The sequence below is a fragment of the Thalassophryne amazonica genome, chromosome 13 (genome assembly GCF_902500255.1).
Source record: "Thalassophryne amazonica chromosome 13, fThaAma1.1, whole genome shotgun sequence".
Classification (NCBI taxonomy): domain Eukaryota; kingdom Metazoa; phylum Chordata; class Actinopteri; order Batrachoidiformes; family Batrachoididae; genus Thalassophryne; species Thalassophryne amazonica.
In genome coordinates this window covers 91,207,214-91,351,392 of record NC_047115.1, presented here as the reverse complement: position 1 = coordinate 91,351,392, position 144,179 = coordinate 91,207,214, and the positions used below count along the sequence as shown (strand labels likewise).

At 43.3% G+C, this 144,179-nt stretch overlaps 1 long non-coding RNA gene across 1 annotated transcript; it reads left to right on the top strand.

Annotated features, from left to right (window-relative positions):
* Positions 1–131,008: 131,008 nt before the first annotated feature.
* On the top strand, positions 131,009–134,968 carry LOC117523220. Its single transcript, XR_004564447.1, has 3 exons — positions 131,009–131,018; positions 132,544–132,550; positions 134,886–134,968. It is a non-coding gene; the product is annotated as an uncharacterized LOC117523220 (long non-coding RNA).
* Positions 134,969–144,179: the final 9,211 nt, after the last annotated feature.

The following is a 144,179-nucleotide window of genomic DNA, read 5'->3' as shown; positions in this document are numbered from 1 at the left end:
TATATACACAGTGAGGAAAATAAGTATTTGAACACCCTGCGATTTTGCAAGTTCTCCCACTTAGAAATCAATCAAATCAAATCATCTTGTGTTTCTTCCACTTTCTAATAAATAATCATAACAGTTGTTTTCTTCTACTAAGCTGCTTGCCTGTTGTCCTGTAGTCCATCCCAGCCTTGTGCAGGTCTACAGTTTTGTCCCTGGTGTCCTTAGACAGCTCTTTGGTCTTGGCTATGGTGGACAGGTTGGAGTGTGATTGATTGAGTGTGTGAACGGGTGTCTTTTATACAGGTAACAAGTTCAAACAGGTGCAGTTAATACAGGTAAAGAGTGCAGAATAAGAGGGCTTCTTAAAGAAGAACTAACAGGTCTGTGTAAGCCAGAATTCTTGCTGGTTGGTAGGGGGTCAAATGTTGTGTGGGCCGCTGAAGAGGAGGTACTGCTGGCCCACCACCACAAGATGGCGCCCTGCTTGAAGTGCGGGCTTCAAGCAGGAGAGGGCGTCGGAGCGACCAGGAGTGACAGCTGTCAAAATCGCAGGATGTTCAAATACTTATTTTCCTCACTGTATTTGGAAAGTTCAAATATTTCAGAAAGAAAAAAATGTTTATATTCTAGACCAATGTTAATTTTGACACCATTTTTTGGTTTAGTTTTATTCACAAAACATTTGAGTTAAGATTATAGTCTTGACTCAAATGTTATTTCGTTATTTAGTCATAGGGGAACACTGGTGATTTTTACTGTGTAGGTTCTGTGTTTTTTGTGTGGACACCTCTGGACGTTCAGACTAGGGGAAGTTGAGCCAGACCTTGCGAGGTAAGTTGAGCCATGGCTCAGTCCCTACCCCAATATGTTCATGATGAAACAAATCGAGAAAAAGCCATTCTGGGACTTTCTGATATGGTTCCTCATCACCAAGAATAACACATTTGTGATGGCTGTGGTGAAGACCTGCAGGACGAACTTGCTTTGATAGAAATGGAGAGTACATTTAATGTATCAATTACACTCAGTGCACTGAAGTCATAAAAATGTTTTAAGGTGGACTTTCATTACCATATACAGTCTATTCAGTATTTATTTTTCTCTTTTAGACGCACATGAGAAATGTGTAACGACAAGTGAAACACAAACCGAGGGCAAACCTCCCCAGGACGTTATAGAAAGCACAGCTGATGTCTTGTCAGTGTAGCAGCTTAACTGATTTGATTTCTGTCATTTTCCCGTTCAATTTCCAAATGATAAAGCTGGCACTGATCAAATCAAATCAAATCAATTTTATTTATATAGCGCCAAATCACAACAAACAGTTGCCCCAAGGCGCTTTATATTGTAAGGCAAAAGCCATACAATAATTACGTAAAAACCCCAACGGTCAAAACAACTCCCTGTGAGCAAGCACTTGGCGACAGTGGGAAGGAAAAACTCCCTTTTAACAGGAAGAAACCTCCAGCAGAACCAGGCTCAGGGAGGGGCAGTCTTCTGCTGGAACTGGTTGGGGCTGAGGTGAGAGAACCAGGAAAAAGACATGCTGTGGAGGGGAGCAGAGATCAATCACTAATGATTAAATGCAGAGTGGTGCATACAGAGCAAAAAGACAAAGAAACAGTGCATCATGGGAACCACCCAGCAGTCTATGTCTATAGCAGCATAACTAAGGGATGGTTCAGGGTCACCTGATCCAGCCCTAACTATAAGCTTTAGCAAAAAGGAAAGTTTTAAGCCTAATCTTAAAAGTAGAGAGGGTGTCTGTCTCCCTGATCTGAATTGGGAGCTGGTTCCACAGGAGAGGAGCCTGAAAGCTGAAGGCTCTGCCTCCCATTCTACTCTTACAAACCCTAGGAACTACAAGTAAGCCTGCAGTCTGAGAGCGATAAGCAGGACATAGTGCCTTAGTTGCCGCGGTCTGCCTGTTGGCATTTCTGGGTGTATTTGGGACATTTGTGTTTAATTGTGACTTGAAAGTGATGCAACTGAATTGAGTTGATTTTCTTACCACAGTTGACAATCTTGTCCATGTAAATAAAAAGAGAGGATGGCTGGATCAGGTTCATGACCACATTGTACGACAGCCCGTGCTCACTTGTGGTCACAGTCTTTCCAGTGTAAATGGTGAACTTGAGTGTGTAGCCATTACTTGAAACAGCCAACACAAAAGTTTCATGCCCCATTTTGTTGGCTTGTCCTTCAAATATTGTGTCATTCCAGTTTTTGCCTTCATCACCACCATCCTTTCATCCACTGACAGCTCCGTCCTCAGGTGGTAATAAGCCCTGCAGGCACTGAGGATCTCATCATAAAGAGGTCTGACTCGAAACAGTTTGTCATAACGTGCTGTTCCCTTTGTTCTGTCATTTTCTACATCCTCATCTGGATCACTAAGGTGGATGTTCCAGAATATAGATCTAAATCTGTCTCTGGACATAACCTTTGCTGAAAAGGGCACAGGCAAAATATTATTTTGTTTCCAGTAGTCCTGGAGACTTGGCAATGACACCAATGACATGTATATCAGAAGTCCAAGAAATTTGTACAGATCTTTCACTGTCTGTCCAGTTGTATTTTTTTCCAGCCCAGTCTCATGTTTTTTTTTGTCCTCCTGTCACGAAAATAAAAATTTTCATGACGGGGTATTTTTTAAAACTCACTATTACTAACCCTACTCCTACCCTCAACCCTTACCTTAACGATAACCACCCCGACCCCCCGCTTCACTTTTAGTTTCGTGCAGCCATCACGGAATAAATTAGAATGAATTTGTGCTGCCGTGACGAAAATGAGGCACTTTTTGTCACAATATCACAAACCAATAGATTAATGTAGTATTAATGCAGTAGAGAAGGAAATGATCCTTTTGGCTCTGTGTGTGTGTGTATGTGTGTGTGTGTGTGTGTGTGTGTGTGTGCATAAATACGTAGCAAAAAATGACAATAATATTAATGAAAACGCATGGCGTAAAAAAAACTCATAAATCAAGTTATACTAGGCCTATTAACAAAATTTAAAAAGTGCTATAAAGGTTGAAGTCTCCACATTGAACACACATTTAAAGGGAGCCTCAGAGTGCAGCAAATTGAATGTTATGTCCGCTTAATTAGGTCATGTCACTTTTTATGCGAGGGCGCGTCATTTGATTCCAGAGGGTTAAATATTGTTAAATTGCTCTATACTGCAAAATAACATTACTATAAACATTTGATAATAACAAAAAGTTTGAATAGAATTTCCATTCATACATCGGCATTGAAAGTGCCCAAAGTGCTTTACACTGATGCCTCATATCCACCCATTTACACACACACACACACACACACACCAATCTCATGGTGCTGCCATGCAAAGAGCTCACTACACACTGGGAGCAGCTTGGGGATTAAGGAGCGTGGCCAAGTGGTTAATGCACTTGGTTTCAGTGCAGAATGTACCGGGTTCAAATCCCACTCCTGCCACATTTCTCCATGCAACGTGGAGTTGTGTCAGGAAGGGCATCCGGCGAAAAAACCTGTGCCAATTCAACATGCAGATCCACCTTGGATTTGCTGTGGCGACCTCGAGTGAAAACAAGGGAGCAGCTGAAGGGACTTACTTACTACTATCCAAGTGCTATTACGACATATATTGCCGCCACAACGATATATTCCGATGTTCAAAGGCATGGCACATAATGTCGCCGGCACATATTGTCCCAAGTGACAATATATACTGACAATCAAGGCACGTATCATCGCTGGTCATCAGAGTAAGAAGTAAAACTTGATGTTTAACTATGAATTGTTTTTTTCTCTCTGTCTCACAGACACACATGCACACACACACTTACTCGCTCTCATTATGTCTGCCAAGTACGTAATAAAATCATTGGCATTTATTTATTGATTTATTTTATATGCTGCTTAAATTCAGTGGGTGGTGTCGTCTGATCAGATTTCATAGCCCAAAGGTGGGTATTTTTTTGTTTTTTTTTGTGAGTGGCCCCTGGGGGTGCTCGAGGCGCTCTCAGGAGGGCAAGACAGCAGGGGAGGGGGAACCCGCAGGAGGCTGAAGGCACACCATCGCTGGAGACCATCACACGTCGACCGCTAACCCATGACGTGGGCAGCCGGTGCACAGAGGTGTAAAAATAGGCTTTCTGTGGATGCGCACCGGGTTCGGTTCAGCATTTTATCGCTTTTAGCAAATGAAAAGTGTCACTTTTTTTTTCTTGTAAGCCTTTTCAACAGAGGCAGGACTTTTCGTGATCAGTGTGCACAGGACCGAGGAAGATGGTTTGATCCATCCTGTACTGAGTGGTGATGCGTAATGTGGAGATGCTTCTGCACAGCAGGCTGCAGAACGCCACATTGTTTCAGCTTGACTTTTGGCATGTTGGTAAAGTATTCAAAGTGCTCAGGTGATATTTGCTCAACAATAATAAAAATAGTGGCGCTGCTGCTTCTGCTGCTGATGGTGGTGACAGAACAGGTGTTCATAAGCATGATGACAATTTCAGATGAAGTATTCACCGTGTGGTGCGTGCAGTTGATGAGTCCTCTCTTGCCCGTCCCTTCCTCACCGTGGGTTTGCCAAAGTGCGCACTTGAACAGAAAATGGCTGTCATGTGGTGATGTGATCCCCAAAGTGAGACTTAAGGACGTTTAATCAGGTGCTTTTTGCTGTGAAGATCAGCACGATATATTGTCGTGTACGTGCAGACGAGGACGATTGCCAGCGGTGGAACAATCACACGGGGATTCACGCTGCTCCAACAGTTCTTGCTCTGATCCACAGATTTATGCATGAATCCAACCAGCTTTTACACACGAGGTGCACAGGTCTAATTTGAGCAAGTCTCTCTCGCCCTCTTTCTGTCTTTGATTGATTGATTGATTTGGCAAAATACATGATATGAAATAACAATGACAATATACATACAAGCACAGACTTATTTCCATCTTGGACCCCACGACAACACAGAAAAATAAACAAGACAGATAAAAAACCCAAAACAAAACAAAAATCTGAAATACTTAAAAATGTCTACAAAGCCATGTATATACACAAATTACTAAAATACTAAATTATTATGACTTCTCTCTCTCTTTCTCTCTCTCTCTCACACGCACACACACACACAAAACTGTTGTGGCATATCATGACAATATGTACCAAAGTTCACGGCATGTATTGTCGCTGGTGCACTGGATTGTATGTAGCAACACACCTATCACATTTTGTCCTCAGCAACGATATGTGCCGCAGTGGGGCCCTGAACATCAGCAATATCATCGTGGTGACAATATGTGCTGTAATAAGGGCCTTTAGTGATTGTCTAGTCTTGCTGGGGTTTGAACCAAGGATCCTCTGGTCTCAAGCCCAACACGTAACCACTAGAGCATCACCTCGCCTAATTAATGCTGCTCCATCACCTCCCACTGGAATCGACATCTCATATATTGCTGTTGTGGCAACTCGACAGCTGGCAGTAGCTCATATATTAAGATATATTAGTAATATGAGCCCAGTGATACACACCAGTTAAATTATTATTTCATCCAACACCTACATTTCTTGCTTGTAGGGAGAAACATTTGAATAACATCTGAAGCAACATTGCCAAAAACACTGTTTTTTTCTTGCAACATGTCAAACCTCTGCATAGGAAAGAATATTTGGTGCAGATGTGCAGGCAATTTCGATGTCACCAGAAATGTACCTGAAACTGGTAAGAATGTTGTAACATAGTAAAAGAAAAAAAAAAGAATTATGACAAATAGTAAAAGTCAAGCTTTGTCATATTTACATACAGACACTAAATAGTCCACAACTAAAATGTTAAGAGCATTGTTATATGGCAAAGGTGACACAGTTTCAACCATGAGTCTGTAATTGAAGGCCAAGTTCAGTTTGCCTGCTTCATCCCCCTCCACCCACCCCAGGCCTGTCACTCTATGTCGTCCCCATAGCAGAGGTGATACAACATCACTGACAGTTCATCAGATCTTTGCACTGAAAAAAAAAAAAAGTGGTGATAAAATATGGGAAAAGTCTTGCATAAGCAAAGGCTGACTGATGAACACTGCTGCATACAGAATTAGAATATTTACACTCACTCATCTTCAATCACTTTTCTGGGATCAGGTCACGGGGCAACAGCTCCAGCAGGGGACCCCAGACTTACCTTTCCTGGGCCACATTGATCACTTTGACTGGGGATCCTGAGGCATTCCCAGGGCAGTGTGGAGATATAATCTCTCCATCTAGTCCTGGGTCTTCCCCGGGGTCTGCTCCCAGATGGACGTGCCTGGAACACCTCCCTAGAGAGGCGCCCAGGAGGCATCCTTACCAGATACCCAAACCACCTCAGCTGGCTCCTTTCAACGCAAAGGAGCAGCGGTTCTACTCCGACCTCCCCACAGATGACTGAGCTTCTCACCCTATGTCTAGGAGACACCAGCCACCCTAAGGAAGACCATTTCGGTCGCTTGTACCTGTGATCTAGTTCTTTCGGTAATGACCCAACCCTCATGACCATAGGTGAGAGTAGGAACAAAGATTGACCAGTAGATCAAGAACTTCACTTTTTGGCTCGGCTCCCTTTTCATCACAACAGTACAGTAGAGTGAATGCAACACTGCCCCTGCTGTGCCGATTCTCCGGCCAGTCTCACATCCCATTGTCCCCTCACTTGTGAACAAGACTCAGAGGTACTTGAACTCCTTCACTTGGGGCAAGACTTAATTCTCTACCTGGAGTAAGGCAGTCCACAGCTCTCATTACTGTTTTTAAAATAAAAATTGTATATTAAAAACAGAAAACTAAAAACAGAAATTTGTTTTGAGATCTGAGATTTTTTGTTATTTTTGAGGAACAAGTGTGAACAAAAAATTGTTGACAGATTGTTATGACAGAGAAACAGTTGTGTTTGTGCATAAATTCATGTACTTGCATGTATTTCCACTTATACCGCAGTGAATAGACAATAAATTTAATGTTGGCACATCTGTGAAAGTGTGAAAGGAGTAATGTGTGCCAACATTTATCTGCCCGCAGGTTGACGTGGTAATGCTTACACAGTGGAGACATTGTTGCTTTCAGTAATAAGCCAACTGGACAGACTCCAGTTAAAATATCATGCAGGGTGAGATGGTAATCTATTACCTGTTTGAACATTCTTAAAGCAGTAGGGCCCAAAGTGCTCTGAGGAAAGTCATTAAACATGTTCTCCAAAATGTTGGTATAACCATACGTCATGTTTCACAACTACAGTTGTTGAGATTGTGCTTATGAAAGTCTGCAAACACTGATATATGAACAACCTGCAGTAAAAGACATTTGTGGCTGACTTGATGCTAATGCAATTTCAGGAAAACTGCTGAAATCTTTACATTGCAGTAAATCCCTCTTCAGTCCATGTGGCTCCCCACATGGCTCCACAGCATGGCGTACAGTAAAATTACTGCCTAATTAAGTCAGGGTTGAAGGAAGGGCTGCTGGGGTTGGGTTTCAAGGTTGAACTGTTCTGCTGCTGTCTCTGCAGGCTGAGGGTAAAGCAGGGGACCACCATTTAGCCAACACTTCCACGCCCTCTCAGAAAACCACGGGTGCAGACGGTTTGGTGCCACAGGGTCCGGAACCAGTAATGGTCCAAGCGGTGGCTAATGAGCTGCCTCACATACAAACAAGTAGCTGTGGTGTGGGCCACATCCCCCTGCCACTTCCATACAGTTTGTGTCCATACGGGGACTCAGACAGCTTGCAAAGATCAGATCAGTCTGGAATCGTTTTCATACATTTGGTTTGGAATGATGATAGGTCAAACCAGAGGCGCACACTCAAGACAGCAGCACGCACTCTGTTTGCTCTCTTTCATACTTGAATTGATTTTGACTTGTGAATAAACACTTGTGAGCAACAGGAATGTGTTTGACGTGCAAATTTCTGCCAGACCAGTGCTTGTACTTCAGTACTTAATATGCCAGCCACAAGTGTGGCGCCCAGTGGAAACATCATGGCTTCCAAAACAGGATTGACACTCATTTTCATAGATGGATGCACGGATCTGAAAACTGATGGACTAAACAGAAGTAGTGCATCATGTGGAGCACACTGGAAAAAAGATAATAGACACCAGATTAACAATGTTTATGTCAGACTGTGTGCTTTCAGCCTTTCCTACTGCATGAGGCAATGTTTGAATTGACATCAGGACCTGTTCAGTGAAAAACAGTCTTTAGTCAAGAAACAGACTTCAGTCGTTTCCTGCTCGAGTCTTTTGGATGGTATTTAGTGCTGAAAGGACATTACGATTCTGGATCCTGCACCACATGTATATTTTGATAACTGATTGGGTCTTTTTCAAAGAAGAAATATTTCTGAGTCAGTCTGAATCACTAAACATTTCTACTTCACAGACTTTTAGACTTCACTTAGTCTTGCATTTTGCAACTTCCAGACGTGTTACAGATTACCTCAAATGGTGACCAGCGCTTTATTATTTTTAAAATGTAATCAATCACTCATCTTTAACCACTTATCCAAAACCATGTCGCGGGCCAACAGCTCCAGCAAGGGACCCAAACGTCCCTTTTCCGGCCAACAGAACAATCCCCTCTAAAAATTGGCCTGCCTGCCTTCACTGCACCTTCACTGCACATGCGTCATTTCAGAGCGTTGGAGAGCAATCGTCCGGTTATCACCTTGTTTCTGCTTCAAACTGCACTCCAGTCATCATCTATCTCAGCAACAGATATCTGAAGCTTTTGTACAACATTCATTTATAAATTCAGCATTATTTTATAATAAAAGACTGACTCTCTACACCCGAAGTGATCAGAGGGAATAATGTGATTATTAACCATCACATGACAAAGTAAAACCTCTTAAATTATTCTAAAGTCAGTTTGGAGCAGAAACAAGGCCATTTTAAGCAGAAATTATGCAATAATTGGTGAGTCGTTACTGACACTCCAAAATGACGTATGCACAGCAGCACATCAGACCCAGACATGCTGCTGTGGCGCTCTGATCGCTCTCCCGTCTTTTATTATGAAATAATGCTGAATTTGTGTGGAAATGATTGTTATACACAAGCTTCAGATGTGATAGATGAGATAGATGATGACTGGAGTGAAGTTTTAAGCAGAAACGAGGTGATAATCGGTGAATTACTGCTGACACTCCAAAATGACACATGCGCAGTGAAGGCAGGGTGGACCAATTTTTAGGGGAGACTGTTCAGTCAGTGACACCAGGCCACATTAACCACCTCTGACTGGGGCATACTGAGATGTTCCCAGGCCAATGTGGTGATATAAGGCCCATTTCCATTACACAGTTCTTGCACTACACAGCTTGACTCTATTCGGCTTTTTTGCTTTTCCATTCGGGATTCCATTTGGTATCTGCTCAGGCACAGTTCCAAGCGAGCCGAGCTGATACTAAATGTGACGTTAACAGGCTGCCGGCCACTGATTTGTCAGAGAATGTCGCCACTGGAGGAGTCATAAGCGCAACGCCGACACAAGAGTCAAACCCACCATTTTTAAATAGTCGCAACAGCGTTACAGCTATGGATGGGTATTGAAAACTGGTTCCTGTTAAGAATTGATAAGAAATGATTCGATCCACTGGCATCAGTAGCCTTTTTGCTTAAGAATAAGCAAGCAGCCATTGTTTTTGAGGGTGTGTATCGAGACAAGGATGTAAACAAGGAATTTAGTAGCATGAATGAAGCTATGTGCTCATATCGTGAACACATCAGCTGACTCTGCGTGTCCAGCTGTCCAGCGCGTGGTGGTGTGCTGAAGGACACCACATGGTGTGCCAAAGGACACGATGTAGTAGGCTGTGTTTTGTGAGCTCCTCCACTCCAACTTGATATAAGTGCAACCCCAATTCCAATGAAGTTGGGACGTTGTGTGAAATGTAAATAAAAACAGAATACAATGATTTGCAAGTCTTCTTCAACCTATATTCAGTTGAATACACCACAAAGACAAGATATTTAATGTTTAAACTGATAAACTTTATTGTTTTTGTGCAAATATTTGCTCATTTTCAAAATGGATGCCGACAACACATTTCAAAAAAGCTGGGACAGTGGCAACAAAAGACTGGGAAAGTTGATAAATGCTCAAAGAACACCTGTTTGGAACATTCCACAGGTGAACAGGTTAATTGGAAACAGATGAGTGTCATGATTTGGTAGAAAAGGAGCATCCCCAAAAGGTTCAGCCATATTCACAAGCAAGATGGGACAAGGATCACCACTTTGTGAACAACTGTGTGAAAAAATAGTCCAACAGTGTAAGAACAATGTTTCTCAACCTTCAATTGCAAGGAATTTAGAGATTCCATCATCTGCAGTCCATAATATAATCAGAAGATTAAGAGAATCTGGAGAACTTTCTACACGTAAGCGGCAAGGCCGAAAACCAACATTGAATGCCCGTGACCTTCAGGTGGCACTGCATTAAAAACCAACATCACTGTGTAAAGGATCTTACCGTGTGGACTCAGGAACACTTTGTTCCTGAGAAAACCATTGTCAGTCTCTACATCTACAAGTGCTAGTTAAAACTCTACCATGCAAAGAGAAAGCCAAACATCAACAACATCCAGAAACGCCGCCACCTTCTCTGTGCCCAAGCTCATTTGAAATGGACAGACGCAAAGTGGAAAAGTGTGCTGTGGTCTGATGAGTCCACATTTCAAAATGTTTTTGGAAATCATGGACGTCGTGTCTGTTGTGTGGGCCGCCAGAAGAGGAGGTACTGCTGGCCCACCACCAGAGGGCGCCCTGTCTGGAGTGCGGGCTCCAGGCACCAGAGGACGCAGCCGCCTCACAGGAGCAGCCAGGGTGACAGCTGTCACGCATCACCTGCAACAGCTGTTACCAATCATCTGATCGGCAGGGGTACATCAGCAGGACGACGTCTCCACCTCTTTGCCGAGATATCGTTCTACCTGGAAGGTAACGTACCTCAGCTGACTGATTGACAGTACTCTTTTTGTGACTTTGTGCATTGTAGTGTGGACTACTTTTCCAACGAGAGGTGGAGGTAGCTTTTCCTGCCGTACAGATTCCTGGGTGCAAACGCACCCTCCTTTAATTGCTTTTTGTTCCTCGCCAGCAGTACCAGGTCCGACACGCGGAGGTAGTGGCCACCTGGGAGTTCGGGACTTGGCGGCTCCAGTATTCCCGGGGTCTGGTGGCGGAGGAAATCGTGTGGTTCCGGTTCTGCTTTGGACAGACGTCTCCTATCTTCGAGCCTGCCCACACGACACCTTTGTGAATTGACACTTGTCTATTGTTGTAATCTGTTGTATTTGTTGTGCACATTCACAACAGTAAAGTGTTGTTATTTGACCTACTCCATTGTCCGTTTGGTAGGCGACACCAATAGAGCTGATTTCACTCTACAATAGTGTTTTTACTCTATTTAGACTCGGATCAAATGTTATCACAGCAGAGTAAATTTTACTCAGCAAAATTTACTGTGCTTCAGAAGAACATCATATACGTGGCTCATTATTTAAATAATCACTGAAATTTCTGACAAATCCATACGTGGCTCATTGTTCATGGCTTTATTATTTGGTCTGACCAGGGCTTTAGCGAAACAATATATTCATGATATGACAAGAAAGAAAGATAAATGCCAGTAAAGTAACTTGCTCAGTAGGTAAGTTGTTTGTTTGACATGTAAGACGTTCAGGGTTAAATCCCTGCAGATGTGATGAGCTCACTCATTTCTAACAACCCCCCGCCGAAAATAAATCAGTATGCTTACAGGAATTCCCTAACTCATCAGTTCTCATGCACACGTTGGAACATGAGAATCTCTCATGTTCCAACTTGCTTAATAGCTGAATGGGCATCATTTATCTGGCACCTCAGTGGTCAGTATCTACTAATGCCACTGTTACACATTTGGGAAGTCTCAGTTCCACTGAAAGGACTGAGGAGACATGTTGAAGTCGATAATTTTAATGAAACAAGATAATGTACAGAAGGTTATAGTCTATGGTGTAGTAGATTTAGTGCTTGTCCCTATCATGGCAGAGAGTAGAGTCGAGATGATTGTAAATCCTGACAGTGGATATGGCAGGGACATGGCCTACCTCCAAAAATAGATCAATTAAATTATACCCAATATGATAGCTGGATAGAAACCAGATACCTATGGGAGACAGAAAATGTTCATGAAACTCAGATGATGCTTTATCATGCCATACTTCTATAATGAAGCAAACAAGTAAGATAAATTGTAGGGCTAATTGTGGAATTATTGTGTGAGGCCAGAAGACAGTTTGAGACTGTTAAGAGAATTTCAATGAATAGTGTCATAGGCTGAACAAATGGAGGTTTGAACAGATGGAGTAGAAGGACTTCCCCAGCCCACTGTACAGTTATTTGAATAGAGCAACGGATCCAGGTAAATTGTTTGTTGACCCACTTATTTCTACTTCAAAGCCTATGTATTTTTACTTAAAACAAGTTGGGGCCTATTAAAATGATCCAAGTGTTGTATTATTCATATATTAAATGCACAGCGGCCTCTGTGTACATGTATGCATGCATGTGTGCATATGTATGGTTTAGATCATGTAGAAACTGGGGGAGCTGACATTTGCTGTTTGGTATGCTTATGTATTTTGGGTCAAAGATGAACGCAGTGAAAATGGAACGTTAATAGGATGAATATTCTTGGAGAAATTAGAAATATTAGCTAATGTGAACAATAGGCGTTGATTTTTAAATTCTGGACTCACACGCCATTCCAACAGGGGGTGGTAAATTATCTATCTACGAGGTCTGTCCAAAAAGTATCGTACCTTTTTATTTTTTGCAAAAACCATATGGATTTGAATCACGTGTGATTGAATCAGCCAAGCTTGAACCTTCGTGCGCATGCGTGAGTTTTTTCACGCCTGTCGCTTGCATCATTCGCCTGTGAGCAGGCTTTGAGTGAGCAGTGGTCCACCGCTCTCGTCTGATTTTTATTGCAAATAAATGTCTGAACGATTTGGAGCTTTGCTGCATCAAATTTTTCCAGAAACTGTGAGAGACCTCCAGGTGGACACCATTCGGAAAATTTAGATGGCTTTCAGCGACGATTTTATGGGGATTATACAGATTAAGGAGTGATCCAGCCGCGCGGACGAGTCCCGGATCAACAAAGCCTTCACATTGGAAATGATCTGGTTGTTTGAGCGGGGTTTGAGCCTGTTGATCAGCGCTCGGAGCGCGCCGCGCTCTCAGACGCTGTGGGCGGTCTTTAAATCGGCTGGAGCACTCCTTAATCTGTGTAATCCCCATAAAATCGTCGCTGAAAGCCATCGAAATTTTCCGAATGGTGTCCAGCTCGAGGTCTCTCACAGTTTCTGGAAAAATTTGATGCAGCAAAGCTCCAAATCGTTCAGACATTTATTCGCAATAAAAGTTCGACGAGAGGGGTGGACCACTGCTCACACAAAGCCTGCTCACAGGCGAATGACAACCGACAGGCGTGAAAAAACTCACGCATGCGCACAAAGGTTCAAGCTTGGCTGATGGAATCACACGTGATTCAAATCCATATGGTTTTTGAAAAAAATAAAAAGGTCTGATACTTTTTGGACAGACCTCGTATATCTTAAAAGCCAGGTGTCTCTATGCGTGCGTGCGTACCCATGTGTCTGCGTGTTTATAACTTCAACCACAGACAAACTGAGGAGAGCTGACATTTGCCATTTGGTATGCTTATGTATTTTGGTTCAGGGATTAACGCCACCAAAACAGAACGTTGATAGGACTAATATTTTTGGAGAAACTACAGATATTAACTAACAGTGAACAATGGACATTGATCATTACATTCTGGACTCACATGTCATTCCAAATCATTATACTTGATGTGTAAAGAACAAGTCCTGTTTTTATTTATTATTGTATTAGGAGTTGATAACTTTAATATGGTGTTTAAAACTTCTCATTTCCATTAGGGTTGAGTAATGTGGCATCAAACTAAAATTAGCAGCAAGGTAATAGAAAATTCATGGCCTACTAGATGCTACATTGTCTACTAAAGGTCCCCACCTCAGCAGTTGCAAAACCATATGTGACGTCGGTTGGCCCCTAGCGGTCAAACCCCCAATGAGACAGAAGCAGAGACAGAGGCCGAGGCAACTTGATGTGGTCCACAACTTTAATTTTCTTACTTTATCACTACCCTTCCAAAAAGAACAAAGAAAATCGTGCATAAAGTACAAATACCCAGAGAGGTGGTGGGAATAGTCTCTCCCCAACTGCCACTCCAGAATGATCTCTCAGGCGCCTTTTATCTGATTTGACTAATCGGGTTAAACCATTAAAATCTAAAAAGGTAAGAGCTAACCAACTAGCTCCTAACACCTATCAAAACCCTCCATACCTTTAACCAACCCAAAACCCATTTAAAATCCCACCATCTCTAAACCTAAACTTAAACCCCCCAAAACCACCTATTTACTAAAATTCATACACCAATAAACCCCTTTAAACACATCTCCCCCCATGACTCCCCTGCCTTGGTCTATCCCAGAACCTTTATCATAGCAACAGTTTCCAGTGGGACCTCTTTGCCGCCTGGACACAAGACATGAGGTAAGGAAGACAAATTACAACTACACACCTCAATACTCAATCCTACATACATCAAGGTGCTTCCTAACTAAAGTAACTGTACAGCTATAAAATCACTAAGTAACAAATTAGCTATTTGTTACACTTCCCCCCTCCTCTCAAAGGCCATTATCACTCTTCTACCAGTCTTAAAAGACAATCCGCCACAATGTTAGTCTTCCCTGGTTTGTATTGAACCGTAAAGTCATAAGGTTGCAAGGCAAGATACCACCCGGCAATACGAGCATTTGCCTCCCTCATCCTATGCAGCCATTGCAGCGCCCGATGATCCGTCTCCAAGACAAAGTGACGCCCCAACAGATAATAACGCAAAGAATCAATGGCCCACTTCATTGCCAAACACTCTTTCTCCACCGCCGAGTACCTTGTTTCCCGGTCCAACAACCGCTGACTCAGGAACACGACCGGTCGTCTTTCACCATCCTTTTCCTGCAGGAGCACTGCCCCCAATCCCACCCCTGACGCATCAGTCTGGAGGATAAAGGGCCGGCCAAAATCCGGGGTTTGAAGCACAGGTCGAGTACCTATGGCCTCCTTCAAAGCCTTAAACGCTTGATCACAGTCCTCTGTCCAACAAACTTTATTTAGGGCAGAGTTCTTAGTCAAATCATTGAGGACCTTCGTTCGCTCAGCAAACTGGGGGATAAACTTTCTGTACCATCCCACCAGTCCGATAAACCCCCTCACTTTCTTCTTTGTAGTAGGCACCGGAAAGGAGTAAATAGCCTCCATCTTCTGGACCTGTGGTCTAATTTTCCCAAAGCCAATAGTGTACCCCAGGTACTCCACTTCCTTATGTGCCACCGCACACTTACGAGGGTTAATAGTCAATCCGGCAGCCCGAATTCTCTGACACACCGCCCGGAGATGTTGAAGATGTTCCTCCCAAGACTGACTATACACTACAACATCATCCAGGTACGCTGCCGCAAAATCAGTCACATCACGAAGTACATGATCCATGAGCCTCTGAAACGTGGCTGGCGCCCCTTGTAACCCAAAGGGCATCACCCGAAACTGATACAAGCCAACAGGTGTTTTAAAAGCTGTTAATTCTCGCGCTTCAGGCGCCAACGCAAGCTGCCAGTAGCCCTTTGACAAATCCAAAGTTGTAATAAAGGAGGCACTCCCCACTCGTTCCAGCAGATCATCAATGCGTGGCATTGGGTAAGGGTCAAAGTTCGAAATTGAATTCAAATATCTGAAATCAATACAAAATCGAAGAGAACCATCCTTCTTTGGCACAAGCACCACAGGACTACACCATTCACTGTTAGAAACCTCAATAATTCCAAGCTCCAACATCAATTGAATTTCCTTTTTTAATTCCATAACCAACCGCTCAGGAATTCGATAGCTCCTCTGTCTCACTGGAGCATCCTTCTTGAGCCGATATGATGTTGCACTAGAGAGGTAAAACCAGGAGTCTCCTTAAAGAGCTCTGGATCCAGAAGAGAGCACATATCACCCTGCTGAGAGGGAGAAAGATGCGCCAAGTCAATGGAAACCGGCTCAGTGGCTGGAACTGGAAAAAACTTCTCCGTCACCTCATCATCCTTCACCCCACGAACCAACAGCTGCTGGGAAGGTTCCTGACGCACCATGAACTGTTTCAGTAGATTAACATGAAAAAGTTGATACTTTAAGTCTCTCTGGCATATAAAGTTCATAAGTCACCTCCCCAACACGCCGTATAACCTCATACGGCCCCTGCCACTTTGCCAATAATTTATTGTCACTAGTCGGTAAAAGCAACAGTACGTTTTGGCCTGGTGTAAAGGTCCGATCCCTCGCCTTCTTATCACACCAGGTCTTCTGTGCCCTTTGTGCCTCCTTAAGATTCTCCTGTGCCAAAGTTGCCATTGCCTCGATCCTCTTCCTCATCTTCAACACATACGCCACAATGTTCTCTCCATCTGCTTCCTTCCGCTCCCAGTGCTCCTTCAACAGATCTAAAGGTCCTCTCACCTGGCGTCCATACAGCAATTCAAACGGTGAGAAACCAGTAGATGCCTGGGGGACCTCCCGGTAAGCAAAGAGCAGATATGGCAACCACTGGTCCCAATCCTTGCCTGTAGAGGAGACAAACCTGCGCAACATTTTTAAGCGTCTGGTTATACCGCTCCACTAAACCGTCCGTTTGAGGGTGATATGGAGTGGTCCTAATACCCCTGACCCCTAACAATTGATATACATGTCGAAGAAGTTTCGACAAAAAATTAGTGCCACAGTCAGTAAGTATCTCCTTAACCACCCCCACCCTAGAAAACAGCTGCACCAAACAATTGGCAACCTGTTTAGCCTTAATAGATCTAAGAGGAAAGGCCTCTGGGTAGCGTGTAGCATAATCCGACATGACCAAAATGTACCGGTTGCCCGCTGCACTCCTCTCCAACGGGCCTACAATGTCCATGCCAATTCTCTCAAAAGGCGTACCTATAATCGGTAAAGGGTGCAGAGGGGCCTGAGCTACCCTCTTTCCTGCTGTTAACTGGCACACCTCACAGGAACTACAAAATTTGGAGACCTGTGAGTACATTCCTGGCCAAGCGAACCGACTCCCAATCCGCCGAAGTGTTTTCTGAAATGCCATATGGCCTGCCCAAGGAATTGAGTGCCCGAGCTCCATAACTCGTTCTCTAAACTCTTGTGGCAAAGCTAAGACATCCACTTTACCTCTCACTTGATAGAGAAGACCGTTTTTAATTACATAACGTTCCTCATCTAAACAAATACTTTTTCCCACTTCAGCACCTTCCTGCTCTTTAACTTTATCAAACCAGGGCTTAAGGGTAAGGTCCTGTTTCTGCAAAGTCCCTATGTCTAAAGGGATATCCCATTCCCCTAGACTAAGGGGTTTAACCAGTGCCTCCCTCTGAGACCCAGCAAACTTCTCCCTCCTCCTTTGAGACTTAGACTTCCTTGTCTTTCCTGGTTGAACCTCCAATTCCTCATCACAAAACGGTAACTCCTCAAAATCTCCCCTTACTAACTGAGCTCTGGTAAAAACATTACACCGCTCAGCTGATTCAAAGGTACCCTGTCCCCCCAGCTCCAAAACAAGTTCTTCCCCCGCTTCCGGCTTACCCTGATTAGCCTGAACTAGCAAATCAGGAAGAGTTGGAATATCATTGCCCAGAATAACAGGAAAAGGTAGGTTTTTTGCTAAAGCAACAGAAACCAAATAAGTCTGTCCCCCTACGGTTAAATAAACCTCTGACATAGGGTACCTATGCTCATCTCCATGTATACAAACTAAAGGGGCTTCCTCGGTACACTGACCTTCAAACGGAACCAAACCAGCCAAAACCACAGTCTGAAAACACCCGGAGTCTAACAATGCCTCCACACGCTGGCCATTTACCAACACTGGCGTCGTATGCCCCTTCCTACACTCAGTCTGGACCGATGCCGGCCTCGGCACAGAACAAAGCAAAGAATACTTAGATTTCAAAGTTGGGCAATAGCGCTGTATATGACCAAGCTTATCACAATTATAACATCTGACCTCCTGCGGTGCCATTCTAGAAGATTTTTTACCAGAATGAGACTGTGGGTTTACCTGGAAAGGCTTATTACCCTGACCTAAACCAAAACCCCTATCACCCCCAAAGGACTTACTTGGCAAGGTCCGGCCTAGTTCCCGGCCAAAGAAGGTAGCTCTGGGCCCTTTACGAGCAGCTGTAAAGACCTCTGCTAGCCGCGCCGCTTCTTCAGCAGTGGTAGAGTCATGCTCCCGAATCCACACCTCCAACTCCGGATTGACCATACGAAGGAACTGTTCCATGATGAGGGTTTCGGATATGGCATAAACAGTAGATTTTTCTGGCTGAATCCATCTGTAAAACAGTTCCATAAGCCTCACATACAGTTCTCGCGGCGTCTCCTCTGTCTCCATCTTCAAGGAACGGAAGCGACGTCGGTACGTCTCTGCTGTAATCTCATATTTTGCTAAGATAGCTTTCTTCACCTTATCATAGTCTTCCGTATCTGCAAAATCCATTAACACATAGGCATTACGGGCTTTGCCTGTAAGGAGCGGAACCAATCGAAAAGCCCACTCCTTCACTGGCCACCTGCACACCTGAGCCATTCTCTCAAAAGTAGTGAGAAAATGCTCCACATTGTCTTCAGGGGCTAACGGTAACAACTTTGGTTCCTGCTGCGGCCTGTGGTAGCTACCATTATCTACCCCATCAACCCCTACAGCCTCTGCTGGCACTCCCACTAATTCCTCTTCTTGATATGCAGATTGCTCTGACTGCATTGTTAACAGCTGCTGCTGCATGGACGACCAACGCTGCTCCTGCAAAGACCAGTCTTTGTCCCTCTCCCGGTCTCTTGCTGTCTGGGACTCGGCCAGTATCTTAACCAGGTCCATCAGTTCCTCCAGTCTATCTCGACCCCTCGACGTTGCCCCCTCATTATAGGCTTCGGCCGATTCACTGTCATCTTTTGAGCCTCGCTTTCCCCCTTTTCTCCTTCCCATCCTGTCTCACCAAGGCACAAATCACTTCTGACACCAAATGTGACGTCGGTTGGCCCCTAGCGGTCAAACCCCCAATGAGACAGAAGCAGAGACAGAGACCGAGGCAACTTGATGTGGTCCACAACTTTAATTTTCTTACTTTATCACTACCCTTCCAAAAAGAACAAAGAAAATCGTGCACAAAGTACAAATACCCAGAGAGGTGGTGGGAATAGTCTCTCCCCAACTGCCACTCCAGAATGATCTCTCAGGCGCCTTTTATCTGATTTGACTAATCGGGTTAAACCATTAAAATCTAAAAAGGTAAGAGCTAACCAACTAGCTCCTAACACCTATCAAAACCCTCCATACCTTTAACCAACCCAAAACCCATTTAAAATCCCACCATCTCTAAACCTAAACTTAAACCCCCCAAAACCACCTATTTACTAAAATTCATACACCAATAAACCCCCTTAAACACATCTCCCCCCATGACTCCCCTGCCTTGGTCTATCCCAGAACCTTTATCATAGCAACAGTTTCCAGTGGGACCTCTTTGCCGCCTGGACACAAGACATGAGGTAAGGAAGACAAATTACAACTACACACCTCAATACTCAATCCTACATACATCAAGGTGCTTCCTAACTAAAGTAACTGTACAGCTATAAAATCACTAAGTAACAAATTAGCTATTTGTTACACCATATCTTAAATGACTATGAATGCAGCAGTAGACTCATTTATGTGTTAGTAACCAGAACATCAAGCATATGTGCCACTTTAAAATGAAGTAGTCGCATCAGTGTACTGAAGAAGGGCCTTAAGGTTAAAGATTTGGATGATGTTGGTTGGCAAAACGTGGTGGTCAGGTGTGATAAAGATCCATGCATCTAAGCTCACACGTGACCCCAGAACACATGTTGCAGTAGTTGAGTGGTTGATGAAGTGCTGACGAGAACTTCGCACTCAAGACATTTTGAATTCTGAAAGGGAGGCCCAAACCGAAAACTGGAACAGCTAAACAGTTCAAAGGAGTGAGAGATTAGATCTTGCAGGTTTCCGATCACATGGTGATCACAGTATTATAGAAGGGTGGTGTTTTTATGATGTGTTTTTATGGACTAACATCACAGCTGAATGACGTAACATTGACGAAGGAGCACCAAAGAACTAGCTGTGTAGTATGTGACTTGCAGAGTGATGACCTGGTGCTTCCATTTCAACACTCCCAAACCAGTTAGTGAAAAATAAGACAAATCAGTAAATGTTAATGAAGTCAATGTTGAGAGAAAGCAGAAAAGGAGAGAAGACATTGACTGGGACTCATAAGAATGACAACCAGATTAAAATGCTGGACTCAGCTAAGGAAGAATGGATGTCTTGTCAGTGATCTGTAAACAGTGAGAATTGAGTGACATCATTGATGTATTAAGGAATGTACCCCTTCTTGGGATCGTGATATGAATTTTTTAAATAAAGGATTCGATACAGGCTTCACAATCCAATCATCACGATTTACAATGCATTGTATCATGCTGTTATGAGTGTGTCTGAGGGAATTAATTTGGGTATTTATGTACTGTGGTTGTTGTGTGTTGGGGGGCTTGGCTGGACACTGTTTTGCGGTTTTTGTTTGTTTTCCTTCCCAGGTGGTTTGGGGCTGATCTCTGGGGAGAATGTGCTGCAGAAGAGTCTCTCACCTCTGTCACGGTGATCTGCTGCACCTGTTGCACTCACGTGCGATTCTCTAATCGGGACGATTTACGACACCTGTGACATTCGCGTGCAGTTCTAAGGACTCTCAGCTGGTACCACTGAAGAGATGAAGAACTGCATTTAAGCCAGCAGTGATCTGGGCTTAGGGGCCGGATAATATGACCGTGTGACGACCGTTTGAGGACGCTGAGGGCCGCTCCAGAAGCTGACATTGCGCCTGTGAAGGAGGACAAGGGTGAGAGGCAAGCGCTGTCAGCACACGTCAGAGGTGATTATCCTTAAAAGCTTATTTGTGAATATAATGTGGCGTTGTTGCGCAGCTAAATTTAAGTATTGAAGAGAATTGCTCGTTTTCTCCTCGCGGCTGTGGCGTGCGGATTGATAATCCTCCACAAGCTGTGAGCAGCTGTTCTTTTGAATTAAGCCTGAAATCTGTCCTGAACGTGTTGCTGATAAGTGTGCCTCTAAATAGTGTTTCTTGATATAAGTACTGAATAACCTCACCTCTGTTCCTCCTTCACAGAGTACAGTCTTGGGAAAAGCCACCTGGGGGGTGTCAGCGGAACTCCTGAGTCCAGAACGTTCGGGCTCCGATCCGTTGAGGCGCTGGGAGAGCGCGCCGCCTCTTCACCCCACCAGACTCATTTATTTTGTATTTTGTGTACAGCACAGTGGGAAGAAAATAAATTTGTTTCTTTTGGAACTGCTTCTGGTTATTTAGTGCTGGGTTCAGTCAGACGCTGGACTGCTCCTCAACCTGCGTCCAGACCTTAACAGTGGTGTGTAATAGGTGGGGTAGGGTGAGTGTCAGCCGCAGATAGGGAGAGACTTTAGGTTACAGGCCTGGGTCGGCTGAGCAGTGGCTTGGTATATTTAGAGGCAATCTTAGTGCTGTAACACACCCCTAAAAATAAGATGAAACATGATTCATTTTTCCTTGTCAATCTGCAGAAACTATGGTATAGGAAAGGAATGTAATATCATGTCATGCTGGTTTTACACACAGAAAGGCAGGTACAGACATCAACCTGTGCAGGGTGAGGGCTTCTGGGAAACCCCTTCTTGAGCTACCTTTGGGGAATTACATGTGACATAGCATAATTGTGGATATAAACGTTAACTCCAGTATCCAGAACATAAGCAAATGTAAACCTATCTGGTGCTTTTGCTGTATGAACATATGAGATCCATGTCTGCTGAGAAGAAATTCAAACATTTTCTTAATAGTTGTTCATCTGTGCCAGTGTTTTGCCTTGTTACCAGTTTTCATTAACCGCAGCTCAAGGTGCAGCCATGAGGTTTTTCATGCACTTCCAGTAGGTAGAAGAGCTGGAGGTAGACACTGAACACAGCGGACTAATGTTCCAACTAGCATCATAACCCTGTGGGATCCCCCAGAAGGACCCACAGTACATGGATGGGAGATGATTGGCTGGACTACTTACTACCAATAAGACTTGCTTTTGGATAAAAGGGGGCAATGGATAAATGATGCATTGATGGACACATGATAGATGGATAACTGGCCTAATGGGGAGTTTGACACTACACTGTAACAGAGGTGGAGGTGCATTACCAATGTGACACCTTTGTAAACCTGCCTTTGTTATCCATAATAGTTCAGTGTTGTGTTGTAGTGTACCTGCCTTTGGGGGGGGGGGCTGTAGAGCACTGGTTTCACCAATATTCACAACTACTATGACACAAAAACAGATGTGTTAGAGTTGACAGGATTAATACAAACGGCAACTGACTTTTGCTCACATGTCACCAATAAGCAAAGTGCACATCTCAGGCCCCGCGGTGCATTGTGGGAAGGCTAAATGTTTCGACTACCAACCCACAAGCTATGGCGGCAGAAAGCAGCGAAGAGTGCTGTGATTTGGATCATTTCAACCGCTGGAAAGTTGACGATTTAAAGCGTTTTTGTCAGCTCCGCGGCTTGCCTGTTACAACCAGGACTACATACAGCAGTGGACAGAAGCGGAAAGAAGAGCTGGTTGTGCTTGCACGTGCTGCATTGTTACAGAAACTACCGTTAGTGCCGAAGAGCGCGCTGCTGTCAAAAATGACCAGTCCTTGTTGATAGTTGGAGACAAACAAATTTCTGACCCCTTGAAGGCAACTGACGGATGGTTAGACGAAGTCCAGAGACTGAAACTGTGGATATTGCAGAATATTTGCTAAGCAGGGATGAGAAATCGTGATTCTGCCGGCTTCATAATGGCGACAATGAAGGTGGGTCTTGCATATAACCTCTTTGATGTCACATTTGTTTTGATAAGTTGACAGACATACAGTGATATGTGCATGCATGCAGTTTGTTTATAGAACATGTCAATTTTACAATATTACGCGCCACGTCATTCATGGCGTGACATAACAGTCATAAACCGATGCACGAAGTGCAATGTGAGGCTTTGCATTGTCACTGGTCAAAATGCTCGCAACTGTTTCCTCAGCTTCCACTGCCAATAGGATGTTGTTAGTGTAAAAGCTTTGATGATTCACATTCACATGTATTGAGCACTGGAAACTAACTAACATGAATACACAAACAAACTAACGTATGTACAGAAAAGATCTTACTCCTGCTCTAACTGTAAGTTTCCGCTGCTCAATACATGTGAATGTGAATCTTCATCAATTGTTCTTTTTAAAAAAAGTTGTGTGCAAGATTTGAAAGAGTAGCTAAGTGTCTGCAATATGTTTTCAAAGTTAAAAATGAAATATTTTAAAAGTTGGAAAATTTTTAATTCATACCCTAAATGGACAATGTATCTCTGGGGATAGAGTGTAAAATTGAAAATAAAGATCATATTTTTATAAAAAAAAAAAAAAATCATGGAAGTGTGTTATTATAACCTTGATACATAGCCCAGTAGTTTAAGAATAATGTTTCTCAACATTCAATTGCAAGGAATTCAGGGATTCCATAATCTACAGTCCATAATATGATTGTTATGTTTCGGACGCGGGCGGAGAACCGACCCAGCGTTTGAAGGACCCAGCATAAAATAAGCAGAGCACGGTTCAAAGGATAACAGAATTTAATAAACATAACAGTGAGTGATGCTAAACAACTAAACAGTCCGCGGTCTGGTGAGGTGAAAACACGGCGCGCTCTCAGCAGCGCAAACGGTCCGGAGCCATAGCAGTTCGGACCCAGGGACCCCGCCGACACCCCCCAGGTGGCCGCGACAAACCGAGTCTGTGAAGAAAGAAAACATGAGGTGAGTCCAACTCCACACAGAGAGACACAACTCAAAGGTGCACGCAATCAGCAAACACTTCCTGGCTTAAATCTATACATCAGCTTCCCACCCTGCAGGCACGGAACAACCCAGTTCAAATCTCCACTGCAGCAGAAGCTGATTAGACAATTAGCATAACGTGACAGCTCACTAACACAAGGTGTGAGGGACACCAAATCCACTGTCATTACTTCATAAAACTCACCAAAACCAAATTACCTCAGGAAGTGTGCTGAAGAGCGTGAGACCTCACCCAATCCTCCTTCCCAGACTGTGGCGTCAAACCTGGAGTGGTCTCTGCGTCCGTGATGGTGAGATTGTTCTCCTGATGTCGATCTCACACGTCTGCTCACAAGGTCGAGTCTCTGGCAATCACACACTGTGCATTCAAGGTTTAAATGCAGCAATCTCTGATTATGACAAAATACACCACAGCTGTGAGTCCTGATGACCTGCACGTGATAACAAGCCTCAGGTGTTCAGGGTGAGGTCCTGATGCCCAGCCACTCAGTCCTGAATGCATACCACCTGGTGGGAGAAACAGAAAACAAAAACCAAACCAGCCAAACACCCCAGCCCACAACAATAATCAGAAGATTCAGAGAATCTGGAGAACTTTCTGCACATAACCGGCAAAGCCGAAAACTAACATTGAATGCCTATGAACTTCGACCCCTCAGGCGGCACTGCATTAAAAACCAAAATCATTGTGTAAAGGATCTTACCGCATGGGCTCAGTAATACTTCAGAAAACCATTGTCAGTTAACACAGTTCATCACTACATCTTCAAGTGCAAGTTAAAACTCTACCATGCAAAGTGAAAGCCATACTACAACAACAACCAGAAACACTGCCACCTTCTCTGGGCCTGAGTTCATTAGAAATGGACAGACACAAAGTGGAAAAGTGTGCTGTGATGAGTCCACATTTCAGATTGTTTTTGGAAATCATGGACATTGTGTCCTCTGGAGAAAAGAGGAAAAAGACCATCCAGATTGTTACCAGCGCTAAGTAAAAGCCAGCATCTGTGATGGTATGGGGGTGTGTTAGTATCCATGGCATGGGCAACTTACACATCTGTGATGGCACCATCAATGCTGAAAGGTACATCCAGGTTTTGGAGCAACACATGCTGCCATCCAAGCAACGTCTTTTTCAGGGACGTCCCTGCTTATTTCAGCAAGACAATGTCAAGCCACATTCTACACATGTTACAACAGCATGGCTTCGTCGTAAAAGAGTGCAGGTACTAGACTGGCCTGCAGTCCAGACTTGTTGCCCATTGAAAACGTGTGGCACATTATGAAGTGCAAAATATGACAATGGAGACCCCGAACTGTTGAACAACTGAAGTTGTACATCAAGCAAGAATGGGAAAGAATTCCACCTACAAAGCTTCAACAATTAGTGTCCTCAGTTCCCAAACGCTTATTGAGTGTTGTTAGAAGGAAAGGTGATGTAACACAGTGGTAAACATACCACTGTCCCAGCTTTTTGGAAACATGTTGCAGGCATCCATTTCAAAATGAGCAAATATTTGCACAAAAACAATAAAGTTATCAGTTTTAACATTAAATATCTTGTCTTTGTGGTGTATTCAATTGAATATTTTCATTTTACACAACATCCCAACTTCATTGGACTTGGGGTTGTATACCAATCATATCTATGGGCCCCTTCACAGTGGGAAGTGGGAAGTTTGGACGAAGTGCACACTTAGTGTGCATGACGCATGAATCATGTGCAAACCGTATAATGTCATCCCTGTCGCCAACGCCTCATACACCTGTTGCTACAACTATTTGCGCACACAGGTGCCTAAAAGACAGAGTGTGTGCTGTGCGAACCCATCGCACCCTCTCGTGGCAGATGCTGGCCAAAATACAGATTTTAATGTTCAAGGAGGATATATAGCTAAACTATTCATTTTGTTGTAAAAGCACCAAATTAGATACATTTGTAGGTTTATATCTAAGGCACAAATGTGGATATTGGGACAATGCAGATTGGTCCTGAGACAGATGCAGATGGCTACTTTGTGAACTGGCTGCCAAGGTGATTAGAGAGAAGAACTGCAGTGGCCCAATATCCAGATATTTTCCTATGACATTTTCCAACTTGTGTGCCACATTTGGTGCTTTTATGCTGAAGTAAACAATAGTTCTAGAATGTTAACTATGCTGCCCCACTAATACAGGGCCAGATGATGGCAGATTTTTTGATTTTTTGGGGGCTATTTTTCAAAGAATATGAATGATAACACAAAAACTTTTTTTTACTCATGGTTAGTGGTTGTATGAAAGAGAGACGTGTTTACATGTTTTGGATGTGCGTGTCTTTATTGCATCACTTAGTGGTTGTATGAAGCCATCTATTACCAAACAACTGTGTTTACTCTTTTTAAATCATAATTACAACAGAAACTAACCAAATGACCCTGATCAAAAGTTTACATACCCTGGTGATTTTGACGTGATAACATGCACACAAATTGATATAAACAGTTTTGAATGGCTACAAAAGTTAACCATCCTCACCTGTGATCTGTTTTCTTGTAATCAGTATGTGTGTATAAAAGGTCAGTGAGTGTCTGGGCTCCTGACAGACCCTTGCATCTTACATCCAGTGCTGCACTGATGTTTTGGGTTTCTGAGTCATAGGGAAAGCAAAAGAATGGTCAAAGAAAAGGTAATTGAACTGTATAAAACAGGAAAACGATATAAAAAGATATCCAAGGAACTGGGAATGCCAGTCAGCAGTGTTCATACTCTAATTAAGAAGCGGAGGGAGTCTGTTGGAACCAAACCACGGTCAGGTAGGCCAACAAAACTTTCAGCAACAACTGCCAGGAACATTGTTCGGGATGCAAAGAAAAACCCATAAATAACTTCAGCTGAAATACAGGACTCTGAAAAAAAGTGGTGTAGCTGTTTCAAGATCAAGATTCCCTGCAGGAATTGATGCATAAACTGAACTCCATAAACTACTTCAACTTAAAAAAAAAAAAAAAAAAAAAATATATATATATATATATATATATATATATATATATATATATATTCACATTTTGCAAGATTTATGTTTTGCGAGACCTGCGTTCACAATTTTGGAGGTGGTTTTTTTTCAGTATTCATGTATTGAAATTAACGGTTTGCAGATAATTCACAATTTGCAGCTGATTCATGTTTTGGAGGTTAACAAATGTTGAGCAGGTATGACAATGAAGGTGCCATGCATAAACAAATGTAATGCAGTGTCCAGTGGATTGAGTTAGGAGACAATATGGTGTCAAATTACAAGTTGTTGCCACTAGCACTTTAAAAACTCCTCATTGCCCCCTAGTGGTCATGTGTAACTGGTCCAAACACAAAATTCATTGCTTTGAATCCACCAGCAAATGTTCCAAGAACCAAGGTGGACAGTTTCAAACTTTCATTCACAGATGTTATTGATAATCTACAGAGTAACACAATTGTCATTATTTATATGAAAGTGTTGCACTTAATTAGAGGAAAGAAATTATTTATTCACCAAATGCAATAAAAAATGTGCATGACCTTCTGTTAAACCATATTTTGGCAACACATTTGGAGAGTGGTTGTTACTGCTGACATAAACTTTGCTACAAAGTGATGCAGACATCACACAAGTGTGAGTGAACCATTTCTCATATCAATAACATCCACAACAAATCAACTCTTTCTTCATCTCCCCCTTCAGTGTTTTCCACAACTCCAGATGGACCAGTTCAGTTGGGAGACAGTGGAGATGAAGTACAAACAGTTTGTGTGTTTGGGGTATGAGCCCGGCCACATTTCTGGGGGAGCCACATGTTGTGACTTTGGAGTTGAAGGGACACTGAGAGCCAGGCTGTTGTCAGAAACAGAACACATAAGTCTCAGCACAGCTTGGAGATACACTACTGACCATATGGTGGCACTTAGTGAAACTCTTTGTCAGCACTATGTTGTTTAATTTCATGTATGCCTGCTTACGAAAGGAATATGTTTACACTCCTAATGGAATTTGGATTTGTGCAGTCGATAAATATTTATAGATAAAACGTCATATTTTGTAGGTTTATGATAGCTCCTCAGGATGAGGTCAGTTGGATCGGAAACATTGGTGGGATTTCGTAAACTAAATGGTTTGATGGACTTCACAAATTCCATGTATCTTTACAGCATTTTTAGTTCAGTCCTCTAAAAAGGACAAGCATTGCATCACAACTTTCAAATGAAAACCAACAGACCACCTGAGCCACCAATGGTGGATCAGTGCTTCAGATTCACTGGACCTGAAGCAGCATTATATTACCAAGGGGATGATTTGCTGCTCAAATAACAGAGAGTTCATTCAATACTGGGGTAAAAGGTGATCAATGGTCCATTGCATCAGATAAGCACCTGACTGTATAGTTGGATGAATCCCCTCTCAAGAGGAAGTAAACAATGGAGCCCCAGAGTTAACCAAAGGTACCAGACACTTAAGGAACAATAAGAGCTTTTTAGAGTGCCCAATGAGGTGAGTGTGCAGGCTGGTCATGGCTGAAGATGCCTGCAGAGCCAATATGAGCCCAATGATAACCTGAACATAATTTGGTTGATGGATGTGGCGATGGTGAGGGCTCCATAAACCCAGCTACTGCATCTGTCACAACTGATGAATCCTCAAATGCTGTACAGTGTTTGTAACTAGTTGTTCAGACTTCCACACTAGGTAGTACAGTCTGCGAGTTGTCGGTCAGACATCACATCAAGGTTAATAGGAAATTGTTAGAGTATCATGTGTACTATTAGAATTGGACCAAAAAATGGATGACAAATGGAGGATTTATACTTCATTTTTTAAAATAACAAAAAAATAAGTAGTAAGAGGAGATGGTTTAATCACTCTCAAATAACAGCCAATAAAGGAAGCATTACCCAAAAGGCAATGACGAAAGTGCATCAGCAAGCATTAGCTGGGTTTCCATTACAGATTTGCACAAAAGTTAAGCAATATTTTTCAGAATGTTGACAAGTGGAATGACCGTGTTTCTACTGAACAATGTAATGTGATTGCTGGGTTTGCCTTCTCACAATTCTGGGACACTCTGAAAAAGAAACTGCTGTCTCAATGAGAAAAATTGATGTAACAATTTGTTAAATCTAATTTAACAATTAGATTTTTTTTTAATTATTTCAACTTAGTTATTTCAACTGCGCTCTATGACTGCTGGGATAGGCTCCAGCTCCCCGTGACCCTTACGAGTAACTGGACTAAGTGGTTGAAGATGAGTGTGTGTGTGTATGTGTGTGTGTCTTGAGGCATTAGTGATTGCTAACAGTGGCATTAGTTTAGAATTGTGTACGTGACTTAAGTCAATTAACTGATTGTGAGACACGCTGGATTGTGAGTCTGATAGAATTTATGCTGCACTGTAGTTGAAGCAAGGCTTGTGCAAGAAGTGTTTTTCCCAGAAGTCATGATGAGAGATCCATAAGTCCTGCTGAAAGTACACTTTTTTGAAACCCAATACTGCCAAAACATCATCTCATGTAAAGTTTAATAAGCTCTCCATATAGTAGAGAAGCTTGAATCTTCGACTGGACTGGGTTGCTTGACGCGAGGACGTTTCGCTTCGTTCTTCTCGTTCTTCTCTACAAGGGTCAGACAGAAGTCAGACTACCAGAGCAAGAATTTTAGCTGAGGAAGCTTCTGCGATTTGAAGCAAAATGTCCTCGCGTCAAGCAACCCAGTCCAGTCGAAGATTCAAGATTCTCTACTATGGAAACCACCTGGACAGCTGAGCGCCTATACAGAAACAAGCTCTCCATATCTTACTTTATCCCCCCACACTCTGCCATGCATTTTTAGAATGTCACGTGACTTTTTCTGTGTCATCTGATATTGGGGAAAATATACTTCCATTGCAGTTTTGTTATGGTTCTGTGCACTTCCTTAACTTATGATCTGTTGTTTTTTCAAACTTATGCAAAAACAAATCTTGAGAAAAGAAAATTACAGTATGCGATAGTTAATAATTATTAAGAGCCTGTTCTTTCATATTTATGAATACATTTTACCACATTGCAGTTGTTTTTTTTTTTATGAAAACTCAACCTATCATTCTTTTTGAGTTCTACACATGTGGTGATACCTTATTTACACCAGGATGTTAATAAAATCAATGCTGGCTATTCTCAGAATAAAGTACTTATATCCACAGTTTCAAATTGTATAAGTCAAATGGTGTCCACTTTATGGTCTTCTCAAAACATTAAAATTACTGTTCTGGATGCTCAGAATGAGCTTATGTAGAAACCATTGGCTTCTGGGGGCCGAAAATGGCCTATGGGCTTCGGCCCTGCGGGCCTCGCACTTTGTCCCCCCCAATTTCTAGTTCTAAATTGCGCCCTTGTCTACATATGCTTTGGATGTCACCATGCAGGTGTGGATGAGGTAGTCTGGCTGCATTTTGACACTGCTGACCACGTCTCTTTTCCTCCCGACTGTACCTGATTATGGCAATATTTGCCGTTTTGGCCTGGCTCCTGCACATTCTTGCTATGTGTGACGGGGGCTTAATGGTTGCTGTTTAAGACTACATTCTTGAGCCACTAAATGGCCAAAGCAGTATCACAAATGGGGGCATTTATGGAGGAGATCAATATGTGCCTATTCTTCTCTGCAATGTTGAACAGTTTTAACAAATGGAAAACCCCATTAATAACAGACTGAAGAGTGCTAATATGAGAACAGAAAAATCCCACACAGACTGAAAATTTCAGGTAAAATGTGGAATTCAGCTGTTGTCCTGTACTGGGCTGCACGTGAAAAAGAATTAGTCACAGAACAAACCTGCACCATATACTCCTGCTTTTATACACAGGACAGGACAAGTCTAGGAGCATGCACAGGTGTCATGTGTCACTACCAACCTAGTCTCACGTTTTTTTTTTCGTGCTCCCGTCACGAAATAATTCAAATTGTCACGATTTTTTTTTAAATGACTATTACTAACCCTACTCCTACCCCTAACCCTAACCTTAACCATAACCTAACCCTATTGTTGTGTGGGCCGCCAGAAGAGGAGGTACTGCTGGCCCACCACCAGAAGGCGCCCTGCCTGAAGTGCGGGCTTCAGGCACGAGAGTGCGCTGCCGCCTCAGGAACAAGCCGTGGTGACAGCTGTCACCCATCATCTGTGACAGCTGTCACTAATCCATACATCTGGTATAAAAGCAGGAAGACACCTCCACCAAACTGCCGAGATATCATCTTCATTTGGAGGTACTACTCTCAGCCTTTTTTTTTGAGATTTATAAATCTGTGATTGTGAGTGTTTGCAGGAGAACCGGTCGTTTTGGTGGAGGCTGTGCATGACGGCGCTCCTTTCCCTCTGAGACCACTGCAACGTGTTGAGTGAGAGGTGGAGGTGGCATTCCCACCATTGTTACTGGGTGTTCACACACCCACCCTTTGACTGTCTTTTGCTTTCTGCCAGCAGTACCAGATCCGACACGCCGGAGAGGTGGCCACCTGGGGACTCCGGGACTTGGCGGCTCCAGTATTCCTCGGGTTCAGGTGGCGGTGGAAATCGTGTGGTTCCGGTTCGTTTCCTGACGGGCGTCTCCTATCGTCGAGCATGCCCACACGACACCTTTATTAATTGACTGTTGCACATTCTGATTCTGCTGTGTTTGGTTGTGACATTCACACCAGTAAAGTGTTATAATTTGACTCCTTCCATTGTCCGTTCATTTACGCCTCCTGTTGGGAAAGTGTAGTGACACGGACCCACAACACACCACGGCTTGTTCCTGAGGCGGCAGCGCCCTCTCGTGCCTGAAGCCCGCACTTCAGGCAGGGCGCCTTCTGGTGGTGGGCCAGCAGTACCTCCTCTTCTGGCGGCCCACACAACACCTATTCCTTCCCCCAACCCCCCTGCTTCACTTTTAATTTTGTGCAGCTGTCACGGAATGTATTACAATGAATTTGTGCTCCCTTTATGAAAATGTGGCTCTTTTCGTGACAATATCACAAACCAATAGATTAATGTATATTTCGTGCTGCTGAAGATTTCATGCTCACATGCCATGAGATATGGTAGGTCAGTACACACATTGCACTATGGAGCCTCCTTAGGTCCTGGATGGCCACCCAGGGAGACAACCCGTCCATCCCCACCTCTTGTAAGTAACCATCTATCCGTTGCAGTCAAGTGAAATGTGGATGTCCCTTTGACCTTGTCCAGCCACTGGGGTCCTCCACACTGTGGAAACTGTGGGCTGGATCAAGCCCAGAAAAATGTGCCAGATGGAAACAATTACATAACTGATGTTCCCTCACATACTCATCATTAGTCTATACTCATTAGTTTCCCCAAGTAACTGTTCATTAGACACAAAGTAATTCCAGTGGTACCCATGCGTTTTGCAATGAGACCTACTACCAAAGAGATCTGACATCAAGTCAATGGATATTGTCCAAGTCTCACAACCCTGTAATATGACAGACACCAAGAACCTACGAACGACCGAACAAAGCAACAAGGCACGGTCAATATTCATGCTTGTGTTCAATGATGCTCACAGAGGTAGGATCGTTGACTTGTTGAATGTGAAGCCAGAATGTTCTGGTCACTGTGCAGCAAATAACTAGACTAGTCCATGCGAGTACATTTCCTGGCATAGAGAGCAGGGTAATACTGATGTAGTTTTTGCAGTTCAGGCAATTACCCTTTCCTTTCCACAGTGGGACAAGAATTCCTTTCATCCAGTTGGAACGATCCTTTGCAAATTCACAAGATAAAGTCTGATCATGAAGTCTGGCTATATTTAACGTGAGACCGAGCTGTCAGTCTGTGAGACTTCAACTGAATCTTCAAGGAAGGGACATCAAGACTGTGGTCAGAATTCATGAAGTGGGCACTTCTGTAGAATCTGCAGTTCTGAACATGTCTCCAGTAGAACAGTCAGAATGGTAAATCTCCTTCGTAACACCACACGTATTACAATATCATGTCCAGTGGTGTGGATCTGGACATTGACACCAAGATCCAGCAACTCATTGCCCTCGATGTTTGCAAAGTCAAGGATTAATGAGCCATTTACATAAAAATAAGAGAAAATAAATGAATAAATATATACATACATGAATGAATAAATATAAATAAATAAAACAGACTAATGTCATCAATCATTGAGACAAACTCAAACAGCATAAAAATTCTGAACATTAAATCAGATAAAGGAAATAAACACAAGTTAAACAAAACTATATAGAAACAGTCAAAATACACAATGATTTTGAAATGAAACAGTCAAGATCTGCTTATTGTGGAAATTTTAAACTTTTATTAATGGGGTTTTACAAAAATATCACATTAACCATTTTGAAGTTTTTGTGTAGTCCATCCATTTTCAGAGCTCAATAAATAATCGGATAATAAGAGCCACTGGAAGCCACAGACGTCTGTAACTCCTTCATGGGTGTTTTGGTGGCTTCCCTCACTAGTCTCCTTCTTGCACAGTCGCTTGTTTTTTGAGAAATGCAGCATAGTGAAAGTTCTACCACAAAGACTCATATTTCAAACTTTTCATCCAGATTCACTGCTGTTTATCTAACAGACAGCAGCTGGTCCATATTGTTTGTCTGTAATGTCAGTTAATAATTAAAGCTCTGTCTGTTTTGTTTGTATCAGGATCACAATATTCTTTAGCTTGTGTGATCCTTTGTCAGATAAATGCATTTTGGGCCAAGCTTTTAAACGGTTTCATCGAGTTGGTGCACATAAAACAGCAATCAGGTGGCTGCACACTTCCGATTTTAATTGTTGAAGAAAGCCCAAAGGCAAGAGAGTGGGAGGTTTGGAAGGAGGTGGGTGCAGCATGCAACAAGATTTGTCCTTTTTTTTCACTTTGGCACTTTAACAGCTGCTCCAGTCTCTTTCATTAATTGGCCAGGTGTACAGTGGCACCTGCATGCTCTGGGGTTTAATATTTTCACACCTGAACTTCATTCACATTATTTCAAACACAAATACACACAACAAAGACCAACAATGAAAAAACTGGTCACGGTGATGAGGAAACTGCCAAAGTCAACATATTCTCACTTCCAGCTCATCACATTTTTACAATCGGTCAGTGCCACTTTGTGGAACTATTGGCTTCACTTCTGCATCATCAGGGAGCATTCAGCTATGTTTTAGTTATGGTCGTGGTCATGGTAAACGCTGTGTATGACGTTTTTTTTTTTTTAAGTTTTAAGTCATAAAAAGAATTTTCTTTGGCACAACTCACATTTTATTTATTAGCCTTTAAATAGGATCCAGGGAATAATATATGATCAAATTTTTGTTGAAAAAAAAAATAGTTCCCCTGAAGGGAATTCAAAAAATTCAAATGAACAGACGGTCTTGAACTATTTACAGCAGTAACTCATACATTCTGTGATAGCAGCATCATGCATTACGTGGAGGGATGCTGGGAAGCACACGGTGACAGTTAATCACAGTAGAGAGGCACAGTGACGTGAGCTGACTGCTCACTCATATAAAATAATCCAACATGGAGGAAAATTCTCCGAAACGACTTATTTATTTAATATGTTTCTCATATATTTTGTAAATGTTAGCGAGATCTAAAATCTAAAAACGCTGTTTTTGAAGTGATTTACAAAACATCTTTGGATGTTAGCGTGCATGTCCCATATATGCACATCATGTGAGGTCAAAGTTTATTTCCAATAATTTCAGCACTTCATGCATGATGCTCACACGCATGTCCTCCTGCAGACGGTGTTAAAAAGAAAGTATTCATTATTGAATTCTCCCCAGATAAATATGTTTTCATTAAAATGAGCTGTAATTTTGCAACATGATTCAAAAATAAACTGACATTATTGGATTTCAGTAGAAACAAAATTTTGCCAGTTTTGTGAAATTTGAAAGGCCGTACAGCTTTAAGGTTATGGTTGGTGTTTCCCCACGTGATGCAACGCAGGTACCCATCACATACAGACATTTGGTCAAAATGAGCTGTTTGTGCCAAAATGTGACAGCTTAGTTTTGAGACTGCACTGTCAAGTTTGTCAACCGTTATGTTTGTGAAATATAATCCTTTCTCTGAGGCCCAAGCTCCAGCCCTTGGTGCAGATCAAATGAAGCCAAATGCAGAGGTGCCAAAACCTACAGTTCCCATCTGAGAGTGGCTCCAAACGCGAGTCATTCCCTAGAGACCAAAATGTTCAAGTTTACAAAAATCAGAAATAAATGAATTGACAGCCTGGCACATAAAATACTTTAGGTCTCTATCGGTAATTTCCTTGTTCATTAGTTCCTGATTGGGGAGCAGGGGTGTTAATAATGAATCAATTTAAACCGCTGGTTTTCACAGTGGTTTGGGGCAGTGGTCTGTGGTCTGGTCAGTGGTCTGGTTTGGTCAGTGGTCTGACTGGGGGCGGGAGAGTTCTTCGGGGGGTGAAAGGAATGAGTATCAAGAACTGGTTCTTTTCGAGAATCGTTAAGAAATGATTCGATCCATTGACATCTGTAGCCTTTATGCTTAACATCTCCCTTATCGGTCCTTCAGAGCGGCCATTTTTTTTTAGGGTGTTTCATCTTTTCGTTGATTACAGACCCTGCAGCTGGTCTGTAATTAACCGTTTCTGCAGTGGCTGTTCTTGAAGCAACAAAGTAGTGCTCTGACCCACTACTTCGCTGGTTCATTGCTTCGCTGCTTTATAGAAGAGGCAAGTTTGCTTCTTAACCCTCTCAAAGCCATTTAAAATGTCAATCATGAGTCACTTTTGTGCGGATTGAAATCACTAACTGGGACTCTTGTCTTGTTGTGAGCAAGAAACAAGAATCGTCCTCCATTCCGTTCGCACAGCTCCAAACACTGCATCGCTCTCTGCCAAGTCAAGTTAGAGTCCAGTTGGAATTAATAACTTCAAAGCGAATTGGCATTTTAAATCAAATGACACCTCTTTCCAATCGTTGTAACACAGACAACAAACTACAACAGACTAAATTTCTGATTCCAGACTTTGTTCCTCCCAAAATGAGATGTCCTGTGTTCTTTGTGAACTACACTGATGTTGACTTGCAGCACAGCCGGCTGAGCTCAGCTCAGAGTTATGGAGTGACATTCATTCCATTAATGTCTGAAAGGAAATGTGTTTGAGAAAAACTACAGATTTTGTTCATTTTTATTTATGTCCAGAGATCAAGGATCCAGTGACCAATTTCATATTTATTTACTTTAAGACTGAATAAAATGTTATTGACATAGAAAACCTGTAAAGCCTACTTTTAGTACACAGAAAATTCATAGGAGGTATAGATAAGGGAATCGATAAGGAATCGTATCAATAAGAGGAATCAATAATAGCATTGATATTGATAAAATCTTATCAATACCCACCCCTGTTTGAATTAATATTATTTATGTTAAAATTTGTTAGTTACGTCAAAGACATTTGAAAACATACAGAGATGTTTAAATGTTAAAAAAATGATGTTTAAAATATGACAAAAGGTAAAAATAGAAGAATAGAAAGTTCTTTAAAAGCACGTTTAAAATGTTTACAGAGGCTGTATAATGTGTAAATGCATAGACAGTTCCTTAAAAATGCACAAATACTTTTAAAATGGGTTTAATATGTATAAAATAGGAATAAAAGGAAACACATAAGATGTTGAAATTATGTGTATGTGTGTCGTGGGGGGGGGGGGGGGGGACTATTCATTTGTTCTGTGAGGGGGGCTCACTCTCCCACACTTTGAAAACCCCTGGTTTAAATTATTTTAACTATTTTAAGCTACAATGCAAAGTTACAATGATGGTGTTATGTGGGCCGCTGAAGAGGAGGTACTGCTGGCCCACCACCACCAGTCGGCGCCCTGCTTGGAGTGCGGGCTTCAAGCATGAGAGGGCGCCAGAGCTATTGGAAGTGACAGCTGTCACCTGTCAACCTCACCAGCTGTCTCTCATTAACCTCCTTACAAGAAGCGGATCACAACTCCACCTCCTCGCCAAGAAATCATCTACCACAAAGGTAATTTCTCTGCTGACTTATCGATTGTCTAAACTTTGTTCTGTGTGCAGCCGCATTCCTGTGGTGATCCAGAAGAGGGACCAACAGGAGCTGCACGAGAGAAACGTATCTGGAGGTGGAGGTTTTCCCTCCCAGAGAATTTGAGTGTAAAGGTTGCTGGGTGTGAGGACTCACACTCACCTCCTTCTGTTTCTTCTTTGCCAGCAGTACCAGGGCCGACAACGGAGGACAGAGACCACCTGGGGATTCAGGACTTGGCGGCTCCGGTGTTCTTCAGGCCGTTGGTGGTGGAAGCGGTGTGGGCCCCGGCTCCTCGTTCATCAGAGGTCTCCTATCTTCGAGCCTGCCCACTGTCCTCTTGTATACAATTGGCACCTGTTATTTCTGTTTGTATTCCGTTGTGTACTTTCGCAACATTAAATTGTTACTCCTTTTCTTATCCATTGTCCGTTCACTTGCGCCCCCTGTTGTGGGTCCGTGTTACGACACCTTCCCAACAGATGGTCCCACAGTTATTCATGTCATGCTCCTGCCCATGATGGGTTCATGTTCTGAATCTTCTGTTTTATTTATATTATATCTGGTTGCCATGGTCATGCTTCAGTTATGATTTGTTTTGTTTCTTTTTGTCTCTGTGTATCTTTTCTTTGTCATGTATTTAGTTTTGCTTTGTTTATTATTTTCTTTCACTCTTGGTCCCTTATATTGCTTTAGTCTTAGTTTAATTCTGTTTATCACATTGTGCATATTATACTTTAGTCACAGGTTTTGGTTATCATTTATCTTCAAGCATTTCTTATCTGATTATGTTCCATCTGTTATTTATTGCATTTTCTGTTCATCAGTTATCTTTCATTAATTGCATTATTCTCTAGTTACCCGGTTTGTTTATTCTCAGTTTTTCAGTTGTTTATTTTGCTCTTTTTCTCATTTGTGTATTCAGTTCTTATGTTCTTACACCTGCTCACACATCTTTGTCTGTTTCATCACCCCACTCTGTTTTTCTGCCTTCACTATCTTGTCCCATGCATATCTCTGTTCACTAGTCACGCCCCCTTCCAGAACCTTCACTGACACCTGCATCTCATTTCACTAATCACACCACCAGTTATTTAAGCCCTCACAGTCTCACAGCTCACTGCCAGATCGTCAACTTTATGTCACTTTCCAGCCTCTGTTTCATGCCTAGTTTTGTCCAGCTTATCAGTATTTTGACCTTGCCTGTTTTTGACCTTGAGTTTTGTCTTGCCTCTGATTGCCCTTACACTGTGTATTTTCACCTGTGCCTGTTTTTTGACTACGCCTCTCTTTCTTGTCTGCCTGCTACCTCTGCCACGCTGCTGGACCACACGTGTACCGACCACCTGCCTGTTGAGCCAATAAAACCCCTTTTTGAACTCTATCAGTCATGTGAGTTTGCAGTTGTGTCCTTACAGTTTGTGCCAGGCCTGATAATTCAGGCAATATGCTAGTCATAGTTTTTAATACATGCAGTAAGCAACTACTTATAAAAACCACTGGCCAGTCCTCAAAAATTTATATTATAATAGGTCTCTGTGTGCATGTGCACATGCATGCGTGTGTATGGCTTCAATCACGCAAAAACCAGGGAGAGCTGAGGTTTGCTGTTTGGTATGCTTATGTATTTTGGGCCAAGGATGAATGCTGCAAAAACGGAAAGATGAAAGGACAAATATCAGCCTGGGTGGACAGAGACGCCTGGACACAAATGCAGGACTCAACAAAGCAAGCTCTGGTTTTTAAGATTCTTAACTTTGTGATTAAGCAGGGTGCGGTACACAAAAAGGCAGTCTAAAAATAGCAAACAAATCAGGTACATCAGGCGATAAGGCAGGTGGTCAAAAAACACAACGTGGCAAGCAGGACTAGGATAACAAGAACAGAGCTGGAAGCGAAGGCATAAAGCACAATGATCTGGTGAGTGATTAGTGCAACCAGTGAAGCTTATATACACCCTGGTGTATATAAGGGTGTGGCCCAAACAATGTGCACCGCCCACCACCAAGCACAAAGAGATAGAAAACAGAGATAGGGAAAGACAAAACCCAGCAAGAGAAATCACATACAGACAAAACAATGAAACCTAAACTAAGCAGAACCAAACAGAAAAAAACATGAGACAAAAAGTCCAGATCATGACAACAAATATTTCTGTTGAAATTACTAAGTTTACCTCTCCAGTAAACAATGGATGATGTACAATGAACCATGAGAGTTGGGGGTTTTGGGGTTTTAAATGTTGTTATTATGGTTCATGTTAGTTTAACAATGTTGTTAGTGTTATTGATTTATTGCATTTTTGTAGTTTAATTGGTTTAGTCAGTTTAGTTAAGCCTCATGTTGTTGTTACCAGGAGTGAAATCTGTAGTCTGATGTCTTCCGCTGTTTTGGCCTTTCTAAAATTAGAAGCACCTGCTTATGGTAGACTGCGGAAAAGGCAGTACATGCATAAGGGTACGTGTTTAACGTCAATCACAGAGAAACTGTGGACAGCTGACATTTACCGTTTTGTAAGCTTATGTATTTTGCATGTGTTTGTATGGCTTTGATCACACAAAAACTGGGGAGAGCTGACATTTGCCATTTTGGGTCAAGGATGAACGCTGCAAAAATGGAAATTTGATTGGACAAATATTTCTGGAGAAATCAGCAATTTTAGCTTTCCAGTAAACAATGGACGATGTGCTGCAATGCACTACGGGAGTTTGGGGTTTGGGGATTTTAAATATTGTTATTGTGGTTCATGTTAGTTTACCAGTGTTGTTAGTGTTATTTCATTTATTGTTTTTGTAGTTCAACTGGTTTAGTCCATTTACTTAAGCCTCATGTTGCCATTCCCATAAGTGAGTTAAGTTAGATGTTGTCTGTACCATGAGTGAAAAATGTAGTCTGTTTGATGTCTTCCGCTGTTTCTGCCTTTCCAAAATTAGAAGCACCTGCTTATGGCAGACTGTGGAAAAGGCAGTACGTGCATATGCATGCGTGTTTAACATCAATCACAGAGAAACTATGGACAGCTGACATTTACTGTTTTGTAAGCTTATGTATTTTGCATGTGATTGTATGGCTTTGATCACACAAAAACTGGGGAGAGCTGACATTTGCCATTTGGTATGCCTGTGCATTTTGGGTCAAGGATGAACACTGCAAAAATGGAAATTTGATCGGACAAATATTTCTGGGGAAATCATTAATTTTAGCTTTCCAGTAAACAATGGATGATGTGCTGCAATGCACTACGGGAGTTTGGGGTTTGGGGATTTTAAATATTGTTATTGTGGTTCATGTTAGTTTACCAGTGTTGTTAGTGTTATTTCATTTGTTGTTTTTGTAGTTCAATTGGTTTAGTCCATTTATTTAAGCCTCATGTTGCCATTCCCATGAGTGAGTTAAGTTAGATGTTGCCGGTACCATGAGTGAAAACAGTAGTCTGTTTGATGTCTTCCGTTGTTTCTGCCTTTCCAAAATTAGAAGCACCTGCTTGTGCTGCAGAAAAGGCAGTGTGTGTGCATGTGTAACTTCGATCACAGAGAAACTGTGGACAGCTGACTTTTGCCGTTTGGTATGCCTATGTATTTTGAGTCAAGGGTGAAAGCTGTCAAAATGGAACATTGATAGGACTAATATTTTTGGAGAAGCTACAGATATTAGCTAAGAACACTGAACAATGGACATTGCCAACTACATTATGGACTCACACGCCATTTCAGCAGGGGGCAGTAAGTCATCTTTATATTAAAAGCGTGAGTGCGGTCAGTGATTTTATTTAGTAAGTTCAATGTAAGTACATATTATAATTGTAAATATGTTAAAAATACATGGTTGACACAAGAAAGTGAAAACACTTGTTTCCATTATGGTCTATTTAAAATCAAATGACAAAATAGAAGTAGTAGTAGTAATAATAATAATAATAATAATAATAATAATAATAATAATTATTATTATTATTATTATTATTATTATTATTATTATTATTATTATTATTATTATTATTATTATTATAGTGTTTATAAACAGGAAATAAAAGGGTTGAGTTCCACTTCTAGAAATTGTTGAGGTCTAAGGTTCCATAAAACATTCTAGACTCACACACCATTCCAACTCATTATGCAAGCTTTGCTTAATTTATTACCACACTTGAAAAATGTCAGTTACCTGTTTTATAAACACTACCCAATCTAGAGCTTGCTAGTATGACTTAATCAAACACCTGAACCAAGGTTACCTAGGGTGCTAACCTGAGCTAGTTTGGTAACTGAGAGATTGGTGTACTTGTTTGGGCTTCATTCTTCCCACCGAGGTCATGCCAGTCTGGCTCACACATCACATCTTTGTCCGTTTATTTGTTAGCCAAGAGTTGGATGGAGTCAAGCTCAGTCAAAATGGAGACATCCAGAGCCGTCCAATGTGATCTTCAAACCCACTTCAGAAAACTAATTGGTGACATCATGGAGGGTTTGTCTGGTATGTATACAGTTAATGATACAACTACAGACAGTTGTAAACATTATATCAGGTTAATTTTCCGATATGTTTCAGACAGTGTTCTTATCGTACCTTGTGATTATAACATTAACTCCAAGAATAGATCATTTTTTATTTTGTTTTCAGTGCGCTACCCCCGATGTCTTCTGCACTTTTTTTAGCAGTAGAATTGAACACTTGCATTGTCAGGGAAAAGACTCATCACCTTTAGGTTGTTGATGGATAATTTGGAAACAGAAGTCCAAATGGAGAAAGTGAGGGATGAGGAAGCAGAATGTGGAAGAAAGACATGGCATTTGTTATTTGGTGCTGAGACTTCCTTCTGACATGGCATGATCTCACATGCTTGAGCAGGAACACCTGTTGAGAAAAAACATACAGTGTATTCACAATGCTTCCCTTTTCCAAATTTTGTTATGTTACAACCAAACAGCTCTTCATACTCACAAGGATCCTGGAGGGTGCCTGGGAGTATGCCCATCCAGTCTACATGTGCCTTGTAGACTTGGAGAAGGCACATGATCAGGTACCTCGGATGATACTGTGGGAGGTGCTGTGGGAATATGGAGTGAGGCCCTTCTCAGGGCCGTCCAATTTCTGTACTCACAAAGCGAGAGCTGTGTTTGGGTTCTGGGCAGTAAGTCAGTTTCATTTCCAATGGGGTGCCAGGGCTGCATCTTATCACCAATCTTGTTTGTGTTATTCATGGACAGGATATTGAGGTGTAGTCAAGGGGAGGAGGGTTTCCAGTTTGGTGGACTCAGGTTCTCATCACTGCTTTTTGCAGATGATGTGGTCCTGTTGGCTTCACTGGCCTGTGACCTCCAACACTCACTTGATCTGTTCGCAGCCGAATGTGAAGCGGCTGGGATGAGGATCAGCACCTCTAAATCTGAGGCCATGGTGCTCAGCAGGAAACTGATGGACTGCCTACTCCGGGTAGGGAATGAGGTCTTGCCCCGAGTGAGATTGGCTGGAGAATTCACGGAGCAGGGGCAGTATTGCATTTGCTTTACTGTACTGTTGTGGTGAAAAAGGACCTGAGCCAAAAGGCAAAGCTCTCATTCAGTCTTGGTCAGTCTTTGTTCCAACTCTCACATATGGTCATGAGGGTTGGGTCATGACCCAAAGAACTAGATTGTGGGTACAGTGGGCTTCCTTAGGAGGGTGGCGGGTGTCTCCCTGAGAGATCCGTGTGAAGTTCGGAGTTGAACCGCTGCTCCTTCGCATTAAAAGCAGCCAGCTGAGCTGGTTCGGGCATCTGGTAAGGATGCCCCCTGGGTGCCTAACTAGGGAGGTGTTCCAGGCACGTCTATCTGGGAGGAGACCCTGGGGAAGGCCCAGGACTAGGTGGAGAGTTTATATCTCCACACTGGCCTGGGAACGCCTCAGGATCCCCCAGTCAGAGGTGGTCAATGTGGCACTGTGTCGGAGACTGAACAGCCCCCTAAAAACTGGTCCACCCTGCCTTCACTGCGCATGCATCATTTGGCACCATAGCAGCATGTCTGAGTCTGGCTTTCTACACCCATAGCGATCAAATGGAATAATGAGATTACTAACCATCAGATGACAAGGTAAAACCTCTTAAATCATTCTAAAGTCAGTTTTAAGCAGAAATTGGGCCATTTTAAGCAGAAATGAGGCAATAATCACCTCATTCCACTACTAAGGCATGGAAATGATGTCAGTACAGCTGCACGTCAGACATCTGCCATGCTGCTGCTGTGCTCTGATGAGTCCACCATCTTTTATTGCAAAATAATACTGAATTTATGTGGAAATGATTGTTGTACAAAAGCTTCAGATATCTGTTGCTGAGATAGATGATGACTGGAGTGCAGTTTTACGCAGAAACAAGGTGATAATTGGTGGATCGCAACTGACGCTTAGAAATGACTATGCTGAAGTTCGAAATGACGGATGTGCAGTGAAGGCAGGGTGGACCAATTTTTAGGGGAACCGTTCGGTCGGTGATAGTGGGAAAGGGAAGTCTGGGGGTCCCCTGCTGGAGCTGTTGGCCCCACGACCGATCCCTGATAAGCGGTGAGTGAAAGATGAGTGATTGTAAGTGAGTGAATGAGTGTTATATTATTCCAGTTTTTTTCCTCAAAATTCTGCACATAATAAACCCGTAATGACAATGCCAGGTTTTTTTTTTTTTTTTTACATTTTTGCAAATTTATATATATATATATATATATATATATATATATATATATATATATATATATATATGTAAAAGAAACCACACACAGAAGCATAAAGAGCCTTTGAGATGAAGCTCATAATTGAGCTCAGGTGCATCTTGTTTCCACTGAAAATTAACATTGAATCGGTGTGTAACTTTGCAAAAACAATGTCGAACTCTGTAGTTTTCTCTGGGTCCCTCCCTAATCGGACCGGGAGTGACATGTTTAGCCGCATGTTCTCCCTGAATTACTGGCTGTCTGAGTGGTGTCCAAAAAATGAGGTGGGCTTCATAGATAATTGGCAAAGCTTCTGGGGAAAACCTGGTCTTGTTAGGAGAGACGGCATCCATCCCACTTTGGATGGAGCAGCTCTCATCTCTAGAAATCTGGCCAATTTTATTAAACCCTCCAAACCGTGACTATCCAGGGTTGGGACCAGGAAGCAGAGTTGTAGTCTTACACACCTCTCTGCAGCTTCTCTCCCCCTGCCATCCCCTCATTACCCCATCCCCGTAGAGATGGTGCCTGCTCCCAGACCACCAATAACCAGCAAAAATCTATTTAAGCATAAAAATTCAAAAAGAAAAAATAATATAGCACCTTCAACTACACCATAGACTAAAACAGTTAAATGTGGTCTATTAAACATTAGGTCTCTCTCTGCTAAGTCCCTGTTAGTAAATGATATAATAATTGATCAACAAATTGATTTATTCTGCCTTACAGAAACCTGGTTACAGCAGGATGAATATGTTAGTTTAAATGAGTCAAGACCCCCGAGTCACACTAACTGCCAGAACGCTCGTAGCACGGGCCGAGGCGGAGGATTAGCAGCAATCTTCCACTCCAGCTTATTAATTAATCAAAAACCCAGACAGAGCTTTAATTAATTTGAAAACTTGACTCTTAGTCTTGTCCATCCAAATTGGAAGTCCCAAAAACCAGTTTTATTTGTTGTTATCTATCGTCCACCTGGTCGTTACTGTGAGTTTCTCTGTGAATTTTCGGACCTTTTGTCTGACTTAGTGCTTAGCTCAGATAAGATAATTATAGTGGGTGATTTTAACATCCACATAGATGCTGAGAATGACAGCCTCAACACTGCATTTAATCTATTGTTAGACTTGACTGGCTTTGCTCAAAATGTAAATGAGTCCACCCACCACTTTAATCATACCTTAGATCTTGTTCTGACTTATGGTATGGAAATTGAAGACTTAACAGTATTTCCTGAAAACTCCCTTCTGTCTGATCATTTCTTAATAACATTTACATTTACTCTGATGGACTACCCAGCAGTGGGGAATAAGATTCATTACAGTAGAAGTCTTTCAGAAAGCGCTGTAACTAGGTTTAAGGATATGATTCCTTCTTCATGTTCTCCAATGCCATATACCAACACAGGGCAGAGTAGCTACCTAAACTCTGTGAGTGACATAGATTATCTCATCAATAGTTTTACATCCTCATTGAGGACAACTTTGGATGCTGTACCTCCTCTGAAAAAGAGAGCCTTAAATTAGAAGTGCCTGACTCCGTGGTATAACTCACAAACTCACAGCTTAAAGCAGATAACCCTGTAAGTTGGAGAGGAAATGGCATCTCACTAATTTAGAAGATCTTCACTTAGCCTGGAGAAAGAGTCTGTTGCTCTATAAAAAAGCTCTCCATAAAGCTAGGACATCTTATTACTCATCACTAATTGAAGAAAATAAGAACAACCCCAGGTTTCTTTTCAGCACTGTAGCCAGGCTGACAAAGAGTCAGAGCTCTATTGAGCCGAGTATTCCTTTAACTTTAACTAGTAATGACTTCATGACTTTCTTTGCTAATAAAATTTTAACTATTAGAGAAAAAATTACTCATAACCATCCCAAAGACATGTTATCTTTGGCTGCTTTCAGTGATGCCGGTATTTGGTTAGACTCTTTCTCTCCGATTGTTCTGTCTGAGTTATTTTCATTAGTTACTTCCTCCAAACCATCAACATGTCTATTAGACCCCATTCCTACCAGGCTGCTCAAGGAAGCCCTACCATTAATTAATGATTCGATCTTAAATATGATCAATCTAGCTTTATTAGCTGGCTATGTACCACAGGCTTTTAAGGTGGCAGTAATTAAACCATTACTTAAAAAGCCATCACTTGACCCAGCTATCTTAGCTAATTATAGGCCAATCTCCAACCTTCCTTTTCTCTCAAAAATTCTTGAAAGGGTAGTTGTAAAACAGCTAACTGATCATCTGCAGAGGAACGGTCTATTTGAAGAGTTTCAGTCAGGTTTTAGAATTCATCATAGTACAGAAACAGCATTAGTGAAGGTTACAAATGATCTTCTTATGGCCTCAGACAGTGGACTCATCTCTGTGCTTGTTCTGTTAGACCTCAGTGCTGCTTTTGATACTGTTGACCATAAAATTTTATTACAGAGATTAGAGCATGCCATAGGTATTAAAGGCACTGCGCTGCGGTGGTTTGAATCATATTTATCTAATAGATTACAATTTGTTCATGTAAATGGGGAATCTTCTTCACAGACTAAGGTTAATTATGGAGTTCCACAAGGTTCTGTGCTAGGACCAATTTTATTCACTTTATACATGCTTCCCTTAGGCCAGGGGTGGGCAATCATGTGCCATGAAGGGCTGAAGCACTGCAGGTTTTCCTTGCTACCAATCACCTCAGCAGGTGATTTCATTAATGTTCAGGTGTTTCAGCAGGTGATTTCATTGACAACCAGGTGGTTATGTTCAAGGGAGAAGCTCATCAGCAACCCATCTGCTGAGGTGATTGGTTGCAAGGAAAACCTGCAGTGTCTCAGCCCTCGTTGCCCAGCCCTGCCTTAGGCAGTATTATTAGACAGCATTGCTTAAATTTTCATTGTTACGCAGATGATACCCAGCTTTATCTATCCATGAAGCCAGAGGACACACACCAATTAGCTAAACTGCAGGATTGTCTTACAGACATAAGATGACCTCTAATAATAAGATGACCTCTAATTTCCTGCTTTTAAACTCAGATAAAACTGAAGTTATTGTACTTGGCCCCACAAATCTTAGAAACATAGCGTCTAACTAGATCCTTACTCTCGATGGCATTACCCTGACCTCTAGTAATGCTGTGAGAAATCTTGGAGTCATTTTTGATCAGGATATGTCATTCAATGCGCATATTAAACAAATATGTAGGACTGCTTTTTTGCATTTGTGCAATATCTCTAAAATTAGAAAGGTCTTGTCTCAGAGTAATGCTGAAAAACTAATTCATGCATTTATTTCCTCTAGGCTGGACTATTGTAATTCATTATTATCAGGTTGTCCTAAAAGTTCCCTGAAAAGCCTTCAGTTAATTCAAAATGCTGCAGCTAGAGTACTGACAGGGACTAGAAGGAGAGAGCATATCTCACCCATATTGGCCTCTCTTCATTGGCTTCCTGTTAATTCTAGAATAGAATTTAAAATTATTCTTCTTACTTATAAGGTTTTGAATAATCAGGTCCCATCTTATCTTAGGGAGCTCATAGTACCATATCACCCCATTAGAGCGCTTCACTCTCAGACTGCAGGCTTACTTGTAGTTCCTAGGGTTTGTAAGAGTAGAATGGGAGGCAGAGCCTTCAGCTTTCAGGCTCCTCTCCTGTGGAACCAGCTCCCAATTCAGATCAGGGAGACAGACACCCTCTCTACTTTTAAGATTAGGCTTAAAACTTTCCTTTTTGCTAAAGCTCATAGTTAGGGCTGGATCAGGTGACCCTGAACCATCCTTTAGTTATGCTGCTATAGACTTAGACTGCTGGGGGGTTCCCATGATGCACTGAGTGTTTCTTTCTCTTTTTGCTCTGTATGCACCACTCTGCATTTAATCATTAGTGATTGATCTCTGCTCCCCTCCACAGCATGTCTTTTTCCTATTTCTCTCCCTCAGCCCCAACCAGTCCCAGCAGAAGACTGCCCCTCCCGGAGCCTGGTTCTGCTGGAGGTTTCTTCCTGTTAAAAGGGAGTTTTTCCTTCCCACTGTCGCCAAGTGCTTGCTCACAGGGGGTCGTTTTGACAGTTGGGGTTTTTCCGTAATTATTGTATGGCTTTGCCTTACAATATAAAGCGCCTTGGGGCAACTGTTTGTTGTGATTTGGCGCTATATAAATAAAATTGATTTGATTTGATTTGATCATCTTGAGATGTTTCCACAGCTTAATTGGAGTCCATTTGGGGTAAATGCAGTTGATTGGACATGATTTGGAAAGACACACACCTGTCTACATATATAAGGTCCCACAGTTGATGTCAGAGCACAAACCAAGCATAAAGTCAAAGGATTTCTTTGTGAAACAGTGGGGAGACCGATCATTTGCTGTGGCTGGGCCTAGACTTTGGAACTCATTGCCCATTGAGTTGCGCTCGATAAGTACTCTATCTCTGTTCAAAGCTAAACTAAAAACCTATTTGTTCAGAGTTGCTTTTAGTACATAGTTTTATTGTGGTTGTTCATTTGTTGTTGATTTTATGCATTGATGTGAAGCACTTTGGTTCAGTAGTCACTGTTGTAAAGGGCTATACAAATAAAGTTTGATTGACTGATTGATTGATTTCTCTGTTGACCTCTGAGACAGGACTGTCTTCAGGCACAAATCTGAGGAAGAGTACAGAAACATTTCTGCTGCTTTGAAAGTCGCAATGAGCACAGTGGCCTCCATCATCTGTAAATGGAAGAAGTTTAGATCCACCAGGACTCTTCTTAGAGCTGGTCGCCTGTCTAAACTGAGTGATCAGAAGAGAAGGGCCTTAGTCAGGGTTAGCTCCAGAGCTCCAGCATTCTTCTGTCAAGAGAGGAGAACATTACAAAAGGACAACCATTTCTGCAGCAATCCATCAATCAGGCTTGTATAGTAGAGTGGCCAGATGGAAGCCACTCCTTAGTAAAAGCCACATGACCAGCAAGAAATGAAATACCCTGGTGTGATGAGACAAAGATTGAACTCTTTGGTGTGAATGTCAGGTGTCATATTTGGAGGAAACCAGGCACCATCGCTACAGTGAAGCATGGTGGTGGCACCATCATGCTGTGGGGATGTTTTCAGCAGCAGGAACTGAGAGACTAGACAGAATTGAGGGACAGATGAATGCAGCAATGTACAGAGACATCCTGGATGAAAACCTGCTCCAGAGTGCTCTTGACCTCAGACTGGGGCAACGGTTCTTCTGTCAGAAGGACAGTGACCCTAAGCAGACAGCCCAGATATCAAAGGAGTGGCTTTAGGAAACTTCTGTAAATGTCTTTGCCAGCCAGAGCACAGACCTGAATCTGATTGACAGCTCTGGAGAGATCTGAAAATGGCTGTGCACCAATGCTCCCCATCCAACCTGATGGAGCTTGAGAGATGCTGCAAAGAGGAATGGACAAAACTACCCAAAGATAGGTGCACCAAGCTTGTGGCCTCATATTCAAGAAGACTTGAGGCTGTGATTGCTGCCAAAGGTGCATCAACAAAGTACTGACCAAAGGGTGTGAGTACTTATGTACATATGATCTATGATACAAATAATGGATGTCATCCATCAATTGTTATGTTCTCCACCCCCTCCCAAATTAAGCAAACAAAGAGTCAAGTAAATTATACTCAACAAAAATATAAACGCAACACTTTTGGTTTTGCTCCCATTTTGTATGAGATGAACTCAAAGATCTAAAACGTTTTCCACATACACAATATCACCATTTCCCTCAAATATTGTACACAAACCAGTCGAAATCTGTGATAGTGAGCACTTCTCCTTTGCTGAGATAATCCATCCCACCTCACAGGTGTGCCATACCAAGATGATGATTGGACACCATGATTAGTGCACAGGTGTGCCTTAGACTGCCCACAATAAAAGGCCACTCTGAAAGGTGCAGTTTTATTTTATTGGGGGGGGGATACCAGTCAGTATCTGGTGTGACCACCATTTGCCTCATGCAGTGCAACACATCTCCTTAGCATCATCCGTGAAGAGAACACCTCCAACGTGCCAAATGCCAGCGAATGTGAGCGTTTGTCCACTCAAGTCGGCTACGACAACGAACTGGAGCCAGGTCGAGACCCCGATGAGGACGACGAGCATGCAGATGAGCTTGCCTGAGACGGTTTCTGACAGTTTGTGCAGAAATTCTTTGGTTATGCAAACCAATTGTTCCAGCAGCTGTCCGAGTGGCTGGTCTCAGACGATCTTGGAGGTGAACATGCTGGATGTGGAGGTCCTGGGCTGGTGTGGTTACACGTGGTCTGCGGTTGTGAGGCTGGTTGGATGTACTGCCAAATTCTCTGAAACGCCTTTGGAGACGGCTTATGGTAGAGAAATGAACATTCAATACACAAGCAACAGCTCTGGTTGACATTCCTGCTGTCAGCATGCCAATTGCACGCTCCCTCAAATCTTGCGACATCTGTGGCATTGTGCTGTGTGATAAAACTGCACCTTTCAGAGTGGCCTTTTATTGTGGGCAGTCTAAGGCACACCTGTGCACTAATCATGGTGTCTAATCAGCATCTTGGTATGGCACACCTGTGAGGTGGGATGGATTATCTCAGCAAAGGAGAAGTGCTCACTATCACAGATTTAGACTGGTTTGTGAACAATATTTGAGGGAAATGGTGATATTGTGTATGTGGAAAAAGTTTTAGATGTTTGAGTTCATCTCATACAAAATGGGAGCAAAACCAAAAGTGTTGCATTTATATTTTTGTTGAGTGTAGATAAATTTATTTTGTTGTGAACAGCATATGCTTGATTCTGATTGTGATGAATGCTTCTAAAACATCAGTAGCATGCTTGTCTACCTTCTTAGTGTTTTTGGCATCCTTGGAGTTCAATATTTCCACCAGTTCCTCCTCTGTGAACTCAGCAAACCTCGCTGGCAGACGATTTTCTGCTGTTGTTGACATGTATGTTGCCATTTTTTCAACCAGCGTCTGTCAGCTAGTTCCTGACCTTCGTATGCTGCCCTCTGATTGGCTAGCTGTTGGCAGTAAGCTCTAACGCTATTGGTCAGTGGGAACCGATTCCATATAACTTTTGGTCCTAGCCTTTTTGGATCCTTTTGTATCCAACATAACTTTCTGGTGTCAAGCATGCCAAAATGCAGGTAAATGATGGACAGAAAGGCTAATCTGTGATTGGCTATTGTAATCTGAGTGGAGAACACACACACACACATATATATATATATATATATATATATATATATATATATATATATATACAACCCCTGGCAAAAATTATGGAATCACCGGCCTCTGAGGATGTTCATTCAGTTGTTTAATTTTGTAGAAAAAAAGCAGATCACAGACATGACACAAAACTAAAGTCATTTCAAATGGCAACTTTCTGGCTTTAAGAAACACTATAAGAAATCAAGAAAAAAAATTGTGGCAGTCAGTAACGGTTACTTTTTTAGACCAAGCAGAGGGAAAAAAATGTGGAATCACTCAATTCTGAGGAATAAATTATGGAATCACCCTGTAAATTTTCATCCCCAAAACTAGCACCTGCATCAAATCAGATCTGCTTGTTAGTCTGCATCTAAAAAGGAGTGATCACACCTTGGAGAGCTGTTGCACCAAGTAGACTGACATGAATCATGGCTCCAACACGAGAGATGTCAATTGAAACAATGGAGAAGATTGTCAAACTCTTAAAAGAGGGTAAACCATCACGCAGTGTTGCAAAAGATGTTGGTTGTTCACAGTCAGCTGTGTCTAAACTCTGGACCAAATACAAACAACATGGGAAGGGTTTTAAAGGCAAACATACTGGTAGACCAAGGAAGACATCAAAGCGTCAAGACAGAAAACTTAAAGCAATATGTGTCAAAAATCGAAAATGCACAACAAAACAAATGAAGAACGAATGGGAGAAAAATGGAGTCAACGTCTGTGACCGAACTGTAAGAAACCGCCTAAAGAAATGGGATTTACATACAGAAAAGCTAAACGAAAGCCATCATTAACACCTAAACAGAAAAAAACAAGGTTACAATGGGCTAAGGAAAAGCAATCGTGGACTGTGGATGACTGGATGAAAGTCATATTCAGTGATGGATCTTGAATCTGCATTGGGCAAGGTGATGATGCTGGAACTTTTGTTTGGTGCCTTTCCAATGAGATTTATAAAGATGACTGCCTGAAGAGAACATGTAAATTTCCACAGTCATTGATGATATGGGGCTGCATGTCAGGTAAAGGCACTGGGGAGATGGCTGTCATTATATCATCAATAAATGCACAAGTTTGCGTTGATATTTTGGACACTTTTCTTATCCCATCAATTGAAAGGATGTTTGGGGATGATGAAATCATTTTTCAAGATGATAATGCATCTTGTCATAGAGCAAAAACTGTGAAAACATTCCTTGCAAAAAGACACATAGGGTCAATGTCATGGCCTGCAAATAGTCCGGATCTTAATCCATTTGAAAATCTTTGGTGGAAGTTGAAGAAAATGGTCCATGACAAGGCTCCAACCTGCAAAGCTGATCTGGCAACAGCAATCAGAGAAAGTTGGAGCCAGATTGATGAAGAGTACTGTTTGTCACTCATTAAGTCCATGCCTCAGAGACTGCAAGCTGTTATAAAAGCCAGAGGTGGTGCAACAAAATACTAGTGATGTGTTGGAGCGTTCTTTTGTTTTTCATGATTCCATAATTTTTTCCTCAGAATTGAGTGATTCCATATTTTTTTTTTCCCTCTGCTTGGTCTAAAAAAGTAACCGTTACTGACTGCCACAATTTTTTTTTCTTGATTTCTTATAGTGTTTCTTAAAGCCAGAAAGTTGCCATTTGAAATGACTTTAGTTTTGTGTCATGTCTGTGATCTGCTTTTTTTCTACAAAATTAAACAACTGAATGAACATCCTCCGAGGCCGGTGATTCCATAATTATTGCCAGGGGCTGCATATGTGTGTGTGTGTGTGTGTGTGTGTGTGTGTGTGTGTGTGTGTGTGTGTGTGTGTGTGTGTGTGTGTGTGTGTGTGTGTGTGTGTGTGTGTGTGTGTGTGTGTGTGTAAATTTACAAAACCTTCAAAAAAACAAAAACAAAAAAAAAACTATTCCTGTTGTCATTATGGGGGGTTGTGAGTAGAACTTTGAGAAAAAAATTACTCCATTTGGGAATAAGGTTGTAACATAAAATGTGGAAAAAGTGAAGTGCTGTGAATACTTTCTTGATGCACTGTAGGGATAGTTGTACTGAAAATCTGCAATGCTGATTGTTACTATTGTTATTATTACTAGAACTGTTATTGTCTTGTCACATTGAGAGCATTACTGGAGACCCCAGAGCAGAGAATGACACAGATGTAAAAACTCTTCTTTGATGTTGTAATAGCAGAATTCTGAATACAACGAGTTGAATGACCATACAACTCGGGTAAACAGCTGACATAGCTGACGGGCTATAAAACATGGAAATCAGTTCACGATGTGAGAGTGGCTGTGAAGGAGCAGGAAAATCCACACCAGGGTTGTAACACTGCAGAACTTATACCATGAAACTAATCCGGACATTGACGAGCAAAACTTGAGGAAAACAAGATGGCAGCATATGCTGGTAACTGTAAAGCAGTCACAGGAAACAGATGCAAGAGAGCAGGAGTAGAAACCCAAACATTCTGGCACTGGAGTGAAGGAAAAGTGATGGATAAGTGGTGCTTGAAGCAATTAATGAGGAAATCAGATCACCCTTGAACCAGACGCCCATAAACAGGAAGTAAAGCTACTGAAAAAATACGTAGAGATCAGATGTCAAAGTGCAAGCCTGGATGACAGCTAACATGGAGAGCATGAGGAGATATCAATCAATCAATTTCAATCAATTTTATTTATATAGCGCCAAATCACAACAAACAGTTGTCCCAAGGCACTGCAAAGCCATACAATAATTACGGAAAAACCCCAACGGTCAAAACGACCCCCTGTGAGCAAGCACTTGGCAACAGTGGGAAGGAAAAACTCCCTTTTAACAGGAAGAAACCTCCAGCAGAAGCAGGCTCAGGGAGGGGCAGTCTTCTGCTAGGACTGGTTGGGGCTGAGGGAGAGAACCAGGAAAAAGACATGCTGTGGAAGAGAGCAGAGATCAATCACTAATGATTAAATGTAGAGTGGTGCATACAGAGCAAAAAGAGAAAGAAACACTCAGTGCATCATGGGAACCCCCCAGCAGTCTAAGTCCATAGCAACATAACTAAGGGATGGTTCAGGGTCACCTGATCCAGCCCTAACTATAAGCTTTAGCAAAAAGGAAAGTTTTAAGCCTAATCTTAAAAGTAGAGAGGGTGTCTGTCTCCCTGATCTGAATTGGGAGCTGGTTCCACAGGAGAGGAGCCTGAAAGCTGAAGGCTCTGCCTCCCATTCTACTCTTACAAACCCTAGGAACTACAAGTAAGCCTGCAGTCTGAGAGCGAAGCGCTCTATTGGGGTGATATGGTACTATGAGGTCCCTAAGATAAGATGGGACCTGATTATTCAAAACCTTATAAGTAAGAAGAAGAATTTTAAATTCTATTCTAGAATTAACAGGAAGCCAATGAAGAGAGGCCAATGTGGGTGAGATATGCTCTCTCCTTCTAGTCCCCGTCAGTACTCTAGCTGCAGCATTTTGAATTAACTGAAGGCTTTTCAGGGAACTTTTAGGACAACCTGATAATAATGAATTACAATAGTCCAGCCTAGAGGAAATAAATGCATGAATTAGTTTTTCAGCATCACTCTGAGACAAGACCTTTCTAATTTTAGAGATACTGCGCAAATGCAAAAAAGCAGTCCTACATATTTGTTTAATATGCGCATTGAATGACATATCCTGATCAAAAATGACTCCAAGATTTCTCACAGTATTACTAGAGGTCAGGGTAATGCCATCCAGAGTAAGGATCTGGTTAGAACCATGTTTCTAAGATTTGTGGGGCCAAGTACAATAACTTCAAGTAAAAATTCTAAAGGCAGAATCAGAATTCAAAGACACAAACACTATGAATCATGACAGTTATAATGCTGACCATTAACACTCCTGTTACCTTCTTCCAGTTGTTAAATCCAGACTGCAAATGGACCAAATTGTCCATCACCAGTCTGCACTGACCCTCGATACTATAAATTATTCACTCTTCTCAATCCTTTTCCTTACAAGATACGTTGAGACTCCTGGGCTTCATTAAACCTCAAATATTCTTTCTTCTTAATATTCAGTTCTCTGTTTTCCAAAGTCATTCTCTGTTCTTGTAGCATTCTGTCCACTTCTTTTGTTCCTGTATTGCACAACACAGTGTCATCTGCAATCAGCATGTGGGACTGGATTAAAAAAACAACAACAAATCTATAACCAGTTATAACCACAACAATCACTTCCCACTGTGTGTATTTCCTTCCTCTATCACTTAATGTTGGCTTCAATCAGTTAATGTCAAGGTTTCAAACTTGCAAAATACACATGCTGTCACTGTTTGCTCAGTGTTCTTTTGGCTTTGATAAATCATGCTACGTGTGCAAAACTCACCTATTTGCATGTTTCCTCCTTGTGGATAAACTCCAAACTGCATATTCATGAAAGCAAATGCGCTAAATTGACAGTGCTATTCTGCGCATTTGACAGATGCAATGCTTGTTGCACACTGTTAGTAACTCAGCATGCCGGTGTGTTTGCAAGTGCAACGGTATTTGCACACATTTTTACACAAGCAAACTTCAAGTAAATCAGCCCGTTATTGTGCATTGCCTCAGTCCGCCCAGCAGTAAATGGGTTTATTTTCTCTCTGCAGCTACTCTCATCCACTTCACATTATGGAATCCAGAGATAAGTGCCAGCACCAACAGGCCTCAGGGCCTATATAGGACTTATTTATTCTGTATTCTGTGATGTAACACTTCATCATTTCATCTGTGTTGCCCCAGTACATGCAGTATCAGCATTGGCTGCGGAAGTAACCTGTGATGGACTGGTGCCTTGTGCAGGAAAAGTCTTTGATTCTTCTCCACTTCACGGTACAAAATCTGAGGACAAGCACCAGCCTGATGGGCCTTAAAGTCTATATAGGTTTTACTTCTATGAGACACAGTTAATTCCTTGATTAATTAAGTGGAAAAACATTCTAGGCAAAAACAAAGCCAAAAAAGTTATTTTTGTGTTTGGATGGGTGCAGAGCTCCAATAGCAGTTTGACTGAAGGTGTCCTCAGGGTCTTGGTGCACCGCCCTGGCCAGAAGACAGGACTGGGTATCACATGGTGGTCTTACTTTGCATTCTATTGTGTCATGGTGTTTCATACCTAAGGCAGACATAACTGCACTCAGTGACACACAAACACACAATAACAAGCATCACTGTGTCCCAGCTCGTGTTTTCAACTCAACCCGAAACTGTCTGTCCAATTATGCCCAGTTTACACCGGATTGAGACCCATATAAGACCTACAAGACCATGACATGTTGTCAACTCTCACAGGTCTTGGCTGGTCTCCAGTTTGATCTGTTACTTCTGTGTACACCAACCATGCATTGCGACTGAACTGTGCAAGTGAAATATATGTTAATATCCGAGATCAGTGATGCAACCCCATGCAGAGTCAATTGATGTTCTATTATGACCAGCGGATCTGGTTGGGATTGGGTTGGGACCTTTGAGAGTTAACAATACTGATTATGATATGGTCGCACATCTGCTGTGAGTGTTTTGAACAGTTCAATACACTCACACACCTGTTGGAGACTGATGGAGAGCTTTGGAGAGTGATGACGACCAGGGGGGATATTTGTTCTGACCACGAAGACCCCACTGTGACCAGCCTGCACCCCCGGTGAGAGCCAGTGAGAGTGAGGTGAGCAGAGGCCATTTTTTGATTGCACATCAGTCGTGGACTCGGTGTAAACGGGGTGTTATGTCCAAATAAATTCACAGTAAATGTGCTTTTTGTCAAACGAGGTGATGAGGCACTCATCACCGAAAGCCTGATATTTAATCTCAATCAGGAGATGAATGTTGGCTCCTTCTTCATCATCTTTATGTGTTGCTTCACTCTCACTGTGTGATTTTGTCTCTCAGACATCTGTGTTCCACACTTGGCAAAAGTTGGTTACGATCAGCTTCCAGTTAGAACCACAGTGGAAGTCTGTCATTTGACTAACAGCAGTGTTGCTCTGGGAAATTTGGTACACCATGAAGTTTGGAGAAAGCTTCTGTCCACATGAAAGCTGGTGCTGGGAAAGAAACTGGAACCAAACCCACAGAACACATGCACCCTCTCTGGAATATAGTGTGCGTGATTTACAGTGGTGTGTGTTCCAAAGACGCTCCAAACCAGCTGGGTGCTGTCACAGAGCAGCCTGAGAAGGAGCAGCATCACTGGACTCACTCACACAAGTTAACTGTTTGTATACTGTATAATGGCTGAGTGGATCCTTGTCATTTGATTTGAGCTTTTTATGTCATGTGACATAATGTTGAGAAACATTGTTCTTAAACTGTTGGACTATTTTTTCATGCAGTTGTTCACAAAGTGGTGACAATCATGACACTCACCTGTTTCCAAACAGGTGTTCTTTGAGCATTCATCAACTTTCCCAGTCTTTTGTTGCCCTGTCCCAACTGTTTTGAAATGTGTTGCATTCATCCATTTCAAAATGAGCAAATATTTGCACAAAATCATTAAAGTTTATCAGTTTGAACATTAAATATCTTGTCTTTGTGGTGTATTCAACTGAATATAGGTTGAAGAGGATTTGCAAATCATTGTATTCTGTTTTTATTTACATTTTACACAACGTCCCAACTTCATTGGAATTGGGGTTGTATTTTATTTGCTATTTATGTTATTTATTATGCTTTACTTTGCTTATGTGTCTAATTAGACTGAGGTTTATTACATTTAGCATTACAGTCAGTTGCCCAGTTCCGGATCACTGCTCTAGTATTTGCGCCGCCGTTTCTCGTAATCAGCACAAATAAGGTAATACTTGGTACCAATGGAAAGACTGTTTTGTCTACAAATGACCACAAGCTCGACCGGGTCCGGCCATCCTTGTGATCAGCAGAGGAATCAAAACATCCTGGTGTCTGTGGTGTGCGCGCTTTTTGTCACTCACTCATTCCTGCAAGTTTGAAAGTAATGATCTCTAATGGGCCTTTCACACTGAATCCGTCAGGCCAATCCGTCAACGTGTCGGAATCCTTCGGAAAACGCATCCGACGGATCCGACACATGACGTCAGACGCGTCGCTTTGGAAGCGGCAAAAAAAAGGGGGGGGGGGGCGGGGTTGCTACATCACACTCTGGCTGTTTCCACAACCTGAAAAAAGTTCAGCGATTGCCATCTTGAATTTGGGTCACCTGAACCACAAAAAAGCTTTAAAAAACAGCAGTACAATGATTCTCCCGTCACCCTGCTGGGAGAAGCTTTTTTTCAGCTACTTTTCAGAGTGATATCTGTTGTGTGTTGGGGGGGTGTGGCTGGACATTTTGGTGTTCTTTTCTTTTCTTTGCTCTCCAGGTGGTATGCAAACTGATTTATTGTCTGTGGAGAAGGTGCTGGCAGAGGAGTCCTTCACCCTCATCAACATGATGTGCAGCACCTGTGGATGGTGCTCACGTGCAACCTTAAAGACTTTCAGCTGAAGCAGATAATGAGATGGCGTTCTGCATTTAAGCCATGTGTGATTCAAGCAGAATTGCCGGGAACTTGACCTTGTGATGTTCGTTTGTGAGACGCTGAGGACCGCGCCTGGGTTTGACACATCGTGCCTGTGAAGGAGGAAGGGTGAGGGACACATGCTGTCAGCACACATCAGAGGTGATTGATTATCTGAATAATTGTTAACAGTAACTTGGTATTTTGTTACGCAGTATATTTGAACTTTGATGAGAGTTGTGCAGCTCGCTTCTCACTGCCGTGGCATGCGGACTGATGATCCTCCACCTGTTGTGAGAAGCTGCTCATTTACATAAAGCTTGAATTCGGACCTGAATGTGTTGCTGATAGTGTGTGCCTTTTGAAGGATATTAGTTGTAGCTGCTGACTTACCTCACCTTTTCTATTCTTCGCAGAGTCGGTTTGTCGTGTCTACCTGGGGGGTGTTTGGCGGTGAACGTGGGTCCAGAAGCACCGGGCTTCGATCCTTTTGGGCGCTGGAGAGCGTGCCGTCCTTCACTACACGACACAGTTTTTGTTTGTACACTTTGTTATGCACCAAAGGGGGAAAATAAATTGTTTTGTTATTGGAACCGCTTTCTGGTTGTTTTAGCGCAGGTCCGCTGCTCAACCCGCGTCGACACATAACAGTAGTTCCCGGCCATTCCATAATGGACCCAGTGGCAGAGGCGGTTCCATTCGCCGAAAGAGTTCAAGAACACTTGGAGGAAATATGGGAGCAATTACAGCATCTCACAAACCAAATTAAACAAACAGGTGTCCGCGTTACGGAGCTTGCAGCGCAAGCCGTTCCGCTTCCTCCTGCTCCAGCTGCAGCACCATCGATACCGGTGCAGATAACTCCGTCACCCAGAGATTCGGCTTCCGAATTGATTATTTGTCGTCCGGAGCCTTATGCGGGAAACGTTGAAGCTTGTGCTCCATTTTTGATGCAATGTTCTCTGGTTTTTGCTCATACCGTCGCCCAGCGGTTGCTGAATCACAGGCAGGGGAGGCGGAGTGCGGCGGATTATTCTGTGGATTTCTGAATTTTTCCTGCTCAGTCCGGTTGGAATGCCGCAGCATTAAGCGGAGTGTTTGTGGTTGGTTTAAATGATCCATTAAGGGATGAGCTAGTAGTCCGTGACGAGCCAAATGATTTAGATGATCTAGATGATCGGATGAAGGAGCGTGGACGCGAGAGAGGGCGGCCATCAGAACGGGTTTTTTTGTCTCGGGCTTTCCCCGACAAAGATCTGGGCTGCCTCTTCTTCGCCCCACTGAGACTCCTCCGACGGGACCTCTGGCTCCTCTTGCAGATGAGCCCATGCAGCTCGGACGAGCTGAAGCTGCTATATTGCCCCGTTATATAAGCGTCAAGAAAAATAGTGGTGACATATCTCCAGGTGTTCTGGGACAGGTGAAATAATACACAAAAAAAAAAAAAAAAAAATTTGCTTGGAACGTCGCGGGGGCGTTTGTGAGGCCGAACGGCATGACCAGGTACTCAAAGTGACCTAAGGGGGTGTTAAATGCCGTCTTCCACTCGTCTCCCTTCCGGATCCGAACCAGGTGGTACGCATTCCTAAGATCAAGTTTGGTAAATATTTGGGCTCCATGCAGGGGCGTGAACACCGAATCCAACAGAGGTAACGGGTATCGGTTGCGAACCGTAATGTCGTTCAGCCCTCTGTAATCGATGCATGGACGGAGTCCGCCGTCCTTTTTACCCACAAAAAAGAAACCAGCACCCATCGCGGAGGTGGAGTTCTGGATCAACCCGGCAGCTAACGAGTCCCGGATGTAGGTCTCCATTGATTCGCGTTCCGGACGTGAGAGGTTGTACAGCCTGCTGGACGGGTACTCAGCGCCCGGAATCAAATCGATGGCACAATAGTACGGTTGGTGCGGGGGAAGGGCGAGTGCCAGATCTTTGCTGAAGACGTCAGCAAGATCGTGGTACTCACATGGCACCGCCGTCAGATTGGGCGGGACTTTGACCTCCTCCTTAGCTATCTTACCGGGTGGAACCAAGGATCCTAAACACTCCCGGTGGCAGGTTTCGCTCCACTGCGTCACAACCCCAGACGGCCAATCAATCCGGGGATTGTGTTTCAACACCCATGGAAAACCCAAAATCACTCGGGAGGTAGAAGGTGTTACAAAAAACACTATCTCCTCCCTGTGATTCCCAGACACCACCAAAGTCACTGGCTGTGTCTGGTGTGTGATTAATGGAAGAAGAGTGCCATCTAGTGCTCGTACCTTCACAGGGGAAGGCAGAGCCACCAGAGGGAGCCCTACTTCCTTTGCCCATCTGCTGTCCAGCAGATTCCCTTCTGACCCCGTGTCTATAAGTGCTGGGGCGTGAAGGGTTAAATCCTCACAAAGGATTGTGACTGGGATTTGTGCTGATTTTCGGTGTTCCCCCGCGTGCGTGTTATGGCCCACCCTCAGCCCAGTTTCTAAGGACGGGCATTGTAGGTTCACCGTTTGGGACAGTTCCTCTGTATATGACTGTTAGACCCACAGAAAAAACACTCCCCGCGGGCCTGCCTCCCTTGTCTGTCCTTTGATTTTATTTTGGCCCTGCTCGTGTCCATAGCTTCGTCAGCAGGGGGAGCTGTAGCCACACGGGGCCCTCTGGCTGTGGAGCGTGGGGACGATGGCACCCTTTCGGACCCGGAAGGAAGAGGGACGGCCCGTGCCCGGTCACGCCCCCCGCCCTGCTCCCGACGGTGTTCCTCTAACCGGTTGTCTAAGCGTATAACCAGGTCGACAAGCCCGTCAAAATCCCGCGGTTCCTCCTTAGCCAGCAGGTGCTCCTTCAGGACCGGAGACAGTCCGTTTATGAAGGCGGCGAGGAGTGCAACGGTATTCCAGCCGGACCTCGCAGCCGCGATGCGGAAGTCAACTGCATACTCGGCTGCACTCCGGCGCTGCTGTCGCATTGACAGTAGCATGCTCGAAGCAGTCTCGCCTCTGTTGGGATGATCAAAAACCTGTTTGAACTCCCTTACAAACCCAGCGTATGACGTTAGGAGCCGTGAGTTCTGCTCCCAGAGCGCCGTAGCCCAGGCGCGTGCCTCTAATCGAAGCAAACTGATGACATAAGCCACCGGCTAGCGTCTGACGCGTACATGACGGGACGCTGTGCAAAGACAAGCGAGCACTGCATCAGGAAGTCCGTGCACGTCTCAACACAACCTCCGTACGGCTCCGGAGGGCTTATGTATGCTTCAGGGGATGGTGGGGGGGGTCGTTGAACGACCGGTGGAACGTTTGTGTCTGACAAAGGATCAGCAGGAGGAGGTGCTGCAGCAGCGCCTTGATCGCGCGCCTCCACCCTGGCGGTGAGAGCCTCCATCCTCCGATTGAGGATAACGTTCTGCTCGGTGACCAGATCCAACCAAGCAGTGAAAGCGGTCAGTATTTGCTGCAGCTCCCCTAACACGCCTCCTGCTGGTGCCTGTGCACCTTGCTCTTCCATTGGCCGTTCAGGCTCGAGTTGACGCCCCTCGGGATCCATGACGCTGGCCGAGAAATCCTGTTGGGGAAGTGTCGTGACACGGACCCACAACAGGGGGCGTTAATGAAGGGACAATGGAAAAGCCAAAAAGTAACATTTTAATGTTGTGAAGGTGCACAACGTGATACAGACAGATACAAATATGTGTTATATCAATCCAACAAAAGGTGACGTGTGGCAGGCTCGAAGATAGGAGACGTCCGGTGAGAGAGAAGCCGGAACCCACAGAAGCCTCACCACCAACGGACCTGAAGAACACCGGAGCCGCCAAGCCCTGCGCCCCAGGTGGCCACTGTCTTCAGCAGTCAGACCCGGTACTGCTGGCAGAAAACAGAAACAGTTCTGGATGAGTGTGAGTCCGCACACTCAGTAATCCCACAGTCTGTGTTCAGTTAAGGAGGGAGAACCTCCACCTCCAATCACACACTCGTGCAGCTCCTGAGTTAACCACTTATCTGAGTGGGGTGTGAGGCGAAGTCGTCGCAGTCCACACCAAACGCCAACTCCGCAGATAAGGCACACCACAGGAAAACGGCTGCAGAAAGAGATCAGACTAATACTCAAAGTTTAAGTCAGCAGAGAAAATTACCTGTATGGTAGACGATTTCTCAGCGAGGAGGTGGAGTTGCAGTCCGGTCTTTATAGTGGTGGTGATGGGTGACAGCTGGTGTTGATTGATGACAGCTGTCACCTCCAGCGGCTCCGACGCCCTCTCGTGCTTGGAGCCCGCACTCCAAGCAGGGCGCCATCTGGTGGTGGTGGGCCAGCAGTACCTCCTCTTCAGCGGCCCACACATGTCTGGGCTAATGTTTTTTTGTTTTCTTTTTCTGAAAGGGGTTATATATTGTTTGGGGATTCAGCGGCGTATCTGGCGGAGTGAACGACAGGCGGTTCGAAGCCCATCCTGGACTCAGTTAATCGTTGTTTTTTATTATTTGTATTTAGGTATTTTCTGTTTGGGTCTGGGGTCATTTTGTTTTGTTGTTTTTTTTATTTCCCTACTTCCCTAACCCCAACCTCACTCGCCCCAAGACCATTCGTCTTGTGGGTTGTGGGGTGGAGCAGGTTGGTCACGCTGAGCGTTCTCAGAAGACCTCTGCACCTAGGGGGGGGTTGTTAGGGGCATTTTTTCTGGTTTGGTTAGGGCCCGGTTCCACTCCAGCCTCGGTGGGCCTTTGTACCGTTCGTCATTGGTGTTGCCGGGGTGTGATGCAGCGGGATCATACCTCAGTCGGAGGGGTGGGCCGATCTGTTGCCGTTCGCCATTTCGGTAGTTCCACCCCTCCCGATAGGCTGGGGTATGGTCGAGTTGGGGCACCGGACGTATTTCCGGTTTTCCGCTGCGCCTTGGGGTTGGGGCCGGGTTAGTTTTTCCTGTTCCCTTCCCCGGCTTGATGTTTTGTACCGTTCGCCAAAATGAGCCGCCGAAAGGCTCTGGGAGGGATCTGGGGTCTTTCGGGGTGCTGGGGAAGGTAACAGGGTTTATCGGTTGTTTTATTTGCCCCCGGGGTTGTTTAATGTAGTCCTCCGGGGGTTGGACTTTTGTTTTTTTTGTTTCCTTCCAGGTTCCACCTCCAAGGTTGATGGGACGGTCCTCTGGGGGGGAGTTGGCTTGTGGGGCCGACTAGCCAAGTGTGGCCGGGTCTGGGGTTCCTGGGTTGTGGGGAGGGTGCCTCCTGGGGTTTGATGGTACGGTCCTCTGGGGGGTGTTTGGCGGTGAACGTGGGTCCAGAAGCGCCGGGCTTCAATCTTTTTGGGCGCTGGAGAGTGTGCCGTCCTTCACTCCGCCAGACCGACGCAGTTTTTGTTTGTACACTTTGTTATGCACCAAAGGGGGAAAATAAATTGTTTTGTTATTGGAACCGCTTTCTGGTTGTTTTAGTGCTGGGTTCCGTCAGACGCAGGTCCGCTCCTCAACCCACGTCGACACATAACAGATATCAATCGAACCGCGACAGCGGGCCGACCCGCACGGAGAAGCCGGCCTTCAGGCATCATTCCTGGGCAGACCGAGGCAGGCGGCCGGGATGATGGAGCAGACCCACTCAGTCCGAAATCTCCCACTTTTTGGATATATGTGAAGTCCCAGTTTGACCAACGGAGTTTAGTTCTGCAGCTTTATCAAGGTGACAATAATGTAAAAATAAAACATGACGTTTACTGAACTGTGAAGGTTTAATGATCGGCTAACGTTAGCGTAGCCTTTTAGCACAGTTCTGAGTGAACACTTTAATTTCTAAATGGTTCAGTCTTTTTTATTTTTACCAAATAAAGCTACAGCTTTTTTCAGACACCACAAAAGCTCAAGTTTAAATAACTTATTTTTTCTGGCATTTTTTTACATCGTTTTTCCCCGTTTTTTTCATATATAAACTGTTTAGTGTTTCTTTATATTTAAAGAAATGTTTTTATTTGTCCCAATCAGGAACATTTGCTGTGCAAACAATCAAACTTCCATTGATGAGCTGAACACCACGAAGTCCAGTCGAAAGAAAACATCTCTGCTTTTTCATCTCTTTCATCTTTCATCATCTCTCTACATGCTAAATCGGCTAAGAGCTAGTAGCTACGCTAAGCTAGCGGATTTCTAAAAACACGCAAAGTGAATAATGTGTAAATAACTTAGAGGTGATTCAGCAGAAGGAGTGCTTTAGTTAAGGCACGTAAAGATTACACTGGGAAACAAATCGTAATCTAGATAACTAGATCAATCTAACTGCGCAGATTAAACAGCTAACAGATACAGCAAAACACAGCTGTGCTCCGGAACAGGAAGTGATACAATACCGCAGTGAGAGCCAACCACCCAATATGACACTCTTAGTGGACAAATTGTCATTTGTCCATGTTGATGGTAGATATTAAAAATAACAACACAATATATTAGCACTAAACACTTTTTAATAGGCTGACATGTAGGATTTTCAAGAGATGAACACTTTCAAAACATGCTGGGTGGAAACATTACAGACGGTTGCCCAGTTCTGGATCACCTTTTTTAAAGTCCCACTATGCGAACCATAATGCAACTGAATGTCCTTTATTGGGTATTTGGATGTTATCTATCTGAAGAAGTCTGGATGGGGTAGCCCTTTTACTTAAAGTGTGAAGCCACATTATGAGGGGTGCAAATATTTGCTGGAAATGGATCACTTTGCCTGGTTCTGGATCACGACACTCTGTATCACTTTGGGGTCATTCCTGGCATCTGGCTGGAGCCCTTCTAATGCAGAATGATACACACTGTGCCTGAGAATGTGTTTGGAGTGTGGAGGTGAGATTTCTTTCGATTTCTCCCAAATTAAAAAGTAAAAGCCCCCACATTCATGCCCATTTGTGATGTTGAGATGACCCCCGAAGTACAAATGGCTCACAAGTACAGACACGAGGCTGCTGCTTCAGTGATCCACAACCAGCAAATTTTCGCGTTGGAGAAAAATGCGTGCAGCAATTAAACAGCAAGACATATGACATACGACAGCAAGACACTGACATTTTCTACCCAAGTAAGTATTTTCCCACTCTAGAACCAAAAACACTGAATGGCTAACTCACCTTTGCTACGTACCAGCCCTCTGCCAGGGCTGCCCTTTGTCACCGGTTCTGTTCATTATTTTTATGGACAGAATTTCTAGGCGCAGCCAGGGTGTAGAGGGGGTCTGGTTTGGGAACCACAGAATCTCGTCTCTGCTGTTTGCGGACGATGTGGTTTTGTTGGCTTCATCAAATCAGGACCTTCAGCGTGCACTGGGGTGGTTTGCAGCCGAGTGTGAAGCTTCCAGGATGAAAATCAGCACCTCCAAATCCGAGGCCATGGTTCTCGAACGGAAAAAGGTGCTTTGCCCTCTTCAGGTCGGTGGAGTGTCCTTGCCTCAAGTGGAGGAGTTTAAGTATCTCGGGGTCTTGTTCACGAGTGAGGGACGGATGGAGCGTGAGATCGATAGACGGATCGGTGCAGCATCTGCAGTGATGCGGTCGCTGTATCGGACCGTCGTGGTGAAGAGAGAGCTGAGTAGGGGGGCAAAGCTCTCGATTTACCGATCGATCTACGTTCCGATCCTCACCTATGGTCATGAGATTTGGCTCATGATCGAAAGAACGAGATCACGAGTACAAGCGGCCGAGATGAGTTTCCTCCGCAGGGTGGCTGGGTGCTCCCTTAGAGATAGGGTGAGGAGCTCGGTCACTCGGGAGGAGCTCGGAGTCGAGCTGCTGCTCCTCCACATCGAAAGGAGTCAGTTGAGGTGGCTCGGGCATCTTTTCCGGATGCCCCCTGGACGCCTCGCTGGAGAGGTGTTCCGGCCACGTCCCATTGGGAGGAGGCCCCGGGGAAGACCCAGGACACGCTGGAGGGACTACATCTCTCGGCTGGCTTGGGAACGCCTTGGGGTTCACCCGGAGGAGCTGGGGGAGGTGTGTGTGGATCGGGAGGTCTGGGAGGCTTTGCTTGAGCTGCTGCCCCCGCGACCCGACTCCGGATAAAGCGGAAGAAAATGGATGGATGGACCTTTGCTACGTCTAATGGGCCTTTCACACTGAATACATCAGATGCGTCAAAAATCGGTCTAAAAAGCATTATTTTCAATGAGACGCGTTGCTTTTTAGATTGAGTCAGATGCGTCGCGTCAAAAGCCGAGCTAAACCGATGCTTCTGGCGGGAGCGTGCACTGCCACTTGTCGGCAGGCTGACGCAGTCGAAATTCAATCCAATCCAACTTTCGATGCTCTGAACTGTTACGTACCTTTGCGTTGTCCAATAGGAACGACGCGTCGGGCCAAAACACGGAAGACTAGTAGCAGAAACCACTGATCTCTACAAAACAAACGTGTCACAGGACTGCTCATTTATGGAGCAGTTTTCTGAAGAAAAATCCTTGGAAATGTTTTTTGTTGATGTTGTTTGTTACCTCAGAATTTCTGATTACTGTTAAAAAAAATTAGAACACTTGTAATTAAAATAGCTAAATAAATCAATAAATGGTTCTTTAGAAACCTTTCATCTGTAAATGAAAACCACCTGTGATTTCAGATTAGATAATTTCTTGTTTAACATAAGGAACCTCAGACATTTATTTTTAGACAAAATAACCTGGAAATTTGTACTTTTTTTTTTAAGTCTGGTAGATTATTTATATCTCATTTCAACCAGAAAAACAGACACTGTAAATAAATACAAATGTTTATTATAAATGCAACAGGAAATAATTTAACAATGACTGCAGTGTGATTGTAAAGTAGGATTTCTGTGACATAAACCTCATGATGAATTTTTTTATAGTCATTTCAACTTGTAATTTCGTCAAAATATGTAATTGCCTTTAATGTTGTTATCAGGACAGAGTCATTTATAAAATATGAATTTGAGCACAATAAGTGGAGAGCTTCTACCTGTGCAAATGTCTTTGGACTTTGATTCGTGGACATTTTTAATGATCCATTCATTTATTGTTAACATATAAAATGAAACAGCTTTTTTAAAGATAATAAAATAGTTGCTGTTCAAAGAGCCTTTATTTAGAAGCAGGTGATGTTCTGCTGGATTCTCTGGACCAGATGACGGTCTCTTCTGCAGCTTTGAAATCTGGTGGTTTTGCTGAAAAGCAGAGATGTTTTCTTTCTTTCTCCGGGTGAACCCCAAGGCGTTCCCAAGCCAGCCGAGAGATGTAGTCCCTCCAGCGTGTCCTGGGTCTTCCCCGGGGCCTCCTCCCAATGGGACGTGGCCGGAACACCTCTCCAGCGAGGCGTCCAGGGGGCATCCGGAAAAGATGCCCGAGCCACCTCAACTGACTCCTTTCGATGTGGAGGAGCAGCAGCTCGACTCCGAGCTCCTCCCGAGTGACCGAGCTCCTCACCCTATCTCTAAGGGAGCACCCAGCCACCCTGCGGAGGAAACTCATCTCGGCCGCTTGTACTCGTGATCTCGTTCTTTCGATCATGAGCCAAATCTCATGACCATAGGTGAGGATCGGAACGTAGATCGATCGGTAAATCGAGAGCTTTGCCCCCCTACTCAGCTCTCTCTTCACCACGACGGTCCGATACAGCGACCGCATCACTGCAGATGCTGCACCGATCCGTCTATCGATCTCACGCTCCATCCGTCCCTCACTCGTGAACAAGACCCCGAGATACTTAAACTCCTCCACTTGAGGCAAGGACACTCCACCGACCTGAAGAGGGCAAAGCACCTTTTTCCGTTCGAGAACCATGGCCTCGGATTTGGAGGTGCTGATTTTCATCCTGGAAGCTTCACACTCGGCTGCAAACCACCCCAGTGCACGCTGAAGGTCCTGATTTGATGAAGCCAACAAAACCACATCGTCCGCAAACAGCAGAGACGAGATTCTGTGGTTCCCAAACCAGACCCCCTCTACACCCTGGCTGCGCCTAGAAATTCTGTCCATAAAAATAATGAACAGAACCGGTGACAAAGGGCAGCCCTGGCAGAGGGCTGGTACGTAGCAAAGGTGAGTTAGCCATTCAGTGTTTTTGGTTCTAGAGTGGGAAAATACTTACTTGGGTAGAAAATGTCAGTGTCTTGCTGTCGTATGTCATATGTCTTGCTGTTTAATTGCTGCACGCATTTTTCTCCAACACGAAAATTTGCTGGTTGTGGATCACTGAAGCAGCAGCCTCGTGTCTGTACTTGTGAGCCATTTGTACTTCGGGGGTCATCTCAACAGCACAAATGGGCATGAATGTGGGGGCTTTTACTTTTTAATTTGGGAGAAATCGAAAGAAATCTCACCTCCACACTCCAAACACATTCTCAGGCACAGTGTGTATCATTCTGCATTAGAAGGGCTCCAGCCAGATGCCAGGAATGACCCCAAAGTGATACAGAGTGTTGTGATCCAGAACCAGGCAAAGTGATCCATTTCCAGCAATATTTGCACCCCTCATAATGTGGCTTCACACTTTAAGTAAAAGGGCTACCCCATCCAGACTTCTTCAGATAGATAACATCCAAATACCCAATAAAGGACATTCAGTTGCATTATGGTTCGTATAGTGGGACTTTAAAAAAGGTGATCCAGAACTGGGCAACCGTCTGTAATGTTTCCACCCAGCATGTTTTGAAAGTGTTCATCTCTTGAAAATCCTACATGTCAGCCTATTAAAAAGTGTTTAGTGCTAATATATTGTGTTGTTATTTTTAATATCTACCATCAACATGGACAAATGACAATTTGTCCACTAAGAGTGTCATATTGGGTGGTTGGCTCTCACTGCGGTATTGTATCACTTCCTGTTCCGGAGCACAGCGGTGTTTTGCTGTATCTGTTAGCTGTTTAATCTGCGCAGTTAGATTGATCTAGTTATCTAGATTACGATTTGTTTCCCAGTGTAATCTTTACGTGCCTTAACTAAAGCACTCCTTCTGCTGAATCACCTCTAAATCATTTACACATTATTCACTTTGCGTGTTTTTAGGAATCCGCTAGCTTAGCGTAGCTACTAGCTCTTAGCCGATTTAGCATGGCGGCTTCTCCTGTCTCTCCCGCACTTTTCTGCTCTGGGTGTGAAATGTTTAGTTATTCCTCGGCCTCCTTTAGCAGTAACGGTACTTGTAATAAGTGTAGCTTATTCATAGCTTTGGAGGCCAGGCTGGGCGAATTGGAGACTCGGCTCCGCACTGTGGAAAATTCTACAGCTAGCCAGGCCCCTGTAGTCGGTGCGGACCAAGGTAGCTTAGCCGCCGTTAGTTACCCCCTGGCAGATCCCGAGCAGCCGGGAAAGCAGGCCGACTGGGTGACTGTGAGGAGGAAGCGTAGTCCTAAACAGAAGCCCCGTGTACACCGCCAACCCGTTCACATTTCTAACCGTTTTTCCCCACTCGACGACACACCCGCCGAGGATCAAACTCTGGTTATTGGTGACTCTGTTTTGAGAAATGTGAAGTTAGCGACACCAGCAACCATAGTCAATTGTCTTCCGGGGGCCAGAGCAGGCGACATTGAAGGAAATTTGAAACTGCTGGCTAAGGCTAAGCGTAAATTTGGTAAGATTGTAATTCACGTCGGCAGTAATGACACCCGGTTACGCCAATCGGAGGTCACTAAAATTAACATTAAATCGGTGTGTAACTTTGCAAAAACAATGTCAGACTCTGTAGTTTTCTCTGGGCCCCTCCCCAATCGGACCGGGAGTGACATGTTTAGCCGCATGTTCTCCTTGAATTGCTGGCTGTCTGAGTGGTGTCCAAAAAATGAGGTGGGCTTCATAGATAATTGGCAAAGCTTCTCGGGAAAACCTGGTCTTGTTAGGAGAGATGGCATCCATCCCACTTTGGATGGAGCAGCTCTCATTTCTAGAAATCTGGCCAATTTTCTTAAATCCTCCAAACCATGACTATCCAGGGTTGGGACCAGGAAGCAGAGTTGTAGTCTTACACACCTCTCTGCAGCTTCTCTCCCCCTGCCATCCCCTCATTACCCCATCCCCGTAGAGACGGTGCCTGCTCCCAGACTACCAATAACCAGCAAAAATCTATTTAAGCATAAAAATTCAAAAAGAAAAAATAATATAGCACCTTCAACTGCACCACAGACTAAAACAGTTAAATGTGGTCTATTAAACATTAGGTCTCTCTCTTCTAAGTCCCTGTTGGTAAATGATATAATAATTGATCAACATATTGATTTATTCTGCCTTACAGAAACCTGGTTACAGCAGGATGAATATGTTAGTTTAAATGAGTCAACACCCCCGAGTCACACTAACTGTCAGAATGCTCGTAGCACGGGCCGGGGCGGAGGATTAGCAGCAATCTTCCATTCCAGCTTATTAATTAATCAAAAACCCAGACAGAGCTTTAATTCATTTGAAAGCTTGACTCTTAGTCTTGTCCATCCAAATTGGAAGTCCCAAAAACCAGTTTTATTTGTTATTATCTATCGTCCACCTGGTCATTACTGTGAGTTTCTCTGTGAATTTTCGGACCTTTTGTCTGACTTAGTGCTTAGCTCAGATAAGATAATTATAGTGGGCGATTTTAACATCCACACAGATGCTGAGAATGACAGCCTCAACACTGCATTTAATCTATTATTAGACTCTATTGGCTTTGCTCAAAAAGTAAATGAGTCCACCCACCACTTTAATCATATCTTAGATCTTGTTCTAACTTATGGTATGGAAATAGAAGACTTAACAGTATTCCCTGAAAACTCCCTTCTGTCTGATCATTTCTTAATAACATTTACATTTACTCTGATGGACTACCCAGCAGTGGGGAATAAGTTTCATTACACTAGAAGTTTTTCAGAAAGCGCTGTAACTAGGTTTAAGGATATGATTCCTTCTTTATGTTCTCTAATGCCATATACCAACACAGTGCAGAGTAGCTACCTAAACTCTGTAAGTGAGATAGAGTATCTCGTCAATAGTTTTACATCCTCATTGAAGACAACTTTGGATGCTGTAGCTCCTCTGAAAAAGAGAGCTTTAAATCAGAAGTGCCTGACTCCGTGGTATAACTCACAAACTCGTAGCTTAAAGCAGATAACCCGTAAGTTGGAGAGGAAATGGCGTCTGACTAATTTAGAAGATCTTCACTTAGCCTGGAAAAAGAGTCTGTTGCTCTATAAAAAAGCCCTCCGTAAAGCTAGGACATCTTTCTACTCATCACTAATTGAAGAAAATAAGAACAACCCCAGGTTTCTTTTCAGCACTGTAGCCAGGCTGACAAAGAGTCAGAGCTCTATTCAATCAATCAACTTTTTTCTTATATAGCGCCAAATCACAACAAACAGTTGCCCCAAGGCGCTCGTTGCCCCAAGGCGCTCAAGCTGCATTCATCTGCAGAGGAATGGTCTATTTGAAGAGTTTCAGTCAGGCTTTAGAATTCATCATAGTACAGAAACAGCATTAGTGAAGGTTACAAATGATCTTCTTATGGCCTCGGACAGTGGACTCATCTCTGTGCTTGTTCTGTTAGACCTCAGTGCTGCTTTTGATACTGTTGACCATAAAATTTTATTACAGAGATTAGAGCATGCCATAGGTATTAAAGGCAATTAGCTAAACTGCAGGATTGTCTTACAGACATAAAGACATGGATGACCTCTAATTTCCTGCTTTTAAACTCAGATAAAACTGAAGTTATTGTACTTGGCCCCACAAATCTTAGAAACATGGTGTCTAACCAGATCCTTACTCTGGATGGCATTACCCTGACCTCTAGTAATACTGTGAGAAATCTTGGAGTCATTTTTGATCAGGATATGTCATTCAAAGCACATATTAAACAAATATGTAGGACTGCTTTTTTGCATTTACGCAATATCTCTAAAATCAGAAAGGTCTTGTCTCAGAGTGATGCTGAAAAACTAATTCATGCATTTATTTCCTCTAGGCTGGACTATTGTAATTCATTATTATCAGGTTGTCCTAAAAGTTCCCTAAAAAGCCTTCAGTTAATTCAAAATGCTGCAGCTAGAGTACTGACGGGGACTAGAAGGAGAGAGCATATCTCACCCATATTGGCCTCTCTTCATTGGCTTCCTGTTAATTCTAGAATAGAATTAAAAATTCTTCTTCTTACTTATAAGGTTTTGAATAATCAGGTCCCATCTTATCTTAGGGACCTCGTAGTACCATATCACCCCAATAGAGCACTTCGCTCTCAGACTGCAGGCTTACTTGTAGTTCCTAGGGTTTGTAAGAGTAGAATGGGAGGCAGAGCCTTCAGCTTTCTTGCTCCTCTCCTGTGGAACCAGCTCCCAATTCGGATCAGGGAGACAGACACCCTCTCTACTTTTAAGATTAGGCTTAAAACTTTCCTTTTTGCTAAAGCTTATAGTTAGGGCTGGATCAGGTGACCCTGAACCATCCCTTAGTTATGCTGCTATAGACGTAGACTGCTGGGGGGTTCCCATGATGCACTGTTTCTTTCTCTTTTTGCTCTGTATGCACCACTCTGCATTTAATCATTAGTGATCGATCTCTGCTCCCCTCCACAGCATGTCTTTTTCCTGGTTCTCTCCCTCAGCCCCAACCAGTCCCAGCAGAAGACTGCCCCTCCCTGAGCCTGGTTCTGCTGGAGGTTTCTTCCTGTTAAAAGGGAGTTTTTCCTTCCCACTGTAGCCAAGTGCTTGCTCACAGGGGGTCGTTTTGACCGTTGGGGTTTTACATAATTATTGTATGGCTTTGCCTTACAATATAAAGCGCCTTGGGGCAACTGTTTGTTGTGATTTGGCGCTATATAAAAAAAATTGATTGATTGATTGATTGATATTGTTGTTGGAACATGAAAAATTAAATCCAGCATACTGAAAAAACCTACAATGTGACAGCAAGATCACACAAGTCAAATATGCAACAACATTTTTGTGAGAACAAAAGTATTTCGGGGTTGATTTGGTGTCCATCATGAAATTAGGAACCATCTTGGAGTTCATTGATGCTGTAAAACAGATTGTGATCGGAGTATCTTAATGCAAAAGCTATTTTTTTTGCAAGATCATGTTGGTGGTCATCTTGGAAAATGGCTGCCACCTTGGATGTTCAAGTGGCCAATGGACCAGATTTATTAAGTACTATCTTGGGAATCATCATGACATATGTGATGCAAGATGACTTCATTACCACTGTTCTCACCAGGTGCCAAGACATTCAGGAAGACACATGCTGCAGGACAGAAAGAATTAAACCACTTAGAGCAGCTTCACTCAACTTTATCCTTTTTTTTTTTTTTTTTTTTTTTTTTTTTTTAGCAACGATGCCAAAGGGGATTTAAGTGACTTTGAACATGGGACGGTTGTTGGTGCCAGACAGGCTGGTCTGAGTATTTCAGAAACTCTTGACCTACTGGAATTTTCACACCCAAACCTTTCTAGGGTTTACAGAAAATGGCCTCAAATAAAGAAGATATCCAAGTTCTGTGGAGGAAAATGCATACTTTCCCATTCATTTGAATGAGATAAGTACAAATCTTTGAAAAAATGCAACCCCCTTCTGACCTGCTTTGCACCAAGAATTTGCAGCCCAGTCTCTCTTTTTTTTAATGCTCCCGTCACAAAATGATTAAAATTTTCATGACAGGGTTTTTTGAGAAACCTAACCCTGCTCCTACCCCCAACCCTAACCATAACAGTCCCCCCCCCCCCCTTCACTTTTGATTTTGTGCGGCCATCACAGAATGTATTTGTGCTGCCGTGACAAAATGAGGCACTTTTCATGACAATATCACGAACCAATAGATTAATGTATACTTTGTGCTGCTGAATCACAACATGCCGTGAGACTGGGTTGGGTTTTGCTGTGTAAATTGCATTGTGGTGTTAGACACACCCCAAATGCACTTTAGATCATGTGCAACAGACTGTCACAATAGGGCCCAAAATTTTTAAAACATAAACATCAAATATTCTTTTTTAATAAACCTTACTAGAGTGAAATGTTGACTATATTCTGTGTTTTAGTTGGCTCAGGTTAAAACTGAAAACCGTGACTCCGTCTATTGCTACTTTGACAGCAAAGGCATAAAGACACCTTTCTCTCAGGACTTTATGTTGACTCATTTTTAATAACTCCAAAGGTGTCCCTTATTCATGTTGTGTTGCTAGACAACTTTGACACTGCACACTCCACTCATTTATGTTCTAAGCAGATTGTGAACGTAACCAGTTTGTGTGGTTACACACTCAGTTGCTAAGTTTCTGGCAACAACAATCAGACACCCAAAAGACACAGAGGGCAGGCTGAGGTGTTCCAACATGTTGGAGGACAAACAAAAAAAAGGTTAAGAGTGAATAGTTTGTGCTGACATCCATTGTAGGGTGGGATAATGAACCTGCCACACTGGGACGTTGCTAAAAACAGGACGGAATTGAGTAAAGCTGCCCCAAGTGTTTAAATTCTTTCTGCCCGCAGCAGGTGTCTTCCTGAGCGCCTTGGCACCCGGTGAGAATACGAGCACCCAACAGTGGCAATGACGTCATCCTGCAAGATGACACATGCATCCTCAGAAGAGAGAAAAGAACCACTTTCTCTTTTTGAAAGAACTACACATGAAAAGACAATGTTTCTATATTTAGCAGGGAAATGACCATGTTGTTTCAGGTTCATGAGCTCATGGAGAATAATGCTGTTTGGTCAGAGAAATGCGCAGAAAGGGGTTCGAATAGCTTTCAGTGGAACTAGTTTTTAACTGCAGACAGAGTCCTCAACAAAACAAAACAGCTACATGAGCAAACAATTTAATTCTTGAAATCTGGATTGTTCTGATGCACCAGGTCAGATTTGGGAGCATGCACAGTTGCTACCTGTCACTGTATCCATCGGGGGGCTGCAATATCTGGTTGACTGGAAGGGTTATGGGACTGGATTAATCATAATACTGAGTGGTAAACCAACCCAAACTCACGGCAAGTTCACAATGGCATAAGGAAAAGTAATCTATTAGTTTGTGATAACATCACAAAATTAGTCCATTTTCATAATGGTACCATGAAATTTAGGGTACTTTTTGGGGGCGGGGCATTTGGGGGATAAGCTTAGGGTTAAAAATAGTCAGGAATACATTTGTCTGACGGTATCATAAAAAAATAAAATGTAAGATTGGGCTGGGAAAAAACATGAAAGACAAACATGATGGGTGCATGAGTGGTTTTGAAATAGGGGACCCCCCCCCCCAGCCCTTATCTATATATATCAACCTAGTTTCAGTGACAGCTACTTCATATTATATGTGTGGATCCTTGTCATTTGATTGGTGGCTTGCATATCACGTGACATGAATTATTTGTACCATTTGCCATTGTGTTTGACTGACAATATTTGCAATAATTGCAATGTGCAATAATTCGTGCAGTAATTCTTTTTAGCGTGCAATTTTGGTGCTATATGAAATGTGCTATTGCACACTCCAACCATTGCACATGCTCATACTAATGACAAGGATTTACCGTTATATAAAACAAATAATGGAACCACCTTGGGTCCCAGATGGCACCCACCAGGCAAGCAACTGATTCAACCCCACCTCTCAAATCTAACCATCTATCTGCCACAGACGGAAGCCCTTGGTCTTCTCCAACCTTAGGGTGCCACAGCTTATGTTTTGGTTGTAGTTCTGTGTTGCTGTTCTGGCCACATATTATGCATTTCTGAGTTATCTTGTCATTTTCCATCCATGTCATTTAATATTGTTCTCTCATGGTGTTCATTATTTGTGCTCTTATTATGATTTTTTTCTGTGTTCGTTTTGGTTAGGTTGTAGGGATGTGAATCGTACAACAACTCACGATTCAATTTGATTCCGATTCTTGGGGTGACGATTCGATTCAGAATCGATTTTCGATTCAAAGAGCTCTGAGAAATAGTTATATTACTTAAAAAATGTTTATGTTTAAGAAAATGCAGCTTTACAAAGTTAATTAAGTGATTCTAGTAGATGTAAATTTACTTATCTGCTTTGCTCATTCGGAGTTGGCTGGCAGTTTAGCAAAGCGCTGGTCAGCAGTCGGCAGAGACCGCTGCTCCCCTCTTTTAGCTCTGGGTGATAGCGTAGCATGTGGGCTTGTGGAGTTGAAGTGTTTCCGAAGTACTTGACTTTCATTTTGCAGATTTTGCACACTGCATAAGTCATGTCAAGCTCCTTCTTACGCAGCAAATAATAAAATCCAAAATTCGCCCAAACATTTGCCTTCAGCAAAGACGGTGCTGGCTGAATTAGCTCTTTGTCTGCCATGCTAAGCTGCAGCTCACGAATGTTTGAAGCACGCTGGACCCTCCCCTCGCGGGGACGCTGCAGTACGGAAGCCGTTGCCTGACAAACAGTACACGCAGCGAGTAAGCAAGAAAATGTTTTTAAAAAATGCTTTTTAAAAATCGATTCTTGGACATTTTGGATCGATTCAGAATTGTAATAAATAAGAATCGCGATTCGGATGTGAATCGATTTTTTTCTGACACCCCTATTAGGTTGATGTCCAAGTTTTGACTTTCACCTTTGAGTGTCCCCACAGTTCCTGTATTAATTGCTTAGTGTCCTTTACAGCCATCGTTAGAGTCTTCCTCCAACAGCAGATTGTTTTAGGTTCCACCATGCTCTCTAGAGTTGTTCTTGCTGTGTTTTTTCATTCCATGTTACAGACCTTTTGCTGTCATCCCAGATTCCTGTCTTTTATGTCATCTGGGACTGTTTTTAGTATGATTATTGGTTTCTGAAGAAATGGGTCTGAATTTCAATAGGTGTCTTCTACTCAACTCAGACCTATCATTCAGATTTCAGATTAGCCCAAGTAAAAACTGTAATCATTTGTGGTGTTTTTGACTTAATGTTCAAAATGCAAATTCAACATAGCAGCAGTGTTGGCCATGCTAGACGATACAACTGGACAAAAATCAATAAATTTGTATATTGCCCAACCTGAACATTGCCAGCAAAAATGGCAATGATCAGTTGTGGTGTTTTTAGTAAATGTGCAACATGAAAATTCAAGGTGGTCGCTGGGATGGCCACATAAGATGGAGGAGCATGACTAAAACCAAAAGACTTGTGTAGGTACCCAGCCTGGAGAACCACAGCAAAAGTGGTGATGATCTGTGATGACATTTTTGAGTTAATGAATGGAATTTGGAATTCAAAATGGCCATTGGCAGCCAACGTGGTGGTGGAGTGATGGCCCTGGTGTTCAATAGAAGTCTTCCTCTATCCAAAGACTGACCACAGAAATTTCATACCAAATCCTCCAGTGGTTCTGAAGTTACCATAAATTAAATTCCATGACAGCCATCTTGGTTGAGCAACTTGTCGGAATTTCTAAACATGTCTTCCTTTAACCATCCCCAACCCATCATATAAATTTCAGATCTATACCTGTAGGAGTTTGTCAGTTATCATTCAAAACCAAAAGGTTTATGGGAAAGATGGTCAGACAGACAGACAGACAGATGGAAAGAAGGACATCACCAGGGTCAACAATACCCCTCCAGTCCTTTGGGGCTGAGTGTTAGGGTTTAGGCTTTGCCTTCCCCTTTCCTTGTGTTTGACCACATTACGTCCATTTTGGCATCCCTGCACTGGCTTCCAGCTGCTGCAAGATCAGATTTTAAAGTACTGTTATTAGTTTATAAAATTGTTCATGGACTTGCACCTCCCTATCTGGCTGACCTGGTAAGCCCCTATGTACCAGCTCGGGCCCTGCGTTCTCAGGGTGCAGGACTTTTATGTGTTCCCAGGGTGAATAAAAACTCTGCTGGTCAGAGCTTTCTCCTACCGTGCCCCAGCTCTGTGGAACAATCTCCCGGCACACATTCGGCAGTCGGATACTATGGAGACTTTTAAGTCACGTTTAAAGACTCATTTGTTTTCCTTGTTTTATCATTAGTGTTATGATGTGTTTTTATTCTTGTATTATTTTATGGTCGTCTTTTTATTGTGTTTTAAATTTTAAATTCATTTTTTTGTTTGTTTGTTTTATGTTGTGTGAAGCGCCTTGAGACAATTTCATCGCGAATTGGTGCTATATAAATTAATGAATTTGATTTGATTTGATTTGTGTGTCTTGTCAATTTCCCTCCCTGGTGTGTCATGTTTGTCTCAGTCTGTCAGTCTGATGGAAGTTTGCTGTGTCACCAAAAAAGGAACCTATCACTCGGATACTCCCAGCAAATCACAGAGAAATCATTTATGCTCCCAAGACACCATTGCTGCTGGGATTTCCATGGTTAAAGTGCCATAACCCCCACATTAATTGGTCTGCTGGGAGGATTGTAAGTTGGAGTTCGTTTTGCCACTCTTCTTGTTTATAGTGTACTTTTTGTGTTTCCCACAGAGAGTGAGTTGGCTGGCCCATCTGTTCAACATCATTTTTGCAGGTGCCATAAGGTTTGGAAAGACACCTGTGCAGCACTTCTTCAAATCTCCAATAACACCAAGTGTCTGGTGGATCAGCACCAGACATTGACTCTGCAGTATGAACAAGGTCACATTGTTTGGTTGTCTTCTAAGAACATTCCTGTAAAGACAGATTCCATGATGTTGTCACCTCCTTACCTGGGTCCATTGTCCATTCATAATATAACCAGCCCTACTGTTGTCAAGTTGAGGCTCCCCAATTCACTACAAATCCACTCTACCATCCATGTTTCCTAGCTCAAACCCGTTGTGGACAGTATTCTGCCCTCCCCCCAGCTCGTCAGTGGCCATCTGGTTTTGTCTGTCCATCACCTTGCCAATCACCATGCTGATGGACATCCGTCTGGATGGATATGAATTTAACTGTGTACACAGAAAGAATAAGAGTGGAGGAGGAGTGGCTGTGTATGTGGATAAGAACATGGATTATAAAATAGTAGACAATATGACAACTGTGATTGATAACTTATTAGAATGTATAACTATTGAAATATGTGAAGAAAAAAGCAAAAATGTATTAGTCAGCTGTATATATAGAGCACCAGGATCTAGTATTGAAACATTCACTGACTGTATGGGAAAAATGTTCTCAAAAACTAATCAAAAAACTGTGTTCATTTGTGGTGACTTAAATATTGATCTGCTCAATCCAAAAAAGCATAAAATAACAGATGAATTTATCAGTATAATGTACAGTATGAGTTTATATCCAAAAATCACCAGGCCAAGCAGAATTACATCCCATAGTGCCACCTTAATTGATAATATATTCAGCAATGATATTGAGAATAACACTGTGAGTGGATTATTAATCAATGACATTAGTGATCATCTACTAGTTTTCATCGTTTATAATAGAAACCATCGGCAGAATCAGCCAGAGGAGAAAATAAAATACAGGCGAGTGCGGACAGAGGAAAACATGAACACACTAAAGAAGGATTTACAGGAGCAAAACTGGGAAAAGGTATACAGTGAAAGTGATGTTGATAGTGCATATGAAACTTTTTTACAAATATTTACATCATTATATGATAAAAACTGTCCAATTAAACAAGACTACAGAAAACAAAAAATCCAAGCTCGACCATGGATGACGAAAGGGTTACGAAATGCATGTAATAAGAAAAATACACTGTATAGAGAATTCATAAAACCAAAGACTAAAGAGGCAGAAAATAGATATAAGAAATACAAAAATAGATTAACTAATATTATACGGGTATGTAGGAAGGAATATTATAGTAACATATTATATAATAACAAAAACAATATTAAAGGAATATGGGATATATTAAATAGCATTATCAAAAATGGTAATAAAAAACAGAGTTACCCTCAGTATTTCATTGATAATAATGTCAAGAAGGAAAATAAGGATGAGGTAGTCAATGGTTTTAATAATTTTTTTGTAAATATTGGACCAAGCTTGGCAGAAAAAAATTCCCGATATCCAACCTGAGGATTGGGATAATAATCTCATAGAAAGAAATTCCTGTTCAATGTTCCTCACAGCAGTGGATGGAAAAGAAATTATAGACATTGTGAATAATTGTAAATATAAAACATCTACCGATTTAAATGAAATTGATATGGTGGTGATATGGTGGTCATTGAATGGATTGCAGAACCATTAACATACATCTGTAACTTATCATTTCAAACCGGTAAATTTCCCAATCAAATGAAAATAGCTAAGGTTGTGCCGCTGTATAAGACTGGGGATAGACACCACTTCACAAATTATAGACCTGTTTCTTTGCTTCCACAATTTTCCAAATTATTAGAAAAGTTATTCAATAATAGATTAGACAAATTCATAAATAAATATAAATTACTTACTGATAGTCAATATGGATTCAGAGCACATAGTTCAACATCACTTGCATTAGTAGAATCAGTTGAGGAGATTACAAAAGCCATAGACCACAAATTACATTCAGTTGGAATATTTATAGACCTAAAAAAGGCTTTTGATACAATCAATCATGACATATTAATCAATAAACATGAACAGTATGGGATTAGGGGGTTGGTGTTGCACTGGGTGAGAAGCTACTTAAGTAACAGAAAACAGTTTGTGAAGTTGGGGGAATATACATCATCATGCTTGGACAATGCTTGTGGCGTCCCACAGGGGTCAGTATTGGGTCCAAAACTGTTTCTAATTTATATAAATGATATTGTCAATGTTTCCAAAATATTAAAATTAGTATTATTTGCAGATGACACAAGCATTTTTTGTTCAGGGGGGGATTTGCAGGAGTTACTGAGGAGGATCAGTATAGAAATGGGAAAATTGAAAATATGGTTTGACAGAAACATCATTAAACTTAAGTAAAACAAAATACATGTTATTTGGCTATTGTAATACAGACATACAGGTTCAGTTACAAGTCGAGGGGGTAGATATTGAAAGGGTACATGAAAATAAGTTTCTGGGGGTTTAAATGTGGTCTATTAAACATTAGGTCTCTTCTTCTAAGTCCCTGTTGGTAAATGATATAATAATTGATCAACATATTGATTTATTCTGCCTAACAGAAACCTGGTTACAGCAGGATGAATATGTTAGTTTAAATGAGTCAACACCCCCGAGTCACACTAAGTGTCAGAATGCTCGTAGCACGGGCCGAGGAGGAGGATTAGCAGCAATCTTCCATTCCAGCTTATTAATTAATCAAAAACCCAGACAGAGCTTTAATTCATTTGAAAGCTTGTCTCTTAGTCTTGTCCATCCAAATTGGAAGTCCCAAAAACCAGTTTTATTTATTATCTATCGTCCACCTGGTCGTTACTGTGAGTTTCTCTGTGAATTTTCAGACCTTTTGTCTGACTTAGTGCTTAGCTCAGATAAGATAATTATAGTGGGCGATTTTAACATCCACACAGATGCTGAGAATGACAGCCTCAACGCTGCATTTAATCTATTATTAGACTCTATTGGCTTTGCTCAAAAAGTAAATGAGTCCACCCACCACTTTAATCATATCTTAGATCTTGTTCTGACTTATGGTATGGAAATAGAAGACTTAACAGTATTCCCTGAAAACTCCCTTCTGTCTGTTCATTTCTTAATAACATTTACATTTACTCTGATGGACTACCCAGCAGTGGGGAATAAGTTTCATTACACTAGAAGTCTTTCAGAAAGTGCTGTAACTAGGTTTAAGGATATGATTCCTTCTTTATGTTCTCTAATGCCATATACCAACACAGTGCAGAGTAGCTACCTAAACTCTGTAAGGGAGATAGAGTATCTCGTCAATAGTTTTACATCCTCATTGAAGACAACTTTGGATGCTGTAGCTCCTCTGAAAAAGAGAGCTTTAAATCAGAAGTGCCTGACTCCGTGGTGTAACTCACAAACTTGCAGCTTAAAGCAGATAACCCATAAGTTGGAGAGGAAATGACTAATTTAGAAGATCTTCACTTAGCCTGGAAAAAGAGTCTGTTGCTCTATAAAAAAGCCCTCCGTAAAGCTAGGACATCTTTCTACTCATCACTAATTGAAGAAAATAAGAACAACCCCAGGTTTCTTTTCAGCACTGTAGCCAGGCTGACAAAGAGTCAGAGCTCTATTGAGCTGAGTATTCCATTAACTTTAACTAGTAATGACTTCATGACTTTCTTTGCTAACAAAATTTTAACTATTAGAGAAAAAATTACTCATAACCATCCCAAAGACGTATCGTTATCTTTGGCTGCTTTCAGTGATGCCGGTATTTGGTTAGACTCTTTCTCTCCGATTGTTCTGTCTGAGTTATTTTCATTAGTTACTTCATCCAAACCATCAACATGTTTATTAGACCCCATTCCTACCAGGCTGCTCAAGGAAGCCCTACCATTATTTAATGCTTCGATCTTAAATATGATCAATCTATCTTTGTTAGTTGGCTATGTACCACAGGCTTTTAAGGTGGCAGTAATTAAACCATTACTTAAAAAGCCATCACTTGACCCAGCTATCTTAGCTAATTATAGGCCAATCTCCAACCTTCCTTTTCTCTCAAAAATTCTTGAAAGGGTAGTTGTAAAACAGCTAACTGATCATCTGCAGAGGAATGGTCTATTTGAAGAGTTTCAGTCAGGTTTTAGAATTCATCATAGTACAGAAACAGCATTAGTGAAGGTTACAAATGATCTTCTTATGGCCTCGGACAGTGGACTCGTCTCTGTGCTTGTTCTGTTGGACCTCAGTGCTGCTTTTGATACTATTGACCATAAAATTTTATTACAGAGATTAGAGCATGCCATAGGTATTAAAGGCACTGCGCTGCGGTGGTTTAGATTAGATAGATTACAATTTGTTCATGCAAATGGGGAATCTTCTTCACAGACTAAAGTTAATTATGGAGTTCCACAAGGTTCTGTGCTAGGACCAATTTTATTCACTTTATACATGCTTCCCTTAGGCAGTATTATTAGACGGTATTGCTTAAATTTTCATTGTTACGCAGATGATACCCAGCTTTATCTATCCATGAAGCCAGAGGACACACACCAATTAGCTAAACTGCAGGATTGTCTTACAGACATAAAGACATGGATGACCTCTAATTTCCTGCTTTTAAACTCAGATAAAACTGAAGTTATTGTACTTGGCCCCACAAATCTTAGAAACATGGTGTCTAACCAGATCCTTACTCTGGATGGCATTACCCTGACCTCTAGTAATACTGTGAGAAATCTTGGAGTCATTTTTGATCAGGATATGTCATTCAAAGCGCATATTAAACAAATATGTAGGACTGCTTTTTTGCATTTACGCAATATCTCTAAAATCAGAAAGGTCTTGTCTCAGAGTGATGCTGAAAAACTAATTCATGCATTTATTTCCTCTAGGCTGGACTATTGTAATTCATTATTATCAGGTTGTCCTAAAAGTTCCCTAAAAAGCCTTCAGTTAATTCAAAATGCTGCAGCTAGAGTACTGACGGGGACTAGAAGGAGAGAGCATATCTCACCCATATTGGCCTCTCTTCATTGGCTTCCTGTTAATTCTAGAATAGAATTTAAAATTCTTCTTCTTGCTTATAAGGTTTTGAATAATCAGGTCCCATCTTATCTTAGGGACCTCGTAGTACCATATCACCCCAATAGAGCGCTTCGCTCTCAGACTGCAGGCTTACTTGTAGTTCCTAGGGTTTGTAAGAGTAGAATGGGAGGCAGAGCCTTCAGCTTTCAGGCTCCTCTCCTGTGGAACCAGCTCCCAATTCAGATCAGGGAGACAGACACCCTCTCTACTTTTAAGATTAGGCTTAAAACTTTCCTTTTTGCTAAAGCTTATAGTTAGGGCTGGATCAGGTGACCCTGAACCATCCCTTAGTTATGCTGCTATAGACGTAGACTGCTGGGGGGTTCCCATGATGCACTGTTTCTTTCTCTTTTTGCTCTGTATGCACCACTCTGCATTTAATCATTAGTGATCGATCTCTGCTCCCCTCCACAGCATGTCTTTTTCCTGGTTCTCTCCCTCAGCCCCAACCAGTCCCAGCAGAAGACTGCCCCTCCCTGAGCCTGCTTCTGCTGGAGGTTTCTTCCTGTTAAAAGGGAGTTTTTCCTTCCCACTGTAGCCAAGTGCTTGCTCACAGGGGGTCGTTTTGACCGTTGGGGTTTTACATAATTATTGTATGGCCTTGCCTTACAATATAAAGCGCCTTGGGGCAACTGTTTGTTGTGATTTGGCGCTATATAAAAAAAATTGATTGATTGATTGATTGATTGATTCAGAATTGGTGGATCACCGAACACACACATTCATCACTTTGCTCAGTTATGCAATATTGAGACATTCTCATCGCAAAACTGCAGTTGAGATCCACAAATATGTCAGTCACTATTCCCATTATTGGCAGAATTATTGTCAGATTAAAGCATCCTATCATTTTTTGTCCTGGCTGCCTGCTTTAATGGGGTTCTATTTGACTTACATCCTGCCCCGATCATAACAGAAAATTTCAGAAGCTCTGATTTTTGTTTTCATTTGCACCTTTTTAAATTCTCAACTTTTTCTGATTTGAGGATGTACTTTCCACACCTTAGTGTTCTTTGCTGAATGCTTTTTGATTTTAAATTATCCAGGCTCCATGTCCACTCTTCAGTCACACAGGTGTCTGTGGACACTCTGCATCTTTTTACGCATGGATCTTAAACATTGACATTAAAGTTTATTTTTACTGATGTGCCTACAAATGACCTGAATATTGTTAAAAAAACAACAATTTTTGTTTGGTACCCTCTAAAAAGCCTACGCATTACCAGGAGCAACATCTTCTCAACAATGGGCACAATAAGTGTGAAGTGGGAACGGTACTTGACACTTTGCATCACAATATGAAGAGGGAACAATAGCTGTTGGTATTCGTGTAATACTGGAGTTGAGGTGGGCTGGGAAGTAATATTTGTAGGCGTTTATGCACGAGGTCACAGCACTGGGGGATGAATGGCCTGTTGATTTGATTGGTTCATCTCACTGAGATGTTATTGTGTGTTGTGTAAAATAGCACAAGTGGCTCTCATTGAGAAGACACACGCTGGAGGGCCCTGCTTTTCTCCTCCACACAATGGACTACAATTCCCTGGGCAGTTCTCAGGTGGCTCGCCTTACCCATGCTGCCTCAGTGGCTCACCTGAGAACTGGCCGAGCAACTTAAACCTGTTCCAGGTGCACGGAACAGGTTATAGTTACACAGCTAGACTCAGACGGTGCTCAGATACATAAGAACACCCAAGAGTGATACAAGAAATGTGGAAAACCCCACTCTTGGATACATGCATGCACATGCTAGCAATTCAAAGATATCAGCGGTGCATGGAAAACAATGCACTCAGCTGTGGAGCAGCACTATCACCCAAGCTGCTGCCGTGGACCTTCTTGTCATTTTCCAGACCAACGGCAGGTTGTCTCACCTGACCAACAGTCCACGTGCCTGCAGAGTTGAACTATCAGATTGAAACCTGACAGTCTCCCAAGACAACAGAAGAACCCTGTACGTCACATATAGACTTTACGATCGCATTACACCCCTGGCTTGTGCAAACAGCTGCACCAGCAAACACCTGTACAGGAACGCATCAACACACATGTACACTGGAACCATTGTGTTCACCCACAATTAGCTCGGAATGTGGCCTTTGCACCTGTTGGCAGTACAATATACACTATGTAATACAAGTGCTGTTGTTCTTCATGAATGAAAGTTTGGAGTAATTATTTCTGACTCTGACAGCCAAGCGTGCCCATTCAAGCATGTACCCTTCTCTTCACCTTTACCGGTTTGCTGTAACTTCATGAGATGACATCACACATGGACCATAAATACCAAACTTTCATCATTTGAAGGGGATTTTTTTGGGGCAACTTTCAGTCTTGTCACCTCAGAAATGTCCTGAGCATGTACAGACACGGATAATAATGTGCAGGGAGTCAGGATTTTCTCACTTTGGCAACAAGCAAATACATGGAGACAAGCTAAAGGAATAGACAGTGTCAGTAGGACCAAACATGACGCCAGACCTCTGCTGTGGTTTGGAATCAGCGCAGTTATTATTGTTGCTATTATGGTGATGTTTAGCACAAGTGCTTAACAACACAAAGGTTCTGGGTTCAGTACCACATTTTCTGCATGTGTTTGTCACATTTTCAGTGGGTACTTGAGTTTTATTGCACTGCTTTGTGTGCACCGTATCCTGCCAGATCTCAGAACTGAAACAGTAGTAGGAACTGATTGGTACTTGGCTGGAGGACCACCTGTAAAGTCCAGAGGGATGTGTGTGTTTCTCCATGTAGAATTGGAGCTATGTCAGGAAGGCCATCAGGCCAAATCCCAATGGAGAGCTGTTCTGGGCCCACTGTGGCAAACCTGAACAACTGGCGGCAGCTGAAAGACATTTGTGCCTTAGCACAAATATAGCAGTTTCATGGTCAAAGAACTTTACAGTGACTCCTCACACACATACACACACACACAAAACAATAATATCAGGGTATAGTCATGCAAGGCACTCACTACACACTGGGAGCAACTTGGGGAATAAGGACCTTGCCCAAGAGCCCTGAGCGATGTTCTGGTCTGACAGGGATTTGAATGGAAGATCCTCTGAACACAAGCTCATTGCTTTAATGATTTGACCAACACCTCTCCAAAGTTGTTATTAGGGCCCGAGTATGACAACGTCCTACGAGGACCCTATTGTAATTGTGCTGTTTTTTATTATTATTCTTGACACTTTTCAAACCCCAATTTCAGGCCTTTCCCATTCTCAAAAACCCCCCAAACTTTGCAAAGTCATTTGGCCGGATCCAAAATTTGATATTTTGGAGGTTGCGCACATGCTCGCAGTGAAATGGTGAAATAGCGCCCCTACAAATTTTCAAAAAAACCCTCTGGGTGATGTGAAAAAAATTTGAAGTGAAATTTGAAGGGGGGGTTTTTTGTCGTAGCCTCACGAAATTCGGTACACATATTTACCATGCTGGGATGCACAAAAAAGTCTCTTAACATCGTGGTGAAATGTTGACAGGAAGTCAGCCATTTTGATTTGAATTTTAGATTTTAAGGTAATTTTTGCCAATTTTTTTGCCATTTCCACTGCTTACTTTTGAACAAACTCGTTCTAGGGATTTCATCCAATTGTCTTCAAATTTGGTCAACATCAACATGACCCCATGCTGATCAAAAGTTATCAAAACTATTTTTGTAGGTCAAAAGGCATGGGTGCCACGGTTCGTCAAACTTTGGCGAGCGTTTTGGAGCACGCCGTTTCACTTTGAACGGCTGTCATGCCTACATACTTCATCGTAAATCCTTCAAACTTGCTGGACATGATGAGGGCTCCACCATCAACATCTGCATATATTAAGTTCCCACCTACATCATAGCGCCCCCCCCCCGGTGGTAACAGGAAATTTCCTATTTATACTTTAGCAGGTACTGATATCACATAGTTAACCCCATCAACTTCTTTCCACTTCTAAAAATATAAACATTGTCTCGGTCCTACCAGCTGTAAATGTGTACCAGTCTTGGTTGGGGAAATAAACAGTGATGCATGCAGAGGGAGCCCCATGCAGGGGGAGTCTTATGCTCTTATCTGCCTCACATTATACAATCTGCACTGGCACCAATGGGCCTCAGGACTGATTTAGAACTAGACTCTCACTGACTGAGTTTCAAAGGGCCACAACTGCAAATGAGTTTGTATGACATATACATAATCACGTGATGACGTTATGATGTATACATATGGCTTTATTATAGCTAATAATTTGTGGCTGAGCCTGTAAACATTCTAAAGAATCCTTGTAGTACCAGTAAGTTGCACAAAGGTGAACTTTGGGTTCATGACTACTGATTATATGCATTTCTGACAATATGAATTATTAGAATTACGCAAGTAATAACTGCAAGTCCAAAACATCCTTGCAGGGGCTTTTGATCACAACTTTGAAGCCTGAACTTTTTCAACATTTTTGCACAGTCTTGTTGAGTTGTTATTCCCTCCCTGGACACATTGTTACCATCTCCTATTCCATATTCCTCTGTCAATTTACATGTGTGAAGGGAAATTCTAGGGTAATTTTGTCTTGCTGACTCTACTTTGTGGTGTGAAGAACAGACTGTGGCAGTGACTATAATTACATTTGACAGCCTTTGAGAAAGATACATTTGATAGGTGTAGTCGAGGTATTGGAGAATAGTGACTATGCCCACAATCATGGCCTGATGTGCATTGTTATGTGTATTATAATATATGAGCAGCCTAATCCCACACATTAGACTGCAGCCTATAGTCAGCCTATGTCAGCTGTGCACCGAGCAAAGAAACAACTTGTGTTTTTAATATACTGTGCTGCAGACAAAAGGTTCAACCTCTGAAACTGGATGCAACTGGTAAAACCTACCCACAGAAACAGAGGGATCATAGGTATTACAATCCAGATACATAACCATGTGGAGCAAGTTAATACATAAGAAATACAAAGGGTCTGATCTGCCAGCAGTTTGAACTGGCTTTTATTTTTTCTAAAGAATGAATCATGTTTCTGCTGATATCTGGCAGCAGAAACTGAAACCTGTTATGTGATATATTGTGTTCCTTGTTGTTCTGGTCAAAAGTATGTCTGTGTGTAGCTGTTTTATACCTTCAGAATCACATTCAGGTTGCTCCACTTTATGTTTATAGTTCAAACTAGAAGGGCACGCAGGAAGCCTATAACTAGTCAGTATGATCACTGACTTAATAATGCAGTCTATTTTATTGGGGCTCTAATCTTCACCTTTAATTTTGTCTTTTCAACCAACCCAATGACATATTGTTTATCTGCAACATTTCTGCCATTGCACATTTTGTCAGTCTATTGTTGTGCTGTTTGTTTTGTTGGCATGACCAGAGCAGATGGTCACCCCACTGGAGCTCACCAGCTTTAGAGTTCTTCCTGTAATCATGAAACAATCAGGGAGTTTTTCCTTACTCTGGGTTCAATTTAGGGTTTGGAAATTTGGAGTCCCTGCAACACCATAAGGTAAAAAATTTGGACTCACCTTGTCATCTGGTAGAGTCCCCAGTTTATCAATGAAGTTTGATTATCAGATGTGACATACAATCGAATATAGCCTTTCTTGCCTATTTTGTACTGCTAATTATTATCCCCCTTCCCTTCTAATTTTTACCTGAGACTATCAAATATGGCCATCAGCTATTGTGAAGGCTTTGCATCCGTCTGTCCATCTGCCTGTCTGTCCATCTGTCTGTCCGACTCTACATCTGTTCGTCTGTCTGTCTGTACTCAGCATAAGTCCAGTCCTATTACTGCCAGACGCTTCAAATTTAGAGGTACAAGTTCAAAGATGGCTAACTTTGACTTATTTTAAAGGTATTTTAAGAGATTAAAAAGTCACATTCTCTTTCAATCTGTTAAGTTTTGTTTTTGAGTGGCGGGGGTGACAACCAATCAGTGAAGAGCTGCACCGTGACGCCAGTGGCTGGTCTTTCCCAAACCACTTCATTTTGTGTGTTTATATATGTTTCTCATATATTATGTAAAAGCTAGCGAGAAATAAACACTTTGAAAACTGAAAACACCGTTTTTGAAACCCAATAACACCACTGAACTTATTTACAAGAGATTTTGCAGACATTAGCATGGTGATGTCATTCGCCCTATTGACGTATCCCATAATCCCTTGTGCGCCAGAGAGGCACTGCAGTCAAACAACATATAGAGAATCCACATGATGGCAATTGTAAATTAATATTATACTACAAAAATGTATTTTTTATGCTTTTTGTCATGTTAATAAGAGACTGCTGCATGATACCCTGAAAACTTGCTAAAACAATTATAACATAACTTCCTGAGGCAAGATGGCGCCTGTGTGTTTGGCATGCCGTCAGCCCTGTCTTTACTACTCGTCGAGTTTTTTTGTTATTTGTTGCTGTGTTTTTGCTCTGTGTGTTCTGCCGGGACACCTCTGCCTTGCTTGTGTATAATCATCAGTCTCTGTTGGACATTAATGCTCTTTATGAGCCGCTGCTGTTGTCTGAGTCAGGGCTGGGAGGGCCCCGCCCCCCACCCTGCTCTGCCACCTGTGCTTGCGGAGGTCAATCAATCAATCAATCAATTTTATTTATATAGCGCCAAATCACAACAAACAGTTGCCCCAAGGCGCTTTATATTGTAAGGCAAGGCCATACAATAATTACGTAAAAACCCCAACGGTCAAAACGACCCCCTGTGAGCAAGCACTTGGCGACAGTGGGAAGGAAAAACTCCCTTTTAACAGGAAGAAACCTCCAGCAGAACCAGGCTCAGGGAGGGGCAGTCTTCTGCTGGGACTGGTTGGGGCTGAGGGAGAGAACCAGGAAAAAGACATGCTGTGGAGGGGAGCAGAGATCAATCACTAATGATTAAATGCAGAGTGGTGCATACAGAGCAAAAAGAGAAAGAAACACTCAGTGCATCATGGGAACCCCCCAGCAGTCTACGTCTATAGCAGCATAACTAAGGGATGGTTCAGGGTCACCTGATCCAGCCCTAACTATAAGCTTTAGCAAAAAGGAAAGTTTTAAGCCTAATCTTAAAAGTAGAGAGGGTGTCTGTCTCCCTGATCTGAATTGGGAGCTGGTTCCACAGGAGAGGAGCCTGAAAGCTGAAGGCTCTGCCGCCCATTCTACTCTTACAAACCCTAGGAACTACAAGTAAGCCTGCAGTCTGAGAGCGAAGCGCTCTATTGGGGTGATATGGTACTGTGAGGTCCCTAAGATAAGATGGGACCTGATTATTCAAAACCTTATAAGTAAGAAGAAGAATTTTAAATTCTATTCTAGAATTAACAGGAAGCCAATGAAGAGAGGCCAATATGGGTGAGATATGCTCTCTCCTTCTAGTCCCCGTTAGTACTCTAGCTGCAGCATTTTGAATTAACTGAAGGCTTTTCAGGGAACTTTTAGGACAACCTGATAATAATGAATTACAATAGTCCAGCCTAGAGGAAATAAATGCATGAACTAGTTTTTCAGAATCACTCTGAGACAAGACCTTTCTAATTTTAGAGATATTGCGTAAATGCAAAAAAGCAGTCCTACATATTTGTTTAATATGCGCTTTGAATGACATATCCTGATCAAAAATGACTCCAAGATTTCTCACAGTATTACTAGAGGTCAGGGTAATGCCATCCAGAGTAAGGATCTGGTTAGACACCATGTTTCTAAGATTTGTGGGGCCAAGTACAATAACTTCAGTTTTATCTGAGTTTAAAAGCAGGAAATTAGAGGTCATCCATGTCTTTATGTCTGTAAGACAATCCTGCAGTTTAGCTAATTGGTGTGTGTCCTCTGGCTTCATGGATAGATAAAACTGGGTATCATCTGCGTAACAATGAAAATTTAAGCAATTTAAGAAGATTCCCCATTTACATGAACAAATTGTAATCTATTAGATAAATATGATTCAAACCACCGCAGCGCATTGCCTTTAATACCTATGGCATGCTCTAATCTCTGTAATAAAATTTTGTGGTCACCAGTATCAAAAGCAGCACTGAGGTCTAACAGAACAAGCACAGAGATGAGTCCACTGTCTGAGGCCATAAGAAGATCATTTGTAACCTTCACTAATGCTGTTTCTGTACTATGATGAATTCTACAACCTGACTGAAACTCTTCAAATAGACCATTCCTCTGCAGATGATCAGTTAGCTGTTTTACAACTACCCTTTCAAGAATTTTTGAGAGAAAAGGAAGGTTGGAGATTGGCCTATAATTAGCTAAGATAGCTGGGTCAAGTGATGGCTTTTTAAGTAATGGTTTAATTACTGCCACCTTAAAAGCCTGTGGTACATAGCCAACTAATAAAGATAGATTGATCATATTTAAGATCGAAGCATTAAATAATGGTAGGGCTTCCTTGAGCAGCCTGGTAGGAATGGGGTCTAATAGATATGTTGATAGTTTGGATGAAGTAACTAATGAAAATAACTCAGACAGAACAATCTGAGAGAAAGAGTCTAACCAAATACCGGCATCACTGAAAGCAGCCAAAGATAACGATACGTCTTTGGAATGGTTATGAGTAATTTTTTCTCTAATAGTTAAAATTTTATTAGCAAAGAAAGTCATGAAGTCATTACTAGTTAAAGTTAAAGGAATACTCATCTCAATAGAGCTCTGACTCTTTGTCAGCCTGGCTACAGTGCTGAAAAGAAACCTGGGGTTGTTCTTATTTTCTTCAATTAGTGATGAGTAGTAAGATGTCCTAGCTTTACGGAGGGCTTTTTTATAGAGCAACAGACTCTTTTTCCAGGCTAAGTGAAGATCTTCTAAATTAGTGAGACGCCATTTCCTCTCCAACTTACGGGTTATCTGCTTTAAGCTGCGAGTTTGTGAGTTATACCACGGAGTCAGGCACTTCTGATTTAAAGCTCTCTTTTTCAGAGGAGCTACAGCATCCAAAGTTGTCTTCAATGAGGATGTAAAACTATTGACGAGATACTCTATCTCACTTACAGAGTTTAGGTAGCTACTCTGCACTGTGTTGGTATATGGCATTAGAGAACATAAAGAAGGAATCATATCCTTAAACCTAGTTACAGTGCTTTCATTAAGAAATGATCAGACAGAAGGGAGTTTTCAGGGAATACTGTTAAGTCTTCAATTTCCATACCATAAGTCTGTTAAGTCTTCAATTTCCATACCATAAGTCAGAACAAGATCTAAGATATGATTAAAGTGGTGGGTGGACTCATTTACATTTTGAGCAAAGCCAATTGAGTCTGCAGTGTTGAGGCTGTCATTCTCAGCATCTGTGTGGATGTTAAAATCGCCCACTATAATTATCTTATCTGAGCTAAGCACTAAGTCAGACAAAAGGTCTGAAAATTCACAGAGAAACTCACAGTAACGACCAGGAGGACGATAGATAACAACAAATAAAACTGGTTTTTGGGACTTCCAATTTGGATGGACAAGACTAAGAGACAAGCTTTCAAATGAATTAAAGCTCTGTCTGGGTTTTTGATTAATTAATAAGCTGGAATGGAAGATTGCTGCTAATCCTCCTCCTCAGCCCATGCTACGAGCGTTCTGGCAGTTAGTGTGACTCGGGGGTCTTGACTCATTTAAACTAACATATTCATCCTGCTGTAACCAGGTTTCTGTAAGGCAGAATAAATCAATATGTTGATCAATTATTATATCATTTACTAACAGGGACTTAGAAGAGAGAGACTTAATGTTTAATAGACCACATTTAACTGTTTTAGTCTGCGGTGCAGTTGAAGGTGCTATATTATTTTTTCTTTTTGAATTTTTATGCTTAAATAGATTTTTGCTGGTTATTGGTGGTCTGGGAGCAGGCACCGTGTCTACGGGGATGGGGTAATGAGGGGATGGCAGGGGGAGAGAAGCTGCAGAGAGGTGTGTAAGACTACAACTCTGCTTCTCTCCGTCCCACTCCACCTGCTCCGTTTTCCTTGCGCTCCTCTCCGGAGGAGGCGCTTTAGAAGGCGTGGAAAGCAGAGCGATGCATCAGTGAAATTTAAGTTTTACCTGGCAGCCTTCACCAGAGGGTCTGATCTTCGCCTCCTGTGGGATGGATGATATTTTTGGGCATGGGAGCGCGTGCTGCACACGAGAGGCTGCTGGATTCGTCCTGTTGTTCCTGGACTGTCCTCTCCAATGACCGGACCGGCTCCGCTAAAGCTGTGCCCGTTTGTGCCGCAGCTTCCTGCTGCTGCCTCTCGCCGGGCTGCAGAGTTTTTATGCCGGTGCTGTCGTCTGTGGGCTCGCAGACGCGGCGTTTCACCTGAGCTCCTCCGGCCGCTGAAACACGCTGCGTCACTGGCTGCTGAGGAGCAGAACTTATGCATGACTTCATTAAAATCTGTTGATCCCACCAAGATCCTTAGTTTGGGTCTCATTAACATCAGATCATTGTCTCTGAAGTCACTGCTGGTGAATGACTTAATTGTGGATCATCGCCTGGATATGATTGGATTATGTGAAACCTGTCTTAAATCCACAGCTGTCCTTCCTCTGAATGAGGCCTGCCCACCTGTGTACACTTTTAGTCACGTTTCATGTGATGTGAGGAAAGGCGGGGGTGTTGCTTTTATTTATAAATCCAGGTTTACTTTAGTAACTGTTGGGGGTCATAAATATAATTCATTTGAGTATCTGATTCTCCGTTATGCCCATGATGCTAAGTACTGTCAAGGTCATAAAACTGGAAATCAGCTATGTTATATTGTCACTGTCTATAGGCCTCCTGGCCCATATTCTGATTTTTTAAATGAATTTCGCGCGTTCATCTCTAGTCTTTCAACTAGTGTAAACAATATTTTGATTATTGGTGACTTTAACATTCATATAAATAAGCCCTCTGATCCCCTCGGTAAATCATTTATGGAAATCATGGATGCATTAGGATTTTGGCAGTTCATTCATGGTTCAACGCATATCAGTGGTAATACTCTGGATTTGGTTCTTGCACGTGGCCTTGCTGTCACAAATATCGACATCCTGCCTCTTGCATCGGCGGTCTCTGACCACTCCCTTATAAGGTTTACAATTACGCTGCCGCATTTAGTGGAGCAACAACCTTGCCTATCATTGCGGTGACGTATTAAACCTTCAACTTTGACTGAACTCAAAGCGAGACGACCAGAAATCTTGACTTCAAGCTTGATGAATTTTCAGTCGGTAGACAGCCTTGCAGATAGCCTGAATTTAGTGCTAAAAACCACACTCGATAAGACTGCGCCTCCTCTATTAAGGCCATGCCTTCCCAAGGCACAGACACCGTGGTTCAACAGTTATTTGCGTGACCTTTGTTATGTGTCGACGCGGGTTGAGGAGCGGACCTGCATCTGACGGAACCCAGCGCTAAAATAACCAGAAAGCGGTTCCAATAACAAAACAATTTATTTCTTCCACCCTTTGGTGCATAACAATGTGTACAAACTAAAACAGCGTCAGTCTGGTGGAGTGAAGGCTGGCACGCTCTCCAGCGCCTAAAAGGATCGAAGCCCGGCGCTTCTGGACTCACTGTTACCGCCAAACACCCCCCAGGTGGACACGACAAACCGACTCTCTGCGAAGGATAGAAGAGGTGAGGTAAGTCAGCAGTTACAACCAATATCCTTCAAAAGGCACACACCATCAGCAACACATTCAGGTCTGTATTTAAGCTTTATGCAAATGAGCAGCTTCTCACAACAGGTGGAGGATCACCAGTCCGCACGCCACGGCAGTGAGAAGCGAGCTGCACAATTCTCATCACAATTCAAATATACTGCGTAACAAAATACCAAGTTACTATCAACAATTAGTCAAACAATTAATCACCTCTGATGTGTGCTGACAGCATGTGTCCCTCACCCTTCTTCCTTCTCAGGCACGATGTGTCAAACCCAGGCGCGGTCCTCAGCGTCTCACAAACGAACATCACAAGGTCGAGTTCCCGGCAATTCTGCTTGAATCACACATGGCTTAAATGCAGAACGCCATCTAATTATCTGCTTCAGCTGAAAGTCTTTAAGGTTGCATGTGAGCACCATCCACAGGTGCAGCACATAACGTTGATGAGGGTGAAGGACTCTTCAGCCAGCACCTTCTCCACAGACAAATCAGTTTTCATACCACCTGGAGAGCAAAGAAAAGAAAAGAACACCAAAATGTCCAGCCACACCCCCCCCCCAACACACAACAGTACCCCCCCTTTAACGGGAAGCCTCCCGGCAACCGAACAGACCAGGTCCGAGAACAGTACCTCCCTCCGGGGTCCTCGTCAGGAAGCAGACAGCATAACGCTCCCAAGGTCCACCACAGACAGCAGGACAGGGCACCGCAGCTGGAAGGCCGGCTGGCATCAACAAAAACCCCAAAACAGTCCCTAGTACAATCCAACATACAAGAAAAAACAGAAAACCCACCCAAAACCTCCCCAGGGGACCATCCCATCCAACCCCGGGAAGAAAAGAAAAACTCCCAAATGCAAAAACCCAACACAGCCCCACAAACACAATACAAACATAAATGCATAAAAGAAAAATAACAAACAACCCTCCCAGAACGACCTGCAGAGCCCAACACCCCCCAGAAAGCCTTTACCGCCGGTTCCAGGAGGAATAGCCAGAACCGGAATCCCACAAAGGTCCCCAGGTACACATGGAGCAAACGGCGCCCCCCAGAGGACCGTACCATCAAACCCCAGGAAGCACCCTCCCCACAACCCCGGAACCCCAGACCCGGCCACACCTGGCTAGTCGGCCCCACAAACCAATTCCCCCCCAGAGGACCGTCCCATCAACCCTGGAGGTGGAACCTGGAAGGAAACAAAACAAAATCAAAATCCAACCCCCGGAGGACTACCCTAAACAACCCCGGGGGCAAATAAACAACCGTTAAACCCTGTTACCTTCCCCGGCATCCCGAAAGACCCCAGGTCCCTCCCAGAGCCCCTCGGCGGCTCAATTTTGGCGAACGGCACAAAACATTAAGCCGGGGAAGGGAACAGGAAAAACTAACCCAGCCCCCACCCCAAGGCGCAGCGGAAAACCGGAAATACGTCCGATGCCCCAACTCGACCATACCCCAGCCTCTCGGGAGGGGTGGAACTACCGAAATGGCGAACGGCAACAGATCGGCCCACCCCTCCGACTGAGGTATGTTCCCGCTGCACCACAACCCCGGCAACATCAATGACGAACGGTACAAAGGCTCACCGAGGCTGGAGTGGAACCGGGCCCTAACCAAACCAAGAAAAACGCCCCAACAACCCCCCCCTAGGTGCAGAGGTCTTCTGAGAACGCTCAGCGTGACCAACCTGCACCACCCCACAACCCACAAGACGAACGGTCTTGGGGCAAGTGAGGTTGGGGTTAGGGATGTAGGAAAATAAAAAACAACAAAACAAAACGACCCCAAAACCCAAACAGAAAATACCTAAATACACATAAAAAAATAACGATCAAGTGAGCCCAGACGGGCTTCTAACCGCCTAATGTTCACTCCACCAGACACGCCTCTGACTCCCCAAACAAATTATAACCCCTATTCAAAGAAACAAAACATTAACCCATACAAGTTTTTTTTTTTTTGTGTGTGTGTGTGTATTATTTCGCCTGTCCCAGAACACCTGGAGATACGTCACCAGAGGACATTGCATCAAAAACGAAGCACAGGCTTCAACGTCTCCCGCATAAGGCTCCGGATGACAAATAATCAGTTCGGACGCCGAATCTCTGGGAGACGGAGTTATCTGCACCGGTATCGATGGTGCCGCAGCTCCGTAACACGGGCGTCTGTTGGTTTAATTTGGTTTGCGGGATGCTGTAATTGCTCCCATTTTTTCTCCAAGTGTTCTTGAACTCTTTCGGCGAATGGAACCGCCTCTGCCGCTGGGTCCATTATGGAATGGCCGGGAACTACTGTTATGTGTCGACGCGGGTTGAGGAGCGGACCTGCGTCTGATGGAACCCAGCGCTAAAATAACCAGAAAGCGGTTCCAATAACAAAACAATTTATTTCTTCCACCCTTTGGTGCATAACAATGTGTACAAACTAAAACAGCGTCAGTCTGGTGGAGTGAAGGCTGGCACGCTCTCCAGCGCCTAAAAGGATCGAAGCCCGGCGCTTCTGGACTCACTGTTACCGCCAAACACCCCCCAGGTGGACACGACAAACCGACTCTCTGCGAAGGATAGAAGAGGTGAGGTAAGTCAGCAGTTACAACCAATATCCTTCAAAAGGCACACACCATCAGCAACACATTCAGGTCTGTATTTAAGCTTTATGCAAATGAGCAGCTTCTCACAACAGGTGGAGGATCACCAGTCCGCACGCCACGGCAGTGAGAAGCGAGCTGCACAATTCTCATCACAATTCAAATATACTGCGTAACAAAATACCAAGTTACTATCAACAATTAGTCAAACAATTAATCACCTCTGATGTGTGCTGACAGCATGTGTCCCTCACCCTTCTTCCTTCTCAGGCACGATGTGTCAAACCCAGGCGCGGTCCTCAGCGTCTCACAAACGAACATCACAAGGTCGAGTTCCCGGCAATTCTGCTTGAATCACACATGGCTTAAATGCAGAACACCATCTAATTATCTGCTTCAGCTGAAAGTCTTTAAGGTTGCATGTGAGCACCATCCACAGGTGCTGCACATAACGTTGATGAGGGTGAAGGACTCTTCAGCCAGCACCTTCTCCACAGACAAATCAGTTTTCATACCACCTGGAGAGCAAAGAAAAGAAAAGAACACCAAAATGTCCAGCCACACCCCCCCAACACACAACAACCTTAGGCAGAAGGCTAGAGGGTTGGAACGGAAATGGTGTAGTTCCAAACGAGAGGTGTTCCACTTTGCATGGTGTGATGCTGTCTTAGATTATAAGCATGCACTACTGGCTACAAAGCGTGCCTATTATTCTGATTTGATCAATAAAAACAAGCATAACTCAAAGGTTTTGTTTGAAACTGTGGCATTTTTCATTCATGGACAGCCACCTATTATTCACTCTCCCTTTTCAGCACAGGATTTCTTGGACTATTTTGAGAAGAAAATTGAGGATATTAGGTTGAGCATATCTCAGCAGGCTTTGGTCCAACCACTGCATACTGCTATGGAGGTGGATGCGCCCACTGAGGTGTTACCCAGATTTACAGATTTTGATGGTATCTCGCTTGGCGCGTTGACAAAGCTCATGACGTCTACAAAAAGTAGAACTTGTTTACTTGATCCTATACCAACAAAACTATTTAAGGACCTGTGGCCCATTCTTGGACCGACTGTGCTGGAAATTATAAATCTCTCATTAACTTCTGGATCTGTTCCTAAATGTTTCAAGTCTGCAGTAATCAAACCATTACTTAAGAAATCCAGTCTCGACCCTAGTGTATTGAAGAATTATAAACCGATATCTAAGCTATCATTTTGTTCTAAAATCCTGGAAAAAGTGGTTTCGCGACAGCTTGTGGACTACCTCATTGAGATTAATCTTTTTGAGCCACTGCAGTCTGCTTTTAGAAAATATCACTCCGCAGTTGGATGTCTAATAACTTCCTACTTTTAAATTCTGATAAGACTGAAGTTATGGTTCTTGGTCCAGCGATGTATCGGCATAAATTTGATCAGCTAGCACTTAGCTTAGGTCCGTGTGTTATACATCATACGGATAAAGTGAGGAACCTTGGAGTAATTTTTGATCCTACGTTGTCCTTTGATCTCCACATTAGAGACATTACTGCTTTCTTCCATTTGCGAAATATAGCGAAGATTCGTCCCATTCTGTCTATGGCTGATGCTGAGACTTTGATTCATGCATTTGTCTCTTCTAGATTGGACTATTGTAATGCTCTGTTTTCTGGCTTACCGCAGTCCAGGATTAGGGGTCTTCAACTGGTTCAAAACGCTGCTGCCAGGCTTTTGACACAAAGCAGAAAGTTTGACCACATTAAACCCGTTTTGGCGTCCCTGCACTGGCTTCCTGTTCCTGCAAGATCAGATATTAAAGTACTGTTATTAGTTTATAAAATCATTCATGGACTTGCACCTCCCTATCTGGCTGACCTGGTAAGCCCCTATGTACCGGCTCGGGCCCTGCGTTCTCAGGGTGCAGGACTTCTGTGTGTTCCCAGGGTGAATAAAAAGTCTGCCGGTCACAGAGCTTTCTCCTACCATGCCCCACCTCTGTGGAACGATCTCCCAGCACACATTCGGCAGTCGGATACTATGGAGATTTTTAAGTCATGTTTAAAGACTCATTTGTTTTCTCTGTTTTATCATTAGTATTATGAAGTGTTTTTATTCTTGTATTCTTTTATGGTTGTCTTTCTTTTATGGTTGTTTTTTATTGTGTTTTAAATTTTTAATTGTTTTTTGTGTGAAGTGCCTTGAGATGATTTTATCGTGAATTGGCGCTATATAAATTAATAAATTTGAAATTTGAAATTTCTAACAAATAATCTGTGTCTGCTATGTTTAATCTGCATGGAATTTAATAAACTCAAACCGAATTTCAGACATATTATATATATTAGTCTGGAACAAAGAGGACAAACAGTGTTGTAAAGAACAATAATCAAGACGTTAAAGAGCAAACTTCACTTTCTCCCAGAACGACATGATCAGGAAGCGACTGTAGCTCACAGCAGCTCCCACTGAAAATAACGGAGAGACAGACTGTGATTCTCACATGTTTACATAAAACAAACACAATAATAATGTCTATAAACCCAGAGAATATATTCACGAGCATTTTAGGCACAATATAAAAATAGTTTTATGTTGCGATGTTAATGGTGTCTGTGTGCAGCGGTTAAAGTGCAGCGTGATCAGTGTCTCAGTGCAGTTCTCAATGTTACTGAGATCTCGCAGCGCAGCGAGCTCTCCGAGGTTTTGCGGGATTTGAAACGTCAATAGGGCGAATAGGCTGGTAGCTAGCTGCAAAACTCTGTTTTGTTTGTGTGTAAATATAACCTCTTTATCATATATCCTGTAAAAGCTAGCGAGAAATAAACACTTTGAAAACTGAAACTGCTGTTTTTTGAACCTGATAACACCTCTGCAGTCATTTACAAGACAGTTTTGCTAACTCAAAGATAACTTCCTACAGAGTTGAATTTGTCTCATTAATATCTACAAATGCACAGACGGTGATCTACAAATATTCCTTGATTTGCACAACATGAACAAATGATGATATGATTTTAACATGTAGAAATTGTATGTAAGACAACAGGATCTTAATAATTCATTAAAGAACTGCAAATTACAAAGAACACAGTGCTCATACGGTGAGGGTGTTTTTTGCACTGCTTTATATGAGGTCTATTAGAAAAGTATCCGACCTTATTATTTTTTTCAAAAACCATATGGATTTGAATCACGTGTGATTGCGTCAGATAAGCTTGAACCCTCGTGCGCATGCGTGAGTTTTTCCACGGCTGTCGGTTGCGTCATTCGCCTGTGAGCAGGCTTTGAGTGAGGAGTGGTCCAGCCCCCTCGGCAGATTTTCATTGTCAGGAAATCGCGGAATGATTTGGGCTTTCTTCCATCAGAATTTTTTCAGAAAATGTTAGAGACTGGTAGCTGGTAACCATTCGAAAAATTTATCTGGCTTTCGGTGAAAATTTTCCGGGCTTCACAGAGAATAAGGACTGTTACTACAGCTTTAAGGACGGCTTTAAGGACACTCGGCGTGCCACTCTCCGTGCCGCCATCGAGAGCCACAAACCACCGGATCATTTCTAAATGGATGGCTCTGTGGAGCCGGGACCATCGTGTGCACTTTCTCTGGTTATCACAAGAGCTGGACATCAGCCATTTTCCGGCAGATTTCACTTTTAACAAGAGATTTTGTCATGGAAAGCTGAGCGGAGGCTTCGCGCGTCACGATGGGTTCGCTACTGGAGCGAGACAAAACCACCTCCATTTTGGTCTCACAGGACAGCTTTGAGATGGCCTTCAGACAGCTGTCGGTGGTTGTTCCATCGAGTGATTATCCGAGAAATTGTGGATGTGCCTGGACATGCCAGAACATGTCCGGTGAGGATTCATCACGGCGTTGCTGTGCGCCATGCGGCACCGCCGCGAAGCCTCCGCTCCTCTTTCCATGACAAAAACTCCTGTAACAGTGGAATGTGCCGTTCATTTCCAAACTGGACGCTGTGTTTTATCCGGGACGTCATCTGACTAGCACAGGAATTGTGAAAAGACGTGGACATCAGCACTTTTTCAGCACATTAAGACAGACGTGCGGAGGAATTCCGCACGTCACGGAGGTGCCGCATGGCGCAAAGCAACGCCGTGATGAAGCCTCACGGGACATGTTCTGGCATGTCCAGGCACATCCACAATTTCTCGGATAATCACTCGATGGAAAAACCACCGACAGCTCAAAGCCGTCCTGTGAGACCAAAACAGAGGTGTTCCTTTGTCTCGCTCCATCAGCAAATCGGTTGTGATGCGCAAAGCCTCCGCTCAGCTTTCCATGACAAAATCTCTTGTTAAAAGTGAAATCTGCCGGAAAATGGCTGATGTCCAGCTCTTGTAATAACCAGAGAAAGTGCACACGACTCTCCCGGCTCCACAGAGCCATCCGTTTAGAAATGATCTGGTGGTTTGTGGCTCTCGATGGCGGCTCGGAGCGCAGCGCTCCGAGCGTCCTTAAAGCTGTCCTTAAAGCTGTCCTTAAAGCTGTAGTAACAGTCCTTATTCTCTGTGAAGCCCGTAAAATTTTCACCGAAAGCCAGATACATTTTTTTGAATGGTTTCCAGCTGCCAGTCTCTAACAGTTTCTGAAAAAAGTTTGATGGAACAAAAGCCCAAATCATTCCACCATTTCTGTTGTGAAAGTGTAGGAACACGGACCCACAACAGGGGGCGCAAATGAACGGACAATGGAGGTAGCCAAATAACAACGCTTTACTGTTGTGACAAAAAGCACAACAAACACAACAGATTACAACAGTAGACAAGAAGTCAATTCACACAATGTGTCACGTGGGCAGGCTCGAAGATAAGAGACGTCTGTCCAAAGCAGAACCGGAACCACACGATTTCCTCCGCCACCGAACCCCGGGAATACTGGAGCCGCCAAGTCCCGAACTCCCAGGTGGCCACTGCCTCCGCGTGTCGGATCTGGTACTGCTGGCGAGGAACAAAAACAGTTAAAGGTGGGTGCGTGTGCACCCAGCAACCCGTATGGCGGGAAAACCACCTCCTCCTCTCGTCGGAAGAATGTCTGCTACTTCACGCACAAAAGTAACAAAGTGTTAATGTTGACAAAGACAACACAGTCGGCTGAGAACAGTACCTTCAAGGTAGAGCGATATCTCGGCAAAGAGGTGGAGATGTCGTCCTGCTGATATACCACTGCTGATCAGATGATTGGTGACAGCTGTCATAGGCGATAAGTGACAGCTGTCACCCCGGCTGCTCCTGTGAGGCGGCAGCGCCCTCTGGTGCCTGGAGCCCGCACTCCAGACAGGGCGCCCTCTGGTGGTGATGGGCCAGCAGTACCTCCTCTTCAGCGGCCCACACAATTTCCTGACAATGAAAATCCGCTGAGGGGGCTGGACCACTCCTCCCTCAAAGCCTGGTCACAGGCGAATGATGCAACCGACAGGCTTGGAGAAACGCACGCATGCTCATGAGGGTTCAAGCTTGTCTGACGCAATCACACGTGATTCAAATCCATATGGTTTTTGAAAAAAATAATAAGGTCGGATACTTTTCTAATAGACCTCGTATTTATAATAAGCTGCTGCAACGTCTTCATATTTTATGATGTTGTGGCAGTCTGTAAAAAGTCACAGTGTTGTGAAGGTTTTAGTTGCTTTTTGCAATGAAATGACAGGAACAATTGAAAATTGCAAAAGTAGATGCAATTATTATTATTTTTATTATTATTTGTAATCCATTAAACATTAAAGGGAAGTTCTTCCAGTGAGACATTTTATTTAAAACTATTTTCTTTATCTCTTACACATGCTGTTATTACATTCACATTTCATACATACTTCATGGAACAAACAGTGATTCTTTTAGTACTTGTATCTTGTACAGTGAGGAAAATAAGTATTTGAACACCCTGCAGTTTTGCAAGTTCTCCCACTTAGAAATCATGGAGGGGTCTGAAATTTTCATCTTAGGTGCATGTCCACTGTGAGAGACATAATCTTAAAAAAAAAAAAAAAAAAAAAAAATCCGGAAATCACAATGTATGATTTTTTAATAATTTATTTGTATGTTACTGCTGCAAATAAGTATTTGAACGCCTGTGAAAATCAGTATTAATATTTGGTACAGTAGCCTTTGTTTGCAATTACAGAGATCTTCTCCAGATCTTTCAGGTTTGGAGTTTCAGCTCCCTCCAAAGATTTTCTACTGAGTTCACGTCTGGAGACTGGCCAGGCCACTCCAGGACCTTGAGATGCTTCTCACGGAGCCCCTCCTTAGTTTCCCTGGCTGTGTATTTGGGGTCATTGTCATGCTGGAAGACCCAGCCATGACCCATCTTCAACGCTCTTACTGAGGGAGGGAGGCTGTTTGCCAAAATCTCGCAATACATGACCCCATCCATCCTCCCTTCAATACGGTGCAGTCGTCGTGTCCCCTTTGCAGAAGAGCACCCCCAGAGTATGATGTTTCCACCCCCTTGCTGTGGACATACTGTGGACAGCTGTTCAAAGTTGCATGCGTGCATGCACGCACACATGTATGTACAGCTGGTAAGAGCAACATAAAACTTAACTAAACTGACTAAATCAAATGAACTACAAAAACACACTAACAACACTGCTAAACTAACATGAACCACAATAACAGCATTTAAAACCTCAAAACCACAAAGTCCATGGTGCATTGCAGCACAATGCAGAACAATGTCCATTGTTTTGTGGTTTGCTAAAATTGCTAATTTCTCAAAAATTATTTGTCCTATATCAGCTTTCCGTTTTTGCAGCATCCATCCTTGACCCAAAATACGTAAGCATACAAAATGGCAAATGCCTCTCCTGTGATCACAGCCATACATGCGCATACACGCACACATACAGAGGCCACTTGGCTATTGGCAATTATAATATAGATTTCAGCAAAATGCATTATGTTTTATAGAAAATTAACATTGCTAATTACTACTGTCACCAGTGTGCTTGGTCATGGGGTGACCAGTCACCAAGTAAAAGGAGATGACTGGATGTCTTTGGCGCTAGTTTTCTTTGGAGGATCCTTGGCCATTGCTGGAATGACAATGTGTCAAATGTAACAGTTCCAAAGGGCGACATTGAGACTGCATGCCTTAATGTTTAATTCCAAACTGGCTCAGATCCAATTTTTTGTTGTCCTGTTCACATTATTCTTTTTTAATGTGGCCAATATAAGATTCCTGCACGCACAAAATGAGTGCACACAGCATGGTGAGCTGCCTCCCAGCTGCTGACCAGAGACTTACTGACAGCTACAAATGCCGGGTCAGTGCAAACGATGTGTCACGTTAAAAACACAGGGACCACAGCCAAGATAGATATATTAATAAGTACTACACTACCTACATACACAATTACATAACAAATAACTAAAAGAAAAAAAATCACATAACAGAAACAGAGTGACACATAGGTGTGTGCACTGAACTGACAGGGGGTGGCTGTCGACAGCAGCAACTATTGAGATCTCTGGTCCTGTGCGTGATGGCTGGGGAACACATATCGTGTTTGGATGGACATGAATTTACAACTGTCCACTGTGACACGCGTGTGCCTGCTTGCTGTCCTCACATGGACATACAACCCCAATTCAAATGAAGTTGAGACATTGTGTGAAATGTAAATACAAACAAAATATAATGATTTGCAAATCCTCTTCAACCTATATTCAATTGAATACACCACAAAGACAAGATATTTATTGTTCAAACTGATAGACCTTTATTTGCTCCTTTTGAAATGAATGCCTGCAACACATTTCAAAAAAGCTGGGACGGGGGCAAAAGAAGACTGGGAAAGCTGATGAATGCTCAAAGAACACCTGTTTGGAACATTACACAGGTGAACAGGTTAAGTGGAAACAGGTGAGTGTCATGATTAGGTATAAAAGGAGCATCCCCAACAGGCTCAGACTGAACAATTGTGTGAAAAAAATCGTCCAACAGATTAAGAACAATGTTTCTCAATGTTCAATTGCAAGGACTTTAGGGATTTCATCATCTACAGTCCATAATATAATCAGATGATTCAGAGAATCTAGAGACCTTTCTAAGCGGCAAGGCCGAAAACCAACACTGAATGCCCATGACCTTCAATCAATCAGGCGACACTGCATTAAAAACCGACATCATTGTGTAAAGGATCTTACCGCATGAGCTCAGGAACACTTCAGATAACCATTGTCAGTTAACACAGTTTGTCGCTACATCTGCAAGTGCAAGTTAAAACTCTACCACGCAAGGCAAAAGCCATACATCAACAACATCCAGAAACGACACCGCCTTCCCTGGGCCCGAGCTCATTTGAAATGGACAGATGCAATGTGGAAAAGTGTGCTGTGGTCTGATGAGTCCACATTTCAAATTGTTTTTGGAAATCATGGACATCATGTCCTCCGGACAAAAGAGGAAAAAAGAGCATTCAGATTGTTACCAGCGCAAAGATCAAAAGCCAGCGTCTGTGATGGTATGTGGGTGTGTTCATGCCCATGTCCATGTTCATGCTTACATCAATGCTGAAAGGTACATCCAGGTTTTGGAGCAACACATGCTGCCATCCAAGCAACGTCTTTTTCAGGGACATCCCTGCTTATTTCAGCAAGACAATGCCAAGCCACATTCTGCACGTGTTACAACAGCATGGCCTCATCATAAAAGAGTGCGGGTACTAGACTGGCCTGCCTGCAGTCGAGACCTGTCACCCATTGAAATGTGCAGTGCATTATGAAGCACAAAATACGGAAACGGAGACCCCAGACTGTTGAACAACTGAAGTCGTACATCAAGCAAGAATGGGAAAGAATTCCACCTGCACACTGAGCGAGCGCACAGTGCGCACATTCACAGGCTGTCCCAGGTGAAACGGACCGTTAGATCATAACATACAGCGGGCGATCTGAAAGTCACATTACCCATGTGAGCTCTGTTTCACATGACGTGGTTTCTGTCCTGCGGGACTTTGTCAACAGGACACGTGTGTTGGGCGTGGTGCTGGCTGTAAATGCTGGGCCAGCAGATGTGAACATGATAAGAGTGCACTGCTTCTTTCATGTCATTACATAACTGTACATCTGTGACAGTGGGTCATCTACAGAGGAACAGACGGTTCATACTTGTATTGTCCGCTCGATAAGAGGGATTCAATAAAATGCAGCATTTTTTATGGTGTGTGGTTTTATTTGTTTTCTCCACAGCAGAGACCCGATGTGGTGCATGTTCCAGCTTTTTTTTTCTTCCAACAACAGGGGCAACTACGTCACTTTTTTCACCATCTACATCATCTAATGTCTTCTTTTTTTAAATACATTTATCTCCTTGTTGATTTAAGGCATTTTGTGCTTGTTGTGAAGGTGTCGTAGCACGGACCCACAACAGGGGGCGCAAATGAACGGACAATGAGTAAGCCAAAAAGTAACAATTTAATGTTGTGATAATACACAACTAAATTCACAGAATTTGCACAGTCAATTAACACCAGGTGACGTGTGGGCAGGCTCGAAGATAGAAGACCCCCGACGAGAGAGAAGCCGCATCCCACATGGCTTCCACCACCAACGGTCTGAAGAACACCGGAGCCGCCAAGTCCCGAGTCCCCAGGTGGCCTCTGTCTTCGGCTGTCGACCCTGGTACTGCTGGCAGAAAGCAGAGATAAGATGTATGAGTGTGAGTCCGCACACTCAGTAATCCACAGTCCAAACACAGTTAGGAGGGAGCACCTCCACCTCCAATCACACACACTCGTGCAGCTCCTGGTTAACCACTTATCTGGGTTGGGATGTGAGGCGAAGCCGTCACTGTCACACCAAACGCCAATCCTCCAGATAAGGCAACACTCCAGGAAAATGGCTGCAACAGAAGTTCAGGTTATTACACACAAAGTGTTAGTCAGCAGAGAAATTACCTTTCCAATGGTAGTCGATTTCTCGGCGGGGAGGTGGAGTTGCCGTCCGGCTTATGTACTGGTGTAGATGAGTGACAGCTGGTGCGATGAGTGACAGCTGTCACTTCCTCTGGGTCTGGCGCCCTCTCGTGCTTGGAGCCCGCACTCCAAGCAGGACGCCCTCTGGTGGTGGTGGGCCAGCAGTACCTCCTCTTCAGCGGCCCACATAACAGGACCCCCCCCCTCAACGGGCACCTCCTGGCGCCCGACCTGGCTTGTCCGGGTGTCTTTTGTAGAAATCGGCCAGGAGGGCCGGGTCCAGGATGAAGCTCCTCTTCAGCCAGGAGCGTTCTTCAGGTCCATACCCCTCCCAGTCCACCATATATTGGAACCCCCGGCCCTTACGACGGACGTCCAGGAGCCTGCGGACTGTCCAAGCAGGCTCCCCGTCGATGAGCCGGGCAGGAGGCAGCGTAGGTCCCGGAGCACAGAGGGGCGAGGTGTGGTGTGGCTTCAGACGGGAAACATGAAAAACAGGGTGAATCCGCAGTGAAGCCGGGAGTTGGAGCTTCACTGCGGCCGGGTTGATGATCTTGAGTATACGGAAAGGACCAATGAACCTGTCTTTCAGTTTTGGGGAGTCAACACAAAGAGGGATGTCCTTGGTCGAGAGCCACACCTCCTGTCCGGGCTGGTACGTGGGGGCCGGGGAACGCCGGCGGTCTGCATGGGTCTTGGCCCTTGTCCGGGCCTTTAACAGGGCAGAGCAGGCGGTCCGCCACACCCGGCGGCACCTCCTGAGGTGGGCCTGGACTGAGGGCACACCGACCTCTCCCTCCACCAGCGGGAACAATGGGGGCTGGTACCCCAAACATGCCTCAAAAGGGGAGAGGCCGGTAGCAGACGAGACTTGGCTGTTATGGGCATACTCGATCCAGGCCAGATGGTGACTCCAGGCCGCCGGGTGCGCGGAGGTGACGCAGCGAAGGGCCTGTTCCAACTCCTGGTTAGCCCGCTCTGCCTGGCCGTTTGTCTGGGGGTGGTACCCGGACGAGAGACTCACGGTGTCCCCCAGCTCCTTACAGAAACTCTTCCACACCTGCGAAGAGAACTGGGGACCACGATCTGATACAATGTCCGATGGTATCCCATGCAGCCGCATGACGTGGTGGACCAGGAGGTCTGCCGTCTCCTGGGCCGTCGGGAGCTTCGGGAGGGCCACGAAGTGGGCCGCCTTGGAGAACCGGTCCACTATCATGAGAATAACGGTGTTTCCCTGGGACGGCGGGAAGCCCGTGATGAAGTCCAGGCCGATGTGAGACCAGGGGCGATGAGGCACCGGCAGGGGTTGGAGGAGTCCCGAGGTCCTCCGATGGTCTGCCTTGCCCCTGGCGCAGATGGTACAGGCCTGGACGTAGTCCCGGACGTCGGTTTCCAGGGACGCCCACCAGAAGCGCTGCTGGACTACTGCCACAGTCCTACGCACTCCGGGATGACAGGACAGCTTGGACCCGTGACAGAAGTCCAATACGGCAGCTCTTGCCTCTGGTGGGACGTACAGTCTGTTCTTGGGGCCGGTCCCCAGGTCCGGGCTCCTTGTCAGGACCTCCCGGACGGTCTTCTCCACGTCCCAGGTGAGGCAGGCCACGACAGTGGACTCGGGGATGATGGTCTTGGTGGGGTTCGACAGCCCCGCTTTGGCTTCTTCTTCGTGCACCCGGGACAATGCATCTGGTTTTTGATTTTTGGTCCCAGGGCGGTACGTGATCCGGAAGTCAAAGCGCCCGAAGAACAGAGACCAGCGGGCTTGCCTGGGGTTCAGCCGCTTGGCGGTCCGGATGTACTCCAGGTTCCGATGGTCCGTGAAAACCGTGAAAGGCAACGATGCCCCCTCCAGCAGGTGTCTCCACTCTTCAAGAGCCTCCTTCACCGCAAGGAGCTCCCGATTGCCGACGTCATAGTTCCGTTCAGCTGGGGTCAACCTGCGGGAAAAATAGGCACAAGGATGGAGAACCTTATCATTCTCCACGCTCTGGGACAGCACGGCTCCTATCCCTGAGTCAGAGGCGTCCACTTCCACTATGTACTGGCGATCAGGATCAGGCTGCACGTGCAGTCGAGAACCGGCGTTTCAACTCCTGGAACGCGGCTTCGCACCGATCCGACCAGGTGAAGGGGACCTTGGTGGAGGTCAGGGCAGTCAGGGGGCTAACTACCTGACTGTAGCCTTTAATGAACCTCCTGTAGAAATTTGCAAAGCCGAGGAACTGCTGCAACTTCCTGCGGCTTGTTGGTTGGGGCCAATCTCTCACCGCCGCAACCTTGGCCGGATCAGGGGCGACGGAGTTGGAGGAGATGATGAACCCCAGGAAGGACAAAGAAGTGCGGTGGAACTCACACTTCTCGCCCTTCACAAACAGCCGGTTCTCCAACAACCGCTGTAGGACCTGACGTACATGCTGGACATGGGTCTCAGGGTCCGGGGAAAAGATGAGTATATCGTCCAGATATACGAAGACAAACCGATGCAGAAAGTCCCGCAAGACGTCATTTACCAAAGCTTGGAACGTCGCGGGGGCGTTAGTGAGGCCGAACGGCATGACCAGGTACTCAAAGTGACCTAATGGGGTGTTAAATGCCGTCTTCCATTCATCTCCCTTCCGGATCCGAACCAGGTGGTACGCGTTTCTAAGATCCAATTTAGTGAAAATTTGGGCTCCATGCAGGGGCGTAAACATTGAATCCAACAGAGGTAACGGGTATCGGTTGTGAACCGTGATCTCGTTCAGCCCTCTGTAATCAATGCATGGACGGAGTCCGCCGTCCTTTTTGCCCACAAAAAAGAAACCAGCACCCAACGGGGAGGTGGAGTTCCGGATCAGCCCGGCAGCTAAACAGTCCCGGATGTAGGGCTCCATTGATTCGCGTTCCGGACGTGAGAGGTTGTACAACCTACTGGACGGGTACTCAGCGCCCGGGACCAAATCGATGGCACAATCATACGGTCGGTGCGGGGGAAGAGTGAGCGCCAGATCTTTGCTGAAAACGTCAGCAAGATCGTGGTACTCCTTTGGCACCGCCGATAGATTGGGGGGGACTTTAACCTCCTCATTAGCCATCGTGCCGGGAGGAACCGAGGATCCTAAACACTCCCGGTGGCAGGTTTCACTCCACTGCGTCACAACCCCAGACGGCCAATCTATCCGGGGATTGTGCTTCACCATCCATGGAAATCCCAAAATCACTCGGGAGGTAGAAGGTGTTACATGGAACACGATCTCCTCCCTGTGATTTCCAGACACAACCAAGGTCACTGGCTGTGTCTGATGTGTAATTAATGGAAGCAGGGTGCCATCTAGTGCTCGCACCTGCAATGGTGCCGGCAGAGCCACCAGGGGGAGCCCTACTTCCTTTGCCCATCCGCTATCCAGCAGATTCCCTTCCGACCCCGTGTCTACCAGTGCTGGGGCGTGAAGGGTTAAATCCCCATAAAGGATCGTTACTGGGATTCGTGCAGATTTGCGGGGTTTCCCCGCGTGCGTGTTATGACCCACCCTTAGCCCAGTTTCTAAGGACGGGTGTTGTAGTTTGACCGTTTTGGGGCAGTCCTTCTGCATATGCTCACAAGAGCCGCAGACAAAACATTCCCCGTGGGCCAGCCTCCTTTGTCTGACGTTTGTTTTTATTTTGGTCCTGCTCGTGTCCATAGCCTCCTCAGCAGGGGGAGCTGTAGCCACACGGAGCTCTCTGGCAGTGAAGCGTGGGGACGACGTCACCCTTTCGGAACCGGAAGGGGGAGGGACGGCTCATGCCTGGTCACGCCCCCCGGCCTGCTCCCGACGATGCTCATTCAAACGGTTGTCTAAGCGTATAACCAAATCGACAAGCCCGTCAAAATCCCGCGGTTCCTCCTTAGCCAGCAGGTGCTCCTTCAGGACCAAAGACAGTCCATTTATGAAGGCGGCGCAGACCGCAACGTTATTCCAGCTGGACCTCGCTGCCGCGATGCGGAAGTCGACTGCATACTCGGCTGCACTGCGGCGCCCCTGTCTCATTGACAGCAGCACGCTCGAAGCGGTCTCGCCTCTGTTGGGATGGTCAAAAACTTGTTTGAGCTCCCGTATAAACTCAACATAAGATGTTAGGAGCCATGAATTCTGCTCCCAAAGCGCCGTAACCCAGGCGCGTGCCTCTCCTCGAAGCAGACTAATAACATAAGCCACCCAGCTGGCGTCTGACTCGTACATGACAGGACGCTGTGAAAAGACGAGCAAACACTGCATGAGGAAATCTGCGCACGTCTCAACACAGCCTCCGTACGGTTCCGGAGGGCTTATGTATGCTTCAGGGGACGGTGGGGGGGGGGGGTCGTTGAACGACCAGTGGAACGTCTGTTACAGGCCCAGGACCAGCCAGAGGAGTGGCTGCAGCAGTGCCCTGATCGCGCGCTTCCACCCTGGCGGTGAGAGCCTCCACCCTCCGGTTAAGGAGAACATTGTGCTCGGCCACTAAATCCAGCCGAGCCGTGAAGGCGGTTAAGATTTGCTGCAGCTCACTCAACACGCCTCCCGCTGACGCCTGCGCTCCTGGCTCTTCCATTGGCCATTCAAACTCGGGTTGACGCCCCTCGGAGTCCATGACGATTGGCTGAGAAATCCTGTTGTGAAGGTGTCGTAGCACGGACCCACAACAGGGGGCGCAAATGAACGGACAATGAGTAAGCCAAAAAGTAACAATTTAATGTTACACAACTAAATTCACAGAATTTGCACAGTCAATTAACACCAGGTGACGTGTGGGCAGGCTCGAAGATAGAAGACCCCCGACGAGAGAGAAGCCGCGTCCCACACGGCTTCCACCACCAACGGTCTGAAGAACACCGGAGCCGCCAAGTCCCGAGTCCCCAGGTGGCCTCTGTCTTCAGCTGTCAACCCTGGTACTGCTGGCAGAAAGCAGAGATAAGATGTATGAGTGTGAGTCCGCACACTCAGTAATCCACAGTCCAAACACAGTTAGGAGGGAGCACCTCCACCTCCAATCACACACACTTGTGCAGCTCCTGGTTAACCACTTATCTGGGTTGGGATGTGAGGCGAAGCCGTCGCTGTCACACCAAACGCCAATCCTCCAGATAAGGCAACACTCCAGGAAAACGGCTGCAATAGAAGTTCAGGTTATTACACACAAAGTGTTAGTCAGCAGAGAAATTACCTTTCCAATGGTAGTCGATTTCTCGGCGGGGAGGTGGAGTTGCCGTCCAGCTTATGTACTGGTGTAGATGAGTGACAGCTGGTGCGATGAGTGACAGCTGTCACTTCCTCTGGGTCTGGCGCCCTCTCGTGCTTGGAGCCCGCACTCCAAGCAGGACGCCCTCTGGTGGTGGTGGGCCAGCAGTACCTCCTCTTCAGCGGCCCACATAACAGTGCTCCTGTTATAGGACAGCATTGGTAGCACAGTTGTAAGGTTTCTGTATGCTAAACAGAGCTTTTGTAAATTGCAGGTTCGAATCCCACGGGTGGCATGCATTTTTTATTTGTATTTTTCCACAGCAGCTACGCGATGTGGTTCGACACACTCCAGCTGCTTGCACTGTGTTTCCACTGTGACGGTTTCGTGCACGCTCGTGCGCAGGCACAAACACACTGAGCAGCTGGAACGTGTTGCACCACATTGAGTCACTGATGTGGAGAAAAATAAAATTAAAAACCATCTGTATAATTAATGAAAATCACTGGGATGATAGAAATAATAAGTAAAAGGGGATGCAATACAGAACCCTGCAGTTAAATAACCCTGGTTAAATAAAAAGCCAACAAGAAACTGCCTTGTTCTGCTTTTCTCCACTTGTGACAATGTCTGGACTCAGATGGGATATTGTGACCTGCACATGGACTTCATTTATAAGTAACAGTAAGACCAAAATGTTATTTTTTTTTATTAAATGTGCTCTTTGTGTGCTTCAGTTTGTAAAGAATGCTGATATGAGATTTTAAACATAACTCATTAGCTGCTGCCAATCAAATGGTGAAGCTACTCTGTGGGTTTCATATGTTTGTAAATCTGATTGTGATGAAGTCAGTGCCTCACCAGCCATTAACCTCACCACACATCACTGACAGACACACCTGATGCTTTAAAGACAGACTTTGGTGGTTGTTCCGTCTCTGGTCTCTCTCCCTGTCTCCCCCAGGTGCAGCACAATGGAGCTGATATCCACAGCTGTCAACAATCAACCTGTCTACATTTAAATCCCGGTTCCTCCACCCTGCACTTGACAGAAACTTCAGTTTCAAACTGGTCCTGGCTCTGTTCTGGTCCAGCCTGTGTCTCTGTACTCTGGTGTCTTCACAACCAGTCGTCAAATTCCATTAAACTCTGTAAATAAACATTTGCTGTTTTTGCTCCAGCTCCAGCTCACTGCCTCTTGAATCCTACTCTTTTCCTGGCCAACCCTGACAGCCACATTAATGTGGCTTCCAACGTGTTCCTCACCAACCTTATTCCTCTATTTGGCTCCTTTGGACTTCCATCTACATGAAAAGGCATCTTGTTGGAACTCATAATAACACTGATAATGATGTCGTATCTGCAGTGGATGACTTACTGGAGCTCCAGGATAAGACCTTCTCTGAGAAAGGTATTAAGGCACTGAGGCCATGCTGGAATTGTGGTTTCTTCTTGGTCAGGCTCAGAACTTTTCACTCACTCTTCAAAGACGAATATTTCTCATAGCTTCTAGAACATCCACTGAGGGGGGTTTCCCCCTCATCTGTAGGTTGGTTTCACCAAACCTGAGGAAATAAACATTTATTCTGTCCTCTGGAGTTCTTTAAACACCATCATAGTTTTAGGTAGAGCCAGATAAAAAAGGGTGCAGCATGGAAATGTTGTAAGATTTCTTTTATTACTATGAGGGCATTCTGGCCTTCCAAGCGAATGCAGTCCTGTCTTATGACATTTTTATAGAACAGAAATGATGATGTGTACTTTGCTGCCAGCTTTGTGTTTGCTATGGGGGGGTTGACTTTCAACTTTGGAAAAAATTGTTACCCTCCTTTGTTTAACTTAAATCCCTGAGTTTGTGCTCTGAAAAGACTCCACACAAATTTGATCAACGGATTCCAAAAGTACGGTGGTCCCCTCAGGCAAAGACACCTCCATTCTCTCTCTACCATGTACCAGATATGGTGTTTTCTGGTACAGTGGTGAAACTTGTGCTGTGAGACCTTTAAGACCCAACTGTCAAGTCATATGCCCGTCAAATTTTGGCTCTCATCACACTGTCTTCTTTTCAGTCTGCCTTGCTTTCTTTGTTGTTGTTACTGTTGTTGTTGTTGTTTTAGACAGCCATGTCCGTTGGTGTGACTAAAGAAAAACATTGTGTCTGACAAAAGTGTAACAAAAGAAAAACAACAACAAAAACAAAAGTGTGCAAACTCCAATCCAAAGGCAAACAAATGAGTAATCTCATTTAATGGTGCTCACTGAGGTCTGTGCCATTCAAATGAGCAAAATAGCAGCAATTCTCCATTTGTTACATTTTGGGGTGTATCCAGAAACTATTCACAGCACTTCATTTTTTCCACATTTTGTTATGTTACAGCGTTATTCCAAAATGGATGAAATTCATTTTTCTCTCAAAATTCTACACACAATACCTCATAATGACAATGTGAATTTTTTTTTTTTTTTTTAAGATTTTTGCCAATTTATTACAAATCAAAAACTAAGAAATCACATGTACATAATCATTCACAGCCTTTGCCATGAAGCTCATAATTGAGCTCAGGTGCATCATTGTCATGACTGGACTTGTGTTATTGTATTAACTGGCTTTGTATTTGGTATTTCTTTTGTCTGGTGTTTGGTGTTGCCCGTTTCCTTCCTGTCCTCCCTCCTGCTTTCCACGTCCAGTTCCAGATCCCTCCACCACACTTGTCCTGCATTTCCTGCTAATCACACAGACACTAGACCATCACAGACAGAGGTGATGGTCTAGTGGTTAAGGTGTTGGGCTTGAGTCCAGAAGATCATGGGTTCAAATCCCTGCCTGACTGGAAAATCACTAAGGGCCCTTGGGCAAGGCCTTTAATCCCCTATTGCTCCCGGTGTGTAGTGAGCGCCTTGTATAGCAACACCCTTACATCGGGGTGAATGTGAGGCATAATTGTAAAGCGCTTTGAGCGTCTGATACAGATGGAAAAGCGCTATATAAATGCAGTCCATTTACCATTTACTTCTTTATTAGTTGCATCTCTCCCCTCACTTCTCTGCGAGATCATTGTACATTGTTCCTTCTTTAGTGTTTAGTCCTATTTTGGCTTGCTGTGTTTTTGACCTGCTTGCCTATGTTTTGAAACCTGGTTTTTACCTGATGCTTCGGATGCTGTTGCTTGTTATGGCCAGATTTTTTGTGTACGGAACCCTGCTCAAACTCTGATTAAACCCTGTCAAACCCACATCTGAATCCTGCAGTTGCATCCAACCACATTGAATCAGACAGTCTGACAGTCCTGTTTCAACCTAGTCTCACGGCAAGTCGTGATTTAGCAGCACAAAATATATATTAATCTATTGGTTCATAATATTGTGATGAAAAGTGCCTCATGTTTGTCACGGCAGCACAATTTCATTCCAATTCATTCCGTGATGGCTACATGAAATTAAAAGTGAAGCAGGGGGGTCGGGGGTGGTTATGCTTAGGGTTGGGGGGGGGGGAGTAGGGTTAAGTTATGGCTAAGGTTAGGGTTGGGGAGAAGAGTAGGGTTAGTAATAGTGAGTTTAAAAAAAGCCGTCACAAAAAATTGACTCATTTCGTCACAGGTGCATGAAAAAAAAAACACGAGAGTGGGCTGCCTGTTTCCACTGATCATCCTTGAGATGTTTCTATAGCTTAATTGGAGTCCACCTGGGGTGAATTCAGTGATTGGACATGATTCTGAAAAGCACATACCTGTCTACATATAAGATCCCACAGTTGACAGTGCATGTCACAGCACAAACCAAGCATGAAGTCAAAGAAATTGTTTGTAGACCTTTGAGACAGGACTGTCAGGATTAGATATGGGTATTGATAAGATTCTATCGATATCGATTCCGCTTATTGATTTGATTCCTTATCGATTCCCTTATCGATTCCCTCTTGTGAATTGTCTGTGTACTAAAAGTAGGCTTTACAGGTTTTCTATGTCAACAACATTTTATTGAGTGTTAAAGTAAATAAATATGAAATTGGTCACTGGATCCTTCATCTCTGGGCATAAATTCCTTTCAGACATTAATGGCATGAATGTCACTCCATACCTCTGAGCTGAGCTCTTACAGCCGGCTGCGCTGCAAGTCAACATCAGTGTCATTCATAAAGAACACAGGATGTCTAATTTTGGGAAGAAAAAACATTTTAGTCTGTTGTAGTTTATTATCGGCACAATGTTTGTAAAGCGGTGTCATTTGATTTAAAACGGCGATTCGCTCTGAAGTTATTAATTCAGACTGGACTCTATCTTAACTTGGCAGAGAGCAGCGCAGTATTTGGAGCTGTGCGAATGGAATGGAGGATGATTCTCGTTTCTTGCCTGCAACAAGACAAGAGTCCCAGTTAGTGACTTTAATCAGCACAAAAGTGACTCAGGATTGACATCTTTAAATGGCTTTGAGAAGGGTTAACACGTGGACTGAGAGAACCGATGAAGCAGTGGGTCTGAGAACTGATTCGTTGCTTCAAGCCCATTGCAGGGTCTGTAATCTGTTACGGTTCGGAGTGGAATGGACAACCCAAGTGCTGGGAGCAGAAACAAGAGTGTAGTGAATCAGAACATTGGTTTTATTAACAAAGGAATGTTTATAAATGATGTGGATGGATCAGCAGGCTTGCAGAGTGGAGACAGGACCCACACAGCGGTGGAATCAGGGAATCACAGTCCGGACAGCGTTGATACCAGAGGGAGGAGTGGATGACGCAATCCAGGAGCCAGGTGGCTGCCTGCAAGCTGTCACTGTGGAATCTGGAGAGGATACACAGGTGAGTGGTTTGCTGAGCACACACATCTTGTACAGTTCCAGAAGTAATTCAAGTTCACTGTCAGGTCTATGAGAAACAGTCAATATCTTAGCAGAGTCCCAAATATTGGAATGAGCTGAAAGCTAGAAAAAGACAGAAAAATGCTGAGCTTGGAAATTCATACAAGCTGCAGGGAAAGTAGCAGCATGTAAACTAATTAGTGTGGGAGCTTAAAAAATCACTGCGTAGGAATGCACAAAAGAGAGGCCAGATACCATGGAAGATATGCAGAGTTTCTCGTGACGATGAAGTGAAGAGCCGGGTTTCATATACAGAGACTGATGAGATGAGATGAGAAGCAGGTGTGTCAATCAGTTTGAGGCGCGACACCTATGCAGAGGAGAGAGAGACAGAAGTAGCAGCAGGAACAGGCAGCCCACAACAGTAATCAATAGAGAAATTATCTTTTTCCTGATAAACACCCTCAAAAACAATCACTACTCTGAAGGACTGATAAGGGAATTGTTAAGCAGGAACAGGCAGCCCACAACAGTACCTCCCCCTCAACAGGAGCCCCCAGGTGACCTACCAGAACAATTAGGATGGTCCCGGTAGAAGTCCCGGATGAGGGAAGGGACAGGATGAGGCCCTGCTTGACCCAGGAGCATTCTTCAGGTCCATAGCCCTCCCAGTCCACCAGATACTGGAAATGCCATCCCTGACGACGAATGTCCAGTATCTTCCTCATGGTCCAGGCTGGATGAATATACCTGGGTGACAACTTGGGAGAGTCCGTCTGGACAGGGATGTCCCATGACAAAAGCCATACCTCCTGCCCGGGCTGATAGTTGGGGCGGGGTCCGGTGCTGGTCAGCATGGCTCAGAGTCCAGACCTTGGTCCTTAGCAGGGCAGAATGGGTGGCCCTCCACACCCAACGGCACCTCCTGAGGTGGAGTCGGACAGATGGGACGGATATTTTGGCTTCCTGGGATGGGAATAGTGGAGGTTGGTAGCCCAGGGAGGCTTAAAAAGAGGAGAGTACGGTGGCTGAGGAAACCTGGGAGTTTTGTGCGTGTTCCAGCCAGGGGAGATGGTGACTCCAGTCTGTGGGGTGTGAGGCTGAGACACACCGGAGGGTGGATTAGAGGTCCCGGTTTGCCCGTTCTGCCTGCCCATTGGTCTGGGGATGGAAGAGCGGAACAGAAACTTCGCCACACTTGCAAAGTGAACTGGTGTCCTCAGTCAGCCATGATGTCCTGGGGGATGCCATGCAGCCGAAACACATGGAGGACCAGGAAGTCGGCAGTCTCCTGGGCTGATGGCATCTTCTGGGGGGGGGCACAAAGTGGTCTGCCTTGGAGAACTGATCCACGACTGTGAGCACGACTGTGTTACCCTGGGATGGAGGAATTCCTGTAACAAAGTCCAGACCTATATGTGACCACGGACGGCCGGGAATTGGGAGCGGCTGTAGCAGCCCAGCAGGAGGCTGGTGAGATGTCTTGCCCCTGGTGTAGATGGAACAGGCCTGCACGAACTCCCTTACATCTGCCTGGACAGCAGGCCACCAAAAGTGGTGACGGAGGAGTTCCAAAGTCTGATGAACTCCAGGGTGGCAGGACAATTTGGAGGAATGGCAGAACTTGGGATCTGGTCTCGGGTGGCACGAAAAGCCGACTGGGTGGCCCTCTCCCAGGATCACGATGGCAGGTGAGGGCTTCGTGGATGGCTTGCTTGACATCCCAGGTCAACGCCCCCACAATCAAGGATCGGGGGAGGATGGTCTTTGGAGTGGACTGAGGTTCCTTTACCGGAGAGAATTGATGGGAAAGGGCATCTGGCTTGCCATTCTTGCTGCCTGGTTGGTATGGGATGGAGAAATTGAATCTGCCAAAGAACAGCAACCACCTGGCTTGATGGGCATTCAGACGTTTGGCGGACTGAATATATTCTAAGTTGCGTGGTCCTTCCATACATTGAACGGAACTGCAGCCCCCTCCAGCCAATGTCTCCACTCTACAAGCGCCTCCATAACTGCCAGGAGTTCCCGGTTCCCCACGTCATAGTTCCTCTCAGCGGGGGAGAGGCACCGTGAGAAGAAAGTGCACAGGTGGATCCGGTTGTCACTCTCTGATCTCTGGGACAGGACCATACCCAGCCCAGAGTCAGAGGCATCCACTTCCACTATGAGCTGATGATCCCGGTCCGGCTGAGTGAGGATGGGAGCTGTGGTAAACCAATTTTTAAGGAGGGTGAATGCAGAGTCAGCCTGAGGAGTCCACTGAAAAGCTGTCTTGGTGGAAGTGAGTGTGGTGGGAGGAGCTGCAACCTGACGGAAACCGCAGATGAATCATTGGTAAAAGTTAGCGAATCCTAAGAACTGCTGTAACTGTTTAACTGAAGACGGAACTGGCCAGTCTGGCCTTGACCTTAGCGGGGTTGGGTTTGACTTGGTTGTGAGAGATGATAAAGCCCAAGAAGGCGACTATACCGAGATGGAACCTGTGAGCCAAGTGTCGGAGTGTTTAACCTGATCAGTTAGAGAGCTCATGTGATCTGTGATGAAATCCACAGCATGCTGGAGTTTACTGAGGTACTCCCCCTGAATGGTAAGTGCCTGCTGCATCCAGTCTGCCTCTGCTGGGTCCATGACGTGGCCAGAAACTCCTGTTACTGTTTGGACCAGAGAATCCAAGTGCTGGGAGCAGAAACGAGAGTGGAGTGAATCAGAACACTGGTTTTATTAACAAAGGAATGTGTATAAATGATGTGGATGGATCGGCACAACCTTTAAGCAAAAAGGTTATTGACGTGCTTGCTCACAGGGGGTCGTTTTGACCGTTGGGGCTTTTCCATAATTATTGTATGGCTTTGCCTTACAATATAAAGCACCTTGGGGCAACTGTTTGTTGTGATTTGGCGCTATATAAATAAAATTGATTTGATTTTGATTTGATTTGATTTGATGTTGGTTGATCGAATCATTTCTTAATGATTCTTGAGAAGAACCCATTCTTAATACCCATCCCTAGTCAGGACTGTCTCAATACACAGATCTGGGAAGGGCACAGAAACATTTCTGCTGCTTTGAAAGTCCAAATGAGCACAGTGGCCTCCATCATCTGTAAATGGAAGAAGACTCTTCCTAGAGCTGGCCACCGGTCTAAACTGATCAATCGGGGGAGAAGGACCTTAGTCAGGGATGTGACCAAGAACCCAATGGTCACTGTGTCAGAGCTCCAGCATTCCTCTGTGAAGAGAGGAGAACCTTCCAGAGGTACATCCATCTCTGCAACAATCCACCAGTCAGGCCTGTATGGTAGAGTGGCCAGAAGGAAACAACTCCTTAGTAAAAGACAAATGGCAGCCCCCCTGGAGTTTGCTAAAAGGCACCTGAAGGACTCTCAGACCACGAGAAACAAAATTCTGTGGTCTGATGAGACAAAGATTGAACTTTTTAGTGTGAATGCCAGGCGTCATGTTTGGAGGAAACCAGGCACCATCCCTACAGGGAAGCATGGTAGTAGCAGCATCAGGCTGTGGGAATATTTTTCAGCAGCAGCAAATAGGAGACTAGTCCGGATTGAGGGAAAGATGAATGCAGCAATGTACAGAGACATCCTGGATGAAAACCTGCTCCAGAGCACTCGACCTCAGACTGTTGGTATGGTTCATCTTTCAGCAGGACAATGAACCTAAGAACACAGCCAAGATGTCAAAGGAGTGGGTTCAAGGCCTCTATGAATGTCCTTGAGTGGCCCAGTCAGAGCCCAGACCTGAATCCATTTGAACATCTCTAGAGAGCAGAGGTGGGACAAAGTCACCATCAAGTCACTCTCAAGTTATGAATTAGCAAGTCCCAAATCAAGTCTCAAGTCATGTTGTTGTTTATTCGGCTGCTCACGGTTTTGTTCGGGGTCTCCACAGCGGATACAGCGAGATCTGCATTGGTAATTGGCACAAGTTTTACGATGGATGGCCCTCCTGACACAACTCCAGTTCTCCCTGGAGAAACACACACAGCCGCTGCTGTTCCAAAGAGGTCTCCCATCCAAGTACTAACCAGATTCTGCTCTGCTTAGCTTCTGAGATCTGACGGGATCAGGCTCACACAGAGCAGACCGGCTGCCAAGTCTCAAGTCATAATGAACACCAGTTGTTTGCAAGCTGATTTGAGACTTGACTCGGGACTTGCAGATTGATGACTTGAGAATGACTTCACAGTGACTTCATCCCACCTCTGCTGGAGAGATCTGAAAATGGCTCCAAACTGATGGAGCTTTAAAGGTGCTGCAAAGAGGAATGGGCAAACCTGACTAAAGATAGGTGTATCGAGCATATTCAAGAAAACTTCATATTCATATTCAAGAAGACTTGAGGCTGTAATTGCTGTCAAAGGTCTATCAACAAAGTATTGAGCAAAGGATGTGAATACTTGTACATTTGATTTCTTAGTTTTTTTTTAATTTTGAATAAATTTGTAAAAATGAAAAAAATGTTTTCATGTTGTCATTATGGGGTGTTGTGAGTATCATTTTTGAGGGGGAAAAAGAATTTAGTCAATTTTGGAATAAGGCTGGAAGATAGCAAAATGTGGAAACAGTGAAATGCTGTGAATACTTTTACCATAATGAACAACAACAACAACAACAACAACAAAAGTGTGTTATGGCTACCCAAGTACACAAAATCCTGGGAGGAGAACATGCAAATCAGTAAATTTTGGACAGTGTGATTTATCAAGCCTTAAAGAAATGTAATAGTCTCATGATTCTATCTCTAATTTGCACACAAAGAGGGAATTACCTGAAACAGTAGGTCAGCAAGGTGGATAGCTCCACCTACAAATAAAATGTATACAAATCTGTGTGTTTCCCATTCAATGTTATGTCCCCTCCAGTTAGGGTCCTATCTCACTGAGCTGAGCGAACCTCCAAATATCAGTTGCAAGGAAAATAACTTGATGTTTGCTGGGTGGCACTCTTCCCTTGCTTCACTTGCTGGGTGTTGCAAGCATTGCGCCCGGATTTTAAACTGTTCAAAGTTCGCAAGGTGACAAGACTCCTCACTGAATGCTCCCAGAGCCATAGCTGGTGTACTGTGACCCTCTGAATCCACTTGCTGGGACTGCTAATGAGAGAACAGTGGGAGGGGTGGTGGCAGTGGTGGTGGTGGTGATGGTGGTGGGGGAGTACACACACAAGCTGTAGGGAACATGCCACAATAGTTGAGATGACCAGAGAGGAACAGGCACTTATGGAAGTGGCTGAGCTCCTGCCAGCCAGAAATCAGGACTCCCCTTTGAGTTTTCTGGACTTGCATCTAATGATCTTTTTATTTGTATTTATTTATTTCTTTATTGTTTTGAGGAGCCCAAGTGTGCAGGAGCACTGCGCATAGCAGTGTGTCATTTTTAATCTTTTTTTAATCCGGAGGACTCTCTCTCTCTCTCTCTCTCTCTCTCTCTCTCTCTCTCTCTCTCTCTCTCTCTCTGTCTCTCTCTCTCTCGCTCTCTGTCTCTCTCTCTTTCTATCTGTTGCTCTCTCTCTGTGGGCATGCAGTGGGAGTTCTCTGATGTGTTCATTGTGAGGGACACACAATCAGTGAGGAAATAAGACAACATGCTTTCATTAAATGCTGCTCAGATCCAGCTGTGTAAACCAGGAAAATCTTTTTGCTAAATGCTGTGCCGTGGAAATGTGACATCATCTATCCATCAAAGCCAAAATGTGGGAAGATGAACAACATGGTAATCTGGGCCTCTTGGCACAAAAATGTGGATTTTAATTTTGAACTCAGTCTAACAATTGCAAAATTATATAAGCGAAGTGCTGCTTTAGTGGCGCAAGCTTGCTCATGGTACAGGGAGTCCCAAACAGGAAGTGCCAAATTGTGAGCCCACAGTGAAACAGGAAATGTCAAATGTTGAACACTTCCTGGAGCGACACATCCTGCATCGACAATAAAGGAGATCTCGTGTGATCTCGCTGCAATTCAGTGGCAAGTTGACATTGAAAAGGGAAGTGCCAAACTTTGAGCCCACAGTGAAACAGGAAATGTCAATTGTTTAACACTTCCTGGAGCGACAGCTGAGGACACTGTCCTGCTTTTCATTATGTTGTTATTGTGCTGGTATGTTTATCGTCTGTAAGGTTTTTGTGTAGCTTTTTGTTTGTGTCAATTAAAAAAAAAGAAAATTAAATTTAAAAAACAAAAAAGAGGAGATCTCCTGTGAATAGAGGAGATCCTGCAGGAATTCAGTGGAAAGTCAACACTCAAAGTGGAAATGCCAAGTTTTCAGTCTACACTGCAACCGGAAATGTCAAATGTTTCTGGACCAACAGTACAGGACATTAGCCTGTTTTTCAGTTTTTGCTGTGGTGTGTTTAATCTCTGTAAGGTTTTTGTGTAACTTTTTGTTTGTTTCATATGGAGCCCTGGAAGTGTCATAACAAAATGTTTTGCATGTGGAGAGAATGTGCACACGTTTTGTTATATTGTGCGCACGTTTTGTTATATTGTGCGCACGTTTTAAGCATCTAGTAAACCAAAGGCACGGTCTACTTAAACGTGGCCACAATTTGTAAAATGTGCATTCAATATTGTCTTGACACATAAATGTTGGCTATTAGTCAACAAACCAGCAGACAGTGAAATACATTTCCCCATTAGAAATGGATGTGGTCAGAGTGTATCATCATGGTTTGGGTGCACAAGGACATGTAGAGAACTCTGGCTACCCAGCATGACATCATCTGGTGTTTAAGCACATTAAAAAGGATGCTGAGGGTGAAGCGTCTCCCCATCGTGAGGATGACAATTTAGGTCATATTATGGAGTTCATTTTGAGCGAAAGGAAAACGTGCACACGTTTTATTAATTTGAGGGCTCAATTAAAAGAAAACGTGTGTACGTTTTATTAATTCGAGGGCTCAATTAAAAGAAAACCGTTTTATTAATTTGAGGGCTCAATTAAAGAAAAACGTGCACACGTTTTATTAATTCGAGGGCTCAATTAAAGGAAAGCGTGCACACGTGTTATTAATTCGAGGGCTCAATTAAAAGAAAACGTGCGCACGTTTTATTAATTCAAGGGCTCAATTAAAGGAAAACGTGCGCAAGTTTTATTAATTCAAGGGCTCAATTAAAGGAAAACGTGCACACGTTTTATTAATTTGAGGGCTCAATTAAAAGAAAACATGTGTACGTTTTATTAATTCGAGGGCTCAATTAAAAGAAAACCGTTTTATTAATTTGAGGGCCCAATTAAAGAAAAACGTGCACACGTTTTATTAATTCGAGGGCTCAATTAAAGGAAAGCGTGCACACGTGTTATTAATTCGAGGGCTCAATTAAAAGAAAACGTGCGCACGTTTTATTAATTCGAGGGCTCAATTAAAGGAAAACGTGCGCAAGTTTTATTAATTCAAGGGCTCAATTAAAGGAAAACGTGCACACGTTTTATTAATTTGAGGGCTCAATTAAAAGAAAACGTGTGTACGTTTTATTAATTCGAGGGCTCAATTAAAAGAAAACCGTTTTATTAATTTGAGGGCTCAATTAAAGAAAAACGTGCACACGTTTTATTAATTCGAGGGCTCAATTAAAGGAAAACGTGCGCAAGTTTTATTAATTCAAGGGCTCAATTAAAGGAAAACGTGCACACGTTTTATTAATTTGAGGGCTCAATTAAAGGAAAGCGTGCACACATTTTCTTCATTCGAGGGCTCAATTAAAAGAAAATGTGCACACGTTTTATTAATTCAAGGGCTCAATTAAAGGAAAACGTGCGCACGAAGTATCACGGCCATTAAAACGTGCACACAAATGATCACGGCCAGGAAAACGTGCGCACGTTTATTAATTTGAGAGCATGTTTTGTTAATTCATGGGCTCAATTAAAGGAAAACGTGCACATTTTCTTAATTCGAGGGCTCAATTAAAAGAAAACGTGCTCACGTTTTATTAATTCAAGGGCTCAATTAAAGGAAAACGTGCACACATTTTATTCATTCGAGGGCTCAATTAAAAGAAAATGTGCGCACGTTTTATTAATTCGAAGGGCTCAATTAAAGGAAAACGTGCGCACGAATTATCACGGCCATTAAAACGTGCACACAAATGATCACGGCCAGGAAAACGTGCGCAAGTTTATTAATTTGAGAGCATGTTTTGTTAATTCATGGGCTCAATTAAAGGAAAACGTGCACGTTTTCTTAATTCGAGGGCTCAATTAAAGGAAAGCGTGCACATGTTTTATTAATTCGAAGGCTCAATTAAAGGAAAACGTGTGCATGTTTTATTAACATAAGGGCTCAATTAAAGGAAAACGTGCGCATGAATGATCATGGCCATTAAAACGTGCGCACAAATTATCACGGCCAGGAAAACGTGCGCACGTTTTATTAATTTGAGAGCATGTTTTGTTAATTCATGGGCTCAATTAAAGGAAAACGTGCACACGTTTTATTAATTTGAGAGCATGTTTTGTTAATTCATGGGCTCAATTAAAGGAAAACGTGTGCACGTTTTATTAATTTGAGAGCATGTTTTGTTAATTCATGGGCTCAATTAAAGGAAAACGTGTGCACAAATTATCATGGCCAGAAAAAATATCACTTTAAGTGACCTCCATATGGAAAGATGGAAAGAACCATAACAGCCTGGACCTGTAGCAGCATAATGAAGGGACTGGACCAACCACAACTGTAACTTTTGTCTAAAAACAATGTCTTAAGGCTCCTCTTAAATGTGGAAAGGTTCTGTGTCTCCCAAACAAAGAGCAGATTTTGCCACAGGAGAGACGTTTTCCTGTGGAAAATAGGAGAGTGTAGTTTTGTAGCCTTTCTTGAGGACACCACACAATATTCTGTGGGTCTACAGAATACACAGGAATAATGACACACACTCGTGTGCTGAGCGTAACAAACACACGTAATTTGCACCAGGCCATTTAACTCAGTGTTGGCTTGATCACATTGGTCGATAAGTTAGGACAGATTAAGTGAAGCATTTCTTTTGTGTTCTGATACGGTGTATTTTAAAATAAAAACAACCAGCTGTGCTGTTGACCTAATCAATCAATCAATCAACTTTTTTCTTGTATAGCGCCAAATCACAACAAACAGTTGCCCCAAGGCGCTCCACATTGCAAGGCAAGGCCATACAATAATTATGAAACACAGTCTACGTCTAAAGCAACATAACCAAGGGATGGTCCAGGGTCACCCGATCCAGCCCTAACTATAAGCCTTAGCGAAAAGGAAAGTTTTAAGCCTATCAGACACTTCTGATTTAAAGCTCTCTTTTTCAGAGGAGCTACAGCATCCAAAGTTGTCTTCAATGAGGATGTAAAACTATTGACAAGATACTCTAACTCCCTTACAGAGTTTAGGTAGCTACTCTGCTCTGTGTTGGTATATGACATTAGAGAACATAAAGAAGGAATCATATCCTTAAACCTAGTTACAGTGCTTTCTGGAAGACTTCTAGTGTAATGAAACTTATTCCCCACTGCAGGGTAGTCCATCAGAGTAAATGTAAATGTTATTAAGCAATGATCAGACAAAAGGGAGTTTTCAGGGAATACTGTTAAGTCTTCTATTTCCATACCATAAGTCAGAACAAGATCTAAAATATGATTAAAGTGGTGGGTGGACTCATTTACTTTTTGAGCAAAGCCGATAGAGTCTAATAATAGATTAAATGCAGTGTTGAGGCTGTCATTCTCAGCATCTGTGTGGATGTTAAAATCGCCCACTATAATTATCTTATCTGAGCTAAGCACTAAGTCAGACAAAAGGTCTGAAAATTCACAGAGAAACTCACAGTAACGACCAGGTGGACGATAGATAATAACAAATAAAACTGGTTTTTGGGACTTCCAATTTGGATGGACAAGACTAAGAGACAAGCTTTCAAATGAATTAAAGCTCTGTCTAGGTTTTTGATTAATTAATAAGCTGGAATGGAAGATTGCTGCTAATCCTCCGCCCCGGCCCGTGCTACGAGCATTCTGACAGTTAGTGTGACTCGGGGGTGTTGACTCATTTAAACTAACATATTCATCCTGCTGTAACCAAGTTTCTGTTAGGCAGAATAAATCAATACGTTGATCAATTATTATATCATGTACCAACAGGGACTTAGAAGAAAGAGACCTAATGTTTAATAGATCACATTTAACTGTTTTAGTCTGTGGTGCAATTGAAGGTGCTATATTATTTTTTCTTTTTGAATTTTTATGCTTAAATAGATTTTTGCTAGTTATTGGTGGTCTGGGAGCAGGCACCGTCTCTACGGGGATGGGGTAATGAGGGGATGGCAGGGGGAGAGAAGCTGCAGAGAGGTGTATAAGACCACAGCTCTGCCTCCTGGTCCCAACACTAGACAGTCACAGTTTGGAGGATCCCAAAAAATTGGCCAGATTTCTAGAAATGAGAGCTGCTCCCTCTAAAGTGGGATGGATGCCGTCTCTCCTAACAAGACCAGGTTTTCCCCAGAAGCTTTGCCAATTATCAATGAAGCCCACCTCATTTTTTGGACACCACTCAGACAGCCAGCAATTCAAGGAGAACATGCGGCTAAACATGTCACTCCCGGTCTGATTGGGGAGGGGCCCAGAGAAAACAACAGAGTCCGACATTGTTTTTGCAAAGTTACACACCGATTCAATGTTAATTTTAGTGACCTCCGATTGGCGTAACCGAGTGTCATTACTGCCGACGTGAATTACAATCTTACCAAATTTACGCTTAGCCTTAGCCAGCAATTTCAAATGTCCTTCGATGTCGCCTGCTCTGGCCCCCGGAAGACAATTGACAATGGTTGCTGGTGTCGCTAACTTCACATTTCTCAAAACAGAGTCGCCAATAACCAGAGTTTGATCCTCGGCGAGTGTATCGTCGAGTGGGGAAAAACGGTTAGAGATGTGAATGGGTTGATGGTGTACACGGGGCTTCTGTTTAGGGCTACGCTTCCTCCTCACAGTCACCCAGTCAGCCTGCCTTCCCGACTGCACGGGGTCTGCCAGGGGGGAACTAACGGCGGCTAAGCTACCTTGGTCCGCACCGACTACAGGGGCCTGGCTAGCTGTAGAATTTTCCACGGTGCGGAGCCGAGCCTCCAATTCGCCCAGCCTGGCCTCCAAAGCTACGAATAAGCTGCACTTATTACATGTACCGTTACTGCTAAAAGAGGCCGAGGAATAACTAAACATTTCACACCCAGAGCAGAAAAGTACGGGAGAGACAGGAGAAGCCGCCATGCTAAAACGGCTAAGAGCTAGTAGCTACCTAACCATGCAAAAACACCGGGATCTGGTTAAATAGACTATTGGCAGTTCTGCTTTCAATATTTACAGTTGGAGCCTTTATAATTTAAGTATACCATATACTGATGGATTTTTGGCCTGTTGTTTAGGGTAAGGGGCAGCACGGTTGCTTAGTGGTTAGCACTGCTGCCTCACAACAAGAAGGTGATGGGTTCGATTCCCAACTGTGGCCTATCTGTGTGGAGTTTGCGTATTCTCCCAGTGTTTGCGTGGGTTCTCTCTGCGTGCTCCGGCTTCCTTCCACCTCCAAAGACACGCAGGTTAGGTGGATTGGAAACTTTAAATTGTCTGTAGGTGTGCGTGCAGGTGTGAATCAATCAATCAATCAATTTTTTTTTTTATATAGCGCCAAATCACAACAAACAGTTGCCCCAAGGCGCTTTATATTGTAAGGCAAGGCCATACAATAATTATGTAAAACCCCAACGGTCAAAACGACCCCCTGTGAGCAAGCACTTGGCTACAGTGGGAAGGAAAAACTCCCTTTTAACAGGAAGAAACCTCCAGCAGAACCAGGCTCAGGGAGGGGCAGTCTTCTGCTGGGACTGGTTGGGGCTGAGGGAGAGAACCAGGAAAAAGACATGCTGTGGAGGGGAGCAGAGATTGATCACTAATGATTAAATGCAGAGTGGTGCATACAGAGCAAAAACAGAAAGAAACAGTGCATCATGGGAACCCCCCAGCAGTCTACGTCTATAGCAGCATAACTAAGGGATGGTTCAGGGTCACCTGATCCAGCCCTAACTATAAGCTTTAGGAAAAAGGAAAGTTTTAAGCCTAATCTTAAAAGTAGAGAGGGTGTCTGTCTCCCTGATCTGAATTGGGAGCTGGTTCCACAGGAGAGGAGCCTGAAAGCTGAAGGCTCTGCCTCCCATTCTACTCTTACAAACCCTAGGAACTACAAGTAAGCCTGCAGTCTGAGAGCGAAGCGCTCTATTGGGGTGATATGGTACTACGAGGTCCCTAAGATAAGATGGGACCTGATTATTCAAAACCTTATAAGTAAGAAGGAGAATTTTAAATTCTATTCTAGAATTAACAGGAAGCCAATGAAGAGAGGCCAATATGGGTGAGATATGCTCTCTCCTTCTAGTCCCCGTTAGTACTCTAGCTGCAGCATTTTGAATTAACTGAAGGCTTTTCAGGGAACTTTTAGGACAACCTGATAATAATGAATTACAATAGTCCAGCCTAGAGGAAATAAATGCATGAATTAGTTTTTCAGCATCACTCTGAGACAAGACCTTTCTAATTTTAGAAATATTGCGTAAATGCAAAAAAGCAGTCCTACATATTTGTTTAATATGTGCTTTGAATGACATATCCTGATCAAAAATGACTCCAAGATTTCTCACAGTATTACTAGAGGTCAGGGTAATGCCATCCAGAGTAAGGATCTGGTTAGACACCATGTTTCTAAGATTTGTGGGGCCAAGTACAATAACTTCAGTTTTATGAGTTTAAAAGCAGGAAATTAGAGGTCATCCATGTCTTTATGTCTGTAAGACAATCCTGCAGCTAATTGGTGTGTGTCCTCTGGCTTCATGGATAGATAAAGCTGGGTATCATCTGCGTAACAATGAAAATTTAAGCAATACCGTCTAATAATACTGCCTAAGGGAAGCATGTATAAAGTGAATAAAATTGGTCCTAGCACAGAACCTTGTGGAACTCCATAATTAACTTTAGTCTGTGAAGAAGATTCCCCATTTACATGAACAAATTGTAATCTATTAGACAAATATGATTCAAACCACCGCAGCGCAGTGCCTTTAATACCTATGGCATGCTCTAATCTCTGTAATAAAATTTTATGGTCAACAGTATCAAAAGCAGCACTGAGGTCTAACAGAACAAGCACAGAGATGAGTCCACTGTCCGAGGCCATAAGAAGATCATTTGTAACCTTCACTAATGCTGTTTCTGTACTATGATGAATTCTAAAACCTGACTGAAACTCTTCAAATAGACCATTCCTCTGCAGATGATCAGTTAGCTGTTTTACAACTACCCTTTCAAGAATTTTTGAGAGAAAAGGAAGGTTGGAGATTGGCCTATAATTAGCTAAGATAGCTGGGTCAAGTGATGGCTTTTTAAGTAATGGTTTAATTACTGCCACCTTAAAAGCCTGTGGTACATAGCCAACTAACAAAGATAGATTGATCATATTTAAGATCGAAGCATTAAATAATGGTAGGGCTTCCTTGAGCAGCCTGGTAGGAATGGGGTCTAATAGACATGTTGATGGTTTGGATGAAGTAACTAATGAAAATAACTCAGACAGAACAATCGGAGAGAAAGAGTCTAACCAAATACCGGCATCACTGAAAGCAGCCAAAGATAACGATATGTCTTTGGGATGGTTATGAGTAATTTTTTCTCTAATAGTTAAAATTTTGTTAGCAAAGAAAGTCATGAAGTCATTACTAGTTAAAGTTAATGGAATACTCAGCTCAATAGAGCTCTGACTCTTTGTCAGCCTGGCTACAGTGCTGAAAAGAAACCTGGGGTTGTTCTTATTTTCTTCAATTAGTGATGAGTAGAAAGATGTCCTAGCTTTACGGAGGGCTTTTTTATAGAGCAACAGACTCTTTTTCCAGGCTAAGTGAAGATCTTCTAAATTAGTCAGACGCCATTTCCTCTCCAACGTACGGGTTATCTGCTTTAAGCTACGAGTTTGTGAGTTATACCACGGAGTCAGGCACTTCTGATTTAAAGCTCTCTTTTTCAGAGGAGCTACAGCATCCAAAGTTGTCTTCAATGAGGATGTAAAACTATTGACGAGATACTCTATCTCACTTACAGAGTTTAGGTAGCTACTCTGCACTGTGTTGGTATATGGCATTAGAGAACATAAAGAAGGAATCATATCCTTAAACCTAGTTACAGCGCTTTCTGAAAGACTTCTAGTGTAATGAAACTTATTCCCCACTGCTGGGTAGTCCATCAGAGTAAATGTAAATGTTATTAAGCAATGATCAGACAGAAGGGAGTTTTCAGGGAATACTGTTAAGTCTTCTATTTCCATACCATAAGTCAGAACAAGATCTAAGATATGATTAAAGTGGTGGGTGGACTCATTTACATTTTGAGCAAAGCCAGTAGAGTCTAATAATAGATTAAATGCAGTGTTGAGGCTGTCATTCTCAGCATCTGTGTGGATGTTAAAATCGCCCACTATAATTATCTTATCTGAGCTAAGCACTAAGTCAGACAAAAGGTCTGAAAATTCACAGAGAAACTCACAGTAACGACCAGGTGGACGATAGATAATAACAAATAAAACTGGTTTTTGGGACTTCCAATTTGGATGGACAAGACTAAGAGTCAAGCTTTCAAATGAATTAAAGCTCTGTCTGGGTTTTTGATTAATTAATAAGCTGGAATGGAAGATTGTTGCTATTCCTCTGCCTCGGCCCGTGCTACGAGCATTCTGACAGTTAGTGTGACTCGGGGGTGTTGACTCATTTAAACTAACATATTCATCCTGCTGTAACCAGGTTTCTGTAAGGCAGAATAAATCAATATGTTGATCAATTATTATATCATTTACCAACAGGGACTTAGAAGAGAGAGACCTAATGTTTAATAGACCACATTTAACTGTTTTAGTCTGTGGTGCAGTTGAAGGTGCCATATTATTTTTTCTTTTTGAATTTTTATGCTTAAATAGATTTTTTCTGGTTATTGGTGGTCTGGGAGCAGACACCGTCTCTACGGGGATGGGGTAATGAGGGGATGGCAGGGGGAGAGAAGCTGCAGAGAGGTGTGTAAGACTACAACTCTGCTTCCTGGTCCCAACCCTGGATAGTCACGGTTTGGAGGATTTAAGAAAATTGGCCAGATTTCTAGAAATGAGAGCTGCTCCATCCAAAGTGGGATGGATGCCGTCTCTCCTAACAAGACCAGGTTTTCCCCAGAAGCTTTGCCAATTATCTATGAAGCGCACCTCATTTTTTGGACACCACTCAGACAGCCAGCAATTCAAGGAGAACATGCGGCTAAACATGTCACTCCCGGTCCGATTGGGGAGGGGCCCAGAGAAAACTACAGAGTCCGACATTGTTTTTGCAAAGTTACACACCGATTCAATGTCAATTTTAGTGACCTCCGATTGGCGTAACCGGGTGTCATTACTGCCGACGTGAATTACAATCTTACCAAATTTACGCTTAGCCTTAGCCAGCAGTTTCAAATTTCCTTCAATGTCGCCTGCTCTGGCCCCCGGAAGACAATTGACTATGGTTGCTGGTGTCGCTAACTTCACATTTCTCAAAACAGAGTCGCCAATAACCAGAGTTTGATCCTCGGCGGGTGTGTCGTCGAGTGGGGAAAAACGGTTAGAAATGTGAACGGGTTGGCGGTGTACACGGGGCTTCTGTTTAGGGCTATGCTTCCTCCTCACAGTCACCCAGTCGGCCTGCTTTCCCAGCTGCTCGGGATCTGCCAGAGGGGAACTAACGGCGGCTAAGCTACCTTGGTCCGCACCGACTACAGGGGCCTGGCTAGCTGTAGAATTTTCCACGGTGCGGAGCCGAGTCTCCAATTCGCCCAGCCTGGCCTCCAAAGCTATGAATAAGCTACACTTATTACAAGTACCGTTACTGCTAAAGGAGGCCGAGGAATAACTAAACATTTCACACCCAGAGCAGAAAAGTGCGGGAGAGACAGGAGAAGCTGCCATGCTAAATCGGCTAAGAGCTAGTAGCTGCGCTAAGCTAGCGGATTCCTAAAAACACGCAAAGTGAATAATGTGTAAATAATTTAGAGGTGATTCAGCAGAAGGAGTGCTTTAGTTAAGGCACGTGAAGATTACACTGGGAAACAAATCGTTATCTAGATAACTAGATCAATCTAACTGCGCAGATTAAACAGCTAACAGATACAGAAAAACACCGCTGTGCTCTGGAACAGGAAGTGATACAATACCGCAGTGAGAGCCAACTACCAGTAGAGGCCTGAATGTGTTTGTTTGTCTATATGTGGCCCTGCAACAAACTGGCGTCCTGTCCAGGGTGTACCTCGCCTGACACTCTATGACTGCTGGGATAGGCCCTTAATTGGACTAAGCAGTTGACGTGTGTGTGTGTGTGTGTGTGTGTGTGTGTGTGTGTGTGTGTGTGTTTGTTTAGGGTAGGGATATGAAAAAAGGCCCATCTGATGCCATCAAACAAACCTAAGGCTGCAAGTGGATAATAAATTGCAATACCCAATACCTGTACAGCAAATATGCAAAATAATTGCACATTTTGCGATAAAAGCATGAAATTTGGTATACCTATAGCCAAAGCTATTCCAAATAAAATTGGTTATTGGGCCATCATGAATTTTCATTATGTCACCTATGGCAGCCAATTTTGTAACTGAAAATTGAAAAATGCCTCCATCATATTAAAAAATATACTATTTTACTTGTCTGATCATAATGATTCCAAAAAGGTACAATGTGAACTATCTATGACTGAATATTATGGAGTTATGGGGCAAAAACAGCAAAAAAAAACAAAAAAACAAAACAAAACAAAACTGATGCAGATTATTGGTTCTGTTAACAGGATTAATAAATGGAATAGTTTTGACTATACTGAATGTTTGGTCACCAAAATAAATGCCAAACAAAGTTGACATCCATTAAATTATATGACATATTCTATGACATATTATATGAATATGACATATGTCATATTCATATTCCCCATAACATTATAACTAAGCAGGACACATGGTGCAAATTGCTCCTTTTCAAACCCCTAATAAGTCAACCAATAATTTTGTATCACACTTCAAGGTCTTGGTGAAACTCAGTCATGCTCATCTTCGAACTCTTCTGAGAAACACTCATTTGGATCTCCAATTCATATTTGGTGGAAATGTGATATCTTTGACAGTCTGGCGTCCTGTGCAGAGTGTACTCCACCTCATGTCCTATGACTGCTGGGTTCAGCTCCAAATCCCCTGTGACTTTAAATGGAGTAAGCAGGTATGAAAAATTGATGGATGATATCTTTGGTTGAAATTATCATGGTACAATGACCCAGAAGGTGTTCAGCAAAGTAGAATCTAAGTGAAACTCAATTATACTCACATACTTTTAACCCCCCCCCAAAAAGGAGGCAATGTTTTCACCTGTGTTTATCTGTTTGTTTGTGTGTTTGTGACTTTTAGCGTGATCATTTCAATGAACTTTGACCAGATAATATTTCAAGAAATAAGTGCTTCAATTTTGTAGTTGAAACAAAGAAAATTCCCATACTGGGATCCGGAATAATGTTTGTCACATAGCAACATTTAGCTCAACATTTGGTGAGCAGATGGGAAATGTGCTGTAAAATGAAGGATTTTACTTTGAATTTGATCCAGAACATGTCTTTCAGATCATATGTGGCCTTGGTAGAGGTACAGTGTGCACTGTCTGAGCACCCTTTAATTTTTCACAATTGTAAGTTAGGCTCATCACTACAGGTTGCTGTCCTTTCATCTCTCCATTGTTCCATCTGTACAGAAAAACCTTCCGTGTCCTATATCTCAAGAACCACTAATGTCTGAGATTAAAATTTTAGCAAGTGTAATATTGTATACCTAAAGATCTGTGCTTTTTTATTTATTTTTTTTATAAATTTCTGATTATTCTCAGTCATATTTTTAGTGTTTTATTATACCGAATTACTACAGCACTCTACAGAAATGAATGTCATTGCTTTCATCATAAAGTCCTCTGCTTATTCTGAAATAAATCATGTTTATTTCCAATACTAGTGTTTTACTATGGATTAAAGTTTGACAGTCAATATATCAACTTACAGTTGTGTCACTTGTCCTTCAGAGCAACTTACTTGTTCAAGTTATTAAGGGCACAATGCATTGAGTAAACAGATAGATACTAAATGAGTCCATTTTCTCCAGGTTAACATAATAATCCAAAAGTATAAATGCCATCATCTTTTAAACAGTGGTGGGTTTAACACTGAAATTCTATACTCTCGTAAAAGTACAATTACTACCTTAAAATGACTCAAGTAAAGGTGAAAATTCCCATTCAAGAAGCCTACTCAAGTAAAAGCAGATGTAAGAATTTTACATCTCAATCTCCCATTGTATCATGGGTACAAGAATGTGTGATTGGCCCGCTGATGGACAGTGTGCACTCCTATGTCCATAACGCTGAAGACTCACAGCACAAAACATGATTCCACAAAGACAATAAACCAGAGAAGATATTGGTGTAAGAGTGAGATGCGAGAGGATCACCGCACAGCATATTTAACCCTCTGGGGTCCGAGGTCATTTTTTGGACAGTTCACTCGCCTGGCATAAATGTTTTATTATTGCTGTTAACAGCTCTCCCTGCATCCCACAATCAAGTTTTATGTCTCTTTTTTTTCAGGACAACCTGTGCTTTCAGAATATATATGTTTTTGTTGTGTTTTATAAGTGTAGTAAAGGTTTACAATCAAAAATAGGCAAGGAAAAAATAAAGTGAAAAATAATTTTCCACACACATTTATTCAAAACACACAGCAAGCTATAATAAACAACTGTTTTGAAACTTTATAAAGGTAATTTGAGGTCTTGTGTGAGAGAGTGTACAACAAAAAGGTTCAAACAGTAAACACAAATGCACATTTTGAACAATATATACAAAATGGTCTATGCGTTTTGTTGTCCATTGATATGGTAAACAGTGCTTTACGCAGAGAAAGCAACAGAGTTATCCAGTAACATTCACATGCAAACTAGTGGAGCAATCCTGATAGTTACACACTCTTTGTTTGAGCACGTGAGATTGTCGTCAGAGGCTCTCCGTGTGCTCCTGCTTTCACTGATCGCTGTGCGTAATGGTGCAGGGCACACTGAGTATGTACTAATAGTACAACCCCCGGCAAAAATTATGGAATCACCGGCCTCGGAGGATGTTCATTCAGTTGTTTAATTTTGTAGAAAAAAGCAGATCACAGACATGACACAAAACTAAAGTCATTTCAAATGGCAACTTTCTGGCTTTAAGAAACACTATAAGAAATCAAGAAAAAAAGATTGTGGCAGTCAGTAACGGTTACTTTTTTAGACCAAGCAGAGGAAAAAAATATGGAATCACTCAATTCTGAGGAAAAAATGATGGAATCACCCTGTAAATTTTCATCCCCAAAACTAACACCTGCATCAAATCAGATCTGCTCATTAGTCTGCATCTAAAAAGGAGCGTCAAGACAGAAAACGTAAAGCAATATGTCTCAAAAATCGAAAAATGTACAACAAAACAAATGAGGAACGAATGGGAGGAAACTGGAGTCAACGTCTGTGACCGAACTGTAAGAAACCGCCTAAAGGAAATGGGATTTACATACAGAAAAGCTAAACGAAAGACATCATTAACACCTAAACAGAAAAAACAAGGTTACAATGGGCTAAGGAAAAGCAATTGTGGACTGTGGATGACTGGATGAAAGTCATATTCAGTGATGAATCTCGAATCTGCATTGGGCAAGGTGATGATGCTGGAACTTTTGTTTGGTGCCTTTCCAATGAGATTTATAAAGATGACTGCCTGAAGAGAACATGTAAATTTCCACAGTCATTGATGATATGGGGCTGCATGTCAGGTAAAGGCACTGGGGAGATGGCTGTCATTACTTCATCAATAAATGCACAAGTTTATGTTGATATTTTGGACAATTGAAAGGATGTTTGGGGATGATGAAATCATTTTTCAAGATGATAATGCATCTTGCCATAGAGCAAAAACTGCAAAAACATTCCTTGCAAAAAGACACATAGGGTCAATGTCAATGAGCAGATCTGATTTGATGCAGGTGTTAATTTGGGGGATGAAAATTTACAGGGTGATTCCATAATTTTTTCCTCAGAATTGAGTGATTCCATATTTTTTTCCTCTGCTTGGTCTAAAAAAGTAACCGTTACTGACTGCCACAATCTTTTTTTCTTGATTTCTTATAGTGTTTCTTAAAGACAGAAAGTTGCCATTTGAAATGACTTTAGTTTTGTGTCATGTCTGTGATCTGCTTTTTTTTCTACAAAATTAAACAACTGAATGAACATCCTCTGAGGCCGGTGATTCCATAATTTTTGCCAGGGGTTGTATGTACTCATTGGAGCACCCAGGGGGCTATTCAAATGGGCCAACTAGTAACATATCACTCCTGAAAGCGATCTAAATCTGCCCTATGATTGCATTTTGGAAAACCATGTGACGGTGAGCCAGTTCCGATTGGACACTCACATTGTGCAAGTCATTACACAGCTTCTATGAGGAGTACAAAGATGGCCGATGGCTGGCTCAAAGGTCTGCAGAGTTAACTTTTCAGGGAAAAAAAAAAAGTTTCTATCTTATATCATTCAAAAGTTATTTATAATTTAGTAAAGCTTGGTCTTAGCCGTTGTAGACGACGGCGTCGGCCCCAGAAGGTTAATTTGTTTACTTTTAATGGGGCGCACATACTTACATTTCTGTTACAGTAAAGTGTGCTGCAGTACTGCATGTGTCCTCTGCACACACGGACAAAAGAATGAGACAGTAGAAAGAGAGATCAGAGGAAGGCTGCAGGATTTACCTTTTCAAAACACTGTGGCTGTCTCCACACATTCCTCAGTTGATGGATCTCAGCAAGCAGGGATCAGGTCTGATACCCGACTCTGCCTAGAGTCTGCTTCTACATCATCACACTGTCCCACCAACATCTCACTCACCTTTGAACTTTAACCCGGTCTGCCTGTTGCCACCGGGCACAAACCTCCATTTTGGCTGATGGAGTCAGACATTTGGAGTCTGCAGGAATCCAGCCGCAAAGGAATAAGGCAACATGTTCTAACAGCCACACATCCGTCCAGAAACATGCTAAAGCAGAAATGACAGAGGTGGAAAAGGCTGAGGAAATTGGAGAGACTGTGTATTTGTCACAGAGTAATGTTAGCTCCCTTTGTGGATGTGGTGGAAGCAGATCTGTCATCCATCAGGGGGAGCAGACTACAGAAACACTATACACAGCACACGTGCCATTTGTCCATCTCCTTTACATCATGTCTATGCCTGATCCAGTGTCATACAGTCCAGGACATCAAACATTTTTCTGCCTGAAATGCAAAAATTTTGGGGGTGTTTTTGCAAAGAAACTGAGAGGTCAGGTTCTCTGCTGGTAACAGAAAGTTAGTCACACTGACTCCGCTACAGCTTTATCAGAGTGTTTAAAATGACATACATCATTCCTCTTGCATGTTACTGATCTTCCTGAAGATCTTCTCCTACTGGGACTTGCCTGTTCAAACCCGTCTAGGGGATTTCTACGTAGCACACCACCCTAATCAGGTGCTCAAAATACATCAAGTGGCTTTTTTTGCCAAGTAGGACGATCACTTCTGCTGCCCTGACCATGTCAAATCCAGCTAATAATAAATACGGTGCTATGAAAGAAGGTAGTCCGGAGGTTAGAAGTAGGATTATAACCAGAGGATCCTCGAATCAACTCACAAAGGTGCTTTATCGTTGTATTGGCTTGACAGAAGACCCCAATGCAGAGAACAATGGAGGATGGTAAAAAAGTTGGTTTACTGTACAATGGGGCAGCCAGCTTTGTAAAAACACAAAACAGGAACTCACTGTACCACAGTGTTGTCCTGGTAGAAACAGGTCAGGTGATTGCTTGGTTGAAAAAGTCATAAACATGAACTAGGCATCAAATTAAAAGTGCATGAGAAAGAAAGCATGGCACTCAGAAAAAAATACAAAAACTACAAGGAATTCTAGAAACCCAGAGGAAGGAACCACTTGTCTGGGTGACAGCAGATCAAGCAGTTCGTCCCACACTTCTCTTTCCCAGTCCTGTAACTCTTCCCTGGGACCCCTCGGCATTTCCAGAATTCTGACTGTATCCACGAATGTAAGCCCAGATACCCAACGGATGAATTTCATTTCAACTGCATCATCTGCAAAAACCAAAGATACAGCGCTCGAGTACACCAAATTGCTTTGGGGGTGTCCTGACTGAATTGGAAATACAACTTTGATTATTTTTTAGTATGTTGTTTGTCTTTGAGCTGCCCCATTTTGCTGTTTAGGGTCCTCACAGCAGACCCAGTCAAGATCCACATTGGAATTTGACACAAGTTTTACATCAGATATGCTTCTTGATGCAACTCTGGTTTTACCTGGAGAAGCCCACACAGCCAGTCCTGTTCTTCCTAAGAGGTCTCTCATCCAAGTACTAACCAGGATCTTCCCTTGGTAGCTTCTGAGATTGGACAGGATCAGACATGCACAAAGCAGAGTGACTGCATTTTTATGTTTTCACATGTTTGTTTGTTTGTGAACAGCCTGGAACCCACAAATTTTTCATATATCGTTATGAAATTGTCATAAAGAGTTCATATCCTGATAGGCAAGAACTGATAAAATTTTTAAGGTCAAAGGGCAAAGTTTGGAAAAATACTGGAAAAATCTCTTTTAACAGTAAATTAATTTTCAACAAGAGTACCTCTACCAACTCTACTTTCCAATTCCACAAATTTTTCCCTTGGAAAACATTTTCAAGGTCAAAGTCCTGTTAGAAGTGGCTTTTCATAAACTAAAAATATAATACAAAATACAGATCAAAAGGACTTTTCTATGTTAAATCAAATATCTTTGAACTGCTTGGATGGACAGAGGTTGGGGCCTGAATGAAACTGGTTCTGCTTTACGTTCAGTAATTTTCACACATAGGCTACCGATTAATGATTACAGAGACAAGATCTTCAGACTGACAGCGTAGTGTTCAGCAAGCAACCTGCCGCTGAACAACACAAAAACAAAAGAAATAATCGTGGACTTCAGGAAGGGCAGGGCTGACCCAACCCCACTCTACATCCATAGGGACTGTGTGGAAAGGTTCAGCGCCACCAGGTTCCTGGGAGTGCAGCTCTCTGACAGCCTCTCCTGGACTGCCAACACCACTGTGGTGGTGAAGAAAGCCCAGCAGCGACTCCACTTCCTGAGGGTGCTCAGGAGGAACAATCTGGAGGAGAAGCTGCTGGTGGTGTTCTACAGAGCCACCATCGAGAGCATCCTGGCGTACTGCATCACAGTGTGGTACGGGGGGTGCTGAGCAGCAGGCAGGAGAGCACTGCAGAGGGTGATCAAAACGGCCCAGTGGACAACTGGCTGCTCTCTGCCCAGCCTGGAGGACATTGCCAGCTCTCGCTACCTCAGCAGAGCTGCCAGCATCATCAAAGACACACCCCACCCCAGCAACCACCTGTTTGACCTGCTACCCTCGGGCCAATGGTATAGGTCAATCAAAACTAAGACAAACAGACTCAGCAACAGCTTTTTTTCCCAGAGCGATCACTGCACTGAACAATAACAAACCACATTAATCTACACTTTTCAAAGTTTCTTGTGCAATATTATCCCATAGTTGTACATAATTCTTGTTTTATATTTTACATTTTGTCTACATTTTACTTTAGTTGTACATACATTAAATTATTTATTTTGTTAATTCTTATCTGTTAATTTGGTTAATAACTACTTGTACCTCAGAAAAGCACCTTTTGGAGTTGCAATGTAAATTACAATGACAATAAAGGCGATTCTGATTTGGCACCAAATTGCAGGACGACCACAGGCACTGTTACCACTAATGAACAAACAGTAACACACTAAAAAGCTGTGTTTTTCACCGTTTCTCTCTCTGGTTTTCATCTGAGTGTTATTATCACTATCTCACCGTCTCAAGGTGCTATATTAGTGTGAACTGTGCATCTGTGAGTGGAAACACCTTTCTCTTTGTGTGCTCACTTACATGTTTGCACATGTGTGCACCTCACTGAGGCATTATCTGATTGTGTGTTTTGTGTGGAGGTTTTCCCCTGACACTCCATGTTCCTGAGTAGCTGTCATCACTTTGCCATAAAGGAGACGTCTGGTGCCTTCATGTGATCCAAACATACTCTAAGTAGTGATTAACTCTGGTCACCATCCATCCAAATCAACACGCTTTCAGGCACTGATGTGGATTTCGTCAAACCTTCATAAACATTTAAATGTGACATGTTTTTGCAGGATGTGTGTGTGTGTATGTGCATGCACGTGCGTGCACGTGCGTGCACAGCGTGCCATGTTGCAGCACAAGATGAGAATTTCCCTAAAGGTAAAGAATAAACATAAAAAATATTCTCCTGCATCTGTGCTGCAGCTTTTACAGCATAAAACGTGATATCTGCAGACTTTATTGGTGCTGCACACGCCCCATCAAGTCCAAGATGCAGCACAGGCAGCTGGAACCTTTCAAGCCCAACATGAACATGATGTAAAGCTCTTACACACACTTGTCCATCTACAGATGAAAAGCATCAAGTGTTTGTGACCTCAATGCAGCAAAGATTTCCAGTATGAGTAATGGTGCGTTTTTATCTCTGTTCTGTTTTTAACCTGGAAATGGGCCTTTACATGCAGTGGGTTTATTTTTTGAGCTATAGCAATGAGCCTCATGCAAGAACCAGTCATATGAACAGATTCATTTGTTTGTGGTGTATACGAGTGATTTCAGGGAACTTAAATGTGGCAGGAAATTGCTGCTGTATTATTAAAATTGTACATATTTGTAATAATAGGGCAGCACGGTCGCTTAGTGGTTAGCACTGTTGCCTCACAGCGAGAATGTCATGGGTTCAATTCCCATCTGTGGCCTTTCTGTGTGCCGTTTGCATGTTCGCCCCGTGTTTGTGTGGGGTTCCTCCAGGTGCTCCGGTTTCCTCCCACAACCAAAGACATGCGGGTTAGGTGGGTGGATTGGAGTCTTTAAATTGTCCGTAGGTCTGCAAGTGGGTGTGACTGTGCTTGTGGCCCTGTGACAGATTGGCGTCCTGTCCAGGGTGTACCATGCCTCATGCTCTATGACTGCTGGGATAGGCTCCAGCCCCCCGCAACCCTTAATGAATGAATGAATGAATGAATGAATGAAAATGAAAACTGTTTATTTCGAACATTTGATACAACAACAAAAACAAGATAGATCAGTGAAAACAACAACAAAAAAGTTCCTACTGTGTACCCAACATGTCCGAAAAGGGGTAGGGTGAAGCATCAGCTTATTTATCCCTACCCCTTCTCCCCCACAACCACAATACCCTTTGCCACATATACACATAGATTCCTACACACCTAAACCGATATCAATATATATATATATACACAAACATAAATATACACGTACACATACCTACTTACATACAAAATACTATATATTTACAAGCCGAAGCAAAAAACAAAAACACCCTAACCCTCATTACCCTTCCTCCTCCCTATACCTAGAAAAAAACATATTTTTGTACCGCTGTTTGAACTGGTTCATGCTTGGACATTGCTTGAGCCCCACTCCCAATCTGTTCCACATCCTCACCCCACAGACAGAAATACAGAAACCTTTTAATGTTGTTCGTGCCCACTGATGCTTTAAATTAAATTTCCCCCTCAGACTGCAATCCCCTGATCTGTTAAAAAACATATTTTTAATATTTGCAGGAAGTAAATTGTTTATTGCTTTATACATGATTTGTACTGTTTGAAAATGAACCAAGTCTGTGAATTTTAAGATTTTGGATTGTAAAAATAGTGGATTTGTATGATCTCTATAGCCAGTATTATGAATAATTCTTATAGCTCTTTTCTGCATTACTGATAGTGATTGTGTTGTACCTTTATAAGTATTACCCCATACCTCTGCACAGTACTGTAAATATGGTAAAACCAGTGAGCAGTAAAGAATGCGGACTGAGTTGTGGTCCAGAATATGTTTTGCTTTGTTTAGAACTGAAATGCTTCTTGACAGTTTACTTTGTATATCTTTTATATGAGT